General features: G+C 35.8%; 5 protein-coding genes and 1 long non-coding RNA gene across 9 annotated transcripts in view; 4 read left to right on the top strand and 2 right to left on the bottom strand.

Annotated features, from left to right (window-relative positions):
- Positions 1-490: 490 nt before the first annotated feature.
- Positions 491-55,769, top strand: LOC121423462 (single-stranded DNA-binding protein 3-like). Of its 4 annotated transcripts, XM_041618807.1 has the most exons (16): positions 491-622; positions 886-958; positions 6,706-6,767; positions 7,264-7,348; positions 20,927-21,013; positions 27,132-27,173; positions 30,826-30,888; positions 32,347-32,410; positions 34,077-34,126; positions 36,034-36,098; positions 37,891-37,927; positions 38,732-38,792; positions 39,689-39,759; positions 41,348-41,551; positions 45,561-45,601; positions 47,373-55,769. In XM_041618807.1, exons 1-15 carry the CDS (start codon positions 567-569, stop codon positions 45,573-45,575), a joined length of 1,035 nt encoding a protein of 344 aa, XP_041474741.1. In that variant the 5' UTR covers positions 491-566; the 3' UTR covers positions 45,576-45,601; positions 47,373-55,769. The 4 variants fall into 4 exon arrangements, with proteins under 4 accessions (XP_041474741.1, XP_041474738.1, XP_041474740.1 ...); XM_041618804.1 differs by lacking the exon at positions 45,561-45,601 and having other exon boundaries at positions 41,351-41,551; XM_041618803.1 differs by lacking the exon at positions 45,561-45,601 and having other exon boundaries at positions 492-622.
- Positions 55,770-62,982: 7,213 nt separating this feature from the next.
- On the top strand, positions 62,983-78,494 carry LOC121423840 (ribosome production factor 1-like). Its single transcript, XM_041619348.1, has 9 exons — positions 62,983-63,169; positions 67,649-67,705; positions 68,951-69,031; positions 70,642-70,737; positions 71,662-71,815; positions 72,445-72,527; positions 73,009-73,187; positions 73,830-73,956; positions 77,187-78,494. The coding sequence occupies exons 1-9, from the start codon at positions 63,053-63,055 to the stop codon at positions 77,226-77,228; spliced, it is 936 nt and encodes a 311-aa protein (XP_041475282.1). The 5' UTR covers positions 62,983-63,052; the 3' UTR covers positions 77,229-78,494.
- On the top strand, positions 63,238-64,673 carry LOC121423841. The gene is made up of 2 exons (XR_005971316.1): positions 63,238-63,421; positions 63,863-64,673. It is a non-coding gene; the product is annotated as an uncharacterized LOC121423841 (long non-coding RNA).
- Positions 78,495-81,324: 2,830 nt separating the features above from the next.
- On the bottom strand, positions 81,325-127,905 carry LOC121424326 (arrestin domain-containing protein 4-like). The gene is made up of 9 exons (XM_041619965.1): positions 127,544-127,905; positions 112,172-112,801; positions 111,564-111,898; positions 100,413-100,550; positions 95,798-96,033; positions 88,131-88,313; positions 85,772-85,960; positions 84,379-84,487; positions 81,325-83,455 (listed from the first exon to the last, which is right to left on the bottom strand). Exons 3-9 carry the CDS (start codon positions 111,688-111,690, stop codon positions 82,833-82,835), a joined length of 1,605 nt encoding a protein of 534 aa, XP_041475899.1. The 5' UTR covers positions 111,691-111,898; positions 112,172-112,801; positions 127,544-127,905; the 3' UTR covers positions 81,325-82,832.
- Positions 127,906-131,391: 3,486 nt separating this feature from the next.
- Positions 131,392-135,951, top strand: LOC121424172. The gene is made up of 3 exons (XM_041619779.1): positions 131,392-131,795; positions 132,693-132,865; positions 134,457-135,951. The coding sequence occupies exons 1-3, from the start codon at positions 131,688-131,690 to the stop codon at positions 134,545-134,547; spliced, it is 372 nt and encodes a 123-aa protein (XP_041475713.1). The 5' UTR covers positions 131,392-131,687; the 3' UTR covers positions 134,548-135,951.
- A 2,371-nt stretch (positions 135,952-138,322) lies between these two features.
- The window catches only part of LOC121423751 (coiled-coil domain-containing protein 78-like), a 25,945-nt gene continuing 20,088 nt past the window's right edge, over positions 138,323-144,179 (bottom strand). The window contains 4 exon segments of the mRNA XM_041619235.1: positions 138,323-141,105; positions 141,628-141,728; positions 143,157-143,208; positions 143,871-144,047. Of these exon segments, the coding sequence (XP_041475169.1) occupies positions 140,943-141,105; positions 141,628-141,728; positions 143,157-143,208; positions 143,871-144,047 (493 nt within the window). The 3' untranslated portion in view covers positions 138,323-140,942.

The following is a 144,179-nucleotide window of genomic DNA, read 5'->3' as shown; positions in this document are numbered from 1 at the left end:
CCTCATTAGCATTTGTAAACTACAGCTACACTCACACAATAAAATACTCAAAATTACCATTTGTAATTTTTATGGATTGAGGAATTATTCTAGGTCAAGAAATACATTCAACAATGAATTATGCTTTCTAGAAAGACAAAATAGATGGTGAAATTGTTTGATATAAAATTTTGTTAGTGAATATGTACTTGCATTTGGTCCATGTTATTCTGTTTAAAGCAAGTGCCAAGAAGTGCCTTACAAATTTCATTTTATCTACATTGCTCCTGCATTGAGCAAATTTTCTATGAAGAGGGTGAATTTGGCTCCCTCATTCATTTGCACGAACTAAATTCCAATTTGAAAATCAGGAAATTTATATTTTGTGAAGTAAAATTGCTATTTCATGTAAATTCCATACATATATGACCTAACGCACTCTGGAGGGTTTCTGGAATCCCTGAATTAATCAGTGCTTCGACCAATCAGCATCGCGTACTAAGCAGTTCACGTTGCAGTCGTCATAACTACGGGGTCAGTCTCTGCCTTGATTGCTTGACAGGTGCGTGTCAGTATAGCTACCCAGCATGTTCCCTAAAGGGAAAGGTTCAACTGTACCTTCGGACAGTCAAGCGAGGGAAAAGTGAGTATTACTTTCATAATTTGAATTATACACCTGAAAAATGAATTCTACGACTTCGAAACTATGTGTTTTGATACAAAATTCGACGGCTTTCTTCGCCGCAGTCGACGAAACACATAATCTAGACTGCAGACTATACACTGTCGCAACCATATATCGCACCGCGTACACTATGTCGCACCCGCAGAGGAAAGCGTCGTTCGAAACGAGAATGTAACACGTATTTTATTTTCTTTTATTTTCATATTGCATTATATTTACAGGTTAGCACTCTATGTATACGAATATTTACTCCATGTCGGGGCACAGAAGACAGCACAGACATTTTTGTCCGAGGTAAGACCTTCATAAAAATCTATTTAATTTGTGTAGTATATGCATAGGCTGTTTCGGTTATTATGGTCTTGCCCATTGGCTCCTGTGCATTAGTCTACCACGGACCACTGCACAGTGAACATGCATACAACTTTGTAGTACTAGCCGATGAGCGGACTTGTCTTGCGCGCTGTCGCTCATTCCCCGTATACTCCCCGTGTGTATTCACTCAATACTCTGCTACCATTCAATGGCTGTACTACAGAATCCCTTTTTAATCAACTAAAAATGGCTTTTCCTGAAGTAGAAAACATGTAAAGGGAATTCAATATTTGGGTACTATTGAAAATCCCAACAACAACAACTGAAAATAAGGCAATGATTATTTCTTTTTCTTCGATTTAGCTAATTCAAAATTATTGCGCAAAGCAATATTTTTTGTTATTTCTCACTGTCGGTTATGGGGGGGGGGGATTTTTTTCAAGCACAGCTAAGAAGTTGAGGTGGGCATTATGCAGTTGCCTCATCACTTTAGCCTAATGCAAGATCTGGAACTGCATGATCCTATGTATTGTAATTACATGGATCAATGCAAGATACATGTAAAATGTAATGAAGAAAATATTCCATTAGAGTTAATACCCTACGCTACAGTAAGCAGAATTACATATGAATCTTTCTAGGTAAACAATCTTCATTCTGAAAATTACAGTTATTGGTATATTAAAGATATTTCATTGATGTTGATATAATTGCAAATTTGTATGTACTGAAAATGTGTAAATTATTTATGTATTGAGGTCTAATACTTATTCCCTAGTACTTGTGTAATACTGCAGATTATTAATTGCATTGTAGACAACTCTATTTATGAATGCATCTAGGCTTACATAGGATATTGTAGATATAACTACAAATACAATATCCTATGTAGGCCTAGATGTATTGTATGATGTTAATTACATGCATATTGTACAGTATTTTTCTTTAACCTTTTATGCATTGAGCATGTTGCATACAGCTCTTCACTGACATGTACTATAAACCTTTCACTATACATTCAGGCACTCATTCAATGAACAAGGTTATAATATAACCTTGTTCTCAGTTATATCTCCATGTGTGGCAAACTAAGGGTGGCAATGTTTGGCTTATTTTCTCTTTTTCTTTGGGGCAAATGCTTACTTTGTTTTACACTGACAGTTTTCATTACACCTATTATTCATACAACTTGGCTCTTATTTAAATTTTATTCTTGAAATCATTTTTTTTCTTGCCATATTACTTTCCACCAATAGAGGACGTACACAAAATATGCCCCAAATTCAAGTTTTTGAGCACTCTGGTGAATACAAAAAATATTCCCAAGTTACTTATGAAAAATAAATTGCAACTGTATGGAAATTAGTAATTTTGGTCACAAAAGTGATATTTTAATGATTTTTTTAAAGTGTGTCCTCTGTACAACATTGGCATACCATAGTCCTACCTGTAGATTCCCCACAGGCAGGGTGGTAGCAGTGAACAAGTGGGTGGTAGCAATGAACAAGTGCATTCAGGGGTGATGGAAGTTGGAACCATGAGGGATGGGGGGTTCTGCTCTTTTTTATCTGTAGTACCCAATACCCATGTACAAAAATGTGAAAATGACTATCAAATTGTGATGTTATGCATATGTAACCTCTGTAATTTCAATTTATTTTTTAATGTTGAGACGCTAGTCACTGATAGTTTGTATCCCACTGCTGCCACCATTCCATGACCTTTGTGAGTAAGGAGTATTTAAGGCTTTGGATGCAAACGCCCTTTTGATTGGCCTCAAAGGAGCTTTCTCCCCTTTTTAATGTTTTACAGTAATATGCATAATACGATGATTTTGTAATATGATCTACGATTCTATGTACAATACACAAAAGTGGCATTTCCTTTAGAGTAAAGAAGTTTAATGCTTGTTAGAATGATTCTGTGTAAAGTTTATTATGTTTCTACTAGTTTGAGACACCAGCTAGTTTGATTGTTTTAGTTTGAATCCCACTGCTGCCATCATGCCATGGAAGAAGGTTTATTCTTCATCTAGTTTGATACACCAATTTTGATGGTTTAGTTTGTATTCATTTGGTCTGTAGTCTGTACGTGTACATCAGAAATATTAATTGAGTGTTTTCAATTGTTTAATAACATTGGTTTCTCTGTTGTAATTGGTCTAATTTATACCTATTTAAATTGTTGTTTAGCTTAATGATGGTGCCAATGGACCATATAGTCTTATTTCCACTTTGCCTTATTATTTTTAGCAAATGGTCTTAGATTAAATTGCCCAGTCTAACAGGAAATTGGACAAAATGGTAGATTGACCAAATGGCAGTTAGAAGTTATAGCTAGAAGACAAAATGGTCGTTGAAGAATTATTACTATATACCATGTAAGAGGGGACCAAATGAAAAGTACACAAAGCGGCAGTAAACCAAGTGGAAATTTACTGATGGGTTTTTATTGTATTCCACTTCTTACAACATGCCATGGCGAATTGGCAATCATGAGTAAGGTTTAGTCAGTGTGTTTCTAGTTTGAAACACCAGTCACTTTTATTGTTTTGGTAGCATCCCACCGCTGCCACCATGCCATAGCGATACAGTTTTCTAGTTTGGGTCTTAGGGACACCAGTGACTTTGGTGGTTATATCCCACTGCTACCACCATGAAATGGTGATGTTCATCTGGTTTGAGTTTTCGGGACACCAGTGACTTTGATGGTTATATCCCACTGCTGCTACCATGTCATGGTGAAACAGTTTTACTGGTTTGCATCTTAGGAACACCGGGAACTTTGGTGGTTATGATTAGTATCCCACCACTGCCACCATGCCATGGTGATACAGTGTTTCTGGTTTGCGTCTTAGGGACAACAGGAACTTTGGTGGTTATGATTAGTATCCCACCACTGCCACCATGCCATGGTGATACAGTGTTTCTGGTTTGCATCTTAGGGACACCGGGAACTTTGGTGGTTATGATTAGTATCCCACCACTGCCACCATGCCATGGTGATACAGTGTTTCTGGTTTGGGTCTTAGGGACACCAGGAACTTTGGTGGTTGTGATTAGTATCCCACCGCTGCCACCATGCCATGGTGATACAGTGTTTCTGGTTTGGGTCTTAGGGACACCAGTGACTTTGGTGGTTATATCCCACTGCTGCCACTGTGAAATGGTGATACAGTGTTTCTGGTTTGGGTCTTAGGGACACCAGTAACTTTGGTGGTTATGATTTGTAACCCATCACCCACTGCTGCCACCATGCCATGGTGATACAGTTTTTTGGTTTTGGTCTTAGGGACACCAGTGAATTTGATGGTTATATTAATCCCACTGCTACCACCATGCCATAGTGATACAGTGTTTCTGGTTTTAGGGACATCAGTGACATTGATGGTTATGATTGGTATCCCACCACTGCCACCATGCCATGGTGATACAGTTTTTCTGGGTTTGGTCTTAGGGGCATCAGTGACATTGGTGGTTATGATTGGTATCCCACCACTGCCACCATGCCATGGTGATACAGTTTTTCTTGTTTTGGTCCTAAGGACACCAGTGAGTTTCGTGGTTATGATTTGTAATCCACCGCTGCCACCATGCCATGGTGATCATACAGTTTTTAGGACACCAGAGATTTTGGTGGTTAAGATTAGTATCCCACCACTGCAACCATGCTATCGTGATTGTCAATAGGGTTTTTCTGGTTTGGGTCATAGAAACACCAGTTACTTTGGTGGTTATGATTTGTATCCCACTGCTGCCACCATGCCATGGTGATATGGTTTTTCTGGTTTGGGTCTCTGGGACACCAGTGAGTTTGGTGGTTTTGGTTGTTATCCCATCAGTGCCACCATGCTATGGTGATTATGAATAGGGTTTTTCTGGTTTGGGTCTTAGGGACACCAGTTAATTTGGTGGTGATGGTTTGTTTTACTGCTGCCTCCATGCCGTGGTGATTGTGAATACCTGTAGGGTTTTTCTGGTTTGGATCTTAACTCTTAGGGACACCATTGACTTTGGAATCTCACTGCTGCCACCGTGATATGCTAATTGGTAATAGGGTTTTTCTGGTTTATGTCTTTGGGACACCAGTGACTTTGGTGGATATGGTTTGTATCTTTCTACTGCCCCCATTCATGATTCATTATAGAAGAAGTGTTTATTGTACTTTATATTGCTTCTACCAACATGCAAGTTATAAACTATCCTTAGTAATGACTATTGCGTTTCTGGCTAGACAGAAAATCATCTTATCTCTTGGCACTTGGTTAGGGATTGGGAGTCAGAAGGCCCTCTGTTAGGTTTGGGAAAGAAATTTTTAGTTTCAGTCTGGATTATTAGACACCCTGCACCATACACCTTTATTGCTTTGAGTTTTAGATGGTGGAAGTTGGTATCTAGCTGCTGTCGCCATTCCAGTTCTGATGATTCTGAGTAGGGCTTACCATTAGTGTTTATAATTTTATACACCAGTCATTTTTATGCATCAGTCCATATTCCAGAATCCATTATCAGTAGGAATTGCTGTGCTTTGTGTCTTGAGCTATTTTATCGGTCATTTTGATGGTGGTGGTTTGTTTGTACCCAACTACTGCCACTGTGCCAGTTATGATGTTGAGTAGAGTTTATTGTGTTTTTGGTTTGAGTCTGAGATGAGGTCCATTATCCTCCACTCACTAACTCGCCACCATTTATTTATGCCAGTCATTACGATTCTGAATAAGGTTTACTGTGTTCAGTATGAGACAACATTGGCAATTGTTGATATTCCATTGCCATGTATGGTCCACCTTGCCAGTTAGAATGATCCTTACTGCATTTCTTGTTTGAAACGCCAGTCATTTGATGGAATTCATCAGTATTCTCCCACCTGCCACCACAACAGATAGTAGTGATTCTGAGTAGGGTTTACTGTATGCATTTCTAGTTTGATATGCTGGTTATTTATACGACTTATGATCTTACCACTGACATCACCCTAATGATTGTGAGTTAATTTCTGATATAAGACAAATGGCATTCAATTGTCTCCTACTGCAGCCACTTTGCAAGTTCTAATGATCCTGAATAGGGTTTACTCATGGTATTTCTTGTTTGAGATTTTTAAATGGAACTGCTTTGTATCCCAGTGCTGTAGCCTGTCACAATGCCATTAAGAATCTGATGTCTTATACCTATATGAGACACCAAATGGTTCATAAACCATGACTCAAAAGTAATAATTGACTCCGAACTCATGCAGAACATCAATGGATTGTCCGTGTATTTCACTGTATCCACCATGGGAGTTACATAATTGAGAGGGGTTTGTGTTTATGGTTTGAGTCTTAAGTCAACTCCAAAGTCTAAATGAATATGCGAAGGTTATGTCTCAAGTTATATGTTAAAGTCATTTCTGTAGCATTGTGTCCCACGCCAGCCACATGTCCATAGTATAATTGCATTCGTTCACTGCTTGTGACTATAAGTACTCGGAAGAGTGTTATGCAAGGTAATCACTCATTGATTGCGCACATTGATTCGCAAAGTTGTGGGGAAAAAAAGGTCTGGTAACTTAGACCCCATTTCCTAGTATTTCTTTGAGGGGTATTTTCTCTATCGGGAATATCACTTTTGAGGCCCTTAGTTGACGTGGAAATTATGGGTATACATGAAACTTCATTCTTTTTAGTATAAATGTGGACTTAATAAAATTAATTGTTTATTCCTTTTTTTACTTTGCTGTAACAGATAAGGTGGGAGAAAAACATCACATTAGGAGAGCCCCCGGGGTTTCTGCACTCATGGTGGTGGTAAGTATTATCTGTTGAATATTAAGTGTCTTTATTTTCTCTTGGGGTAGATTATGAAGTAAAGTGTTTAAATCTACAAATAGGCTATTAATCAAGATAGCAAGTGTCAGATAACCATAATTGAGTCACTTTACCTCATAGATTCATTTGAACATGTGAGGTACATGTATTGCCAAAGCAATATGTTAGAAAACAAGCATGTTCAGGAATTCTAGCATTGTGACATTTTGGTAGGAGGCGCGATGGCTGAGTCAGTAGAGCAGGGGTTTCGGATTCTGGTGAACTGTGTTTGATTCCTACTTGGTGTGCTAGTGCCCTTTGGTAAGGCATTAGTTCTAAATACCTGGTCCCTTGGAGAGGACCTTAAGCCATCAGTTCTCTGGTTGCTTGCTTCTGAGAAATCAGGTAAAAAGAAATCACCAAATTACCAGTGATATCTGTGTGTGCTGAGCATATTTTTGTTGTTACAACTGTTTCTTTTGATGTTCTATTTCAGTGTGTTTTGGGATTTATATTGTGCTGCGCCAGAGAGGAGAGAAACATGTGAACATTCAAGTGAAGCGAAGGCCTTCCATGATTATGTAAGTCTATTTTTTCAGTCTTAGTTTGATGTTCTCTGATTTGTGATAAAGGTTACCATGCCCTACAGACAGATTTGATCTAGCGGAGGCATTTGACAAACTATATGCCACAGTCACATCTGCAACACTGCCTCCAGACTGACAGAAAATTATATCATTTTCAATGACATGTCATCGGTCAGTTTGGTGTCGGTAACGTGGTGTGACTGTACATGTAGGTTTATTTCTGTATCCCCAGATAATGTTTCGGACTATATTTACTTATATGCTTGTGTTGATGTGGGTTGCAATTGTGGCACCCACAAAATTAAATATTCAACAAACATTTGAAAAAATGATGCTCCTACCCGTCTCTAAAATTTTCAACATAAATTGATCTTAAGAATGAAGATGTGATGATCAGCTGTTAAAGAAAATCAGGTCATGTGGCCATCTACATGTATGGATTCAACATTGACGAGTGGATACCCTAAACAAGTATTTTCCATATTTCTAAACATACTCCCCTTGACACGCATTGGCATGTGAAACCCTCTTTTTTTTAAAACAAGTATTGGAAACAAAACGGAACCCTTGACAAGTAAACCCTGAATTGACCCCCTGAAGCAAGTCCGGCAATATTTTAAAGGACAGGTCCACCCCAACAAAAATTTGATTTGAATAAAAGAGAAAAATCCATCAAGCGCAACATTAAAAATTTCATAAAAATCGGATGTAAAATAAGAAAGTTATGACATTTTAAAATTTGCTTATTTTTCACAAAATAGTTATAGGCCTATGCACAATTTATTCACATGCTAACAAGAAAATAGATGACAATAAGGACCAACTTGACTGAACCATAAAATGTTAAGCAATGCTCATTCCATATGTTCAGGGAGAAAACTTTATTCCAGACAATGAGCAGAAAATTTGAATATTTCATATTTCATGAAATAAATACAAAAGAAATAGTGAGTGATGTCATTAGTTCCCTCATATGCATACCGACCTGGATGTGCATATAACTATTCTGCCAAATTAAACAAAATTTTAATATGTCATAACTTTCTTATTTTACATCTGATTTTGATGAAATTTTTGACTTTTCTCTTTTATTTTATTCAAATCAAATTTTTGTTTGGGTGGTCTTGTCCCTTAATTGATATGTCACAGAGTACCGCCCCACCTCCCACACCTTGCTCAAGTCGGACTCAAAAGTCTAAACACATAGTTTTGGGACAAAAAGTACACTTTATAAAGCATTAATAGTCTTTTTTTTTATACCCTCACAAATTTAACATGTAGCTTTCCTAGTGAAATATATACCCTTTTTTAGTGTTTTTGACACCCTTATTTTGTTATTTACGTAACATGCCCAATGTTTAAAAAGAGATCCTTTTTTACGCGTTTCTTTGGTCGTGCATGGTATCCAATCATCAATGGAAGTGGCCCCCCTTTGTGGTCTCCATTTACCATGATATGGTGGCTCCTGCTATCCTCAGCTGAAAATTTTACATGAAAAAGCAATGGTTCTGCATTCATTTCCAATGGGTTGCAGCCAGTCTGCACTGGAGCTGAAGTAATGATTACTTATTTTGATATTTTACATCTCCCAAGAGTGTTCTGTAATCTGATTGGTCCAAATTGCATCACATGATGCAGCTGATTGCGCTATTGCATCCAAAATGCACTATCCTGCACTCTGACATCATACCAAAAGTACTATCCTTCACTCTTACGTCAGACTGCAGGATAGTGCGAGGTCTGGAATTATTTATAATTATCAAGAATTTAGATCAAATCTAGCATTGGGGCAACTCAGTAACATGGGGAGGGGTTGTATAAAACTAAAACGTATTCTTTTGCATAGAGGACCTAAATAATGAACTCTGTGCTCGACTCGCAAAATGGATACCGCACTCGGTCCTGCAGACCTCGGTAAGGTATATCCATTGGCTCTTCTTGCACAATGTTCATTATTTGGCCTTGCATCATGCGCTTACATGCATTATTTGTATACTATACAGTGCGTATAAAAAAAAATGGGACAGATTTGAAAAGTCTATATAATTTTTGTTTCAAATTATGATCTCTATATTTTGGTGTCAATAGGTGCTCATGGGTCTTATCCTTCAAATGTTATTAAAAAAAATTAGTTTCGTTCATGCTTGAGCGAACACAGAATTTTTTTTGTTGGGGGTTAAAAAGGAGGCTTGCGCCAAAATGGCATTAAATGATGAATATGATGATCGGACTTCTTGCTAATCAGCCGACTTCCTCTTAACCTTTTCATTATCTTTGCCATAATTTTTTAATTATGCGGTCAAAATTCATTTCCAAATCTAATAATTTGCATGAATATTTATGTTGTTCCTTTTTAATATGTTCTTTTTTAGCTTTGAATGTTCCTTCTTAAGGCAAGAACAATTTTTTTAAACCGAAGTATGGGAGAGCGTGTTTTTTTTCCAAATCCTTTCATTGTGTGCTACAAAGGTTATGGTGCCTTTGAACAGGGGCGTACTGAGGAGTGGGGGCTCGGGGTGCTCCCTCCTCCCCCAGAAAATGTAAAAAAAAAATAAACCAAAAAAGGTGGAAAAAAAATAACAGAAAACATAGAAACTGAAATATATAATTTCCTGAATATTATGTCAAATTCACAAAATTTGATATTTCAATGAAAAAGTGAAAATATTTGCTTGCTCGCTTCACAACTTTTTAATACATTTTACCCGATCTGCCATATCTTGCTCCTTCAATATTGACTCAATACACCATTGCCATTGAAAGACATGAATCCTTTCCTGTTTGTCCTGTCAAGCACATAATTAAACTTGGTGAAGGACTCAATAACCCCTTGAAAAAAGGATTCATGTCTTTTAGGTACCATAACATAATTTGTTTCAAATAATAAAAGGATTTGAACAATTACAAATTTTCCCAATTAATAATGCAAATCTTCCTACTTGGGTTGACACAAAGTCTTAGTTTCTTACTTATGAAGGAGAATACAAAGGTAAAAGAAGTTTAAATGAAAAACAAACTTAATTCGGGTAAATAAATAAATTTGTAAATGAAATTTGACAGCATAATTCGAAAATTATGGCAAAGATAATGAAAAGATTAAGAGAAGTTTGCTGATTAGCCAAAAGTCTAAACATCAAATTTCTCATTTCTGCCATTTTGGCTCAAGCCTGTTTTTGAACCCCCGACAAATACGTCCCGTGTTCGCTCAAGTATGAACAAATTTGTTTTTTTTAATGCCATTTCAAAGATAAGATCTCAGAGCATCTATTAACATCAAAATATAGATATAGTATTTTGAAACAAATTTTTTATAGACTTTTCAAAACTGTCCCGTTTTTTTTATACGCACTGTATAGCAAGAGATAGATCTCTCGATTTGCATCTGTGCAACAGCGCACAGATGCAAGTCGTCCCAAACTTTAGAATAATTGTTGAATTGCTCAGTGTTGTTCATTGTATCATCTCTTATGCTGAAAGAGATCTGGCAACCGCTGAGCAGTGGTGAAGATAAATATGTTAAATTGTGATTCAAGTTATGTTTACACTCGTGTTTTTGGTTTGTTTATTTCCATTATTGAGATGGGAGGATTGGGATTCCAACACCGCTGGAATGACAGTGACCATTATCATTTATGATGAATGTTGCCTTTTCAGGGTTTGAAACTAATAAAAATTGTTGCATGTTTCCATATCTATAAAATTTATAATGTAAATCTATAACTTAAAAGATATCTTTTGTGATGATTATAATTGATTAACATGTGAATGAACATCTTTGTGGGATCAAAGTTTGTTAATGTAATTGACAATCGTTGAATACATGTATGCTCTCACAGTGGGTCAGATGCATAAAAAGTAGCAATTGCTTTTGCTAATCTTTTGCTTGGTTCTGTAATCAGTGTGCATAAACATGAGTGAGCAAATGCTTTTGCAAGTAAGCTCAAGTGATTGCTAACTGCCGGGTAGCATTTGCTTGACAATTAAGCTATCGATTGCTAAAAGGTGTATGCATAAAGGTGAACATTTTGCTTGTGTGATTAAGCATTTGCTTTGGGTTTTTCAAGCTCCGTCAGAACAGTTTGAGCGTTTGCTTGATCAGGGTGTTCGCTTTAAGTAAGGGATATAATAATGTTTATGCACCTGAGAGAGAACCCTCAAGGTGTAAAGTAGCCTACATGAACACATTTTCTTCCTAGTAAGTACAAACCGACTCAAACTATATAGATTTAGTAATTAGAATCAAGTTAAAAGAACTAGTTTGACACCACATCTCAGGAAAAGATGTTACACGAGAGGAGCGGTATTTTGCCCTACCACACATCTGCATTTGAGTCCAGACTTTGTTCTATGAGCCATGTTTTCACTGGTCAGTGTGACATCCATATTGTTCAAACCGCTAGCAATTCCATTATGAAGGCAAGTAAAGGGTTATGCTTTCGAAATGAAGCAATTGCTACATGTATGGCATGATCTTTTGCTTGGCGAACAACTACTTGTGCTTGAAGCAATTACTTTCCCAGTAATTGCTACATTTTATGCATCTGACCCAATAGTAGTGGTAGCCTGAGCAAAGGTTTGCTTCTACACGTAAGTTCTAGTTGCTCCAAGTAGGGCCTCCGTGTGATATGCATTTTGTCAAACTTGTAAAATATGTGGTAACCTATACTGTTGGAGCTGGAACATTTTTGTGTGTTTCATATCTTGATGGGAAATGGTTTCTGAAATTTGGACATTGGAGCACATTTTTGTTTCATTCACTTTTTTCTGGCAGAACCTTCATAATATTGTCACACTTTTAGTGACTGTCCTCATAAAAATTGGTGATTTATTTGAACTACATATAGCCAGTCTTTAATCACAAAATTTAAGACTCTCATACCACTCAATTAATTCCATAGATGTAATTATGTCAAGGTATAAAAAGTTTTGCATAAAATCATAGTCACACTTTACAACAAGTGTATCTCAAAATCTGTCTCCCCTCTGCTCAAACCCCTGAAGGATAGTTAGTGAAATGGGTGACAATATGAACACCAACCAATTATAATATTTCTGGTAAAACACCTTTTTGGCATAGGATGTACTTATTGTTATTACCAAGAGTTGAGCAGATTGGCCCTTTTTTTGCTCAGAGTGTAGACCTCGGGGAAGATTTCCATCCAGGTAAATTGAAATCCCTAAGTTATACCAGTGGCGTACGCAGGGAGGTAGGTGGTCACAGGGGTTTGACCCCCTTATATATTTGGTACAAAACAACTTTTTTTTTGCTTGTCAAATTTTTTTTGGGGTATGAAACAACTTAAACATTTTTGGTAAAGACCTTCTTTTTTGCTTGTCAGCTTTTCAGTCAGCTTGGAACCCCCCCCCTTCAAAAATGCATACGCTATTGAGTGAAAGGTTAGGATGTATTTATGCTAAATATGTTTGTTAAAAGATGTTATGTAATTGTTTACATTCAATGAATACGGATTTTAAAGCATTCTTTGTACAGTGGCAGATAGAAGTTTTGACCAATGCGAGTGCTAGTATTGTGGCATTGCTAATCAATGTATAAAAAATGCGTATTGATTGGGTTCTTTTGTTGATAGTTATCGATATTGGCAAGATAACTTTTGGCGTTATATCAACCGAGAATTTTCTTATCAATAATAACAGCACTATGGTCATCTATGAATAGGTAACACATGACTTGTTAGCATACTGCAGTTCAGCATTCCCCTACAGAAATTTCCAAGCTTGCGGGAAGCGTGCGACTAGCTTGCGCAAGCTTGCGGCATGCTAGTAACTAGCATGCGGCTAGCTTAATAAGCGTGTGATATGCGTGCAGAGTAATAGTTAAGCGATCTTTTAGCGAGCAGGGACTGTTCGCTAGCATGCACTCGCTTATTAAGCGAGCGCCCTGCTAGTCGCATGCTGGTTACTAGCAAGCGGCACGCTTAAATTTCGGTAGGGGTTGGTCCATTTTCTCATATGTAGTGATGGCCTTGTGCTTCGTCCAATCATTTTTTTTCTTCAAAACAATGTTCCTCTTCCACTGTTGACATAAATTTGAATTATAAATTGTGAACTATCAGCATGATTCTGTTAACAAACTATTTTGTCCAGAAATACCCAGGGACCAAGTCAAAAGTGAAACCTTGAAAAGTGTTCTTGATTGTAATTAATTGTGTAAGCATCCCAGGGGTTTTGGCATGTAAATGTTTAAAGTTTGTCAAGAATTCATTACAAGCACAAGTTTTTCTAATGATATATTTCATTATACTATCACTGCAGGATGGTTATTTTTCTTGTACGATTTTCTTCCCACTATCAGAATAGGGTTTATTCTTCCAAGACTACACCTCATGAATATTCATGTCATGAATCGTACAGCTGATTAGTAATGTGCTACATTTCGAGCAACTTGTCAGTTTGGTATGAAGGTTACAGGTCCAAATCTCAGTATGGGCAGGAATGTTATTCAAAATTTTCTGTTTCATTTGAAATTGAGGCATGATGTTTGAGAGAATATACATGTAAGTCAAAGAGATGTAGACTTATTATTCAAAGTCTTCGAAACTGGTTGTGTTAAGATTATACTTATAGTTACTTTGAGCAAGGGCTTTGTCATGTTAATCCACTTTGGTGATCCCACAGGGCTATGTAGTCTCTTGCACAAGTAGTCCCTCATTTGTGTCACACATGAATTGTTAATGCACTTTTGTGACCCCATACACATAGGGCTAGCAATGGCTCTTTCATTTGTTTCAAATCCAAATTTACTTTAGTTATCATAAGGGGCTAAATCTTTTAGCAAGGTAACTCATTTGTTTCACATCTTAATCCTTTTTTGTGATCCCACAAGGCTACATTTAGTCTCTTTTAGATTAGTCTCAATGATCAAGGGCTATTTCATTTCTTTCAGACGTACATGTATGTAAATTCACTTTTGTGATCACAAGGGGCTATCTCTTTGAGCAAGGGATCTTTCATTTGTTTCATGTGTTAATCCACTTTTGTTATCCCACAGGGCTACATAATCTCCTTTAGATTAGTCTCAATGATCAAGAGCTATTTCATTTGTTTCACATGTGAATTCACTTTTGGGCAATTTTATGAAATATGTACGTCCGACCCCCTCTATGTGGGATCTTCATGAATTTTTTTGTCTCTGATTTCTTGTTCTTTTGACAGTCTTTTAAGTTCTCAAGGGAACATAACTTGGTCAGTTTATGAAGGGACGTAATACTTGAGGAAAATGGGGGTCAGACATACAAAAAGGTTGATTATTTTATGGAATTGCCCTTTTGTAATTCACACATGGGGGCTGTTGTCTCTGAAAAATGGATCTTTCATTTCTTTTACATTTAAATACACTTTTGTGATCCCACAGGGCTGCTTATAGTCTCTTTGATGATCAAGGGCGATTTCATTTGTTTTACATGTAAATTCACTTGTGGGATCACACATGAGGGCTAGTCAGTAGTGTCTCTGAAAATTCTTTCAAATTTAAATACACTTTTGTGATCCCACAGGGCTGCTTATAGTCTCTTTGATCAAGGGTGATTTCATTTTTTTTACATATAAATTCACTTTTGTGATCACACATGAGGGATATTGTCTCTGAAAAATGGTTCATTTATTTCTTTCACATTTAAATGTATGGGTCAATCCATGTCAAATCAACCAATGCTTGTCACCTGACCTTCGATTTTCTTTAAACTCGCACCAAATGTTGCCCCAAGTGTCTGACGGAAAAGTCTGAAATATTTTGCCCCAAGGTCAAATGGTTGCTAAGATACGGCCTCCCATACCAACCAATGCGCACTCAAAGAAATTATTTCAAATGAAATTGCCTATTTTTGATTGACTACTGCAGCAAAGTTAGATTGGTTACCAGTGTAGGGAATAACTTATATTTAGGGGGCTACTTTTTGACTTTGGGGCAACGTAGATTTTGTGGGCTTAATTTCTTTCATGAGTTATTTTCTTATTTTACTACAACGGTGTAGCATTTATTTGGTAAATGGAGATATCATGTGTGTTGTGGCTTAGTGGAGAAGTCTCTGGACTTTGAACCACAATGTTCGGGGTTCAAATCCCATGAAAGCGCTCATGTCCCTTGGCAAGGCATTTATACATTTCCCACTCTCCACCCAGGTGTAGTAAATGGTTACCCGGTAGGAAGGAATTCCTTAAATGCTTGAGCATCTGATCAGGGTTGCTGTGCTAAAACTGGGGTAATATTTTGTAGTGCTTAGAAACATTCATATTAAGCGCTATATAAATGTTGCATATTATTATTTTATTCTGCCAGATGTGGAATATTGATGTTCAAAATTCTCCTAAATATAATTTTCAGACTGCAGTTTTTTTTATCCTTGACTACCTCTGGAATATCCTTAAACCTATAATAAGTATCCTTTTTTTTGTTCCAGACTGTCCCTCACTCTCTGAAACCCACACTATTTGTTTAGCCAAAGTTAAGAATTTTGATGCAATCTATAGAACTGAATATTGAAAAATTATCAGCATTAGCTGGTATGGTTTATACCCCTTTCATAAACATATCATCCAGTTAGCAGCCAAAGAGTAATGCGGATAATTCAATAAAAATAGTGTTCATAAACTCTGAAAATAATCCGCACTATTTTTATGAGCGCCCGTCCTGAAAAAGGAGGATAATCGTCATGGCAACCGCACACACCTCCGACGATGTGGTTGCGTTGGAAAAGGGTGACCTTGTGACCGCTCCATGGCAATTATCCGCATTACTTTCGAAATGCGTTCATAAAGTCAAAATCTGGTCCCGATGCTGCTATTATGCGGATAATTGCAGCTCATCATAATAATGTGGATAACTCTGGTCCTCCTATTTTAGGACCAAATTATGCTGCCATTAGCCGTATAATTGGGTTTATGAAAGGGGTATAAGAGATCATTGTATTTATCTTGTAAAATCTGACAGTTTCATCTATTATTTTTTTTTTTAAATCATACACTCTCTGATGGGTATCAATAATGCCTTATGGGTAATTTCATGTACATTTAGGTCTATTATAATTAGGGCTGAGTCATTACAATTTTTGTTTTTTTCTTGTGACCCTGATATTTTTTTGGCAAAGTCTGGTGGACTGCTAAAATAAAGAACCTAGGTAAGTAATTCATTGTCAGTAATGACAAAAAATCAAAAGGCCTAAATGTTTTTATCTGATACCATCTTCACACTGGCCTCACAATCCGCTACAGTTCTAGGAAATTCCCAATACTGAAGTGGTGTTGTCTTCAGAAGTTCAGTGTGAATTTTCTGACTCGCCGTAAACTACCCTAGGATAACGTCACCTCGCTATAACTCTGCAACAAACATTTACTCTTAAACCATACTAATAGTAGCTGGACATCGCCCTGCGACTGTCGTGGTATTGTAAAGGAACGTCGGTACAACATTGGGATAAACCACTTGTGATCTTTTTACTTACCAATATATTCTACATCATGTCTGCAGAGATAACTTTTTCGTCTCTGCCACTTTCTGTTCATTTTCTTACAGAACGAGTCCTGCTCTTTGACATAAAGTAGTAAATTACGATTTGTTCTCTGCAACTGAAAGATAATGAAAATAATAGCAAAGTGTAAAAGAATAGATAGCTCCATAATTGCCAAAGTAACTGAATTTGGTCATGCAAATAGTGTAGAGTGGGCAGAGGATTTCAAGCAACCCCACCCTCAAGTTTGCCGATATATTCGAGTCTGGTATCTCATGGGGTAACAAGCCTACATGTTTTGTTACAGAGGTCATAAATATCACCTGTTGCAGTGGGAATGGGTACATGAAATTTATTCCGGGACTGTGACAGGGTAACTTTTCTACTGTGAATGCATTTATAGAGGGTTTGTAACAGGTTTATAGCGGTTTCGCCTTCCCGCGACAGCACCGGGGTTAAATTTGAAAACCAGCGAGAAGTAGTTACAGATCTAGATATCAAAACTTTCACATGATAATATATTTCCAAACCTTTAATCCACCAGGTAGAATTATGAAAATAATGGTCAAGAAGAAATTCCACTGGTGACCGGTGTCATCGGTCAGTTATCCGCTTGGACTCAGCCCTAATTATAATTGGTCTGTGTGACTTTAGACAAAATGAACAAAAAATGTGTTATTGACGCAAATTCTCACAATCTATTTCAATCACAAAGTGTACAAATGGACATACTGTGTGCATCATGCCTCATCAACAGAAGTAATGTATTTGTAAGGTGTATTGACCATATACTTTTGTTATCTTTTATTCATGTACCATCATGTGAGATGGTGTATAGCAAGTAATTTTAGGGTACCATAATTCAATTCAGTTGATGAATCACAAAGCCAGACCCATCTTATGCACAGGAGACAAGCAGGCCTATGCATATCTCCTGGGTGTATAGTAAACAATTAGCTACACAGGGAAGATTCCATAGGGAGGGAGGTCACATGGGAGAAGAGCGACTCTGTTTCACCCTTCATTGTGTAGTCTCATTATGTATGCACACTTTCATTCATTCACATAGGCTTCGGTGTACAGAGTCTCCACACATGTGAGCGAACACACAAATTCTTTCCTCACAATAAGTGAATAGAAGTGAATACAAAGAGACACATACATACATGTACACAAACACAACGAACATACATGGACATATACTCAGTGTGCGTGCCCATTGATTTTTGGCAATAGATGTAAACATATATATGTTTATGTATATGTGCATCATATTCCTACATATTATTATCAATAGGCAGACTTAGACCTGTGCTTAGAATTTATCTGCTGATTTTGTGTCAACAAGACTTTGTAACTGAAATGTGCATAAATGAAGTTTTACACTCAGTGCAGACAGTGGGCTTCTATATGTGTAGAGTAGACCTCGGTCCATATATTTTTGAGGACTTGTAAGAAAATCCAATTGCATTTAATGTTCTCCTACAGATAAATGTTCATATATCGATTTGACCCTTTAAGATATTTTTCAATAGGCCAAACATTTTAACAAATTCTACATGAAAATTTTTGTTTCAATTTTTAAGGAAATTGTTCTATAAAATTTGGTTCACAAAGAATAAAAACAGACTTTGATAGGGCCTGCTGTTTTTTTTGCAAAGTGAATATGACAGCCTACAAAACACAAGCTTTCATGTTAGGAGGATACCCATGGTCCCACAAATTGAATTTGCTTTTAGAAAAGCTCTATACTCAAGGGTTGGTGTAGCATAGATCTACAAAACCATACAATTCAAGTGCAGAAAAATTGCATGATCTATTTTGTGCAATCGAGTGTCCAGGTTGAAAATTGCCTGTGCAGCTCAGGATTTTTCTTTAGTATTCATTTACCGTGTGCCAATGTTTTTATGACAGTTATGATATTGATAATAAATCATGATCATACTAATACATGTAGCAATAACTATAATAATAATAATGATGATGGTAATTATGATGATAATATTAATAACAACAACCATAATGATAATGATAATAATAATTTTAATTATAATCATAATGATGATGATATTGATGATAATAAATAATGGTAATGTCATGGTAAAAATCATTATTATGAATGGTGGTAGTGATACTAATACTAATAATTTTGATTATAATAATTATGATAAGAATTATGAAAGTCCTTGCTTGAAGTGCCTAATTTAGACCAACAACTGTGACCTCTATATATAGCAGCCAACTGTGGATACTGGTCACATTTGTGTACCCCGTGAGTTATCCCAGACAGGTTTTTATGTTACCGGTACTCCATATTTTTTTCAGAAGTCTTGAAGTGACTTGCAAAAGAATAAGCAAGATTGTAATTTGATGTTGATCTTTATTCATGTACTTGTAGATTACCTCTTTAACTTCTCGTAAAGTTATTTGGATCCAGTGATTCCAGTTCATATTGCGTTTTTTCCCATTTCCCTGAAATAATTGCAACTCTCTACAAGTAATGAAATAGGAAGCAATGGAAACCACCTTCGCCAATTGCCACATACTACATTTCCTGTGTTTCTGCTCTTCAACAAAGCTCCGGAACCATTTGAAAGTTCATAATTTTGACATAAAACAAGAATAGGATATGTTTGCATTTGCGATAAGCATGGCGGTAGCCATTTTCGTAACTTTGAAGTAACATCCATTGAGCCAACAATGAGGTTTATCATAATAGTTGACAAAGAATTTATTGCTATAATTTGATTTGATAATTCATTCAGGATGCTTTCTTTTAATGCAGTGATTGCTTTAATGTACATGTAGTACCAAGGGTTAGATCCCTGAATCTTGACAATAGATGGTTTCAGACCGCCTCGAAGATCGTCAGTTCCAGGTTTTTTCTGATCGGGAAATTTACCCGATCAGAAAATACCAGGTAATATTGGCAATGTGAAAACAAATTACTCGTAATATCCCCGAAAGAGAATAGCCACTAAATAGTAGGTACTTGGCAAAATTACGGGAACTTTTGTGGGGAATTTTCCATGGTCGCAGGTATTTTGGCAATGTGAAAGCAATTTACGGGAACTTTTAGCCAAGCGTGTACATGTAGTTGAGCGCGGGCGCCATGGGTGGCTGCTAAGCTAGTGGTTTTGAATCTCGCGCCTTGCCAGCTTATCAGATCATACATGCTCCTAACTTCAGGAATTTATCCTGAAGGGTATGTTTTGGGGCGTTGTGAATGCAGGAATAATTAATGGGTATTTTTAGCCTAAAAAATTTCTCGAAATTTAACAGGGCTTATGATCGAGGCGGTTTGAAAATACCTAAAGATTGATATTCCAATATACATTTCATGAAAGCCACCAATCCTTTCATTTGTTTGGGTTCCATGACTTCCATCCCACCGCTGCCACCACGTAAAAGCAGATGAAATTCGTGAAGACAAGAAATCACACCTAAATCTAAAAGGGGAAGTTTATCCTAATGAAAACTTTACTGTAAAAATAGTGGAAAAATTAAAAATTATATTGGTAAAGACTTGAATAAAATCCATCAAAGATTGGTTAGAATTTTATTTATCTTTTTTGTGACATATGTGAGCAGCTTCCCCATATATTGTGTAGTAAAAATTCAATGAAATGTAATTTTCTCAAAAAATTGTAAATGTTTTTTATTGTACCATAGTCTCTTGGCATTGACCATTAAAGGCATTAGCTGACATTGATTTTACTTTTAAAAAATCTGAGCTGCAAAGTCCCACTTGTCACCTGTGTCTGTGATATGTTAAAAAAATGAAGCCCAGAAAAAAATGTCCGAAAATCGTCATTTAGTGTTTCAAAAAGTAAAAAAAAATGAAGTGACTGGAAACACCATCTTAATTTTATCACATACACTTATGTATTCTATTATTATCAGTACGATAGAACCTGTACAAAATCTTTGGTTATAACCTATCAAAAGCATTTAAAAAAATATTTTTTTTTGTTTCAGTGTTTCTAGGTTGACAGAAAGGCATCCATGTGCATATTTTATCCCTCCTTTGTTTTATTTTAATTACATGTCTATAACGTTAACTTATGCTTTTTAACTGTGATTGAGATTTTATTTTCTTTCTGAACAGAGTGCGGCGGGCCCGAACTCAGTCATGGGACAGATCCCCCAAGGAGCAGATGGCATGCCTGGTGGGCCCATGCCAGGTTTCTTTCAGGTAAGAGCTTACCTCTGAGATAAAATAGTACCCAGGGGCTGACACACCTTCACATTCTAGCCATCATATTGCAAGTTACTTTACGTTTAATAGCCCCCATCATGTTTTCTTCTTTAATCCCATTTATTGATATTCCATCCTTCATATCAAGAATTTGATTTTATTAACAACACAAATATTGAATTCCAATTCTTCATAAAATGGGCTATATGGTTTGTTTACTGTCTTAGATGAAGAATACCATATACATATGTTTGAGAATTGTGAAAGTTCATTTGGTATTTTACTCCTGATTTCCACCGTATAACAGTCATTGTTGACCTGCATGTACACTATACTTTTCAGACCATCAACCCACCACTTACCGCTCGAGCGGTCAACATGCTCTGTTGTAAAAATACAAACACACTGTCACTGACTCATTGGTTTAACACTAGTGGATGAGCAGGCTTTGTGACTTTGCAACTGACAATTGTCCTTTGAGCCAGAGGACAAATATTCTTTGTTTGTCATATGCTTAATATTCACGTTGATGGGATAAAAATTTACAGTGCTCAATATTATCATGATTTGCTGCTGACTGTAAATTTTTAATCATATAAGGCCGTGTTTATGCTTCCACTTTTCAGGCCAGAATCAGCGTTTCCAAACGTTAGTCGAAAACACGGTTGCGTCCATGCTTACTTTCATTTAAACGCTGTTTCAAAACGCCGATCGTAAACTCACAAAAAGGTGCGTTTGTAAACGTCGTTTGACCAGAATCAGGCTTTCTGGGGAAGCATAAACAGAACCACGATCGTAAACGTGTTTAAATGACGTCATTTGGTACATGCTTCTGGTGAGATGAAAATCCGCGGGCAAATACAGTCGTATTGCTCCATGTTATCTCTACGTAAAAACAACAATCGGAAAAAAACTTTTGAAAAAAGGCGCGCCCAATTTGACCTCGCTTTACGATGCGAAGCCAGCTGGAGATCATGATTTGCTCTGAAAAGTGAAGCATAAACAGCACTCCCAGAACTACGTTTACGATTGGCGTTTTGAATCAACGTTTGAAATCGCTGATTCTGTCCTCGCAATGGAAGCATAAACACACCCTAATTCTAATTAATTATTTTGTAGGTCCTACTGAAAATATAAATGCATTTGAACAAATGTTTGAATTGAAGATTATTAAAGACCAACTGGAAAAAAAAAACATGAGGTTGGCCAAATTACCCCATCATTGATCAGGAGGGTTCATATTGGAGAAATTCTTTTCTTTGGAATTCACTTAGAACACTTTGATTTTCTTTGTATACACTTTTTTTTAACTGTGTGTGTTATCTTGGCACTTATTTACAAGTTATGTTTCCTCAGTTTTTTTTCCTTCTTTTTAACAAATAATTCTCATAATGTCACCATGCACACATGAAATTCTTTCAAATTACCATTAATTCTACAAATATTGATACATGTCTTGGTCACACTAACATTTTGCTAAGGATGATAGATGGTTAAATCTATAATTTTATATATCATACAAATAGTGAATAGGCATGAGTGCAATGGTGCGAGATTTCGCATGAAGTGAAAGAAAGATGTTCGGAATAGAGCATCTCTTTCTTTCACTGAATGCGTAATCTCGCACCATTGCACGAATAGGAATATTCGCTATTTGTGTTGTACAACGCCTCGGAATCTAGCGAAAATATGAAGATAAAAAACAAGTTTTTCCCTGTAGTAATCTATGAAAAGGGAGCAAAAATATTGAAAGCGAAAAGCAAAATCCCACAAGCGCACAAGATCTTGGGCAGCATTGCGCATTTAGCCAGCAGGCTATACACATATTGCACCTTCATTTTTAGTGAGCGCAATGAAATTGTATTGTGATGTCACCTCCTAAAGCCGTGCAATGGTACATTTTGGATGGTACGCCGTGTTTTCAAAGGTACGCATGTTTGACATTAAGCCTCCAATTTGCTTGCGTACAACAAGCTAAGTAGGCGTTGTACAATATGCTCTGGAAGTTCACCAAAGTTCAGTGTTTTACATACTGTTAACATACCGAAATGTTCTTTTAAAGCATATATCATTTTTGTCATGCCTGCATAGCAGAGTGAGAATATAGGTGCGCTGCTTTTCTGATGTGGTGGCGGCGGCGGCGTTGTCAACATTGAAATCTTAACCAAGGTTAGGTTTTTTAAATGTAATCAGAAAGTATATATGAACCTGCATGTAGTTCATGAAACATGGACAATAGGGTAATTGAGTATCACTGAAGATCCTTTCTGAGTTTCAGGTCACATGACCAAGGTCAAAGGTCACTTAGGGTCAGTGAACTCTGGCCATGTTGGGGTATTTGTGGAATTGTCATAACTTTGAAATTGTATGGATCTAGTTCATGAAACTGTAAGAGTAACCATTTATTCCTGAATATCCTGTGCGTTCTTCAGGTCACATGACCAAGATCAAAGGTCATTTAAGGTCAATGAACTACACAGGTACATGTAGTACATAAAACAGACATAAGGGTAATCAAGTATGAATGATTGCTTTGCAAATGTCTTAGGTCACATGATCATGGCCAAAAGTCATTTTGGGTCAATGGACATAGTATTTCATTATCATATGAGTGTTTCTTTTGTGAATAATTATTCAATAGCTATTTTCAAAGTCAGCACTGCTGCTATATCAAATCACGAAATGCAGGAGAGACTGCCCGAGGCATTCCACTTGTTATGAGCATATAATTATGTACATGTAAGCTGTCGACGTAGGATTGTATCTGTGTTTTATGGTTACATTTTTTAACAACTTTGCCCATTACAACACCACAATAAATCAGTTGGCCAAACACATAGGCTTGGATTATGTTTTAGCTACAGTGTTAGCTCTTAATGAATAAATAATAAAACAAAATTAGTGGAAAACAAACATATCAAGCAAAGTGACTTCACCATCATAAACGCAGATTTTACTTTTAGTTCCGGAGCCACATTGTATCTCAGTGAATAGAATTTCACTGGCTGGTGATGTAGATGCCTTACCTGGGAAATATATATATCTGTGGAAAGGTCAGGGGGATAGAAGAATAGATTTGCTTGATATTTGTATTTTGGCTACCCGTTCATAGCGATCACTTCCAAGCACTTGCATGTGGGAGACCTACATGTAGATCTCAGTCACACTTTACAAGATAGGTTCAAGAGCAATAAGTAAACCGTCAAGTGGCCTCGTTAATTGGTGAATGTGAATGGGATCTAACAATTCGAGGGAAATTTTTTGTTCAGAATCATGCAACAGTGTATTTTGTTACTGTAGAAAAATTGTTCAAAGAAAGTCTTTTAAATATAAACCCAAGAATGTAAAGGAATCATATTTAAAAGGAATATTCATTTGAGTAATTTTCCATTTTTTTAGGGGGGGGGGGTGGGTGATGGTTAAAATGTAAATGTTCTCGAAAGCAGTATTTATTTTGTTTTGTAGTATACCACTGTAATGTGGAAGAGAGTGTCAGTATTTACTCCAAAGAAGTTACCTTGGCATCGTTTTATTGTGAATTTGTATTGGTTAAATGTAGGTTTACTTGATTATCATTTTTTGGCCAAGTTTTTGCCAAGGACAGGGTTAGGAATCTATGCCACATGCATTAAGCAAGGCCTATGATTTTGAGTATGAGCTATTGTTGCACCGGTTTTCATGTACTGTACATCCCTACACTGATTGAAGATTTACTTTGTTTGTAAACATGAGCTTGACCAGAGGAAATGAGTATTTTTATTTATTTTTTTTTGCAAAATGGACAGTTTGATGAGAATTCTTGCTTTTGAAGAAGTCTAGTGAACAGCACTTGCAGCCTTTATGGTCAGTTCCTTTTTATAACGATCTGGCTTGTGCCATACTATCTTATCTTGATCCTGCTTCTACTTGCTTGTTGAACTAAAGCGGACCCCGCTTCAATAAGTTTTTGATGTGATTATGGGTGTGTGATTAGGTTACTAGAAGGTGTCCGATTATGACCCAATATGAGAGGGTGATAACTTTGCCTGGCATTTTCATATCCAGACCATGAGTCAAGAAATGTCAAAGGCCAGTTCTCTTACCTGTTATCCTATGTCCATTGATAGTACCCAGCGCCAAGGCATATAGCACATTGTGAACGTGTGGAAGGCGTTGTGTTTAGAATCAACATGGATGTCATCATACTGCTCATGGCCACGGTCAAGGCTACTACATATATGTATCTCCCTTTTGGAAATTCAGCCATGAACGGAGCTATTCCTTTTGAAAAAGGAGGATGTCGTTTGTCATTGTTGGCTGGTTCCTGGTCATTTATTGTCTAGTCAAATAGCAGGTTATGTTCTTGGGTTCGTCATATTGTTTCTATCAGGGGTTAATTTCATGAAACAAATGGTCAGTGATTGTCATTGACTAAAGTTACAAGCGTTTGAAATACTTGGATATGATTGGTTCAGAATAGGTGAAAACTGGAAATCATTGACAATACTTTTCCATGTATTTGTTATCAAAGCTTAATGTAGATGATAGCAAGGCCACCAAATTGTATTTAAATTTTGTGCATTGTTGATAGAGGCTGTGAATTCAGCCATGATTGATGGATGCATGAACTTGTGTAATAGCATTTCTGCTATTTCTTTGGCCAAAGTCAGAATTTCTAAAGATAAATTGGTGTTACTGAAAACAAAACATTTCAGTCGAAGAAAGGATTTGACAGCTATGCATCTCCAGTTCTCTACAGTTTGTACATTGAGCATTAGTGATGTTTGGTTTATAACTCTTGAATAGATTTGAAGAATTGGTCATTATTTGCTGGAAAGCAAACAATTTTTCTTTCAAGGAGGACAGTTCTACTCAGATTGTGAAAAAGTTTTGTATTACATTCAGCTTTTGCAGTGAAGTATAATTTTAATTTGCTTCAAACATTGTAATTATCATTACAATGATTACATTTTTATGGGGTTTGAACATTCACCTCTCATGTTTCTGGTCAGATGACTTAGACATATCATATATGCACATCCACATTTTCTTTTAAAAAATTGCTAAATGCTCTTAAAATTTACTTTGTATGTTGCAATGCAAATAATACATCACCCGACTTCAATTTTTACCCAGCCTCCTTCACCAAAGCGACTTTGATTCTCTCCATTATTTAACAACCACATTACTAATTATTAATGCTGATTCTTCTTATATTCAAATTTTATTCTTATAAATATTCAAGCCTTAATTTGCTCTGCTTTTTTTGCTTTTTAGATTATTTCAACCAAATAGAAAGACACGATCCTGTCTCATTGCCCATTATGTACCCTTTAATAAAGTTCATATTGATATAATATAACAGTGACTGTGTTTTCGTAGTATACATGTTATTATAGTTCATTCGACTTAAAAATAATTCAATTAACCACGTAATCTCTGAAAGTTGTTTATAATAATCCTGATATCCTGAAATTCCTGATGTTTTATTTTCATAGCATTTGTGTGATTGTAATTTGTAAACAAGAATCTAATGTGAATCTCTGGTAGGTAGATAAATCACTGAAAAAGCATAATTCAGTTTGAAATATCAGGGACATCCCTTGAGAAGAAGAATGTAATTTTATTAAATCTTGACTTTTTAAACATAACGTATGTAGCGTAGATGGAGGAATTCTTTTTTTTTTTGAAAATCTTAAACCTTTTTGTTCTTATGAGATGTGTGATATTTCAGAAAGTCTACACTCTTAGAATTTCAGGTCAGTATTTTTTGGGCTGGCATGCCACTAGTACACATCTTTCATGCTTAAATACACAAACATGTAGATGATTAGCAAGATAGTAAAACTGAATTACTGCTATTGTCCGTTAGATTTTTTATTTTGCATAAATTGTCACCTCTAATTGGGTCTGTGATGTTGATTGTTTAAAGTGTAATTATTTGCCGATTGAAATGTTCGGTTACCGAGAGCTGTTTTAACATTTACCCTGCTTAATGTCCTAAGTTCCTAACCTGAATTACTTGAAAATAAAGTTTATTTTGATAACTTCTCCATGCAGTTCGCTAATTCCATGCTTTTTGCTTTTCTCTCCTTTTTTTGCTTCCTGCCACTCAAATGTTGCTATTTTGTAACAGTCGTCTCCTCATCATAATCCTAACATGATGGATGGAAACCAGGTGAGTGGTGTACAAAGTTTGTACCATCTTCTAGTTTTGTCTCGTCCTGTGGTGAAACAATATTACTCTGTGACATTGTTATCAAGGATTTGTCAATTAGAATGTAGTTTGTTATCTCTTCCTTTCCTGAAATGCCAGATTTATTATTTCACGTTTAACGAGAAACTACTTGAAATGAGTGCCAGGGTTTGAATTAAATACATGGCTGACCCGATGACTCTTGATGCCCCCTCTCATTGTTTGCCTTGGAGAGTTGTCTATCATTTGTGCTATGATGAATGAAAAAGTGACCTTACCCTAAAAATATTGAAATTTAAGGCCTGATTAATGTTTTTCAATTAGTTCATTATCTCATCTTTTGCTCTGCAGCAGGAGATTTATTTTTTATGAGAAGCACAAGGAATTGAATCGGAATCGCATCTTGTCGTACATGTATGATGCAGTACAAAGCATTATGACAAAGTACCAAAAGTGTTAAAGATCCAGCAGCTTCACATGGCTGAATATACCAAGGTTTTGGTCCACCACCAATGATGTGTCATAGGTTATACCTTATCACATGTACAGTATTTGAGACAGCTTGTAATATTGGTGTTCTCTTTTAATGATAAAGACTGTACACCAGGTTATGATGGCAGCGGTGGGATACAATTATGAAAAAATCAGGGAAGAATTTCATGAAACAAATACCGGTAGTCAGTGATTTTCACTTTAAGCTACTGTAATCATTACATCTGATTGGCCAAGAACAAATCATTTAGTGAATATCACAGGACTATTTGCTTCATGAGATACTCTTCAGGTGCAAGCCACGAAAGTAATGAAGATCCACTTTGCACTATCTTTGAGGCATTGTATCATCAGTTTATTGTGAGAATTTAAAGTTTGGGAATCCGGTACATCCTTTGGGTTCAAGAATGTTTACTTTCCTTTCAATATTTTAGTGAGTGTTATGTAATTATTTAGTAAATCAGTAAATAAATACTCTGATGAGTCTTAAAAGATCTCGTATTAATAAAGGGATTGGTAATAGAAATTGAGCTTTACGACATGCGAAAGTGATAGAAGGAGGCTTGGAAAAAAAACTCCTGCAAAGCAATCTTGCATGTCCTCTAGTCTTGACTGCCAAGCTCTAGTTTTAAAATATTTTTTTGGTATTCCCTGTACAACACCGGTGGATGTGCATGTGTGTGATAGAGAGAGAGAGGGATAGGGGGATTGATTTTAAACAATTGGTTTAGTTGAATTCATGTTATTACTGTGGGATTGGAACCTCCAAGTTGTTTGTCTGTGAAAGGTTTTTTTTTGTACTTACTTGGTTTTTGCTTGTCCTTGACATTAGATTATGAATACCTTTGTTTTCATGTTCACATCCTTAAGGCATTGAAATACAGTCAATTTGCTTTGTTTTTACTTATTTGCAATTCATTGTATGAGTTACTCCAGCATTTCAGAAATCAACTGTGACGTGGCTGGTATGTACATTGTACGGATTCCTATGACCCGGCTTACAAAATGTTAGTTTCCTCGACTCGATGACAAAACATAAAACAAGCCTTTACTCTTTTTTTTGTCCTTTGTGAGATAAAAGTGCACAATGGGTGTGTAACCAGAAGTGACTTAATTTCATTCATAGTATTTTGCCAACCGACCCGTGACCGCAATTAAAAAAGTGCAGGGATGAGCAGAGCACTTGGCGGAATGGCCTTGGATTCCTATGTAAGAGGTGACCTTTTGACCCCTGTGGTTATGTCAATAACATGCCGAGAATGGAGTGGGAGGCTGCTATATTCCCGATTGATTAAGGAATAAAAGATCATTTTGAATGCAGATTCGTGACAAAAGAAGTTTGCGGCTATTGACCTGGAACTTCCCTGTAACCTCGTAATAGTTCTGAAATCATGTCCTGGGAGAGAACAGAGTTACATGTATTGTGATGTTCCCTTTGTAGGAACCTGTAGACAGGGCTTGTCCAATTTTTTTTAGTGTTCCAACTTCCAACTCAGTATTTCCATGCAGGAGAATATAGACCATTACACTTTATTTTATTGTCCATCAAAATATATAAGATTATTCTAAATGGTAAAAAGAGAAAGGGTATCTTATTCTCAATCAATTACATACATGTGACATCAGCATTTCGTAGATCTAAAAGATTGTCAACTATGTATACATGTAATTCTCCATCTACATTTATATATTATCTAATGTGGAAAGTCATTTTTCTTTTCATTCATCGGGATCAGGGTACTGGATAAAAAAAAAATTACCCTTCGAAATGGATTCGGGGCCCCATGAATGCGCCTAAAAGATTTATACGAAAGGGAGCATAACAATCAAGCCATGATATTCCCTATCTTTAAGAATGAAATATAACAATTAAGAAAACTATGTTATTTAAAAACAATTTGTTTTAACCTTCCACAGAGTTCCTTTATTGACAATACAAAAACACTTCTTCACTAAACATTATGATTCCTGTACAGAAATATTTCACAACAGATCAGTTCATACAATACATCCATTAATCGTACATATAGAAAAGAAGACTTAAAAACATTTGTGGAACTGAAACCACTTTTTAAAAAATCCTTTTCTTTAAGATTTGTTTTTGGCTATGTACTTCTCCATATCAATGATAATTTTTTATCACTATCAAGATCTTTTCAAAGGATGGTATATGATTCTTACATTTAGCTAAGTAAGTTTAATTTGGTACAATGATCAAAAGACAATTTAAGGTATTATTATTGCCTCCAAGTAAACCAAACAATTCATTTTGATTTGAGAGTTTTATTTTCATTTTAGTCTTGATAAAAAAAAATTGTTCAAGTTTAAACCAAATTTGTTTGGAAAAAGGACAAAACAAAATATATGTACAACGTAACATGTACAAGTGTCTCAATGCTGTTTTTACAAAAAGTACAATATCTATCAGCAACTAAATTGAACTTTAAAAAAAATCTTTCACATAAAGGATCTTGAAACCATCTCATGCTAACATCAACAGTTGACTGAATAGGAATTATACAATATAAAAAAGAGTTTTGTCCTCTAATTCTAGATGTATTTTCCAATTGGAAAGACTCTTAGATTCAATTTATTTTATGTTTTAAAAGGGACTGATAAATATGGGAACACCCTTTCCTCATTTTCAATATAACATGTAATGCTTCTGGTACAGTACATGGTGGGTTCTGTCAACTTTTTTATCACATTCTTTTCAAAACCTCCCCGGATGGCATCGCATATTCCCTAAAAATGAATGAAATTAATTTGTATATCAAATTTATTCTGAAGTTATAAATGCGAAAGAAACGTACCATCATTATTGGAATTATCATTGACGTAACATATACGTTTCTTACACCAACCTTTTAGAAATATTGTAGAATTGTTTTTTTTAATCCTATGGTTACTCCAAAGAGGTTGAGAAGCAATATTAGTCATAGCAATTTTTAAATGTTGTTTTGAATCATGATTCATGTTCCTGTTTAAATTTCAAAAATCAACATTGAACTCGGTCTATAGTGTAAGTCACTTCATAATTGCATTGTACAATGTGTTGAACAGGGGCCATTTATCATACCTTTTACATTCTTTGTTTATAATTTATTGTTAAATATCTTTTTTTTTTATATATCCTCTACAGCCTTTCATGTCTCCAAGGTATCCTGGGGGACCAAGAGGGCCAGTCAGAATGCCAGGAAACCAGGTAAGATTGTCTTTTCCAGGGATGATAATTATATAATATTGGCTAGCCTGAGGGGATTGTCAGATATATTGCCCACAATAGAATCATATTGGCAAAAGTCGTTAGACAAGGGCAATATGGTTTTAAGGGCAATACATTTTATGTTCACCGAAAGAAAAGCCAGTCAAGAGTTTTATTATTATCCAAATCAGACATCTAGAGCAAAAATCGTAAAAATATAGATAATTTACAGTTTAAAAATGGGAATCTATTTTGTCATGTTGGCCTTTTGGCCTCTGAACTTTACCATTGTGACAATTGAAATGACGTGTACCTGGCTTGAGGACAATGGCTCGTATTCTGAAGTCGAGTTTAACTTAGACTCAGGTTTAAAGTTGTGGTTTAAGTATGGACAGCCAATTGTTACATAATCACTAACAATAGAGATATGATACTTCAGCTCATTCGGCTCTCAAATCATTCATAATTGTGTAGGAAGTATACATAGATGATTGTCTTCACCATCGAGAATCGGGAAAGAGCACAGTAAACATAAGAAACATACAACTTAATAAAAATTTTGCTACTTTTGACTTCCCATACTTAAACCACAACTTTAAACCTGAGTTTAAGTTAAACTCGACTTCAGAATATGGGCCACAGTATCCAGTGTTGTCTCAACTTGATTAACATTATGACGTATAGCGCTGTGCGGTTCAATAAGACGCGCATAAGGATGCTTAGAATACCCGGATGTTAGCTCTGCCCTATTGCCCGGTACATTTCCACACATTTTCTCTTTGACTTTCCTGAGCGGGCAATAAATTGTGTCCGTGGATAAAAAAATCGGAAACCTATTGCCTGACCATTTGATTACAGTCGTACGTATAAATTTACCCTGCTAAGATGTCTGATGTGGTTAATAATCATATGATATATTTTTCATTGACCAATATTAGTCTCTTGAAGTGGTTACTCAGGCCTGGGTTACTTAACCCAGGTCTGCTTCTCGACTGTGTTCTCTATACCTTTTACATGTAGAACTCACCCCAAAAGGGTTCGGTTTTGATGAGCTTATTTGCTAATATCTCAGCAATTACACAATATCTTCCAGAATCCTTTGGCACATAAATACAAACAGACACTTTGGTGGTCATATCATTTGATTCTGTATGAACTCATTTTGAAAATCGTTACCACAAGTGGAATTTATCTTTAAAACAGTTTAAATTGTTTTCAAGGATTGTCAGGAAGTCAAGCTAAGCTTACAGTGGCAACCTGTGAAACCTTCTTTAATCAAATGTAGAAAATTCAACTTTCTTCATTGTTTTGCTTGAAAATTATTCTGTTATCTACTATTTTATTGTGTTTTATTTTTGTTTATGATGTAGTTGCCAAAATCAATCAATAAAATGAAAGTATACATGTACACATGCTAGATAATTTCAAATTTATCTCTTATTTTTTCTTTTGATACAGCCTGCAGTGGGAGTACCCAACTCACAAGCAATGATGCAATCAATAGACCCCTCAAGGCAACCTGGTAAGATGACCTTTTTGTTACAAGCTACTGAAAAATCATTGCATTTGATTGGCTCTAATGACATATTCAGTGAAAATATTCAGAGCGAAGTTGGCTAGTCGGTAAAGTGTCTGCCCATCGAACCAAAGATCTTGGGTTCGATTCCACCCTGGGCCTATGACTGAAGCCAGTGCGTTGTGTGTAAACGTCTCCCCCTGTTTCATAGATGCAGGCTATGTCACAGTGAAAAACACCCCGTCCCTGGGATAGGATGTTAAACGGAGGCCTTGCGTAGAGGAGAGTCACCACCTTTGCACGTTAAGAACCCACTGTACTATTCAAATAAGAGAGGGGGAAACCCCGGTGAAGTGGTTCACCTGCATTCTCCCAACCAGTTATATCGAGAGGATTGAGAGACCTGCAGGTCACAGTTCTGTGTGCCTGCCCTTCTAGGTGACCCAGATTGGCTGGCTCCTTAAAAAATGTGCCTTTGAATGTCTTTGACAGATATATGGCGTTATACAAATGCTGTGCATCATCATCATCAAAAATCATTGACTAATTGCTTCTTGAAACACTCCCCTCCATTCAATTTTAATTTAAACTTTGGTCCAATGATGTGGTTAATTCAGGAAAGCTAAATGTTACAAAAATCTCTATCAAAAGAGGTTCATGTCATCAGCACCTTTCTACACAAATTTTTCAAAATTGTCTGGAAAATAGTTTTCTTCATCATTAAAATACACAGAAAAAAATTGACGTAAGAAACATGCAATGTAAACAAGGTTCTGTTGTTTTTAGGACTTCTTAGGGGTTATAAATGAGTCTGATGATAATGTACCTCCACAACAATAGAATTACTCTAAATTTTCTTAGAAAATGTGATTTTGGGGGAATTCATATCACACAATATATTGAGGAGCTGCTCCTCTTTGATGACACAAAATCAAAATTTGTAAAATTCACAACTCTGTTATTCTTTGACTGATTGTTGTCAAACCTTCACCAGTAATGTCCCTTTTATTAAAATCAACCAAATGTCCCCTTTAAATGAACTTAACTGTAAGATATTTCCTGCTTTTTCATTTAATTCACATCCTTGGTGTGATCTGATACATGCACTTAAGTTTGTGGTAAATTCTTTAAGAGTGTACAGGAGTCTTACAGGAAACAGAAATGCAAAACACTCCAGTTTCAAGATTAGGAATATTAATGAGAGATGTGGATTTTTTAAATACATTATTTTACATATGAATTTGTTGTAGTCAACATTAACTGCTCCCCTTATTTATCAAAATTAGGACAAATTATAGCTTTTTGCGATACCACTCAGCGATATGGCCCTTATTCTCTTTCTTTAAGATTTTATTTTTTGTTGTCTTGCCCTTCCTCCTCTTCCGCCTTTTCCTCTTCCACTTCCTCCTCTTCCTCTCCACATCCTCCTTCTTCTTCTCCTTGATTTCACAGGTTTTGTGCAATCATCCTTATCTACTTTGATTTATCTCTTTTTTCCTTGATGAAGCATCTCTCCATTTGATTTAGAATCTCCTTTGTGTACATATTTGCAAATTGCAATTAACATTAAAATAGAACATTTACCATCTTCATACAGCTGTTTGATAATAATTTGTGTGAATTAACCAGGGTTTCATTGTTATTCTGTTTACCTTTTTTATCATCTTTTCAGGTCATATAATGGGTCCGAGGATGAATCACCCGAGAATGCCCATGAATCCTGTGAGTTTATTATGTCTGGTTTTTCTTATCCAATCTTCTCACCTGATGCATTTCAAATATAGAAATGATCATTTATTTAATAATTAATAGATATTCTTAATAATTTAATAATTAATAGAATCCTGTAGTGGATTACCAGGGGATGTCCTGGGCTCCGTAACACAAAGATTAGCGATCAATCACTAAATGAACGGACCAATCAATATCAGTGTTACACGCGCATTGGGTTAACTGACCAGGGACCAATCAGTGCTGTTCTTTCATATTTGCAATTCATCGTAAACTTTTGTGTTATGGAGCCCAGGTGATTTCTTAAAAGATGGAACTCTGATCCCTTGTATTGAAATTAAGGTGCTGCATAAGCTGCAACAATTTTCTTTATTTTCTTATTTGTATTTCAAAATTTGATTTGATTTTGTACATTTCTGTAATTACTGTGCATTTCAATGTTTATGTTTACACGTTGGACGGCATGAAACCAAGAGACATGTAGGACATGAAAGAGGACATGATGTCTTTGATAAAAAGTTATGTTATGGAGAGAGATGGCTATAAGTCCTCTTTCAGTTTTGCTGCATTATGATTTCCTGTTGGTAACTGACCAAATAGTATGTCATCGGTGGGCTGTTAAAACCTCGTAACTCGACATTTATAAATTTTGATGACTGCTCAGAGAAAGCTGTATTTTGGAAATATGGCAATGGTGGCCACCTCATATTGTCTGAAACAATCTTCTAATTCCAGTAGAGAATTCCTTCTAAGGATGGGAAAGTTGCTTCTTCTGTCATAACTCTAAAATCAAGCTTTGTATGAACCATTGTCTAAATTGTCAACTTTTGTACGAGGTTTAACAGCCCAGCAATTCTATGTAAACAAGGTACCCTGGATCAATGGGTTTTGATAGGGTAGTTTATGTAGTCAAATGTTAAGTGAAACCAAAACCAACTACCCTGGGTCAAACCCAAACCTGATTTTCACTTTCAATCCACTTTTAAATTATATCTCAAGACAAATAGAAACATTTAAGATTTTAAACACATACTTAAAACTGATTTTGACTTCTTTGTGTACATACAGGAGCCAATGATTTATGTGTGAGCATTTGCTCCATCCATGTAAGACTCATGGTATAATGTGTTAAGGACATTGTCTCACTTCATTTGTATCCTAAGTTCTAAACCTGTCTTATATGGCTTCTTGTATGTCCGAAAAGAAGATTTATTTGGACCATACCATTCTAACAGGTGTGGTGTTACTTTGGCAACTTTCAGCAAAATGTCCCTCTTTCTCGAATTGAAACTAATGAATATGATTATGAAGTCCATTTATGTAACCAACACTTATTCATGAAAATGTTTTAAAAGCTCAAGGAATTTGAATTTTGAATTCAAAATGTTTATTTTGCCTGTGATTTTGATCTTTTCTTTGATTTGCATATGAATACTATATCCTGTTATCCATACTCCATATACATACATGTATTTCTCAGAACATCGATTTTATCCCTTTAATGAAAAACCCTAAAGATATCCATGCTGCCTTGTCAATTGATACTTACATTTCTGTAAGCTATTAAAAAAATATACGTCAGTCACATTTCTCAAAGATTGTGAAAAAAATAGTTTCATTTCAACCTGATAAGTGTTGCACACCTGGAGAAATAAACTCAATGGTATGTACAAGAATGAATAAGCTTGATACAAATTAGATGAAAACATTTTTCCCAGTTAGGCATTAGTTAACTTGCAGTATAAATCACCAAGATTTGGAGGAAAGAAAAATATATTTTTCTTAACCAACTCCAGAAAGTTGACTGTCGTTTTCTTTTCTAAACTGCTTTATCACCGAGGCTTTTGTAATTTTAGTTAAAGGAAGTAAATATTTTCATACTTTTTCCTTTCCTTTAGAATTATGGTGGTCCCGGAATGAGGGGGCCTTTGAATTCAATGCCAGGAGGAATGCCAATGTCAATGTAAGTACTTTTATTTATGGTGACACGATATATGCTTCTACATTTGCTCTTATCTTAATAGCTCGGAGGGCATACGGTTAGAGTTTGGATTTTAATAGTTATTGGTTAAGATAAGGATTAGGGTTTATTTCTGGAGGTTAGGCTTTATGTTTGGCTTAACATGCACATTTTCCATCAGAACAATTGTCGCCGGAGCAAATGTCATGGAACCATGAATATAATGATGTCTTATTTACGTAGGGTGACCACTTCATTTGAACTGTTCTCCCAGCGGGCCACCCACCGTATATAATATGTTATTGAGAAAACATTTTTTTATTTTCATGATTATAAAAATATTAGCCCTTCTGGTATACCCTCACTTATGAGGCTGCAATTTTCATCAGACCTTTGTTGTAGACGGCGTACATTGCTGATGCTGCGCAATGAGCCTAGATCCAAGATGCCAGATTCTTCAGTTGTCTTCTTGATCAAATCAATATTCCATGGTGAAAACACAAAAGATGACATTGTCATAATTTTGAATAATATACATGTACCTACAAAAGGAGTATGGTCAATGTAGTAATCATCATCACCAATTTAAGTGCACTTATAGGGTATGGTGGGATGTGGTAGAATTCTTCTGTCGTATCCATTCCAGTGGTCTAAAGTGAAAATCCCAGAGGAACCAAAAGTAACACAAAACGAGTATAAAGCAATGTAATTGAACTTTTAGGCCATATTCTTAACTATGGTTTGATTCTAACTCTGGACTCAAGTTGTGGTTAAACTATGGATAGCCCATTGTGACTCGAATCTCCAACAGTGCATGCTCAAAGTACCAGCTGATTTCTCCAAGTAATGATTCTGAATAGTCTTAGAACAATAACTGAAATAGTTTTATTCACCATTAAGACTGCTTAGTGTTAGACCAAGTGGATATGATATGAAATGGGTATAGCATAACTGGAAGATGGAATGGCAATCAGACTGAATTGTAAGTGAATGAACTGTTTTGTAGATGAATTAGGATTAGACCTTACGATTTTTCCGAACTCAGATTTTTGTAAGTGGTAAAAAAAAATCGGATCAGAAAAACCAAAACATGTGGCGACATGTTTACCGTCAAAATGCGCTAATGATTATGTTGGAGATCAAAACAAATCATCATCTTCTTCCTCTGCTTACGTCGGAGATGAAAACAAATCATCACCTCCTCCTCCCTTTCCGCTAATATCGGAGATCAAAACAAATCATAATTTTTTTTTCCTTTATCTTCTTTTTCTTCCACCGCTTTTGTCTGAGATCAAAACAAACCATCAGTGCATTTTGACGGCAAACATGTCGCCACATGTTTTTGTCTTGTTATGTTTTGGTTTTTCTGATCCGATTTTTTTCCCATTTACAAAAGTCTGAGTTCGGAAAAATGTAGAAAAAGGAGAAAATCGGATCGGGAATTGGAATAAAAATCAGTTACTACATTAGATTAGATCTTACGGGATGAGAACAAAGAGTTAGTCAACTCAGTTGGTGGAATAGTTCCAACGATAAAGAAGAGGATTGAACCATAACAGGGGTTCAACTCCAACTTTTTTTTATCATAGCTCTACTTATTTTATCTTAGCACTATACAGTTGGCATAAGTAAGTACACATTACTCATGTGCATATTTAAAGCAAAATTGTTATTGAATTAGAGTAAGTGTATGAGCTTGCTTGAATGTTCCAGGACGGGTTTAAACCAACAGGGGGTTGAAACCGTCGTGAATTCAGACTAGAATTTATTTCAATCCATTTTATTTTATTTACAGGCCAGGCGGAAGGCCGTGGAATCCCAATGCAGCATCAGTAAGTTATATATAGTCCTTAGTCCAAGTAGTGTTTATTTTTTAGATTTGTAAAATGAAGTTATGTATGACTCTTCTAATTTTTGAAAATAATTAATTGACGCTGAATATGCGAACACCATGCTTCACTTTGATGTTATACATGCATGTACCACATGAAGTGATCTCTATACTAGTAGGGAAATTTACAAAACAGGTCTTGAGAAAGATACATAGTATAGATTGTTTAGATGAGATTACAGAATGAGTATTACAAATTCATGCATTTTGATGGACAATGGAACAGTTTATCTTGTCTTTGAAACCGTGTGTAATGCATATTAAACATATTTCATTTTCTTTTTTAATGCAATTTGATTGTTTTCATTGATAATTTTCAATTGCTCCCAATCTCAATGTTGTCCGACATATTTCTAAAACTTGAATTTTATCCCACTGTTTTATTCTCAATTTTTGCTCTCTTTCGTTTCATCACTTTCCCTGTTTCTCTGCACCATTTCTATCTTTCTATCTTTCTAACCCATTTCCCTCTCATTGCCTGGTTACTATCGTTCTTTTTTCCTTTTTCTTTCTCTTCATATTTGCCTCCTCTGTACCCACTTTCCTCTTTCTCTCTTCCTTGCTATATGTAACATCTTTTCCTATCTCTCTGTTTCTCTCTCCATCTCTCTCTTGCTGTATCTCTCTTTTTATACCTCTTTATTCTCTCTGCATCTTTTTCTGTCTCTTTATCTATCTCTGGCTCTTCCCGTCTCCCTCTCTACCTCTCCTTTCCTCTCTCTGCTCTGTTCATTCTGCGTCACAGGGTCCGCCTGGTGGTCCGGGTGGAGGGCCTCCTGGTACTCCGATAATGCCTAGTCCTCAAGGTATTTAATAACCTCTAAACTTACTGACATATTGTGAATAAATTACCATTCATGGTTCCTTCTGTTAACATGATATATTCTATATGCATGATGAATGTATCCATTTCATCTAATCTGGAATAAAAAATAGACGTATCAATAAACTGTCGAACCTGCTTTAGTGACCACCTGTATTAAAGTTCCACTTGTATGTGAAGACCACAATCTCAGTCTCCCTTGGATTAAATTCCCCATTAAAACATGCATAAACTGACCTTTCTATAAAGACGACCTGCTCATAAAGACCGTTTTTCTTGTTCTTTATATACATGTTTAACTGTATTATCCCGATGATCATTCATGCTTGTTTAACACCTCACAATATTTCCTACCTCAGTTACATGTATATTACATTTTGTATGATCCGTATCAAAAAAAGATATCAATATGAAACATAAGATTTTTGTTTCAAGCTTGGGATATTCTGTGATAAGGTTGGCTAGGAGCAACTTTGGCATGAATTGATAGTGTTATCATTGATAGCAAGTCTAATGAAATAAGGCGTTGAACTAGGAATGGATCTTCTGTGTTAATGCCTCCAGTATTGATCCCACCGCTGCCACCGTTATTAAACCCATTGTTTACTGTGTCCTGGAATTCTATAGGTTTTTGCAAATTTTTTCTATTTGCATTTGGTAATGGGTCAAGACATATGTACCACTCTGTAATATATGATATAAATTCATTTATTTCATTCAAAATATAAGTATTCATTTCTATATTTTTAGGTATTTATGTTCAAAATACCATGAAAAAATGGAAATTTCCATTTATTTTATTTGAGCAATAAATACAACTTTATGACCCTTATATAGATCACATCGCCAATGATTTTCTGGTTCTCTCCCTCTTCACAGATTCCTCTAATTCAGGTGACAGCATGTTTTCAATGATGAAGTCAGTACCTGGTGGAGCCATGGGACCAGGGGTAAGAATTATCTCAAAATATTTGAAAGAAAATATTACCAGTGTGTCTTGGTGTCTTAGCAATATGATACACAACTTATCAAGAACAGGGGTCTTATGAAAGTTCATTTTCAATGAGTCTAATGGCAATTGTCTAATTACCAACTCGTCTACTATCATTTGGTCTATTATCAATTTGTCCACTATCCACTAATTGCCACATCGTCCACTCACCTTTTCATCTAGTAACCAGTTGGTCCAATAGCCATTTAGTCCACAAACCATTTGGTCTGATTGGAAAAGTGTTGATTTGGCAAAATGAATGAAAAGAAAAATGGGTATTAGACCAACTAGTTATTAGAAGAAATGGTCATAGACGAACTGGTGATTAGGCGAAGTGACGATTGGACCAAATGGTTCTTAGACGAAATGTTGATGGACGGAATGGCAGACTAAATGAAGGTAGACCATATGGTGAATGGACGAATTGGCAATTTACCTTTATGAATACCTCTCACTTGGGCAATGTTTCAATTTATAAGAGGTTTACTTAATTCTATTCCAAGTTGACTACAGCTATAAGTAGTTGTCTACAGTAAGTGTTTACACATAGCAAGAATTATTTTTATTATGTTCCTAGTATTATTACGATGTGAATCATGTAATATGGTTAAAAGGGGCAAGAAATGTATTATATTCTTGATTGATTAACATGTTGATATGGGAAATTTGTTCAGACTATTAATATGTAAAAGGCAAGATTATAAGAAGCAAGAGATATTCTGAAATATTCTGTGAACCATTGGTCCCCTCTTGCCCACGGTGATTACCTGTACAAAGCCAAGTGTGGAATTCGTTTATTTTTTTGCTTTCAGCTTTCCTCTTTGAAGAAAATTTTGAGGTATCAAGAATGACTTCATTCAAAAGGAGGCAATATTTACTTCCTCTGGACATCATGGATGATCTTTGCATTTTATGTCCCTTATTTTCTTTGCAACTCACAGTACAAAATCCATTGTTGAGGAAGTGCTTGTCTGCTTAGACACTCCAATTTTAGATCTCATTTAGAGATACAGAAATTATCTTTTCATCTTATTTCTTTGAAGCAGAACTTTCTTGCCTGATGGACTTACGCTGATTAACAGTCTAGACATTCATCCTGTGAAACGTGACCCTTTTCTTTTTGTAGTAGAACTTTCCAATGACTTCTGGCCCTGATGAAGGAGTGGTCTTCTGATTGAGCTTTTGAAGATAACTGACATTCCTTTTGGGTCTTTTCTCTTTGTATCAGAATTTTGTAATGAATTCTACACCTGATGGACCTATGCCAATGGGCATAATCAAGATAATCCTGTAATTCTATGAATCTTTTCTATTTGGATCAGAATTTTCCAGTTATTTCTCGCCTTGGTGAAAAGTGGTCTCCCATTTGAGCAGTTCTTTCCATAACTATTTGGAGATACAAGTACTTAAGTTCTTTTTTTAGCCAAACTTACCAATGAATTTTGGCCCCAACGATAAAGCGGTGTTCCTTTTGAGACCGCATTTATCATTTGGACCACATTTTAAGTGATACTGAATTTGGTTTTCTTTGAATCTCGTCTCTGTAGCAGAACTTTCCAATGAATTCTGGCCCTGATGGACCTATGCCAATGGGCAGTCAAGACATTCCTCCTGTGATGAACGGTGAGATGGATGGCATGCCGAAGAGTTCACCAGCAAGCAATCCACCGGGTGGCCCAGGAGGGCCAGGGACGCCGAGAGAAGACAATGGTTCCATGACCCCACAGATGTTCCCACCATATGCCGAAAACGTAAGTGCCATTTACAAAGGACAGCTTTGCTGCCCTCTCTTGACTTAATAAGTGTATTGTCTTGTGATTATGTGGAGCCCAATATACACTACACAACCTAACTACCATGAGATATTCTAATAAGTTGATGGCAGTTCTCTTCAAAGTGAACAATTTTAATGTATTACTATATTTTTAGGTGAAAAATGAATAAAGAATTTTAAAATAGTTCTTTTTCCTGCAATATCCATTGGATCATAAATGCTTAATCAAATACAAATTAGAGTGTAGTGCAAGATGGATATGATTATGATGTCTCTTCAATTCATAGTAAATCTTTTGTTTGTATATGTTTAAAGTTGTAATCTACAAATTGGTTATATTGACATTATGACTCCTTTTGTTGATTCATATTACTATTTTGATTTTCCAAAATCAGATTGCAAAAGGGTTTTGTAGTGTGTCATTGGGTTAAGTATTTGGTCAATAATTCATAAAGAATATGACGAATATGACTAGGGTTAGAGTATGACTCAGCGGAACATCAAAGATCAGTCATCCTTCAGCTTAAATTCTCAGTTTCACTACAAAATTGGAACATAACAATTGATGGACATATATAACTGTGTTATTTTGTGTTTGTGTGTGCTTTGAGCAATATGAATGATAAATTTCTTTAACACAGAATATCTGTAAAAAAAAAATCAGGTCTGGAAGTGCCCTCTCTTATTATTGTAATATGATTACTTGAAATGGTAATGAAATAAGGATACCCGGAAATATATATATATATTCACAAATAACAGCTAGATTGACTGTTAACAAGACAAAGCTGGTTTAGTCCAGCCGTCTCACACTATATACATGTCATTTATGGTATATAAACCCTGTTACAGTTCACACTGTGCATTGAATTTACATGGCAGTGTATGATATGGCCTCCATAATCACCTGAATATTCTTGCTTACCTTGTAATCTTCACTTTATCATAATCATTCAAGTTTAGTCTGTTTTAGGTTGTATAAAACTTTTTATTAAGGGAATTTTTAAATCCAAGGGTAACTTCTATGCATGGATCTTTTATTGTGCCCCTGTAATCCACGCTCCATGGGAATGTTACAAAATGATGAAGAGGAGTTAGGGATTTGAGGCCTAAGTCATATCCTCTTAAACAATCATATCTGATTGAGGTATGTCTTATACAATTGAGCAGTGGTCGTTAAGTATTGTTATTAGTTACCATTGGATGACAAAGTTACCATCATGATAATATTTAAACCGTGGGCCCCCTAATATCATTACTTCTATATAAAATCCAATCTCCATAAATACTATTACATAGTACACATGAATACCAATTCACATGTTTTTCTCTTGTATAGTAGTGTGGCAGCGGTGGGATGTTTTTTATCAAATTTACCAGAGTATAGTAGTTTTTAATAATCTAAACTATTGCCTTTTTGTAAGAACAATTCTTAAATGCACATTAACCATCAAAATACTTTATTGCCTGGTGAAGCAGGAAAAAGGCTCCACATGTGTACAAGGTTTTTTGCACGATACATAATGGATATTTGAGTGTATTGTGCAGTTTGAAAATGATAGCATTATAACTGTATGAAGTATAAGTCAAGTTTTTTGCCAGTATAAGTGAAACGATTTCTCCATATCGGGTACTGTGTATTGTCATCTGTTCCTTGCATATAGGCCCTCTTTATATATGCTAATTTATAAATATAAAACTAATTGTGTATATATATATATATTGATCAAACACAAATTAACCGCTTCTAACATATTCTTTATAGGGAGACTATGATACCTCTGATAACACTTAGTAAAACCTATATTCAGAGTAACAGTTAATATTCTTAATTACGTATTTTGCATTATACAATGCTGTCTGTGAATTAGTCTCATATATAATAATAATGCAACTTATAAAGCGCCAAATCCACTCTGTAGAGTGCTCAAGGCAAATAAAGAGCTAAGAGTTCAATAAAAAAAGTTTTTGGAAGATTTTTTAAAGTCTAGACAGAGGTACATTTTTTATGTCTTCAGGAAGGCTATTCCACAAAGTGGGGCATGCAAAAGCAAATGATCTTTCCCCCCAAGTTTTTGAAACTTGAAATAACAAGGAAGCCAGAAGTGGATGAGCACAAAGACCTGCATGGTCTTTAGTAATTGATAAATGAAAGACTGTATTGTGGTGCTGATCCAAGAATACTATGAAAAGCAAGCAACAGAATTTTAAAGATAATCTGTTTTTTGGTTAATTTAATAATATGGTTAATTTTATCTTCTAAGACATGCGGTTATAATCTAGATTTTTGCAGATATGGCAAATATGTGACCAATAAACTTTCTTGTGAGGGAGAATATTTTACTCACTTTATGAGGATTTGTTTTCCTGGGTTTTCTATTGTTTGCATTATCAATACCAAAATTACATATACTGTGATTGCAAGCATCCTAGAATTCCCTTATTTTTCCATAGATGTTTGTATCTGCTTAGATTAAGACAAGTTTTACGCTGCCATGAAGATTGGCACTTGTTGGATGGAAGATACTGCTCTATTCTAAATGCAGCTCTTCAGTGTGGGTTTCCATTAGACAATCATGCGTTGCTGAACTTGACATGACAGTATAATATTCTAATGATATGTTGAAGATGATGAATGAATGAAGTTTGTATATCTTGGTACGTTCGATCCTCCTGCAAAGTCAGACGCCAGGCTTCTCTTGACAAACTTGTCTGCTTTAAAATGGATTGTTGTGCTTCAGTCACATCAAAGAAATTGACTCCAAACCAACTAATGGTATGTCATTGGTAAGAAAGTAGTAAATTTGGTCTGCCTATAGTTGGTGTCACCAGTGTTACTGTGGCATTAAGTAGCAGTGGAGTGTTTTCAGGTGAGATGTTCCTTCTTGGAAATTGTGAAAATGACGTCTCTGTGGAAGAGATGAAAATATGACTCCACTCTACACATAATGAATTGAAACTAGAAAGTGAGAAAAAAGGTCACTAGGTTGTCTTCCGAGTCTTCTTGCTTTATTGATATAAAAACATCATCATTTAAATGTTTTCAAGACTGCTCAGTGAAGCAAGTACGGTACCTTTCTCAATCTTTTGACAAACTGCTACTTCTTCATTGTAGAATTACCTCATTTTATTGACCTGGCACGTGATTTGGCCCGACGGTTGTTGATGGGTATATTTGCTGTCTTTCATGAACAGAATAATTGTTTGATTAGTTTTTGTACTCTTAATTACTGTGTTATTAGTAGGGTATTTGTATTGGAGGTGTTCATTTTCACCCTCTATTGTAGAAGTTTACTTTCAGTAACAATGTCAAACCCTTTTAATTAAAGTTACGACTGTTTGGATTCGAGCTAAGTTGGCTGAAATACCAATGATAGTGTTTTGAAATTATTTATATTTTCATTAGTGGTAAAAATTGTTAGTAATATAATTTAGCAAAAAAAAAATTAGGATGAAAGAGATAGGCAGTGTGTGAATATTTTTTGAGAGCAGCGAAGGTCTGCATACATACTGATGTGCTTATGTTCTACCTAAGCTGTTTAATCTAACACTATTGAAGATGTCGATTAATACTTCATTGTGTGTATTGAAGAGCAGAACATGCAACAAAAGATGATAGTCTATTTTGAGGAAAGTACTAGTTACTTATCAAAGCATTTCCATAATCCTACCATACTCTAATAGTATAACTTTCATTAGCATCTTGAATAAAACTATGTATTTAAATGAAATCATCCCAAATCATTAATAAAACTCTATTGAGGGCACTGTATTTACAAAAGGCACTACCAATGAATATTTAACCTCCAACCAAATCAAACTTTTATTTCCAATATGCTGTTGGTAACCACCTTCTCTTTTTTGTGATGCACTATAATCCACTTTCTGGTGATGGTTTCATTAACCTAAAAACTGAGTTTATACTACTAACAGCTGACACAGTCAGAAATGACAAATTTTCCCAATCAAAATAATTTTGTCCACAGTTGGCGGTCTTCTAAATTGAATATCAGCATTAAACGATTAGGTGAGTGCCTTTTTCTTACATGTCCTATCCCAAGTCCTCACTTCTCTTTTTTTTGTTCGATTTTGCTCTTCTTATTAAATGCTTAATATACACAAAATGCACTGCTTTTTGTCCTTGTTACCAAACAAAACCATAGAGCAGCAAATTCTTTTCGTTTTGTTTTCGTTGAAGCACAATTGTAGATTAGATTTTGTCAGATGGAGTTGGTGATTTGGAAATCTGAACACCTCTTCTGCTATGTCAAATTTTCTTCACACAGAAAATGGTTTAGTATAGCTGCTCAGTAATTAATTGTTGAAGTCAAGCGGGTTCTTTCTCTATTTGTCTTTTTTTCTTCCACCTTATCAACACCAAATCCAAGTCTCAAGTTTCAAAATTTAAATGAAGTCACAACATAAAGAGATTTACTTCAAGTTTCTTTTGGAAGTGCAATTAACCTTAACTCTGATTTGAGAATAGGAAGGTATTTCCATATTGCTGTTCAAACTCTTTTTTATATAATGGATGGGCATACAAAAATATGGAGGGTAGGTGTATGAATGTAAACATGGCATAGATCAGGTTCTCGTTATTGATTGATTTGCCAAATTCAACAAACTGTAGGGTCGTTTCTCAATAGAGTTATATTTATGAGATGGTGATGATTATGAAGTCCGTAAACTTGCTAGTTAAAAAGAAATGAGTGAAAATTGACATAAATAGCTTATCATTTGTGGCTTTTTAATCAAGCTGCTCTCGGATTTAAATTTTTTCACTGTAAGTTGAAAATTGGGAAGGTCGGGAAGAGATTAAACCTATGATTTACTGCCTTGTGTGGTATTGTGGAAATGCTGTGGATGATGACATGCTACATAGAATGTACAGTTCCACTAGTAACTAAAAGCTAATGCATCTACAAACACGACACTCCATTAATTTTCATACTGCACAAATGAGTTTTCTGACAGTATAACCAAGAGTATGTATCTTTTATATTTTAAACATAATGTCTTTTTGAGAACACTTAACGGCTGCTTGGTTTGGTTGAGTTCAGTATATACTAGCTGGTTTGAAAGAATATCAACCCTGTATGTGTAGCATGAGTTAAGCAGTTATCCACCTACACAATTGTCATGGCCAAGCTATCCAAAATACAAGCAAGTGGCACTCTATTTTCTTTTTGTATTAAATGCATGTTGGAAACCGTTGGTTGATATTATTGTTGCAAATAGATTTTCAGAGCTCATTTTTTACTATTTCAAAATAAAAAGTAAAGAAAGGTATTGGGTATAAAACGATGAATGAAGTGTTATACACTTAAGTATCAACAGCAACCCCAAATTAATCTGCACAATTGTTTCAGCTATGACTCAAACAAATGCATCTCTCACACATGTTTGTTCACTTCTTGATTATGGTTTAATGATACATTGATTGTGTAACTGATACTGATATTGATATAATACTAAGTTTTGATAATATACATGCTGTTGTGAATACAATTATTCAGATTGGTAACCATACTTACAAAGTTTTCTTTTCCTTTCAATAAAATGAGAATATTTGTCATGTCCTTATGCAAATTTCAGGCATTTTATTTTTTTTCTACCAATGTTAAAGATTATGCTTTTGTTGAAAGAGAATGAAATTACAACATTTCTATTTATGTTTTAATAGATTATTTTCAATTCCAATGAATTAATGCTCATAATGTTAGTAACATTATCCTATTGTCCTCTTCATATTGCATTAATGTTATGCCTTTATTTGATTTTGCTCTTTATTGATGCAGTGTCCACAAGACCAGAATGAATCAGCAGCTATACTCAAAATTAAGGAGACAATGCAAGAAGAGGCTAAAAGATTTGAGAAGGACACGCCCGGGCCCGATCATCCGGAATACTTCATGCAATAATACACCCCCTTTCCCTTCCTCACAATCCCGATTCTTCTTGTCAACTATTTCGCTTTGGAGACGGAGGGAGCAATCTGATCTTCCTTGAGATATGCCGCCGCACAAAATATGGCCTCAAACGTTGGATCACGCTCTTAGCACAACTCCAGGACATCACTAACCATACGTGGGACTATGTGTGCATGTTGCAGCATGCAGGCCTGATCCAACTGTGATACACCATATGGGAGAGCATTGCATCGCATCTCCTGACTTAACTGCAGCAACGGCCGAGATCACCTTTCAAAACCCTGAGGTAATGGTCCTTGCAGGATGTTGCTTGCAGCATAGAGCCTCTTTATTACAAAGCACCAGATGGAATCGATCACTTCACAGCCCAACAAGAAATGTACCATGTGGGACTGTGGTTCCAGTTTCACCAACAGGGGGACCATAGGCATATATTATCTGCATTAATCAATTCAAACGTGTTCATTCTCCAATTGGCAGGGAAATCTGGGCTTGGTTACATAAAAATTCCAATCGGAATAGCAATTGCCATGCAGTCAAGGTCATTGTTACATGTCCACTTTGGTCACAACATTGACCAGAAACCAATCAGAATTGTTCTTTTATACACACAATCCATCACAAACCTTTGTTAGGGAGTCCTCTTAAATATGGATATTTCTCAAAATAAGTATGTGCTACATATAGAAGGGTTAGGGTTAAAACATCTTAGTAAAAACTATAGACATCTTTGTTCCTAAAAAGTTAATGCATAATATCTACATACAAAAGAACATCACCACGAGTCACCTTTATTCATAGGATATTTTAGTGCATAAGACCTCCATCTCTTAGACTTCTTTATTCATATTATCTATATGCATAGGATTTTTCATCTATAAGATCTTCCTGCATATGATTTTGATCCACAAGATGTTCATGTAAAAGACCTCTTCATGAATAAGACATTTTCATGTGTAAGACACCTTCGTGCATAAGATCATCATGCATAAGAATTTCATAAGATCTTCATGAACAAAATCCTCATGCATATGATTTTTTTTCTTCTGTCTGAGGTTCATGATTTCCTTCAACCCATTGCCTAATTCTAATTCCAGCAGATTTTCAAAAGGGACCACAAGCTTACTGCCAACAAAGGTTCACATTTCCAATATGCATTAACAACAACATGAATATGTCTCCTTGGCAGAAGTAAATTTACAATACCAATCATAGTTTGACCAAAGTAATTGATAATTATCTTGAGCTGATGAGCATGCAGTGAATCTCATATTTTGTTCAAATACTACATTACAAAGTTGCCCTTCGACCATCTCTATCTGACTAAGTGACAATTGCAATATTCTAGTATATCAAGTATTCTGAAGATTGACTATGCTGTTTGAGTACGAGTGATTCTTATGAGAAGGCCTTTATGTGATTTCTTGTAACATAAATTCCTGAAATGATTGAGCTCTGATGAGTGATCATGATGCTGACCGTTGTACAAAGTAATCATTCACACTGTAATTATTAAGTCCTTGTGTAATTTATTCTCATTTTTTGACATGCTATGTTTTGAATATATTTCATTTAAGACATGCAACTGAGCTATTGGTACTTGTAGTTGTATTGCTTTATCCTGTTTCAAATGTAACAACCAGAAACATGTTCTTATGCATAATTCTTTTGAACCCGTTTAACAATTTCTTTTAGTGCTTAGTACAAGGCTTACATGAAACCAGAAACGCATTCTTATGAATAATTCTTTCAGCCTTCTTTAAAAAAAAGTTTTTAGGTCTTAGTACAAGGCTTACATGAAACCATAATAACTTATATCGGTCAACCATCAGGACTAAACAAAAGAAACCTTATACCACAAGAAACCTTCCTCATATGCTTTGCCTATTTGAAGTAAAATCCATCTTCGAGAGGAAAGCCAACAAAAGAAAGTGGAAAGAAAAATGGCTCGGACTGATGGAAGAAAGAATGAAGTGAGGCCAAGGAACAATGTGTTTTGTCAAATCACAAAGTTTTATCTTTATTGATGATATTGATAGTCCAACATTTAAAAAAAATCTTATTCCTCATTGCTTGTCGTAATACTGATATTTCATATACAACTTATTGGTAAAACATTTGTTTTTGGAACATAGAGGATTATACAAAGTACACAATACAAATTGCTAGAGTAAGCAGAGCCATATAAAACAAAAAAAAACTGCCCTGAGAAAAAGTGAATTCTGGTGCTGAATTTTGATGTAACTTGCAAATAGAGAGATGACCGTGACTATTTCATTGCTCACTGGCCACACCCAAGCCCAACTTACATAGTCTGATTTATTGAAACATACAAAAAATCCTTGTTGATGTTATTTGTCTCACTTTTCCCGAACTCAAAAGAGAAGAATCTTTGAATTGGCTGCCCACTTGTTTTCAGCTTTAACATATGTCTCTTTTGTGATGTGGAGTATTTGGTAGCATGTAAGCCTTTTTTCTATGTTACTGCTGCACCGTTACACAATGGCCAATATTCATGAAGTTGGTTTTGAATCTATATGATCGGAAACAATGGTGTATGGAGATTTCATTAATTACGCTTGGTTCATTGCATATATTGAAAAGAAATTAGATGTCAGATCGGGCTTGTTACTATGGTTTCCATATCAATAACCCCAATAATAATTTCATGATTTACACAAACAATTCAATAATGTTACCTTCTGACCAAGCATGTATTCTGTAAGCTGTGTCTCAAAATCTACCATCATTTTTGGAATATTTTTCAAAATATGCAGTGATTAAGGGAATCTTCATAAACCATGTTTTCGGATCATGGGTTCAAAACCTCCGTTGTTTATCTGGGCCATTATGTTCAGGTATTCGTAACACATAGATTGCAAATTGTTTAAGACTAGTCATCGACAATGTCTCTTAGGGTGTATATATTTTTGATGAAGATGATGAGTGTAGGTTTGAAATATTGTCTTTGACTATCATCGTCTGATTTATTTTTAGTTCACTTTAGATCATTTGCTTTCACTTTATGTCATCTAAGACATATGACTCTCCAGTAAATAGGGCAATGTTATAGTCACACCAACGAAACAGTCTCCAGGACCCCATTTCACAAAAACTTGATATGATAGCAACTCTTGCTAGAGTGTTAGTCTACCTTGACAATAGTGAATATTCTGCTTTCTGATTGGCTCTTCAACTAAAAGTCGATATTCCAACAAGAGTTGCTATCATATCTTTTTTTTTAATGAGGCCCTGATCAACCAATTACTGCCATTCAAAATAATGCAATGGCTTTGATCGGTGTCTGATGTTTCGTTGCTGTGTCTGTAGCTTAAGCAAGCCCTCATGTCCCATTTCCTGAGGAGTGTTTCATAAAGCTGTTGGTAAGTTAAGAGCGGCTTTAAGAATGACTGGTTAACCTGTTTGACGCGCTAAACCATCACCAGTGAACATTTTGGTGTATACACCATTTACCCCCAAAAAGGATCACCAGTCATTCTTAAAGTTACTCTTATGAACAGCTTTATGAGACACCTACCTGATATTACATTGGCTTCAATGCAGATGAATGAAATAATGTACCACACTAGTGAAGTAATGAATGGTATGCCACAATATGTCGCTATGTTGGGCAAAGTATTTAAATTAAAAGCATAATTGCTGAGAATGTGCAAGTTTGCTTGAAGCCTTTTTAAAATCCCACTCTAACTTATATCTAGGGACTGCTGTCTTTTACCACATATGCATAGGTAATGAATGCTGTTTCTTAACATGTGGGTAAGTTGTATGACTACAAGGAATTTAAATTTGTCAAATTTTGTAATTAAAGGAATCCAATTTTGGGATTCTTTTTACATGTATATCTGTACAGGGTCAGCATTGCATTTATTCTTTCACAGTAATTTTTTTCTCTCATAATCTATTTTATATTTCTCATTTGTTTGTTTGTCATTTTTGATAGAGGTGAACACAGATGGGGTTGTTTATACGTATAATCAGTTTACTATTTACAGATTTCATGTCCCTTTTTGGCTCGCACTCCATAGATGGATAAACAAATATTTATTATAATAAAATAGTATAATTCTGAATTCATACCAAGTCAGTGTTACTTAGAGCTATGGAAAAAAATAAGCAGTGAAAACAATCTCTAAAACTTAACGATTATTACAACAATTTTGTTTAAATTATTAATTTATTTACTTTCAAGATTGATAAGATAAACCCATTTTAAGAATGTATTTCTTCCCCCTGCCAAGGTAAGGAAAACCAACTGTTTATTATGCTCCAGTTAATCTTAATTCTTGATAGAAGACAAATATTGGGAATGGCCCAAATCTATCTATGCAATTACTACATACTGTCCAGTGGTCTACTCATGAAGTAATTTTTCATTGTATACTTCAACAAAAAATGTGAAAATACAGACTCAATTTAATTGTAAGTTTTATGAAAGTTTTCATAGCTTTTTAAACCCCTGCCTATGTCACCTGTATTGACCATGGCCCAGCTGCACTAAGGCTTGCAATCAATTGCAAAATGACAATGGCCTCTCCTGATCATTGTTACATGATTATTTAACATACCCTCTCCTCTCTCCACCAATCAGAATTGTTGTTTTAAAAGTGCAGTTCTTTGTGTCACAGACCCTAGAATGTGCACATTTGTATGCCCAAACCCTGCATAGTTAACCTACAAAACAGCCTTTAAATTCATGCAGTCAATCTCTGGCAAATGCTAACTTCTTCACCATATTACACTTATTAAAAACTGGACAATTTTCATTATGAAGAATTGTGGGGCTTTTAGTGAGGAAAGGGAATAAACAATTACTTGCCATTGTTAAAATTACTGAATAGCCAATAAGTCCATGATTATCGAATCCTCAGGAAGTTGTTATCAAAACCATTCACCGGGAAAAGTTTTGGCGGCTTTTTGAAATGATAGTAATTCAATGTTTTTTTTTATATCAAGCTTCCGAGACATCTTTTTGAATGAACTGTTTAAAGTCTTGGCTGTCCATATCCACAACTCGTTTGTCCACCCACCATTTTCCCGTTCATCTCACGTAACCTTGACAACAAGACCAAAATTTAAAACCCTTCTTGTTCTCATTCCTCCGTTCTTGTACATAATCTGGGCCTGCAACCTGCTGCCAAAGTCATAAGTAAGCACCCATTATTGTCATTGTTGAATGACAATGAGCCAGCCATGCCAGGTTTGTTTTAACACAGATATACAGGAACAGTTGATGATGATGAATCTTGTTCAGAATCATGAGGCAGTTTGCCTTCTAATTTATCAAACACTAAAAGTGGGATGACCATGTGTACCATGTATTTTGTATTATAATGTTGAACAAATATGAATTCACCTCCGTACAATGTCTACATTGTACCTGTACAATGTATATTGGTAGAAAATCGTGTATTTAGGAATTTATTGAATGTTGTACAACTTTGTTTAGAGAAATTCATAAAAAAAACTATTTATGGCATATTTTTGTGTATTGTGCAGTCTGGTAGTACATAAAGTATATAATTTTAACATGTCAATTCTCTTTCTCTTCATTTCTTCATTTTGTAGTGAAGAGACATATTTTCCTGAAATTGTTTTATCACCATTATTGATTGGTGCTTTAATATAATTGTATTTTGTTGGTAGCTATGTGTATTTTTGTCAGATGTGCCAGGTGTTCCCGTGCACATTTGGAGCCGAATACATCACCAGAAGGGATACAAGTTTGAACCATTAATTGGACAAAAAAAAACAATCTTCGCACGTTCTTGTAGGCTTTTTTTTATTTTCTGATACATAATTGATAAAACATGAAAACAATACCTCATGTATTCCACTTTTCTGTTCAGCTTTCGTGAAGGGATTTGTTCACCATTTGGTGTAAAAATGAGTCCCTGAAAAATGCACTTCAAAGCTCCCTAAGTATATTCTAACAGATTTTCTTTCCGTCCACTTTTGCCTAGAAGTCGGCACAGCTGTCTTTTTTTCTGGGGGTTGGGGTGGGTTGTCAGATGATTTTAACTATTAAAATTCAATTTGGCTTCACTACATTTACTTATTAAAAGGGTTGTTTTTATTAAGGGTAGAAAAGCAGTTAGCCATCTTTTCTATTTTACAAATTTTCTGGTTTTAACAAATTTCCCAACCATTTATTTTAAGTGTCAAAGTATTAAACTGATACTTTAGTTTGGAAACCCACTTTTAATTTGGACATTTCTTGTTGGTAAACGGGAGGGAAGGGAAGGGGTGTCATGGAAAGAGATACGCTTGATCTTTACCATTGATTGTAATTGTTTGTACATGGTTTGGCATAGACTATTGCGATTAATTGATGATCTTTTCATTTTACAACTGGGACTGATGAGATGTAGATATATATACTCTCAGGAATCAGAGAAGGTGATTCCAATATTGGAAATTGCTAAGATCTAAGTATGACAACAATGCACTTGAGCGTGACTTAAGTGTAAGTCATACTTAACTCGTTATGAAACAACCCCAAGATTAAGAATCATGTCTTTAAAATTGAGAGATATTTAATGAAAAAAATATTCTACCTGAACTGCACATCTATCTGTATGGAAGGTTTAAAGTAAATCGACTTGAGATGTTTCATCTTGCCCTGTCGACGTAGTAGTCTTATGACATGATGCGATACATAATCTCACCAAGTCAACCATTTAAATGTTACATGTTGATGAGATATTTTATGTTGACATATTACGAGTTGTGTTGCCATGGCGTTATCATTATCGTATCTCGCCTTGACAACATAATAAAGGCTATTAGGTCATCATTGGCAAGAAAATATATATCTCTCAATCTCATCTAGTAGATGGCACTTTAAAGCTTCCATATATCTGTAACTAAACCATGTAAATAATATGATAACCATGGCTTGGCATAGGAAAATGGTTCACATTTTAGTATTCTTATGCTAAGCACTATTGTTGAAGCAGTTGTATTCATCTCCATATCTTCTCTTAATTTGTTTTGATTCTCCAGCGTGACTTTGGAAAGAATATATTGTAGATATGAAGGAGAAAACATTTCAAAGTTATTTTGAGAATGCGTAATATGACTGTTCTTTCATGGACAGTTTTTTTTTCTTACAATCAGACAACCAAAATTTCAGATTCCATTGAGAGTCATATCTCTAGTCAATCAATGTTAAAGTATGTATTTGTTTAAAGTAAATAGACATGAAATGTTAACTGTCTTTTGAGTTGAAAAGATCATGTTACCAGTGTTCTAATTTCAGTGCTTAATATTAGTTAGTCAGAAACAAATTGAGTCATATTTGACTAACTAACTTCTCAAAATGATTGAACTCAAGCATGAGATGACCAGAATATTTGACTTAAGATTAAAAATCATGCATAGGGAGAATTATTCTACTCAAAATTGACAGAAATCAAGGAATACTTAAATTTGTTTTGAATTCTGGTCATTTACAATAACCATGTCAATTCTGACTTGGGTTTAATTTGACTGGTTTGATTAAAGATTTAGTCAGATAAGGGCCTGGCTATATAAAACTTGGCAATTTGTTATGTAGTTGATTTTAAGATGGTTGTACATAATTATTAGTGCAGCCAAACGTGAAAATTAGCCCCTTGATCGATTACTACACTGTGTTTTTTTGGCCTCTATTGGTTTCAGAGTGCTCTGGCCAGTGATGTCTTTCATCTAAGGAGTGTTTCATAAAACAAATAGTCTGTGAAAATCTCTGACAGTTATTTCATTAAAGGCATATATCCAAATTTCATGATATGACAGAATTACAGTTTCAGTTACATTATAAACAACTTGCTTTTATTTCTAGTGCCCCAATGAATTTCAAAGGCTTATTCTGAATTCCTTTAATTGCAAAAACTTCAGAGCAAATTTTAGTGTATTTAATGCTTTCAATTGCTGTAAGTGATAATGAACTGGACAAAATGATTATTATGACTTACAATGTAATGGACTTTATTTGTTGATTCTGAATCCATACTATGGCCTCTTAATATTTTGATATGATTTATAGGGTAATAGGCCTTCATTGCTAGATCGGCAGTGACTGCGTTTCTCTGTCTCTATTGTGGATTGTACCTATTCAAGAGAAAGATTTGATGTTCATTTTTATATATCTCAATATTTATTTAAACTTTTTTCCTCATTCTCTTTGTTAACTCTCTACAGATTTTTCTCTTGTGTGTGTCTGTACAAAATTATTAAAATGTGGCACATTTTTTGTCAAATCCATAACGATTGTAGTAGTGATTGATTTGATGGTGTGTTTATTTACTTTTTCTTATTCAATGTCACACTTATGTCTATTTCTTTATTTCTTTATTTATTATGTATTTCACATATTTAAAAAGGGTGGCCCAATCAGTACAAACACTGGTTTTCGTTGGGGCCCTTTAATTACAAAGTAGATACACAATACACATAATATATGCAGATATAGCAAAATTATAAACACAAACTTATGTATACAATAGACTAATTTAAAATGTCACACGTTTAAAGAATAAGGTACAAATTTAACAGTTAAAAGTTAGAAAGGTGATGGTAAACAAAGCGAATAGCAATGCAGCTACAGATTACAATACTTGATACATCTCATACATGATAGGCATAAGTACTGCAAAAAAGAGCGGTTATGAAACTACACCAGTCGTGTTGTGATAGGACAGCACCAAACATTTTACACCAGTGGTGTAAAACTTTGCTCATAGATAGTGTAGCACCTGAATATTCCAAATATGCAAAAATTAATATGGGTACATGTGCTTGATTTTTGGCTATAGAGCTTCAAAGTTCACCCAAATGGATGTTCTTAAGAATTGCACATTCAGAACAATTTGGCATTTTCAGACCTCACAAGATCACTACACTGACTTCACACCTCTATTACACTCAGTCAAAATCCATCAAAATTTCATCAAATTTCACAATATAATTAACAATTATATTTAAGATGGAAAATATATTTATATGGCTATTTCTTTGCTCTTTTAAGTCTAACAACACTGTCAGTTCTGAGAATGATGTAAAAGATAACAAAAACCTAATCTAAAAAATGTGGAATTTCAATAACAAACTTGAAAATTATAATAAATGCTGCACTTACTGTCATTTTTACCAAACTTTGCAAAATTGTAGAGGTTAGTATACCTAAGAGATGCAGACGTTAAAAATAAGGGTTTTTGTGCTTGTTTTCAAACTAACAGCACTTTTATTACAACAAATGTGCTTTTTAGAACACCAAAAATGCGCCAAATGCTTTTTATCTATGTGAGGAAAAATTCAAAACCAATCTACCATTTATTCGTACTCAAGGTCATATCCGTCATACTTTGCAGTAGTTCAAAGCAAAAGTTTACAACCCTTAAGCCCCTTTTACACCTTCACGGAAGCAACACGGATCATCCCGGATTGTCAATCCGGGGTCATCCGTGTACAGTCCGGCTACTCATCCGGCGCCATCCTTGATGTACCGGCATGTCCGGGAGAAAAATTGAACATGTTCAATTTTTCATCCCGGAGTACACGGACTGATAATCATCCGTGTTCATCCTTGTAGCCTCCTTGTACATCCGTGTAGCTACCGAATGCATCCGGGAGGCTCCTTGTAAGAACCGGGTGATCCTTGTTGATACCGGCTTTATCCGGGGTCAAATGTTTGTATTGTTTGCGTACATGAACAATAGTCCGTATTCATAACCAAACACGAGCATGCTCCAGATGCGGCAAAAAGGGACGAAACTTCATTCTAGCAAGATGCCGGCGACAAGAAGTGGTAAGGTCCGTGTAAAGACCCAGTAACATCCGTGATCATCCGGGTATTCCGTGTTGGGTCGGGAGCATATCAAAGAGGATCCCTATTGCTACCTTGCCTATCCTTGTAGACTCCGTACTTTTCCGTACATATCCGTATTAATAACCAGTTAACTCCGTACTCACTCCGGGAATGCTAGGAAAATACAAATTTGGCACCCCGGATCATCACGGACTGAGATCCGTGATGATCCGTGTTGCATCCGTGAAGGTGTAAAAGGGCTTTACTGGGGGTGTCAATATATATGTGTACACATAGTAGGTCCATGGATAAAGAGATGTTAAAGGGTGTGTGAATGAAATCATGGACCAACTAGCAAACAGAAAGAGTGAGGGAGAGAGAGAGAGAGGGGGGGGGTGAATTCAAGCATATTCGAACAAATTTTAAGTTTTGGGCATCAACTTTCAAAGACCCCAGACTTTTCGGAAAGCACTGAAAATAACTATAGTATTGTCAGAAAAGGAAAAGCGAGAAAATGAGATAATTTCAAGATAGTGGATTAAAAAAAAACGATCTGCATCTGGTAAATCTTGTGCCACTCCTGTTCCACTCTTGGTGATTGAAAGTCGAATGGTGTCAAATTCCTCTTGAAAACTGACGGCAATGTGCGTTTACAGGCCGAGTTCTTTTTGTTGTGAATCACTAAAACAGCAAACAAACACAAGGCTGAACGTTTAATTGAATGGATCTTGATGACATATACCCAGTTGAACTAAATATTTTTTGGGGCAAAACATAGCAATGTGGGAAAATTTGTAAAAAAAAAAAGTCGCCAGCGAGCAAAGCGATCTGGAAAAAAAATGCCTATAGAAATTAAATTCTAATTATGTGATATATTTTTCCATTGTATTCAGCAAATAACACATTTCATTGTTTCCATTCATCTCATTATACGTTGTCTCCTATAATTCATTTTATTTTATTTTGGGTGTGGAACCAAGACACCCCGGGCCTGTTCGCCAGTGATTGAACGTAAAGCTTAATGTAGGAAGGATCCCTAGTACAGGGGGCGTTATAGAGCCATTTGAAGGCTATAGATGAAGAGCTCCGACTGCGTGGGGTCTGTGGCAAAGCCCCGGTTATTTGCACAAAATTTAGCAAGCTTATAGCAAAATGTTGTATGCCGTCCATCTTTCTTCCCGCTCTTCATTTTCTATCCTCGGCAGCCCGGTCACGTTATTAAGGTTTTTTGTTGTTGTCCCTTTTCTGTTGTCCAATTTAGCTTTTGACTTATTCCATTTTACCTTCATTTCCCGCTATTGTTTGCCATTTTGTCATCTTTTTTATTTCCCATCATGCTATTGCATCAGGCGCGTACGCAAGGGGGGGGTTCGGGGATTCAACCCCCCCCTTTTCGTTTCGTTTCGTTTCGTTTCCTTTTTTTTTTTTTTTTTTTTTTTTTTGCTTGTCTCCCCAGAGGTCGGTCTGGTCAAGGAGTTATCGGGCAAGAGCCTGATAACTCCTTGGTCTGGTTACGGACAGTTCCCCTACCCAATAATGTATATGACAGCAATAATGAACAGAATCTCATGTTTTATTTATTTATTTATTTATTGATATATTCATATTCCACAATCATCAAAGTACATTTCGTAATAAATCATGTTTACAATGAAAAAAAAAAATAACACATGCAGGACTGAAACGTAGCAATGAAAAGAAAAAAAGTGGAGGGGCCTACTAAAAAGCAGTGCTTGTAAAATGTAGACCCCTATTAAAACTTTATACAAGGGTAATATGATACGAAAAACACAGAAAAAAATTTCCGCTCGCTTCGCTCGCTCCATTTTATTATATCTTTTATTTCCGCATGTTGCCGACATGATCACGGTATCGCCATTAACAAGGCCTTACATGATTATCATGATGTATACTTATGAATACAAGTGAACCAAGACAAAGACATAAGTTTTTTTCCAAAAAAAATTTGTTTTACCAATATGAAAACCAAAATGACGGAAAACGCTAAAATGTCGGTTAGCTCGCTCCGCTCGCTCGTAATAATTTATGAAATTCCATAAGTATCTAGTCTCCTGTTCAAGGCCGTATTATGAGTGTTACGAATAGAAGGACATGTAGCATCGACTAATACTTGATTTACTAACAAACTATTGACAAGAAATGTATGTTTTGACGGGAAAACGCGAAAATTTCGGCTCGCTCACTCCGCTCGCTCGTAATCATGAAATTTCTTAAGTTTCTAGTCTCTTGATCAAGGCCATATCATGAGACTTACGAGCAGAAGGACATGTATCATCAACTAATATGTAATCATTACCAACAAGCTATTGAGAAGAATTGTATGTTTTGACGGAAAAACGCAAACATTTCGGCTCGCTTGCTCCGCTCGCTCGTAATTATTCATGACATTTCTCAAGTTTCTAGTGTTCTGATCAAGGCCATATCCAGGCGCGTAGCCAGGGGGGGGGGGCGGTCGCCCCCCAAAAAAGAAAAAAAGAAGGGAAAAAAGGAGAGGAGAAAAGGAAAAGGGAAGGAAGGAAAGGGAAGAAAGGTAGCTTTGTGTTTTTTCTATTTATTCTTTATTTTTTTCTCAAAAGAGAAACTCCTTCACTCTTCTTGCTTTAAATTCATATATGAATTTTGCTTCCGCGCTGCGCGCGATTAAATGACAATATTGAAGTTCTCCATTGTTCCCCCACCTTTTCTCTAACCCTGTTTTTCCACCTCAGCTATGTGCTTCTTGCCAGTTAAAGTTAAAATTGTATACATTAGGGCATGAATTTGAGTAAGGTTAGGCCGAAGTAAATGTATGAAGTTATCTTTTTTTTCAATTGATCGCGCAACTTCTGGTCTGGTCGGCTCCGAGCGGGTAAAATCTTTATATCAGTTTCTGCCGTCACCTCCATAAAGTCAGCTTCTCCCGCTTTTCAGCTCATTACTATAAACAACCATAATTTGGGGGCAAACAGGTTCCTAATTTAAAAAGAGGAAGGTATGGAATTCGTGTCGTATTAAATAAAAAAGTACAATATTTTTTTTATCAAATTGTATTAAACTTCATGTCATTTCCCTGTATACATTCATCTCCTGTCCTGTTTTGCGCCCTCAGTTTGAAATTTTGAATGACACTTAAGTTTCTTTATATTCAAAATGAAGCGCTTCAGGATAAGTCAAAAAAATTAATCATCCTTTATTATATAGATAGATAATTTCAATAAATCACAGAAGTTTCAACTTTATGCGCACTATTTTCCTTGTAATGAAGTTCAATAATCTTAGAAAATCAATTGAATTAGAGACGATTGGGTATTAGAGATATCTACATTTGATCAAACGTCCGCCCTTTGAAATTTCAGAGTTTCATTGCTCATCGCGGGGAGGAATATCTTCCTCTACCAATCTTCTCCTCTGTTTTCAACGCAATAACGAGAACATTTCTGCTCGCTCGCGGGTCATGACCGCACTGTTACATACCCATCCCCACTTAAATGTTATTGTCTTATTTGCAGCGCTGAAAAAAAAATCATCACCTCCCCCCTGCTCATCACTTTTTAGAGACTGGGCGGGAGATTTAAAAAAAAATCAGCTCGAACCCCCCCCCTTTCAAAAATCCTGCGTACGCGACTGTATTGCATTCATAGGCCTATTTCGGAATGATTTGTTCTTTCTCAATTGTTCTTTCGTCCCTTTTCCCGATTTCCTTCCTTTTCCATTGAAAAATTCTGCGTTATCTTTTCTCCTTTCCCTTTCCTTTTCCTCCTTTCCTTTCCCCTTTTCTTTCTTTCTTTCTTTCTTTCTCTCTCCCTCCATTTTTTCACCTTTTTTTCCCGGTGGAAGCTGCCAGGGGGCAGCTTGCCCCCCGCCTGTTACGCCAATGGTCACAGCGCCCCCCCCCCAAAAAGGGGGAGGGGCGAACAAAAATTTCACCCATACTTTCCCCAATCGGCCACTCAAATTTTTCTCTTTGTGACAGTCACTTCTTTGCTTTATTCTTATAAAACCTATATAATCTCATAAGACCTATTCAAATAGTGCGGAATTTCATGTATCGATCTTGTCCTGACAAAATTCTGGGCAATGTTTGTGATCCATCCTGATCATTGAAGACTGTTTGTGGTAAGCCTTTAAGCGATACATATTCAATAATCAAATAAAGCAAGCGAAGCGCGAGCTGAATTTTTTGACATTCCAACCTAAAAAATAGAAATTCTAAGTATATTTTGTAACTTTTATGGGCAGAATAGGCATAATACTAAACAATGCGAGCGCGAAGCCTGAGCGGAAGGGGGATGAGAGTTAGGCTTAAAACGGGTCACTCTGTTCAATGTTAGCGTGAAGCGCGAACAGATTTTAGTCTGAAACTGGATAATTTAAGCATGTTTTAAATAAAGAACAAGGTGTGTATCTCAAACACGTATGCATGTGTTTCAGATTTATATTAAATATATATTTTTTATCATGAAAATCATCACGAAGTGCGAGCTGAAAATATTTCATATTCCAATCTAAAAAAAAGGTTCAATTTAAGCACTAATTCAAGCAATGTGTAGGAAAATTGTGAATGGATATTATGGATCGCTCTTAATAAATGATGTGAGCGCGAAGCGCAAGCTGAATTAAAAAAAAATTGACCTAGGATCTGGACATTCTAATGACATTTTGCCATCATATGAAAATAATTACTTTCTTCTATTCCTCTTCTTAAGCGCGAGATATTCCATTCTGAAAAAAGACAATTTAATTATTAGGCATTTATGACAATACTATTTTGGTATTTATTTATTTGATAAGCCTAATGACAGCCCGACATTTTTTATATTAATTCCTGAAAACTGGGTATTTTAAGCACGTTTGTAATAATGAAAAGGATGCTTAATTTGGGTTGATATATTTCAAATCACATGTTGTATATTTTTAAATTCCCAGGGCTTAATTTTTAAAAGTGAAAATTTTTTTTGATACGCACTATATATATATATATATAATTTATTATAGCTATATCTAAAATCACTTTTTGTCTGAGGATACAAAGTGCTATTATCAGGGGGGGGGGGGGGGGCTGACCAGGCAAAAAGTCACAATCACATGGTCATTTTTACGTTATTGGTACATGGTTTTGGAAGAAAGTGTTTGTGTGTATGGGGGGGGGGGGGGCTGAAGCCCCCTGAGCCCCCGCTTCTATGGCCCTTGATTATTACCCCTGCTTTAGCTCTAAATAGCTATACCATCACTGGTGCATGCAAGGAATTAATCCTGTCGGGTACCCATTCACCTCAGGGCTGGGTCGAGTGCAGCTGCACAGTGCGGATAAATTTCTCGCTTAAGGAAAACGCGCCATATATGGTTTGGTAATATATATATATATATATATATATATATATATATATATATATATATAAATATATATGTGTATATATATATATAGTATTTGTATATATACATGCATGTATCTATGTACAATGTAGCACTTTCATGTAATAAAATGAAACTTTCTTTTCTTGTAAAAAAATGAAGCTTGATTTGCTTACTACAAGTCTACATGTACTAGTAGTAGTAGGCCTACCACCAAAGATACTAGTAGTATCGCTGTTATCACGAAATATTCTACTCGTGGAATTCATTCGAACTACATTTACAGACACCATAAATATTCCTACTTACCGGTACATTCTTCTTGTGGCCGCGTGGAATTTCGTACGCTGGGATTTCGTTTTTCGTCTGCTGTGATCGAGTTGAAAATATGGAAGAACAAAATGCCGAACCGGAGCCTCAAATGCCTAAAAGGACGCTTGCCCATATAAAAAATAAGCAGCGTAGACAAGAATTATTCAGAAAGATGCAGATTGAGAAGCGAAAGGTAAACTTGCTTGCACTTGCTCAATTTTAGTCCCAGTCCCACATATTGTAGCTATATTACATGATTTTTTTTTATTTTTTAAATACAGACAAATTATACATCACTTGAAAGGTTTTTTCAAGACAAATTCAATGGTGAAGACCAAATTACAATTGGAGCACCATAACTGAAGATATGGCCTCTTAAAGGGACGCTATACGCAGAACTTTTCTGCCACCCAAGACAAGTACCCATTGGGTGGCAGATCTACAGGTACTTGTAGATCTAAGAAACTTCCATACTTTTTTTCATGTAGGTTACTAAGTTAATTTGACTAAAATGCAACACAAGAGGTGATCTTGTAGAGCATGGCTGTGTTACCTTCATATTTTTCTTATTCAAACAGCTTCTATTTGTGAAAATATAGTATACAAGAAGAAAGATAACAAATTAGAATAAGACAAGAGAAATGCATGGAACGCTTTGCGTTGTTAAAAAAAAATTAATCAACTCTTGGGGGTCTCATTCCTCAACAGACTTTAATCAGAAAATAAAAATGAATGTCCCAGACCCACTATACTTCCCGGTATCTGTAAGATTTATATCATTCAAAAGTAGAAAATTAAGTTTTGCAGTAAATTTTTCTTTCTTTCTGTTTGTCCATGTTCACTCTGTATTCTGTATAATTACCATGATGTCTCTTTTTGTTTGCAGATCTGAGAATGCGGGATCAGACAGCTGGAGCTGCAACAGTAGCTAGAAATGTACTCCACTGCTTAGAATTATAGAATATATTAACATTAAATATATTGGAATATATAAAGTTAAAAAGCAAGTCTCTGACATTATCTGAATTTCTACTACATTTAAAATCACATTTACAAAATAATCTCCCTCCTAGTAAACATAATAAAACAGGGACCCATTATTGTGTACATCATGTGAATTGATGAGATAGCTTATTGATATGATGACACAAAACAACAGAATATAGATATAGTCATGTATCTATTCATTTTAATACCAGTACCAGGCAGCAGTCAATGCATGGTCTGCGCCTGTACACCATGAAAAAATAATGAGACTGGAATTAAACGTGCTTTAATTCCCGCCTGTTTTTTTTCTTGAAATATTAAGTTGAAATTATCATTAATTTATCATCAATACACATAATTCATGCAGAAATCAAATGCACAACTTATCACCTACAACTAATTTCAATGGGTTTAACAATAACATACATGCATCAAGTACCACACCCACAACCACCACGCCCACTCACTCCTTTCGGTCAGCCATGGCACCAAAATCACACTCTAGGCGGCACAACATGGGCTTGCATTCGCCTCTTGCGCAGCTATGCGACACATTCTTATATATCAAAATTAGATTTTCTGATACAAATACACTTCAAAGAATTAATTTATATCTGATATTTGACTGTTCCCTGGGAAATTTTCTGTTTATACGGCTTTGAAGTAAGAAAATAGAAACACGATTTACCGAAAGTGTCCAAAAAACTCCTTTTTGTAACGAAAAACATTGCCGATATTGAACTGAAATCATCACTAACTTGTAGAAGAAAGTCTGCCGATTTTAATGATACATAACACATGGTTATTTGATGCCCCTAGAGGGTGTCAACAAGTAAAAGTAACTTGCAAGATTAACCCGGTTCTGGAGTCATATTTTCCAAAATGGCGACTTCCATTGTGTGTGACGACGGACAGGTGGTGCTCTCGAAAACGGCCTTAAAAACAATATTTTGGCGATGCAAATGTGAGTAAATTGACTAGAAATAAGAAGTTTAGATGTAATAGAAAAAGAACGTAACATTTTATGAAAAAAGGATTTGAAATGTTGATACACTGGCTCAATGAATTTTGCCCATTTTGTGTGTTGGCAGAATAGGAAATGTGTTAAACGCGAACCCGTTGCGATCGCTACATATTGAATGTCTTGTATCGTACCGTACTAACTTACTACTAGCGGCACCGTCACACTCACAGTTCATAATCATTCACTATAGACCTTAGACCAAAAGCTTCGGTCTCTGTTTTGTTGGTTGTTCAATTCAGCTGAACTCCGTTGGCTTCACTCACCAAATACAGAGACCGAAGTTGTAGCACGATCTGTACATCAGGGTGACCAGATTTCACAAAAATGAAATACGGGACAATTGACAAACGAAGATCAACAAAGAAGCCCACACAAAGTATTAGACTTGTGAAAAAAATATAAAGAATTGGAAGAGAAGGTGAATGAAAGAATAAAGGAGAGAAAGAAAGACATGATTGAGAATGAAAGAAAATAAAGGAAAACAGAAAAAATAACAGAAAGTTAGAATAAAAGAAGGATGAAAGAAATAATAAAAAGAGATATAAAAAAGGTTTCCGTCATTCTTTTGAAATGAATATAGAAAGAAAGAAAGAAAGAGAGAAAAAAGAAAGGAAGGGAAGATGAATAAATGTCTGAAAGTCACAATAAAGGAGAGAATGAAAGGGGGAAAAAGGTAAGAAAAAGGAGGAAAGAAATAATGAAAAAATAAACATGTTTCCTTCATTCTTTGAAAGAAAGAAAGAAATAAGAAAACTGGAAGGAAGGGAAAAAAGGAAAGAAACAAAATAAAGAAAGAAAGAATAAGGGAAAAGAATAGAAAGGGAAAAAATAAAGAAAGGAAGAAAGAGCGGTTCAAGGGAAGAATGAAGGGAGGAGAGAACGCAAAAAAGAAAATAATGGGAGGAAAGAACGAAAAGAAACAGGAGATGAAGAGAGAAAGAAACCAAGGTAATTATAAGGAAAAAGAATGAAGGAAATAAAAAGGATATTTGATAAAGAAGGAAAGTAAGAGAAAGAAGGAAAGAAAGAAAAATGATCAGAGAGAGAGAAAAGAAAATGTCTAGGAAAGAAAGAGAGGAAGTAAAGATAGATGGAACAAAAAAAGGGCAAGCAGAAAGGTTAGGGTATATATAAAAGAAAGAAAAAGAGAGAAGTTCAAACTTCAATTAAACAAATAATCCAATCGTCTAATAAAAATCATAATTTTATTTGGTGTTTTTTAAAATGTAATTTTAAAATTTAAAAAATAAAATGTTTTAGAAATGAATAAAAATTCAAAGTGAAACATATTGTCAAACTTTAAAATTAGGTGAAATATCGCGGCATCGTACACACCAAGACCCAAAACGAAAGCTGAAACAACTAGATCTATGAAAAGTCAATAACTTGTTCCTCTGATTACATCTCTAAATCATTAATCTGAAAATCCATAGTATAATTATAAGAATTTCCCGCCGATTTTGTAATTATTTTGGTGGAAAAACTGTTTATCATGTGAGATTGTTTGCACCATTGAGAATATACATGCCTAGCTAGTAGCCTGCCACACACAGGCATGAGGCCAGTTCGTTTGCAATGTATTGGGTTAGCAAGAAATCACCGCAGAACTTGCAAAAATTTACAGTTATCGATTTAATTGTTGTCCCTGCTTCGTCAGCTGTTGGTTATTTAATGAAAATTCGTCATTTTTAAATGTCTTAACTACATTTTGTTCAATATTCTGAAATACGGGACAAATAGGCGTCCCTGGAATGGTTTGTCGGGACGCCAGGACACAGGAGCAAAATACGGGACAATCCCGGGAAATACGGGACGTCTGGTCACCCTGGTACAGGGGACTCAATGGCCATATTTTTATGTACTTAAGATCGGATAAAACGGGGAAGTGAATTTGCGCGACAGCTGAGGTAAGTCACTGTTTTTGTTCCTTTTAAGTTCATTTTTCTCCGTTTTTGGGCAATTAATGCCAAGAGGGAATACAAAAATGCATTTTGGTCGCGTTAGTTTTCAAATTTTTTATTCATTAAAGACAAAAATTGAAGAGCCCCGACGGGGGATTTTGCATTGCAATTTGCAAGTCCCCTAATGGTGGCTGCACGATAGCGAGCCTTCAGTGTACGAGGAGAAATTAAAAAAAAAATGTTAAAAAACTCCTCGAAACAGACGGCTGCCAGCTGTCTATATAGACCTACGCCAATTCCCTGGGCTGGATTATTCAAGCCAGGGTTCATTACATGCTGCCCAGCGATGAGGCTCCTATAGAGTATTAAGCATTCACTAACGTGTGCTGCTTACCATCCACAGAGCCAGGGATTGTGTAATGTGTCCCATTAACATGATTAATGTGCGTGTACCGTGAAAAAACTAAAAAAAAATAACTTAATTTCTGATTTTCTCTAATCAGAAAAAACAACAGTGATTTGATGTCTAAATAAATTAGCCTTCATGACATAGCCAGTCAACATGAAGAAGGTACTATATAAGCAGGCATTTGCAAGATTGGAGCAACTTCCCTATAGTATTAGGCCAAGGGGCCTGAACCACATAGCCATAGGAAATCATTCAAAAAGTTTGTAAGAGATTTTCATTTGTGAATCTGAATGATAGGATTTGGCTTTTGACAATCTGATTTGAACTGTCCTTTATTGTTTCTGTTTAAAGGAAAAACTGAAGGAAAAGAAAAAGAAGAAGAGGGAAGATGAGAAAGCAGGTGACAAGGTATGTTCATTTAGGAATTTTGAAAATTCTAATTTTGTGTCAAATATATATACATAGCAGATGCTTCATTTACGCATTTACCCTCACATCATTAGGAACCTTTATATCTACCACCCATTTCCTCTTCACAATATTTTGGATGTCTCTTATTTCAAGTGTTTTTATTAATATTGCTTTGAAATGTGATAATTGTATAACTGAATAACGCTCAATCCTGATGAAGCAACCATGGGCCGATTGCACGAAAGGGTCTTTCCAAGGACCGTCTTTCGTGTCGCTCATCTTTTATGATACGCTATAAGCGGGGTGTTTCTGAAATTTATGATAAAGAATAAGATTCGTTAGCTTGTTTTTAAATCAAATTTTATACAATTTCATGATATATCACATCAGTTTATAACAAATATTTTGTTTATTTTAACAGACGAATGAAATATATTTGCAGATGATTTATTTAAAATGCGTTCCACATGGCGCATCATTAAAAGATGGGCGACACGAAAGACGGTTCTTGCAAAGACCCTTTCGTGCAATCGAATGAAATATATTTGCAGATGATTTATTTAAAATGCGTTCCACATGGCGCATCATTAAAAGATGGGCGACACGAAAGACGGTTCTTGCAAAGACCCTTTCGTGCAATCGGCCCCATCTGTATATAAGAAACACCAATCTGTTTAGACCACAATTATAGTTTTCCCAATGAGAACACGGTTAATAGAAAACCTGTCTATAAAGACCACATGCTCATATGTACACCTTGGTCCTGTCTTACAAAGAGTTGCGATTAATTTGATTAACGGCAATTATGCAAAGTCAGCATATAAAATGCATGTTTGTTAAAACAAATTCTAGATGTGAATGTATATCCATAAATTCATTGATATCTTGACAATTTGGTGTGTTCTCTGTTTACAAAGGACATTTTGCAAATTTCCTGTAGAACGAATTATGACACTGATGGATTTCCATAGAGTTACGATTGATTGGATCAGTCGTAACTCTTTGTAAGATGTGGCCCAGGACAGTTGTACATTACATTCCCAGGATGGCATTGAGGAGTACCCAATGTTTTCTTGTATCGTTACATTACATTTGCATTCTTTCATGCCAGATATCACACATATATGCAACAGAATATATGATCTATCCCGGTGAATAATTGACAACTTTTCTTGTATGTACAGGTTTAACTGGATTATATCTATGTTTCATGCATTAGTACTTTGATAACATTTTTTTCAGGCACCACCCAAGAAGGTTCCCAAGACGATTGAAAACATGAGAGTGTTTGATGAGACCATGGTCAACCCAGAAGATGCAGAGGTAAGCTGGTTTAGGAGGTCAGGGGGGGGGTCACCAACAGCTAAACTAGATTTCAGTTCAGCTAAAACCATTTAAAATCAGAATTTTTTTTTTCACGTAAGATTGATTGTATCTGTTTAGGAATCACCATCTTGTTTCCAAATTAATTTGCCTGATTTAACAATGGAGGTTTTAGTCAGTTTAGTTTAACTTCCAAAAGTGAACTTTTAAAACTTTAAAAAGAATGATTTAACACGATGAGATGAAACTATATGTATGTTATATAGTTTGGGTGTAGCCTTTGATCTTCCAGGTATGCGGATAAAAGATTGGAAGAAATTCCCATTTTTATTGAACATAATACACATCTGTACGAATATTATTTGAAAATTAAGCTCATGCACATCATGGTATGTTCTAATGCCAGTATTTTAATGGATGTTTTGGATTTTACAGATGTTGATTTTAAAGATTTTACAATCATCAATCAGTTAAGATTATTTTTGTCTATTCCCATAATCTAACTTTATTTTATGATGTAAAGTATTGAACTTGTTTAATCTAAATACTTACAACAATTTTCTTGTATCTCTGCTTTAAGAATAAAATCCCAATCTATCACCCTTATAATAAAAGCAAATTTAAAGGTCAAGTCCACCTCAGAAAAATGTTGATTTGAATCAATAGAGAAAAATCAGACAAGCACAATGCTGAAGATTTCATCAAAATCGGATGTAAAATAAGAAAGTTATGACATTTCAAAGTTTCGCTTATTTTTAACAAAATAGTTATATGAACGAGCCAGTTACATCCAAATGAGAGAGTCAATGATGTCACTCACTCACTATTTCTTTTGTTTTTTATTGTTTGAATTATACAATATTTCAATTTTTACGAATTTGATGATTAGGACCTCATTGCCTGAAGCACAAAATGTTAAAATAATGGAATCCCACGTGTTCAGGGAGGAATGAAACTTCATTTCACATGACAATGACAAGAAAATCAAAATATTTCATATTTCATAGCTGTCCCCATCCACAATTTTTATATGTTGTGTCTACTAGTGCAATGTATTTTACTTCGTGCATATTGTTTTATTATATTTTTATTTTTTTTATTGTACACTTGTATATTTTTATTGTGAATAAAAAAATTGAATTGAATGGAATCTTTGGCCCATAGAGGCACACAGCTTTCATCAGATGAGAATTAATTAATCCGGTTTGGTCCTCGATTCGATAAAAATCTGGAATTTTCTATTAATTTCCATATTTTGATAAAAAATTAAATATGGATATTACATCATTCATATGACTTGTTACAAAAATTATAAAGAAGAAAAGTTTGCAGTATGCATTTTTAAACAGTGATTTTGTTGTTTTGCTTGCATTACCAATTTAGAGTGTAATAATTAGATGACTTTAGTTAAGGAACAGCACTGCACTGGAAATAGTATCAAAATTTTATTAAGTAAAATGTTGTGTTTATAATCTGACAGATTGCTAGCATTCTTTGTAAAGGGAAACTGCAAGAGTGTCTTCTAATGAAACACTACCCCTTCGGATAAATGTCTCTACATTGTAGTTACCACCTTTTGAATGTGTTTTTCATTTTTCTGTAACATGCAGGTAACCTATGATGAAGCGACAGATGAAATGGCTCCATACTTCAACCGAGAAACAATGCCTAAGGTTCTCATCACCACTTCAGATAAAGCTGCATGGGTAAGTTGAAGAAGTTATAGATATTGCACTGTTCGTGCTGGGACGTTTCCTCAGGGTCAATCTCTTCTTGCTGTGAGTACATTGGCCTGAGTCTGTTATGGGTGATTATTTTCTCTGACAAGAATATGACTCTTGTCCCTTTGGATGGAGAGGTTTCCAGGAGCAAGAAGATCTCCAAAGGCTAATTATGAATGGTGTTGTTTGCTATAATTTTAACATCCTCTCTATGCTCATCTTATCTTGTCCCAAATTGTCTCCCTGATGTATTTGGAACTACTTTATTTTATTTTGATATTCATATATTCATTTATTTTAATCGTGGATTGTTGTGGCCCACTGGATTAGTCTCTGTACTTTGAAGGGTCGGGTGTTGGAATTCCAGCCTCAGCGTAATTTCCTTCAGCAAGATATTGAGCACATTGTGATGCACTAGACTCGGGTGAGGTAAATGCGTACCTGGTAAGAATTAATTCCAATGCTTGTGTGCTAGTACACAAGACTTGCAGGGCTATCGGCCGGGGTGAATATCCAGGCATTATTAATCTCGAGCCCTAGCAACTGACCGTCCGATGGAAACAATGCACTAGTGACCCGTACAGCAGTGCAGCTTTTTGGCATGCCTACAATGCATAATACACAAACATCGCATTTATACTGTGCTGAATAAGCGAGTTTACCCATTTCTTATCTGGAAGTTTATGAATCTTTCTTAAATTTTCAGTGCTGTTTGTAACATTATCTCATTGTGTTTCTTATACTTTGTTTTCATCGCACTATGGTCAGTGCTATCGTCGTTTAGCAGATGTGACGTCACCCCGCCCTGGCCTATAACCAGGGTAACATTCCATGGGGAAGCACTGAGATATTTGAAGAAGCACAAGAATTGAATATTGTGTTCCTGTTATTATTTTTCACTTGTGACAGACCACCAGGAGATTATGTAAGGAGCTGAGCAGCTGTATACCCAATTCAGAAGTGCACCATCGACGACATCTACCGCTGAAGAGAATCATCAAGAGAGCACAGGAGAAAGATTTCACGGATCTCATTGTCATCAACAATGACAGGGGCAAAGCGAGTAAGTGGACTGGTATACAGAGCTTGTGGTTTCAAAATGGAAGATAGAAGTTAAGTTAAGGGGTCTTAAAATTTAGCAGTTGGTACTCTCATAGTCAAATCAAAATTTAATTCCTGACTCAATCAGCAAAAAATGTAGTCCACACTTCAGTGAGTATTAGTATTCAAGGTAAATAGAATGGCCCCAAGACTTCTTTTCTTTTCATCACAAAGTTATGTATGGGACAATCTTATTACTGCAGAATCAAATAATGTTGTTCCTGGTGAATGTGTTGACAGATAACACTTCATAAAGGTGTGGTCTGATGATACCACCCTATGAAATTAAAAGTCTATGAAACAATGACTCGCTTGAATCAAATAGATTAAAAAGAGAAAGATATTGAAAAACAGGATCTGTAGTACAAAAGTAGTGGTACAAACAAATATGACTGATTGAATCCGACGACCGGAGTAATAATATATCTATAAAGCGCTTAGACACGTCGTTCCGATGTATTAAGCGCTATAGTAAAGCTAACAAATAGGAATGAGGTTTTCTTGTGGGACACGTCTTGTAAGGACAGCTTTGTATCTCTCATGAAGTCTAAATTAAGCAGTTAAGGAATGTCTTATCTCTTGTCTTTGTAGATGGTTTGGTGATGAGTCATTTTCCCGAAGGACCTACCTGTCATTTTAAGCTGTCCAACGTAAAACTCAGACAAGATATAAAGGTAACTATAAGTAGAGGTCGACAAAGGAAGACAAAGTGTGGGGATAAATGTAAACAAATGTAGATGCAGCAAACAGTGACTTCATTAGAGAGTCTTCAAAATCAAGGTTAACTGTTAGCATTGTCATTGCAGATATAGATCTGGTTCATTAACATGAATCTAACTTTGTGAAGCCATGAAATCAAAACTGAACAACGGTCACATAGATAGGTAACACAGATAAGCACAAGTGGAACAGTGTACGTTATTGCTTGGAAACAGACTTGATTCTTGGTTGGAATGCCATGTATATGTTTTTTTTTCTTTGCGGTTGCACATTTTGTACCATAATTATTTAGCTCATTTTTGGTCAAACATTCAAACACTTTTACATGTCGTTATTTTATTATCCAATCTCATTTTGAAATCGTCACCACACCTTGAATTAATGTTTAGTCCTAATTCTGGTTAAGATTCACGTCCTTGACATTCACTTTCGCAGCGTTGTGGAAAGCCGACAGATCATCAACCGGAACTGATCCTCAATAACTTCAACACGCGCCTTGGTCATACCGTTGGCCGACAGATCGCTGCCCTCTTTCCTCACGATCCAAACTTTGTTGGACGAAGGGTCGTTACTTTCCATAATCAGAGAGATTTTATATTCTTCAGACATCACAGGTATGCACATTATGTACACAAGAAAATGTTGTGTTCCAATTAAAAACAAAAAGTAGTGTAGAATATTCTGAATATATATGTTCCACGAGTTCACGCTAATATTGCAGAGCTGCCAATGAGTAGGATTTTATTCTATTTAGTAGGACTATTAAGGGGAAAGAGACACTCAATTGGATTTTCTTCTAAAAGTAGAGTTTTAAATTTGTAAGAATGATGATAATTGGCATGGTTTTTGAAAATATTAAAGAAAATAGGATTTTTGGCTTGAAAATAATATAGAAAGGAATAAAGAATAGGATTTTTTTCACAATTAGTGTTGGAAGCTCTGATATTTCTTGACCTACAGATAAGTGCAATAATGAACCTTGCAAGTTAAATAATTCTGTTTTGCATGGAGAATAACTATCCATTATCGTTATTATCTTTACCCATTTTTCAGTTTACCAAACCATACAATACAGCATAATACTGCACACTAAGTGAACTAATCAATGTCATTACTTATTTTACAATATATTTTGTTATCTGTTTAACTATTTACAATGTATTCATATCAAATTATTGTAAGGATGGACTTGAACTTAATGATCATTTGTAAAGGAGCAATTTATTCCATATTTTTTCATATATTTTAAATTGCAGATATGTCTTCAAAGACAACAAGAAAGTAGGCTTACAAGAGCTAGGTCCTCGGTTCACTCTCAAGCTTAGATCGGTACAGAAGGGAACATTCGACTCCAAGTTTGGTGAATATGAATGGGTTCATAAGGTAAGTTATGAGGGTGAAGACAACTCCATGGGCCTGCTTCATACAGACTTTATAATAATAACAAATTCACAATTTCCATAACGAGTTACAGCCAATGAATGATTGCAGTAGCTTTGAAGTGTCATTGCAATGTGTTATCATAGCAATTTTTAGGAACATTGGATATGACATCAACACCTAGAACAAGCCATGATAGAAGAACCCCTGTAAGGAGCCAAAATAGATGTTTGGGCCTTTGATTTTTCTTTCTTTAAATTCAACAAGTAGCTAATCTAAAAAGAGTAAAGTAACTGTTCCATCTTTTGACAAAATACAGTGCATCCCAGAAAAAACGATGATTTATCGTAACTTAAACACAAATACAATAGATAAATGACCTACCAATGTAAAGCTTAGAATCTCCTCTTTCATCTGATATTACTTAGGTTATTCTTCATTCACGCATGAGTGAGCAAAAACAATTTGAAGAAAGGATACCAAAAACTCATTTGGCGGGGGTATCTGAATTTCAAAAAGAAAATCACATGCCTAAAAAACTCAATATCTCTTTTATTTGATACCTTAATCACAAAAAATGGTCAAAAAGTAAAAAAGTTATGTTCCCTCGAAACAATGCTTGTATTTCCAGAATTTCATTAAATAAACGTGTTTTCACCAGTTTCCCACATAAGCTATTGCATGGTTAACAAAAGACTTAATGCATGGCTGATCGTCAACAAAACGGATTGTCGAGTTTAAACGCTAGCCTGTAAAACCTCTTCCTTTTATGAAATTATTGAAATTCAAGCCTTATTTCAAATAACCAGAACTTTGTTATTTCTTGACCATTTTGTGTAATTGAGGTATAAAATTAAAGAGCAGATCTTGAACATTTTTAAAACTGGTTTTTTTTGTGAAACCCAGATACAGCCCGCCAAATGACATTTTGGTATCCCCTCTTCAAATTGTTTTTGCTCACTCATGCGTGAATGAGGAATAATCTCGGTTTTGTTTTTTGTGGGACCCACTGTATATGAGACCATTGTTTTCACACTGCTGGGAGTTCCCTTAGGTCTCCCACATTCAGTTGCGGATTCCCTGTGAAATATTTTTTGTAGAAGATAGTGGGAAAGGGCAGATTTTTCGGTTACACTTCTTGATTCCGAAGGTTCTTTATTCCGAAGGTTCGTAATTTCGAAACACATAAATTGCCTATACCTCGATGTTCGTTAATCTGAAAACGTAAAAGGGTTCGTTAATCCGAACATTTGTGGCGTTATTCCGAAGGTTTGTTATTCCGAAGGTTCGATAATCTGAAAAGGAAATAAGGTTTGATGTTCCAAAGGTTCGTTAGTCTGAAAACGAAATAAGGTTCGTTGTTTCGAAGGTTTGTTAATCCGAAAACAAAAAAAGGTTTGTTGTTCCGAAGGTTCGTTAGTCCAAAAACGAAATAACGTTCGTTAATCATTACGTTTTCAAACTAACGAACCTTCGGAATTACGAACCTCATTTTGTTTTCGGATTAACGAATCTTCGGAATTACGAACCTCACTTTGTTTTTGGACTAACGAACCTTCGGAATTATGAATCTCATTTCGTTTTCGGACTCACGAACCTTGGGAATTACGAACCTTCGGAAATACGAACCTTCGGAATATCCGAACCTTCGGAATAACGAAGCTTCGGAATTACGAATGCATGCGGATTTTTCTTGCCCCTCTCCTCTTGGCATCAAGGGGGGGGATGGGTGTTGGGGTGATGACTCCAATATGTTTACATATCAGAAAATTTTTAGATAAAAAGTTTTGGGGGGCCCTCTATCTTAAAAAATCTTGAAATGAGTAAATGTAGCATGCTTCATGTTTAAAGGAATATGAAACTCTGAACCCATTTTCTAATAAGTTTATGTATATCTCCTGAAATTCTTTCCCATTGAAGTTGTATGGAGTTAAAACACAAGTATTTAAAAAAGTTATACATGATTTCAAAACTTCGGCTATGCAGATTATAGCATTTGACTGTAAAGTGAAAACTATCCACATATGCCTCATGGGCATCGTGATCTAGTGGTTAAGACTCTCGTCTTTCAACCTGAGGGACGTTTGATTCCCAGCCATGACATGTTTTCCTTCAGCAAGAAATTTATCCTCATTGTGTTGCACTCAACCCAGGTGAGGTAAATGGATATGGGCAGGAATCGGTTGACTAGCTTAGCCGGGGTAATATAGGAGCACGTTGAGCACCTAACAAGGTGGATATGTGTGCTATATAAATCTTATGTTATTTATCATTCTAAATACAATATTAAAGCACTATCGCAGTATTTTGAGGGTTATATATTATTTTGGGTTTGGAAAATGCTAACTAATGGGCATTGGTAATATTAAAGCAATATTGACTGGCCTCGGGGCAATACGACATATATGTCCCAAACTAGTGAGGGCGATATATGTCCTTTTGCCCCCAGGCCAGTTAATATTGCTATTATCAACCAAATCAGACATCTAGAGCAAAAATCGTTAAAATTTAGATATTTCAGAGTCTAAGAATGGCAATTTATTTTGTCATGTTGAGCAGACTTGGCCTCTGAACTTTTCCATCGTGATGTGATTGAAATGACGCATCCCTCATCATCAGGAACCATACAAAATTTGAAATTCATGCATTTTATATTACATAACACATGGGGCAGCTGCTCGTTTATGACGTCACAAATCCAAAACTTTGAAGTCTAATAACTTTTTTACTCTTCCTCAATCCTTCACCAATATTTTTTCTGCTATTTTTACAACAAAATTTTCTTCAGGGTGAACTTCCCCTTTAAAGCTAAATGAAAGTAGTTGCAGTAAAACACTGATTTCGTGAGAAAATCTGTAAAACCAAGGTTAAGTATTACTATATCATGTTGGATCTAGATCTGGTACAGTTACGTAAACTGAACTTTGTGAAATCATAAAATCTAAGCTGAAAAACGATCACACTGAAGATCGCCGACACATATATGCACACGTGGGACAGTGTATTATTATTGCTGGAATAAAGACCCGACGGAAGTGCCCGAATCCATGCTTATTTTGTTTATTTCTCAGCAATTACACGATTTCTTCTCAAATCCTTTGGCACATAACTTTTATTCATACAGACACTTGGGTGGTCATTTTATTAGATTCTGTAGAAAGTCATTTTGAGATCGTTACCACAACTGGCATTTATCTTTAACAAGAGTTTTATGTCATTTGCTTTTCCTGCAGAGACACGAAATGGACACAAGCAGGAGGAAATTCCATCTTTGATGAGTATCTTATCTCTATCTCACGTTTTACATGAATGTATTAAGTTGAACCGGGCATGGTGGCTCAGTGGTAGAGCGTCCGCCTCGTGAACGGGAGGTCGTGGGTTCGATCCTCGGTCGAGTCATACCAAAGACTTATAAAAACGGGACCTTCTGCCTTCCTGCTTGGCGCTCAGCATTTAGATGGAGAAGGGTAATAATAACATTATTTTATGCAGGGCCCACTGGTAGAGCAGTTTCCTAACTGAAGTGGCTACCCTGGGTAAATAAAATGTTATTATATTATTATTACTCTTGATATTATGAAGTTATTTCCCCTCTTCTGAAATCCAGATAAACTTAGGCCATGGTCTCAAGCCCAGCACACATACAATTCGTTTGCGATCAAATTCTGTGAAACTTTGTAATATCATTTGATATAAACATTCCAGCCTGTAAGATCTTAACAATCAGTTCGGAATAGTAGTATGAATGTTAAAAACAGAATTCCAGTCTGTCGATAGCCATACTGAATGAGTAATATCAAATGAAATTCTAGATCATAGTGATATCGCAATCAAGCCACCAACTACCCCTTTTTTTAGGTGATGTGGACCACTTTAAATGCAAGGCTTGCATTTGAATTTTGATTTTACTATTATCATTGTTCAAAACTTCATATTAGGTGAATTTACCTGTTCAACTTACATTCTTATATATTCAAAGTGGGATTTGCTAGACGAATCAGGTCACAGTTAGATTGTATAGTGTGGGGCAGGCTGGACAAGGAAAGGAATATGAGAATGACCGAACTCCACGATTCATTTCAAGAAAAGCTAGAATATTTTTGTTTTGTCCAATTTTTATTTTGGTCAGTTTTTAATTGATTTTAGGAATTTGTGCTTGGAATTCAAGGATTACTCACAAGATGGGCTTCCGTATAAGCGATAATTTCTGATGTTTAAATAATTTTGACCAGAAGCATTTGAGCCATTATTATATACTCGAATATGTGATTGAAGTGTTCACAACACAGCCATAACAGAAGACAACAGAGACTCTGATATTAGATTACTCACTCCCAAGTGGAGTTAAATATGACTACATTTTATTTATATGAATGTTATCAATATGTGCATATACATGTGCATGGTATAGGTGTTGAATATTATGTTAAAATAGACAATATACGAAAACATCCTAATAATGATTCAAAAACATTAAAAGTTACATGATTTAATGGTAATCTTACTGTTATGTATAAGGCCCAAATACAGTATGATAAAAACAATTTTAAATAATGTGCCTTGACAAAGTTATATTTGTGATAAAAAGAAAGGATGTTTTGTCATTTTACAAGCAAGCAAAACATTGTGAAATAATGAAAAGGATTGAAAACAGATTTTGCTGAAAATCGCCAACAAAGATAGGCATACATGGACTTGATTATGATTTTGGATAAATCTTCTATATCTTCTGATCATATTGGGTAATCAATTCTTTTGACAACACTGGAATATTTACCTCAAAATTGTCATGATCATCTCATCATGCTCATTTTATTTTTTTCTGAATTATTACTCATTTTCAACCGGAGTCACTGAGCAAAATATTCAATTATACATACAAACATTTGGTAGACATTGGGGCAATTCCATGATACTTCTGTCCCCCCGTACGTGGAACCTTCATAAAATTTTCCGTCTTTGATTTATTGATCTTTTGACAGTCTGCAATGCTTTCAAATGACCTTGACTTGGTCAGTTTATGAAGTGAAGTAAAACTTGAGAAAAACGGGAATCAGAAGGTTGATTATTTCATGGAATTGCCCATTTTGTTAAAATTCTATGAGACATCAATTTTGTGGTCGATACTACCACTGTATCTTCTAGAGTATTTGGCGGGATATATGAAGCATTATTCTGTTCCAAGTTGATATGGTCGATATTAAAGTTGTAGTCACCCCCATAAACATATATTTTTTTAGATTGTGGTCTATGATTTGTATTATTGAGAGAAGTGAATCTACTTTCTAAGAATGAATAAATTATTTGAATCACTGGTGCATTGATTGACAGCAGTCTTGGAGTCGGGTTCACAAACGATTAAGTACGATTTAAGTGCCAATGCGGACATTGGTCCGTATTCTGATAGCAGGTTTAACTTAAAACTCAGGTTTAAAGTTTTGGTTTAAGTATGGGAAGCCAAAAGTATCAAAATTTGCATTAAGTTGTATGTTTATTATGTTTACTTTGCTCTTTCCTGATCCATTGATGGTGAAGACATATTTATGCTTCCTAGACAATTATGAATGATTTGAGTGCCAAATGAGCTGAAGTATGATATCTCTACTGTTAGTGATTTATGTAACAATTGGCTATCCATACTTAAACCACAACTTTAAACCTGGGTTTAAGTTAAACCTGCTATCAGAATATGGGCCATTGTGTTTAAGGCGTAATCTCATTGACAAGTTATACACAGTAGTTTGCATCATCTGAGTAGTCTGCATGCACACACGTTTGGTTTTCTCAAATCGCTTGGTGCATAATGCAGAGTCTGAAGCAGAGTCTGAAGCAGTGAGACTAGATTCACTCATGTATTGTGGCTGCCTCTACCAAAGGCTAGTCTTCACGCTAGCGCTGTTTTAACTTGGCTATTTCAGACCAGGGGCCGTAACACAAAGCTTGGCAATGATCGTAGAACATTTTTCTACGATTGATTCCATAGACTACAATGTACAATCAATTAATTAATTGCTAACCTTTGTTACGCGACCCCGGTTATGATGAGGGGAGAGGGGGAGGGGAGGGGGGTCTCTGAATAAAATAGAATACGGTATTATACCAAATAAGGAATATTCATTATTCAAAGTATTTCATAAGTTTGGTGATAACACAACACTAAGGGTACAGATATTCTTTTCCATGAGAATATCGAGCACAACAAATAAGTACTAAGGTATTTCACAATGCCATTGATGATGTCATTAAAGCGTTCCAGTTCACTTTACACAATTGGGACTAAATGAAATAAAACAGCTAGAATAATTTTACGTACCTGACTGCAGACCTGGTGCTGGTTTCATAAAGCTGTTGATAAGTTAAGAGCGACTTTAAAAACGACTGGTAATCCTTTCTTATGCGCTAAAGCATCGTCAATGAACATTTTGGTGTATACCATTCACCACAAGAAATGATCACCAGTCGTCCTTCAAGTCGGTCTTAACTTACAAACAGCTTTATGAAACACCCACCTGGGGAGCGTTTCATGAAGACTTCAGTCAGTTAATTTCACTGTCTAATTTGCTCTCGGCCAATCAGATAAAAGGATTTTTAGTACAGTGAGAACCACTGACTATTTGTTTCATGAAATGCTCCACAGGGAACATCAAACACCAAAATTGAGCTTGTATGCAGCGGATAACACAAAACATCAGGGATACATTATTCTAGATTTAACAGAGCTACCAAGTCTCGTGCATTATGCGTGAGACTCAAGCATTTTGGACTCTTCTTCATCCCCTCAAATCTCTGTCTCACGCAACTATCACAGCCTATCCCCATATACATTGTACACAATGTCTGTGATCTCAGATTCAGATGCTAGATAATGAAAACCAGGAGGCTGGTATGGAGTATCATTGCTGTATGTGCAGAAGGAGTAATTTATTAGGCAGATAATTTGCATGTGATCTCTGACCAGCAGCCAGGGATGTTCTCTCCTCGGGATGTTCCACAAAGAGTTTAGTCCAACTTGCATAGTGCTTAAGTGCCAATGAGCACATTACATCCAACAGAGTGATACTAGTAATTGATGAGGTTTTGGTAGATCATGTCCCATGGGTAATATTAGACCAATGCATTGATGCATTATTAGATATATATCACCTGCAAGAGGAAACTTTATAATGCAATCTATGATCAGAGCCAGACCTGCATTTTTGTGAAACACCCCTGGGGCCCTTTGCATTAAACTTTTTACCTGAGAAAACTCAGGTTGTTTTTTACCAGAGTTTTTGCCCTGTGTTAAAGTCAATGGCAGAAATCAGACTAACCTTAGTTTTCAGTTTTTACTAGAGTTTTCTCAGGTAAAAAGTTTTGTGCAACAGGCCCCTGATTTATTCAATTCCCTTCTGTTTGCTTGCACATCTGATAAATCTGAAATGGCAGTAAATTGGAATAATCATTGTAATAGTACTGCCAACCAGAAACTTCCATCACAGCCTACATTTGATACAAACATAAATACTATTTGGCCATTCTCTCTATTAATCAAACAGTAATCACAGGATGACAATAAAGCTGGACAGGCATGTGATGCACAAGTGATACATTGATATTGTTATTGCAAATATCATAAAATAAATATGTATATCGTTGATTTGTCCGAAGAGGATCTTTTCATCATGATAAATATGTAACATTGTAAGAAGATGGAATTAATATAGTAGAGACTTAATTACAAAGGGCAGTGAATGTAAGCTGGAATTTATGAAAATAAATTTTTACTGTTCATTCTGAAGTTCACATGACAAACACCATGACATATCTATATAGGAAATTCTTGTTTAGATATTGCACTGGATTATACAAGCTTCTCAAAGGCACTAGTATGTGTATAAATCCTACTTCTGAGCTTTTGTCTGTCAAGGCACGAATCCATCCCTTCTCTGCTTTCAAGGCAATCATGTAGACATTCTATTCAACACTCTTAGAGAAAGTTCCTGCCATTTGGCGATCGCCTCTGGTGATAAGAATAGAAGAACTTCTCTATCAGTTGCATTTCCCTATCTTCAAGGCGTTTCTGTAGTCTATCTTATGATAAAAAAAAAAATCCTGCAGTTTGGCCATCGCTACAGGAGATAAGATTGGAAATACTCCTTCTGTTTTGCAGTGCTCTATCTTCAAGGCATTTCTGTAGTCTTTCCAACCGTTTAGTTCCCACAGTTTGGCAAGCTCTGCAGGTGACAAGCATAGAAGAAATCCTCCAACAGTTGGGATTCACTATAATTTCTGCAGTTCGGTGATCGCTACGAAGTGTTCAGAATAGAAGAGATGACCCGTCGGTTCAGATTCTGTGTCATCAAGGAATCTTTGAAGTCTTCCATACCCTAATAAATAAAATTCCTGCAGTTTGGCGGTCACTGCAGAAGCATCTGCATGCTCGGTGACTTCATTAGTGATCTCATATATTCAGGATACAGACAATGATATTAACAGTCACTCAATACTTACTTGATCACTCCGTTTGACAAGAGAAACAGCTGACACATTAACTGTATCACCCATTCTCCACGATGAAGAATTGCTATGATGATCATGCCAAATTACACTCTGCATTTGTTCTTGGATCAATAAACAAATCATCCACTTGACCAGTAGGCTAACAACAAACATGTAGTTGATTGGCTTGAAGAGTGAGAAAACAGAGCCATTGGCAGATTTAAGATTATGCTCGATGAGTACAATGTCATAACTTTCATATAATATAATATCATATAGTATAAACTACAACCAACATTTTTATGTTAATTTATGACAATGATAATCCATGATTACATGAAATGGCATTTGTGTACATGATATAAAAATAAAGTATAATATATAAAACAGTCCCTCATTTGTCAGACGTAATGACATTCATAAACTTGTCCGTCATCCCCGATCTCAAATTGAAAATGTCCATTTGCAATATCGACCTGCGCTGTGTCCATTTGACCCATGGAGTGAATTTGCACAGCATGCCCAGAGATGGCGAACATGTTTTCATTCTGGTTCATATGGGGCATTCCAAATTGTCCGGGATCGTCGTATCCCTCCTCCTTTGACGGCTTTCTGCTCAGAACTCCTGGACCTCTCGTTGTGCGCATACTATACTTGGTGACACTTCCGCTGGACTTACTTGCAAGAACGGACGCATCAAAATCGTCATTACTTTCAGTTCTGTCAAATGAATATCCGTTGTTTGATAAGTCAGTACTGGACATTTGCGCCACCAGAGGATGTTCTTTTCGCGTTGAGCCATTGGAGAGAGTGCCGTTGCCATTGCTCGATACGGCACCGTTCCGTGGAGTGCCGTTGTGCGAATGCAGGATGGGGCGGGCGTCGAGCAAGGAAGCTGTAGAGTCGCGAACCGCCGAGACAGTGAGGTAGAGAGGTGTGAAGTGCTTGAGCTGTACGACCCTTTCCTTGTCACGGTAGTGGACCACTCCAGAATTGGCGCCGCAGGATTGACTGCATCCGTGCCCTTTATGATAAAAAATGGAAACAATGACAATCGAAAAACCAGAAAAAGGGTTAACTACACTTGTGTGTATAGTTATGAAAAGAAAAGTAAGATATTTTAACCATGCTAAAGGCATCAAATCCTTGTAATTTATATATTGGGGGAAGCAGAAGTACAACTCATTCTACCAGTCCCAGCCTCTGCACGGAGCATCACTATACCCATATACCAGAGAAAGTTTGATAGACAGTTAACCATAGACCAATCAGAGCAAGATAAGATCACTCCCACTTTTAATTGTTACACCCCCAAAACTAATGATATAAATAAGACTTCTTGATTATTAGATACAGACTATATACTAGACCCACACCCATCCAGACAGACTGGATGACATTAAGACGAATACCTCAGTCACATTTGCTCTACGGCGGCCGTACAGTGAGTTGAAAACAGCCGTTTCATTCATTCTTATACAAACCACATATATGTAGCTCGTACATAAAATGTTAAAATCCGTACGGCCGACGTAGAGCAAATGTGACCAAGGTATTAGTTTAAACATCAACTATTATACTCAACTATACTCAAACTTTGAATAAATGCTTATAATCAACTTGTAATGAACGTTCACAAATACACGACAATTCTTTGAGATAGAATTTCAAACTTGTCTTTACATCAAGAAGGTTACTCAGCATATCGTCAGTATGTTATTTTATCTGTTTTTTCCAGCAAAACTTGGTTTTGTGTTTTTATAATGTAGAGAAAATAATACTTTACAAGCAAGAACTATGGGTGACCCTCATGGTTCAGGATGACATTTACAAAAGATATGTTCTATTTAAACATCCGATTGGAGGTGGAGGAGGGGGGTTAAAGTGAATATTCCAAAGTTTTGTTCCAAGGATTTCTTTTATTCTGAAGAATATTGGTGAACCTACCATAGCTGAGATCACGGGATTTCCCCCTTGAATCTTTGAAAGGTACGTTGCCGATGGTTACTGGAAAGGAGATGTTAAGTTCAGGCTTCTCATCCACTATAAGAGCGATCTGAAATGGGTTGGAAGAGAGATGAGAGCCTTTCAAAGCGTCCAGGATGTGTTGTGTTTGTAACTAAGATAATAGTAGTAATTATTTCTTGAGTGTCTTTTCCACAAGAAACAGCACTGCAGTGATTGCCGTCCCTGGTCAGCAAAGAATTACCAGGCAGTGGCAGTACTGGCTTTATCCAGTGCACACAGCCATGATCAGGTTAGGTCTTCAAATTTCATTGCATGTTATTTTATTTTCTTGTTAATATTATATTATTAAGGGAAAAAAAATGAGGAAGGTACGGTATATAAGAAATGGACAAGAAGCAGGAATTAAGTAAATTTGGTCTGCTATCAGCAATACAGAAGGATAGGCTATCCCTTTCCCTTACCAGAAACGAAAAAATAATGCACATATTCAAAAGAGTACAAAGTATTCCAGGATTCAGAGTCAGATGGGGTGCGAATTTGTCCAAGAAATGTCATCAGTCCAAAGTGAAGGACAATTTGTCTCCCGAAAAGGACTTGACAACCAAAAAAGGTCATCGCTTATTTTATGGTTGCGCAATTAAGACATTCTCTGGGGTGCGACAGTATATTTTCATATTTTACAGGGTGTGCTCGTACCGTCCGCCACCCCCTGAATTCTGATGAGGGTTTTTTTAATGAAAATCTCTTGTTGGTTAGGCTTCCCCCTTCTAAGGTGGTTATCCATACACTTGTTCCACATTCTTAAAGATGCTCCCTTTTATGGACATGGGTTGGGTTTTTGGTCTCCCTATCATTAGCTTTGGAATGGAAGCTATAAATATAACCCATTTATCGGGGCTTTTGGAGGGTTGCTGGCAAAACCAAACCCCATCAGGTTTTTTATGAATATAGAAAAAATTCTACATTTTATTATTTTTCAGAGAAGATTTGAAAACTAAATTGAAACATTTGGGAGATAAAATGATAAAAGACTTCTTTTTTTCAGTGATTTTCAAGCTCGCCACAAACTGAGGCTCTAATAAATTCCCCATTTCACTTAAGTGTGAGATATTTTGGTGGCATTTGTAGGTGGCAAATTTGCATTTTAACAGGGTCCAGCTGGCCCAAATGCCCAGATGCGCACCTCCTGATTTGTTAAAAAATTTGTTGAAATAGGAATAACATGAAATTTTGAATTATAATAGGGGTTATAGCCGGCAAGCAAAAGTCAAAATTGTATTCCTTAATAGTAAAGTATCAAAGAGTTTGAAAATGGAAATCACATGAAACACAACATTTAGGAGTGATTGGGGACTCTCAATTCGAGACTTACCTCTATACTGTATTGTACAATGATATGTCTGGATTCAATGGATGACGGTACTATCGGGATCTGTAACATCCTTGCAGTGCGGAGACAGTATTCCTGGTCAGGCTGCACGCAAGGGCTGCTGTAGCTCAGTATCTCGTACGACCCAGCCTTGTTCATACGCTTTGGAATTTCTGCTAAGAAAGTGACGTTCTGCAATGAGGAAGATAATAGTATTGTTGCGTCATCATGGCCTAGAAATCAGAATGGTGTACAAGATACCCCGGGGGTCCACTTCCATTGATGAGTGGATACCATGCGCGACCATGGGGTCCCGAAAAGCACCCTAAACAAGTATTTTCCATATTCTGAAAATGCACCCCTTAACAATTATTGGCGTGTGAAACCCTACCCTTTACAAGTATTGGAAACCAAACGATACCCTTGGCAAGTATTACCTGAATTGAACCCCTAAAAAGGTACAGCAATATTTTAATTGTTATATCATATGTCACTGACCCGTTGGTTTTTATCTTTACCTACATCATTTGGTTTAGTACGGCCCCCACCTCCAAAATCTTGCGCAAATCGGACTCTACATTAAACACGTAGTGATAACTGTTGTGGCAAAAAAGTACACCCTTTATAAAAAATTTTAGTCTTAAATTTTATACCCTCGCAAATATGACCCTAAACACGTAGCTTTCTTCGTGAAATAGATACCCTTTTTTCATTATTTTAGTGTTTTTGATACCCTTATTACGTTACGTATGTAACGTGCCCTATCTTGAAAAAGACATCCTTTTTACATGTTTTTTTTGGTCGTGCACGGTATCCACTCGTCAATGTAAGTGGCCCCCCGGGCAAGATATCCAATACAATGCTCATTCACACCAATGAAAAAGATTCCATACAACTGATGATATACCATTTGAAATAACGTAATGTCTTTGATCAATCTGGAGTCGGTTTAATTACTGTGACTGTAGCATAAAGAAGGTATGATTACTGATTTGAAAAAAAAATGGTTATTATATGCAGCATTATCATTTCAGATAAATTGTAAAATCTGTGATTGTTCCTTGATATTATAGCCAAATGTCCGCTTTCTTAAAGCGCTTTACCCAGCTGTAAAGAACAGTGTCACGCAGTGTGTTCACAATGAGTTGACACTGAATTCACAGTGTGTTCACTGTGCATTCATAGTGTGTTCACAGTGTGTTAACAATGAATCCATGCTGTATTGCGTTCATATTATGTTCAGAGTGCATTCAAAGTGTGTTCACAATGAGTTCACAGTGCATTCATAGTGTGTTCACAGTATGTTCAAAATGAGTTTACACTGAATTCATACTGTGTTCACTGTGCACTCATAGTGTGATCGCAGTGCATTCATAGTGTGTTCACAGTGCATTCATAGTGTGTTCACAGTGCATTCATAGTGTTCACAATGAGTTCACACTGCATTCATAATGTGTTCCAGTGTGTTCACAGTGCATTCATGGTGTATTGCATTCATATTATGTTCAGAGTGCATTCAAAGTGTGTTCACAATGAGTTCACACTGAATTCATAGTGTGTTCACAGTGAGTTCACACTGCATTCAACGTGTGTTCATAGTATGTTCATAGTGTGTTCACAGTGCATTCATAGTGTTCACAGTGCAATAAAAGTGTGTTCAATGTGTTTACAATGAGGAGTATGTTCGTAGTGTGTTCTCAGTGCATTCACAGTTCATTCAGTGTGTTCACAGTATGTTCAAAGTGAGTGTTGTGTGTTCACAGTGAGTTTACAGTGTGTCTACAGTATATTCACAGTGTGTACGTATTGTGGACTTTGTGATGTGATCCACACAATGTTGAAATGCTCATAACAGTGTGGAGATGAATTCACACTGTTGACAAATCTACAATGTGAGTGTTCACACTGTATTCACCTAATGGAATATAAAGATATGATCATGGCATATGAGTTCCAGTTGCATTGTGACAGTGTTAACATACACAATAGTGTGAAGGAAATTCAAATTGTGTTTCACACTGTGAACTAAGTGGGGACACTGTGATCGTTCCAATATTGTCTATATATCTATATTCTTATTGTCAAAGCTGTAAACAATGAAATATGGTATAATTCAAACAATAAAAAACAAAAATACTGAGAGACATCATTGACTGTCTCATTTGCATGTCTTGTGCATCAATGTTATGTCAAAAATAAGCGAAACTTTGAAATGTCATAACTTTCTTATTTTACATCCGATTTTGATGAATTTGTCAGCGTCATGCTAGTTTTATTTTTCTCTATTCATTCAATTCAACACTTTTCAGAGGTGGACTTGACCTTTAAACAAAATTTCTGAGAGTGTAAAGAAATTGTATACCTGTAAGAATTTGACTCCAAGTCGCATGACCTTGTCCGAATTGTTCTCCAGCCTCGTCTTGATATTTACATATTCCCCGGCACAGTAGGCATTCCTTTGCATCTCCGCCTTCAGTGCTATTGGTCCGCTAGACCGACAGCAGCAATGAAGCAACGTTTTCCGATCCGACGCGTGCACGGTTTTCTGTCGAAGAGAATAAAGGTGATGGATACAGTCGAGTTGGTGAATGAATGAATGAACGAAGGATGCTTTTGACACTCTCATCCTGAATCATGAATTAATCAGTAGAGATATGGAAGTCAATACCTACCATCCTACACTTTTGCTCTAGGTGCATGTGCAACCATTTTAGCGTTGTATCTCGAAAACAAGCAATCTTGGCTTTATCCTTCCCTGTACTTCCCCTATCTCTCTTCCCCACCGCTTTTTCTATTTCGTATAGAATCGTACGCTTTTCGATGTTCGCCATCACTCTTATTGTCCATATTCGTACATCCTTTTTAATTTATATTCTTACAATACCGTGTCTCTTTTCGTTGAGGAATTTTTTAAGAGCAGTGACTCGGCTCGTAGCAATCCCAATTAACTGTGTCTCCCCCATCTCTCTTTTCCCGCTGTTTTGTTTGTATCGTCTGTTCTTTGCATCCTAAGTCCTCTCTATTTCTGATTGTCTAATCTATACTTCCTGTCCTTTCTTTCTCACACTTTATAATATACTACCATCTCTCTCCTTCGATGGTAATTATTCAACAGAGACATGGAAGTGAACACCTAACCTCTCGCTTTGGATCAGCTCATTCGTGGTGACTCGAAAGGAAGCAATACCCGCGTTATACCTTCCCGTTTTTTTCCATTCTCTCCTTTCCCGCGTTTTTTCTCGTTTTTTTGTATCGTCTGTTCTATGTATACCGAGATTCACTCTTCATATATTTGCTTTCTTTCCTCGACCTACTCACCCTTTCTCTGAATTCATATTATCTTATCATCTCTCTCTCCTGCCACATTGATTATTCAACAGAGATACGATAGTCATTACCTCCCCTCTCTCTCACAACCATTCAAGCATCGTGACCGGGAAATAGGCAACTCCTGTTCATATGCGTTTCTCTGTTATCTCCTGTTGAATATTTCCATGTACTCCGATGTTCATTACATATATTTTCCTTTTGTTCCTCATTTGTGTCTCTCAGAATTGCATTCTTACCGTCTTTCTCTACTTCCATGCGTCCTTGTGAGACACACTGAGGATACAAAGAAAGGAGTTTGGAGCGAGAGATAATGTGCGCGCGCACAATGTGATCTCCCGTTTTTTTTTTATTTCCTGCATCTTTTTCTGGATAATTTGACCTATTCGTAACTGAAGATTCGTCTTTTACCTTCCCGCTTTCCATTCTATTATATCCCTATCCTACTCTTTATGTCTCTCTCTCTCTTTCCTCAGGGGCGGATCCAGCTTTCGCCGAAAGGGGGGGGGGCGAAAAAAAATTACCCATTATTATCCCCGATCATCGGCTGCTCAAAGTTGATTTCTATTTGTTTCTTTGAAGGGATAGTTCTTACAGTCACTTCTTAGCTTTATTCTCACAAAACAAAAATAATGATCTCACGTAAGCGCTAATTGAATAGTACGAGCGCGAAGCGCGAGCTAATTTTTTAAGGAAATTTCCATGCATTTTGTCCTGGAAATTGAACATTCTCAGCAATGATTTTGATCGTGAACAAGATGTGTATGTAATAGCGAGCAGAATACGTTCTGGCCTGATGGAAAACAGACCTTAAGGACTGTTTGCAGTTACCCATGAAAACGATACACAATTTCAACAATTAAAGAATGCGAGCTGATTTTTTTTGAAATTTTTACCTTAAAATTTGACATTTCTAAGCCCTTTTGATAATCATAAACAGGATAGGTATATAACTTAACATTTCATGCGAGCGCGAAGCGCGAGCGAAGAAATTAGGTTTAGACCTAAAAACGGGACACACTATTCATGTTTCGTAAATCCGCACGAAAAGAATGGCCAATTTGGTATCTTCCTACATTGATTATGCGAGCGCGAAGCTCGAGAAGAATATTTTTGATATTCTTATAAGAAAATGGGTAATTAAAGCACGTTTTGAATAAAGAACAAACTTCATATCAATTGTGTGCGCGTGTTTTTTAGATTAAAACCTAGAATATGACCATTCTAAATACATTTCTATTATTACGAAAATCAATAATGCGCGAGTGCGAGTCGAAAAAAAATTGGTGGCAATCTGAAAAGGGTAAAATCAAGTACTATTTAAGTATAACCTTCTTCTGCTTCCATTTCGTACCATCTTTCTCAATCTCTTTACTCATTCTGTTGGCTCTCTCCCCGCTCTTTTTCGTCGACTTTCCTTGCTTTTTCTTTCGTCTCTCTCCTCGAGAGGTATAGTGTGTATTGTGTAAGCCTACAGAATTGTGTATATTATTATTTTTATATTATATTGTGTATGACTATTTTCATATCTACTTTTGACGACAAACGTATTAATGTATGCGTATATGAGGGTGGGTGTGTATTGTGTGTATGTGTAAGGGGTGTGGGTGCGCGCAATTGTGTATTTATTAATACTGTCAATCGAACTTTACCGAATAAATATTGAATATAGAATATATTTTTTGCTCTTTCTGTTCCCGTCTTGCACTCTGTCTCGCTCCACCCTCTCTTCATTTGTTTTGTTTTATCTCATCTTTGTCTCGCTTTCTCGCCATTGCTTTTCTCTTTCCTTCTCTCCTTGAAATTTCTGATTGGAATCATGACGAATATTATCGTAGGCGAATCTAAATTAAAAAGGAACGTTAATGGATTTCTCATTTTAACCATGAAGAGTTGCACCGTTTATTATCTTTTGTTATGATACAGTTTCCATTAGTAAAATTAAGTATCAAATAAAAACAAATCAGATGATTTATTTATCAGATGATCATTTATCCATATTTCGATCATGGAATACTGATTTAAAAAGACACGCACACACGCCATCTTTAAAGATATACTGATATCCAACATCGGAGACAGATATTTTTATGATTGTTTCTCATGAGCAAATTACGCGCATGTAAGTAATGCGGAGGCGTAGGGATTAAAAGGTGGGGATTATCCCTAATCTATAGAATGGTGAATGTTGGTTTCGTGAAGGTGTGAACGTGTTGGTGTGCGAGTGTGTGTTTATGTATGGGATCGCTTTGCTTTAAAGAATTAATTAAACCTTATCTTGGTCAATGCATTAGTCATTGAGGAAAATAAAATAAACATGTATACCAAAATATTTACGTTAACCGATCTTTATTCTTATCATTTGTAAACAAATTTTACAATCCTCATTAGCTGGATTTCCCCTAAAAATATCTGAATACGTTACATTTGGCCCCATTCTTTACGTTAGTACAGTTTTTTTGTGTGTATCTTTTAGAATGAGTATTTTCATATCTACTCTAGATGTTAATAAAACATATGTAACGAAATGGCTATAAATATCGATAATTATTTGGTTAAGTATTTCATGACTGATAAAATGCTATCGTTTGAAAGGTTACTATTCTGTATGGGTGAATTTAATACGTGTGTGAAAATATATGAATGTAAAAAAAAGCAAAAGAAAAGGAGGGAAGGAATGGAAGGACGAAAAAGGGAGGTTTACATCGAGCAAATCTATCATTACCCATGCAATTCCATTGACAAATTTGTGAGGTCGTATTGCTTTTCTATCAAAATACACTGGCGCCGGCTCTGTCTTTTTTTGTGTGTGTGTATGTGCGAGTGTTTGGAGGCGTGGGATTGTACGGACCTACAAGTGGGGGCAATTTTGCTCTACCAACTAATCGGAGACACAATACGTGGGGAGGTCGCCTTTTCAGAAAGCTATGCCAATCAGTGAATTGCTCATCACATTTTGAACAGATTCATAATGTGGCATAGACAAGACATTGTAATGAGATCTTGTAAAGCCAATTAACCTACAGTTGTGACTGCGGGGTGGGAATCATTCCAATTTAATCGATTACGCTTACGTTTTGTATTTATTGCGTCAGAAAATGAGCCCAGTTAGTGGAATTAATTCAAAATTGTGAGTGGAACATGACACAAACACATCCCCACACAGCAAAAACTGTGGTGTTAACCGGTGTACATAGAGGACCACACCAGTTATTTTACACCGGTGTTAAATTGGTGGTGTTAGTTTTACACCTATAGGTGTTATTACAACACCTATGGTTGTTACATTTACAATCTGGTGTTATGTTCAATCTTTAGGGTGTTATTTTAACACCTCAGGGTGTGGTCCTCTATCAACACCAATTGGTGTCAGTTTTAACACCACAGTTTTTACAGTGCACGTTTTCAACCATTGAAATTTTACTCATTGACACATTTTGTAATTTGGTGTGTGTGTTTTGTTGGCATATATCATTCTTATTATATGGCATTTATTATATTGAAAGAAAAATATATCAGAACCTAAAACTTTCTCCTTTAATATCTTGTCTTATATAACATTTGAAAAAAAGTCCAATATGTTTCTCATATTGGCAAGATTTTGTTTCGTCAGAAAAGTGTTTTCTGGTATAATGCTATTTCTACATCTATATTGGATAACAATGAGAACATCCAGAATCATGATCGTGATTAATTGCCAATGTTTTGTGGTGTCAGTAAAATGACGAGAATGAGATCCCCTTTCCAGTAGATGTAGAAAATTAAGTAGCGTTCTAAAAGATGTAAGAATGTACATTGTATTCGTCAAGTATGTTAGCCTTCAGCGTAACCATAAATACTTTATTTTGGGTGATATAATGAACCAAAATTATGATAGAAATTTAGTTTTATTTGAGCAATTGTGCAAAAACAACCCAACTCTTCAACTTCTCAAATATTTCTATTACAGGATTGAAAAATAAAACGAAACAAAAAACCTTCACATGCGTTAGTTTAATCCCTGGGGAACGTTTCATGAAAGGACTTGTCGGACGTTTTATCCGACAAGTCTCATTTTATCCGACAGTTACTATTGTAATGGTGCTTCTCAGCCAATAAGATTCAAGGAAAGATTTTTATTTATTTATTGATATATTCATATTCCACGATCATCAAAGTACATTTCGTAATAAATCATGTTTACAATGAAAAAAATGCATAACACATGCAGGACTGAAACGTAGCAATGAAAAGAAAAAAAGTGGAGGGGCCTACTATAAAGCCGTGCTTGTAAAATGTAGACCCCCTATTAATACTTTATACAAGGGTAATATGATACAAATAGAGTAAAATAATCAGCAAAATTCTATACAATTATATAGATATAAACACTGTAACACAAATGTATATACACTATATACAAAATTAAATATTGACTTTAAAATAATCAATACTACCGTGGATAAGTATGAAGTTCACAAATATTTGATTGCATCAATAAGAATTCAGAAGAAATTTTTTGATGAGTAATTTAAATCGGTTAAGATTAGCTGCCTCTTTCATTTCTCTCTCCAGAGAATTCCAGAGTTTTGGTCCTGTGAAAAATACAGTTTTGCTAGAAAATACTGTTCTACTTTAAGGTAGGTGATAGTCATTTGATTGTCTCGTATTATATGAATGTAAAGTATTGTTTCTCATAAATTTCTTTTGTAAGACATTAGGTACACTATTTCTATCTAGCTGATACATGAATTGGAATAGTTGCAAGCGGTACAGGTCATTGACTTTAAAGCCTGTGTATAGTTTTGGTAAATCCACCAAAATGCACCTATCACTAGTCCAATTCATTGCTAGCTAATATGAATGGATATGCCCTATAACAGTTATGATGTGGAGGATATGAAATGAAAATGTGTTTTACAGGATAAATTTTGCGATTTTACATGGAAATTTAACTTGATCGGGTCACCCGATCAAATTGAAATATCTGTGTGTTTTTGTCTTTCAATTAAATCATATTCCAAATCATGGAATGTGCTGAAACTTTCAAGATATGTTCTTTGTCTGTAACTTTTGGATATCTAATCACTGAATTTATAAGATAAGTGCTTGAATGCCCATTTTTTTTATTAATTTAAAACAAGCATCGCCGAGAGAGGGCGCTATATATCCAAGATTTGAATATTTGAAATTTTCTCAGAGAAGTGCAGTTGGAAAAATATCTAACGGTCTCTACGTCGGTCTCTATGTCGTATTAGATGATATTCGATTATCAATCACATTATTGACCCTTTACCAAAGCTATACACAGGCTTTAAGGATACGTTTCTGATGAAACAATTCATCCGTATGAGCTCTAAATTATTATTATTCTCAGATCTGACAACTTGTCGGACAAAAATGTTGATGAAACACTCCCCAGAACACCGTATTATTAATGAGTAGTCTTCTTTTAATTTAGTCATTGATACAGAGCGTTTTAATTTACCTTTAAGAACTGGACCCCGTAACTTAAAGCCTAGCGATTGATCGCGGAACTGACTTTTATGTTTAATCACATGCAATAACCAAAGCAATCAATCATAGCAATCGGCCCTACGATCAATCGATACGCTTCATGCTACAGGGCTCTCCCCAAACACCATGAAATTGGATGAGTATTAATCATCATAAAACCAACAGTCATTGCCGGCGTCCTTTAGAACGAGCGTAGTGTGAAAGGAGTCAGGAAAAAAAAAATCCTAGTCTGAATGTGGTGTTTTTAGTCCTCGATAATACAATTATCATTAGCCCTACCTGTCCCTCGGTAGAGCCATTTGCTGAATGTATGAAATCCCGCAGCATATTCTTGGCAACAGATTCCATGAATAATATTCACCTTGGTCAGTTCTACTGAGTTTGTCAGTTTTATTGAATTCATAAATTATTGCACGTTTGATTACGCCGTCAAGTTATTTTTTTCATATTTCCTCTTTTCCATCGTCATCGATGAAGCATATTTTGTCGTGTTTTATTGCAGCACGTGTCACTTCTCAATCCAATATAAAATGGTGCGAACTGACTGACTTTATATGGAAGCACGAAAAATGACTGGCATCAAAATGCACGTTCGCAAATTACTGTTATATTACTCTATACATTACGGTATTCTATACAACTTTAATCATGTTAAAGGGTAATATGATTGTAATATATCATTTTAACATGAAATTCAGACTTTATTAGTTTTGTTTATTAACAAAACTAATAATAATAATGATCATTATTGCTTTAACAAAATAATTATGATTTTGGAGGGAAATAATGGAGTGCAGTGTGATATAAAACATTATTTTCAATCTATACCGTATAATATATTATGCTTTACGTGTTCACGTACCGATGTATCGGTATAGTAGGATTAAAGAAAAAAATATACTTGCACAATCTAAAGATTGTGAATTATTTTTATCAATAGTTGGCTGCCTTATTATCAATCCTAAAGATAAGGAATCTAATTTGTAAAGTAATTTCCATGAAGCTACCCTAAACAACCTTGTTCCTCGAAGCTTAGCCCATCTTAATGAAATCCCTCAAGGTTCCTTTCACGGACCCGTCTTATTTGTTCGTGAGCAACTAATTGGCACGTGTCTTTATTCTAACACGCATTTCTACGGGATGCCCTAGAGCTCCGATTCAGGACGGTTTCATGAAACAGACCCCTGGCTTCCTTTTCACTCTTACCTGGTATTTGGGCAAGTTGCAATCGATCTCTGAGCCAATGAAGGAGAAGTATCGCTCCGCCACCGGATCAACTGCCCAGGATATATCCATGTTGGCGTGGACCAGATACCTGGAGTAGGCGAGGTTCCCGCCTTCAAAAGAGCACGGTAGACCTGGTTTGGTCGGTAGTTTGAATTGGAAGGGAAAGGAATAACTCCCCGCCGTAAGGAGCGGGATCTCTGATTTGTCCTCTGGTTCTGAAATGGAGCAAAAGAAAGCAAAACAATATCCATCACTACAGTGCGTATCAAAAAAAAGTTTACACTTTGAAAAAGTCCTGGGAATTAAAAAATACACAACACATGGGTAATTTTTTCACATATAATCTTCAGTTGGGTCTCATCTATCCAATGAAAGTAAAAGTTTTGTCAGAATGTTACACTTGAGTGAGCACTGTCCATTTCTGTAAAGCTCGCAGAAATCTGTTTGCGCAGAAATGCTCGTTTTCATGCTGTGTCAAGTCGAAAGGACGAAATCAAACTGACACTACGAAAGATTTATCATACATTTTCCTTGCACTTTTAGGCAATTGGAATAAAACGGATACATTCAAGCATTTTGTGACAATTTTGCCACCCAAATTGAAATTTCAACACTCAATAAGCACAACCTTTACCCTATTTGTGCCAGCTGGATCTGAGGACATAACTGAATCCGAACAAAAGTTTACATCAAACATCTCCAGCATTTTTTCACTAAGTTTTTGTCGTTGAAAGTTGGTTTACATTTCATTTTTCATTTAATACTTGTTTATCCACACTTTTCCCAAGCTAAGCAATGATTAACAAAATGAAAATCAAGCTTAAGCCATTCCATGTAAATCACAGCTCAGTGTAAAGCAAATATCGTCACGATGGCCTCGGTGTGTTGGGGAGTGGGGTGGGGCAAAATGCACTCTTCGAAGTGTTTTGGGCAAGGAAACAAGTCAAACAATGAAGAAGATATCTTAAAATCAATTTTACTAGCTAAATTCCATGTGTTCTTCATGATTAAGGGCTACTTTTATTCGCATAACTATTTCAAATTTCTGCGCAAATCATTTTTCACTAACTTTTCAAAAGTGAGTGGTGCTCACTCAAGCGGAAATATTTTTCGACAGTTATATCGTCATTTGCTTTAATGGACCTGTACCAATGTTAAAATGTGGAACAATCTTCAGGATATTACAAATGTATAATTTTACAGGATTTTTTCAAAGTGTAAACTTTTTTTTGATACGCACTGTATAGGCCTACAGTCCAAATCAAATAGAAGTTATGCTGATAACATGCCCCTTTCTCTTAATGCAGGGTGGGGGGTTTTGTAACATTTTGATGTCGTCTGACAAGCTGTAGGATCCGACAACTTTCCATGGCTTTGATCGTCTAAAAAGTATAGGAGTCTGACTTTTAATATGGTAACTGTAGGACATGCTGACATTTTTTCGTGATTATGTTCCCCAGCACTAGCGTACCTATGGGGGGGGGGCACTCCTTCATGTCCTTTTCATGCGGTTGAAGACCCTTTTTTTTGCTTGTCATTTTTTTCCTGGTGCGAAATGTCCTTTACAAAACCTTTTTTCTTTGCTTGTCACATTTTTTGGGCGGACGAGTTTGCCCCCCCCTCCTCTGGAAAATCCTAGGTCCGCTACTAGTCCCCAAGCCTTACAACATCAAAGCCGTGTCCGGATAGACTTGAAAGAAATTTACGACTTTATCGTCCCATTCTCGTGATAATAGGGACCTTCCGAACAGAAGACACGAATGCAAAACTATATATTAAACAATCTGCACATTCTTACATCTTTATCTTTCTTCCTCTTTTCGTGAGCTCCTTCAAAAATTGCATTAGAATAATTAATTCAGAGAAAAAGAGAAAAAAAAATGACAGGATTTTACTTTGAAAATATGGAAATCTTCTATGGATCACGCAGATTACTTCTCTCTCTTCAATTTCCGCACGCAATTCAAAATAAATCCAACCACTTATCGCCATTACTTACAACAGTAACAAGTTGTTCGTTGTGCAGCTTTTGCCAATGTTTTTCTTCAAAATGGCATTTCCAGTATACATTGTCGATTACAGATGATATTGAAGGCTAGTCTTTCATTGAACCTAATTAAAGATTGATCAAATTGACGCGATAGCTAACGGCCTCCTATTTGACTTTCAAAACCAAACTGTATAGCATAGAACTGTTAGCATCGTGGCTGAGACAGTTATTATGGTGAAAGCACCTTCGAAGATGAAATTTGCGTAGATCCACCAGCTGCCAATGGCGACAAGCATGTCCTTTCTTTTAACATCCCTTGATGGCAATTTTATTACACATTTTTTTCTCCCCACAGATTCAAGAGGTAATTGGTGTCAAGTGCTGATCTCAGCCAAAGTTTGTCATAAATTCTTTTTTATTGGCCAGCAATAAAACTACTTTTTTCAATCCGTTACTGATATTGCTAATAAAGCGATAATAGTATATCATTAAGGGAGGGAGGTTGGTGGTATTTGGGAAAAGGAGGGGAGGAAATGGCGTTTCCTGGCCCGGGAAAGGAAAGGGAAATGAGGGGAGGGGGGCAACTTTTACATATCTTTTTAGTTTTAATGAAATCGATTTTATTTTGGTTTACTTCTGTGTAACTTTTATTTGTATTTTGTTTTATGTAGGCCTTTATATTCAAATACACTGCATTGTATTTATTTGGGATATCTTGTTTTCTGTAATGAAACAGACACTGAGGAGAAAATAAACCACCGTTATCATTGCACTTGCGAATACAATTAAGGGACTACTGAATCATCTGATGGAGGTCCGTCATAAATTGTGACCCAGCATTGACTTTTAACTTAATCGAAAGAAATATGACACCATACCAGATACATCGGTTCGGATATAGCATTCGTGTAAGCCGATTATCTAGTTGAAAATTCTATAACCAGGCTTTAGCTCCGGATGCTAAGGGGCGTTTGGAGAATCAAAGAAAACAATCCTGCCGGATACCCTTTCACCTCACCTGGGTTGAGTGCAGCACAATATGGATCAATTTCTCGCTGAAGGTAATGAAGCCATGGCTGGGATTTGAACCTACGACCCTCTGTTTCACAGGCGAAGGTAATAATGACCAGACCACATCGCCCAATGACATTAAAAAAATTCTATTAAAAAAAGAAACCTAGCCCTTATTCCCCAATCTGCCTTTTCCGCTCGCTCATTGTAAAATAAGCATGGACTCTTATCCATTAATCTCTTTCCCAAGTATCCCTTACTGTCTGTTCTTATGCTTATGCAACCATTGCCAATAATTGTAATGATACTACAAATTAAGGATTGTAACCATGACAACGAAGCCATACACGCTGCAATTATCACTGAAGCAGCAGTAATAACATGAACAAGAGGGCTCCTCTCGGAACGTGGTGTGGGTATACTACATTTTTAGTTGTGCATTAGCAGAAATTGCGGCAATTATGGACTATTTAACCAAGTACTTCTGAACTCATGGTATTTAATCACACACATAAACGTGGCGGAAAGATACAAAAGAAACCATAAAAACCGCCGCTATTTCATTTACCAAATTTAATAAAAACCAGCTAGTAACAGCTTGATTGTTTGATATGTAGTTAGGAATTTCCAGGCACCTTTTATAATACAATGAAATCTTGAGTTTATTAAATTGGCTAAAACCACGCAATAAATTGATAGGTGTAGCAGAATAGATGAGAAAAAAATGACGTATCGATCAGTGCTTGCTCAGAATACCACAGAAGATACTGTTTTTCCAGCCCTTAAAGAATAATTAAAAGACAAATCGAGATGAATATCTGAAAAATAACATGAGACATTGTAACATTAAATGTCTATGATGAATACATAGGACCTACTATATTGGTTATACATATATAATTTTACGATCATCCGATCGTATATTTTTCTAATGCAAGAAATGAGAAATAATCTGAAATAGTCAGAGCTGATGATGATGATGTGTTTATGCCGATTAGTACGAATAATCTAGTAGTCGTAATCAGGGGCGGATCCAGGACTTTCCAAAGGGGGGGGGGGGCACATTTTTCCGAGGAAAAAATTGACAAGCGAGCCAAAAAAAAAAGGTCTTCACTTTCAAAAGAAAAGTGGACACACTTCTGTTTTAACGGCATTTTTACATTACAAATTTTTATTTTGCGTTTTAACGGGGGGGGGGGGGGGGGGGCACGGGCCGGCTGTGTCCCCTGGATCCGCCAGTGGTCTTAAGGTTTTTACCTTTCCTTCTCTTCACATTAAGGCCCTCTCTCTCTTTGCGAGGATGAATGGAGCCAAAGTATTGAAATGAATTCTGAAACCCTGGATGATTCGTCCATGCGCGGCAACTTCGTGAAATATTTTAGAACAGGTAAGGGGTAGAGACGGGAAGAGGGGAGATACGACCCCCATAGGTACGGGTGTGATACGTCTTCCCGTCCCCGGGATATCCCTGCCGGAAATAAAGTGTCACACACTGTCTTCATGGTGTGTCTAACCAATTTGAAGTATTCTTTCATATTCGCCATTCATCGCTAAGCTTTGTTTTACGGAGCCCTGGTCAGTCGTTATTCTTACCGTTTCCCCAGACAGTCTTCCGCTCCAGGAATAGTTGTTCCCCTCCCCGGTAAGTTGAGCTCCGCTTCCCGCTGGCAGCGGAGGCGTGCCTCTCCCTCCACTGGGTGCGAATCTCGCCCTTCACCGCAACCCGGATACCTATACAAGATAGTCAAAAGAAAGGACATGTTACACTTTATTTCAAGCCATGTTTAATACCTTGGTCACATTTGCTCTACGGCGAGTCAAAAACAGCCGTTTTAACATTTTTTTTTATCCAACTACATATAGGTGGTTTGATTTAAGATTAATAAACCGCTGTTTTCGACTCGCCGTGCGGCCCCCGTAGAGCAAGTGTGATCAAGTTATTACTTCAACAAATTACGTATCTTTTTTTCATTCAAGGGATTCTGCGCATCAAATATCTTTTTAAGTGCTTAGTTCCTACTATGAATTCTTTTCTGCAAATGTAGCATTATTTTGCCAATGTTGATATCATTTTACATGGTGAAATATAATAAAACACAGTCGGTAAATGATGATGGGAGGAGGAGGGCGAGATGAGGAAGGAGGATGGAGGGCGATAGAGGAGAAGTTGGAGGGGAAGAGAAAAAGAAGGAGGAGGAGAATCGTGATGTCAAAAATTATATAATGGTGATATCTTGATATCTTTCATTTATCATTTTAATGAATTGTTTTAAATCTATCAATTATAATACAGTATTCGTGAAATTCATTATCACTTTCCACTTTGTGATAAAATAGGTGTAATGCGAAGGAAGTCACCTTTTCATAACTTACAAATGCATTTTCCCTGTACATATGCCATAATCTTTAACATTTCCCCTTGTCCCCACCTTCTTGCATTCATTCGTCTGTTATAAATTTGTATTAAAAGATCAAAAGTGAAAAGCGAATGAGGATGTCTGAACGATAATCCAGGGTGATCAAGCTGAAAACATGAGTACTTCCGATTTGTTATATGTGATCACTTTAACTTAATCAAGCTTCGCTGACATCAACTGAAAAAGACATGAATTTCCAAGTGATGAATTTGACCAGAGCAAACATCGAATCCTCTTATCCATTCTTTATTTTCGATCAGACTTGCTCCAAATGTTTGATGAGTTCACACTTACTTTACAAAAAATGAGCTTAAAAAAATCACAACGTGGAAAAACAAAACGAAAACAATGAGAAAACCCCCCAATATATTCGACATCAGATTTTTCTAGGTTAATTTTCGTGAAAGTGTTTTAAAACCGATCTAGTAAGGCTACGTAAAAAGCCCTCAAAATAATGAATGTATAGGCCTGGCCTCTGCTAAAAGACACTGAGTGATAAATAAAAGCATTTTACCCAACAAACTCGCACCTGTCGTTTTTCCCAACATTGAGAAATAGTAACTTCAAACCTTTCTTTTTCCAAGAGCATAAGTTGAATATGAGATTGCTACTAATCTGTAATGCGTATAGGCCTGTAAACATAGCGTTCCCTCATATGATCTTAATAAGCTTAGATAAAAATGTATTCCCACCTTTATAAATAGAATTCAAGAACATTATATCATACAAGATATGCCTTTGGGGTAATTATGAGGCCCAATATGCTGTAGAAACATTGACCTACATAAAGCTGCAGACATGATTGCATATGGATTTCAGGGATACACGTCGGCCTCGTGGGAATAAAGAAGAGTATAATTAAGTCGACATGATTGCTTATTGAATTATATGGATTCGAGATTGTGGTTATTGAATAATTCCATAAATTGAATCAAATCCGCAGCTCAAAGCATGGCGGTGCATAGCAATATTGTGTTAATACTATTCAACACCGCATCGCCAAGCATGCTTACTGCGGAGATCAGATGATGATGGAGCAACTAATGCGAAGTGGGCGTATAATGAGGTGGATTCATCATTTGAACTATATGGAATGAAAAAGAAGGAGGAAGTTTATGGATATGAAAGGAATAGTAAATGACTGGCGAGAAAAAAAAAGAAAGTATAATGTTGTTGGTACAACGTAGTAGTAGCAGCAGTAGTAGTAGTAGTAGTAGTAGTAGTAGTAGTAGAATTAGCGGTAATAGTAGGAGAGGTATAGTAGTAGTATAAGAAGGAGAAGAAATAATAGTAGTAGTACAAGAAGTCGAAGAAAGAGTAGTGGCATTAGTAGTAGTTGTTGTAGCAGTTGTAGTAGTAGAAGTAGTAGTAGAAGACAGTAGTAGTAGCAGTAGTAGTAGTAGTAGTAGTAGTAGAATCAATAGTAGTAGTTGTGGTAATAGTAAAACTAGTCATAGTAGCCGAATATGTGTGGGCGGGGTGAGGGAGCGGGTGGCGGGGGGGGGGGGGGGGTGCGTATGGGGTATTGCGAACTTTGTTAGTCTCTCTATGTTGTGCTTGAAAAAGAAGCTCCCTGCTCGAAATGGTCAGACAGGACTCCTGCGTCCCAGCCTTGCGGACGATGGAAAGGAATAAAACAGGTAAAACTTGAAAGGAAAACAAAAAGAAACAAGTGAAGAGTAATAAAAGAGAACAGGGAATTGAGAAGATACCATGGCAATGGCACGTATAATGGGGGTAAAATATTAAATGAATAATGCATATGAAATGTAATTGCAGGTATTTTCACTAAGAATATTGCATTCACGCGTTATGAGTGCTTGTGTGTAAGGAGGTGTGTGTTCATTTCAGAACGGTGTGTAGAGATAGGTGAGAAAGAAGTCAATATGCACAGGTTGGCTCTTTGAAGAGTGAAATAAAGCTTATACAGTTACAACCAGCAACGAAAACTTAACTCGATTAAAAATGAAAGTAGCAAAACGTAGTCACCTCCATAAAACAACGACATGAAGTTTTTCTATCAAACATTATAAACAAATGCATGCATTTGCAACAACATACAGAAGGCACAAGGCCACCGATTAACATCTTAATTTTTATTCAAAATGAGAAGAAACTCTGTAAATAATGGATATTCGGCTGTGGAATCATTGCTGATGCTTTGGAACTTCTTGTGTATGTTTCTCTCTACTGCAACCCCCCCCCCCCCAATTTTTATATCATGCACACTCACACACTAAATTGTGCGGGCACACCCCTCCCACGATCAAACCATGCGCTCCATCCATCCACAATTTTCTAACACGCACACTCACACATTTGCGCGCGCATAACTTCCCCATACCATGCCCCACACACGCTCGATCGATCAGGCACTTCACCCACCGTCCTCAAATGTTCTATCACACCCACCCACACCATGCCCTACCCACACCCAAATCAGGTACTTCACCCACCCTCAAATTTTCTATCACGCACAATCTCACACTTCATACATTTCCGCATATACACACGCTCAAACCAGGCCACTACCTCCACCCCATTTTTTTTTACTACGCACACACTTGCTCGCGCACAATCCCGCCCACACACCCTCACAACAAACACACCCAGGTATTCTTTAATCCCTTTCTTCATTATTCTTAACCGTCTCCTCGCTTTTATCCTTCCACCTCCTCTAGGCTCGATATTATCCATCTAAGCAGCCAAATGGGTCTCTGGGTCACCATATCGTTTATTATAACCATGGCAACCCGTCGTATATCATTAGGTTTTTTATGACTGGATAGCACCAAGCCACATCGTGTCTATGAAGTATCTTTCTACACCCCAAAGGGGATAGCGTTTAGCACAGAGCAATGAAATATTGATTATGGTAAATGAACTATCGCCTGTACGCCCGGGCATATATAAGTCATATATTGCGTGGAAGTTGTGAGATAGTAAATGCTGAAGCATGACTCATCATCCATTATCTCATGTTATTTTCCGTAGTGCAGTAGAGCTGTATAATGCATGATAGTTACAACTACAATAACAACAATACCGATGATAATAATACTGGTAATAATGTGCTAATTTAAAGAAATTAGTAGCAACAGCGTCGTGTCATAACTAATGCCTTTCAAGCAGAGGGTTGTCAGTTCAAACCCAACAATGTCTTTTTATTCTACAAGAAACTTTCCAAGTAGTGCTGGACTTATCCATGGGTAGGGGAAGGCGGGGTAAGTTGTGACAGTTTTTGCTTTTTGCATTTTAGAATTGATATGATTAATAATCTTGTCGAAATAAGTACCTTGCCTTGAAATTTCATTCTTCTGAAATATTTTCCACCTATATATAACTTTCTACCCCAACACTGAAAGTCATCGTGACCTTTGAAAAAAACGATGTCAAATGGCTCAACTTGCCCCATATATGGGGTAAGTTTGAGCCACCTTCTGGGGTAAGTTGAGCCACAAAAACTATGTACAAAATGTATGGGGGGAGAACCAGCATGTCAATTTTTTGTTTAAAGTCTTTTCACTTGCTAATTCTCTATAAATACTAACATCCTGTAAAAGGAAAAGAGCAGTCATGTAAATTTGCTCCTTTCAGCCTGCATTTCAATCTATTTTTATGGTTTGTTTGTTTTTTAAGATACATTACCATAGGAATTACCATGGCTCAACTTGCCCCATGCTGTTTGGCTCAACTTACCCCAGTCCGAACTTAGTGCGATAATTTTGTATCCACACATTTATTATGCATCCATCATATAAAAGACTATGACAAGAATGAAGATCCATACCTGGACTAATAATATTGTTATCATGTCTTTATTATATTTAAAGACGTGTGTGTTTATAAAGCACTTATCTATTTCACACTCTTTTTTACTTTTTTGGCTGAAATTCATATTTTTCCCTCTAAAAAAATACTTTTTGTTTCAAAGTTGGAAACAATGTGGTGGGGTTAGGGGTTATGCTATGGGTCATCAATACATGACACCACCACACTGTCTGACTCATTCATTATTGGCCTGGGGCTGGTGGCTCAACTTGCCCCTATGCTCAACTTACCCCGCCTTCCCCTACTGTTGCATAAGATATCATGCCGCGCACTCGGTAAATGTATTAATTTGCATGTAATTTGTATAGGCCTAATTTCTATTTATTCCGAGCTATGATGAAATTAAAGAAATGATAATGCAGAAAATGCGATCCTTATTAATTCGAGGATTAAGTCATCAACATCTCTTTCATCGGTTATAATGTTGCTATCGTCTACCACTCTATTCTGAAACACGCAAAATAAAACTCAATATTGACGTTGTTTCGAGAGAAGAGCTTCGTAAAAAATGTTTTACATCTCTATTGTTGAAAATGCACGACTGCCTCAGGCACTATGAATAGCTAAGCTTCGTAGTTTGAAAAGTATATCCTAATCATTACAAAATTGAATAGCAAAGCTATGTTTAGGCTCCAGAGCTTTAAACTTGACGCAAAACGGAATAAAATTACAGTATAGTAACATCCTATCTTCCCGCCACATCTCATGGGAGAGTTAAGGGCCTCTGGTGCGACTGAGATAGGGAATATAAAGTTTGAAATATCATACATCCATGTATCCCAATTTAAAGATACAATAATATCAACAAAGAGCTTCAGCTACGTAAGCCCATAACATCACCTACGCATGTACTTAAGCTCAGGGACCGGGCTCAGAGAGAGAGAGAGTGAAAATAATGGCAAACAACATTTTTTTTTCAACTCGCGCCATTTTACAAGAGCCGAGAAAATTGTTAACATGATATCTTAAAAATCTTCAGGCAAAATACGATGACGAAATTCGTTTATTTATGTCGTTGACGAAACCAACTGTAATTCAACGAGGAAAGATGAGAAAGCGGCATATTTGTTATTCCTAATTTATTTTTGTTTGTTCAAAAATAGTCGGTATCGGTAATAAGATGTTTATCGGATATGGTCTGATTCCCTGTCTGGAATATATTTACCACTTTATCCTGCGATTACATCTGGTTAACCCTTGTTTAGAATAATATCGAGTCTTTGCCATGTGTGGTGACTGACAAGGGCATGGATGGAATACATTATCATGCAGATTTCATGATTCATTATTTCGTGACCAATGACCATTTCCAATTCCATGTTATATAATATGCTTGATATTAAAAGAACACATTGTATTGCCACTGGCGACATAATGTGAAGACGTTAGCATCATAGTTCAAAAGAAAGCTAAACACAATTAATTTGCGATGAATGCAATTATGTACAGCGAATATCCAGGAAATGAAAAATATGAGAAAATAAAGTCGGGGGAAACTGAGGAGGACGAGCGGGGAAAAAGAACAGAAGAACAACCATGACAACAATGGAGAGAAGAAGAAGACGAAGAAGAAGAACAAGAAGAAGAAGAACAACAATAAAAACAAAAAAAGACGACGCCTACAACAACAACTGGAACAGGGTCTGAGGTTTATGAAGAAGAGGGAGTATTGAAACATAATATAATTGGTGGTAGTATCAGTAATAATAGTAGTAGTAGTAGCAGAAGCCGCAGCAGTAGAAGCAGCAGTAGCAGTAGCAGCAGCAGCAGCAGCAGCAGCAGTAGTAGTAGTAGTAGTAGAAATAGTAGTATCAGCAGCAGCAGCAGCAGCAGCAGTAGTAGTAGTACAGTAGTAGTAATAGAAGTATTCGCACTAGAAGTATAGTAATAGTGGTAGTTGTAGTACTGATAATCGTAGCAGCAGTGGTAGTAGTAGTATCAGTAACAGTATAAGTATCAGTAACAGTCTCACCAAAGAAACTGACTCAACGGACCCATGGTATGTAATTGGTAATAACGTGATATCTTTGGTCATTCTTGTGTCGGTTTCACCGGGGCAACTGTAGCATTGCACCTGCAATATACAGAGAAACCATTGTTAGGAATGTCCTTGTGCTTCTTTGGCGGAGTGCATTGTGGGTACATCGTTAATAGACGGATACCGAGTTTAGAAAATGTCATGGTTGCGAGTCACTTAAGGAATATGGTGATCTTTATCATAGTAATTCTGTTTAACATGAAGATCTGTAACATGAGTTGATTCGTTTCAACCTCTTCAAATGTAGGTGATGAAAAAAAAATCAGCCTTATTTGCTTCTTCCGCACGCAACCGCTATTCAAGCTCAGTAAAACTTGAAAACTAATATGTTTCTATGATTGTTGCGTCGGCTCTAGCGTGTGGAGCATTTATAGGAGAACATATCATTTCCATGGTTTTGGGTAAAGAGTGAGGAAGTTCAAACATGGGACTGGCTATTAACAAAACCATCAGCAATTTCCTGCACATATCTCATGTCTATTCATTTCGAAATGAGAGATGAGACTCATTTTGTAAGTGGACGAATTTAAGTTTATACAATCCACTCTTCCAAAGCAACAAAGTAATTACACGTATTCTTTCAGTATTGCTCAATTATTTTATGTTAAATATGTTCGTTATGTTGAAATGTATATATATATAACGTAAGTCTACTTCTAATCTCCTCCCATTCTTCTTTCTCATATTTCTACTTCTTTCACATACAATTCTCTCTGAACCCTCCTTCCCTGCATATACATTGACATATAATTTTGTTTACTCTCTGTTTGTATATGCACATTGATTCATGTAATTCAGCCGTTGGCTGCGAATTGAATTTTGTTTATAAATGCATTTATCTATCTATCCATCCATCCATCCATCCATCCATTTATCTATCTATCTATCTTCTTAAAATTATTTAATCGAATATTGTTCTGAACCAATTCGACGGTTATTTGTACTGAATTTAAACAGATGTTCCGTTTCTTATACCAGTAAAATACAGAAATATTAAAAGGGTTTTTGTTTATTTTGTGTAAGCCTATATTATAATAATCGCCATATGTTTTATACTGTACTGGGAAGTTACCAGCGCCATACTCACTGGTTATAAACATGCTTTAAGTGGTATCATTGTAATTAGAATTTTAGGGCAATATCAAAAAATAAAACTTGGGTTAACAAATCTTTTGAATATCTTTGCATATAATTATGTTAAGTATCGTCATGATCATTTTCGACAACTTGAATTGGTGTGTATGAAACTCTTGCAGTAAGCTAATGACTTTTGGGACCGGGGCCAATGAAACATCAACTTCTTTTACCAAAATTTCATCTATTAAAGATAAAAACAACATCGAGGAAGAAAAAATCTCTTTAAAAAGTTTCTATAATATTTCAGGATAATAATCAATTTTCATAACCCTGTCGGTCGACCACGTGTAGTCCAACGTGTAACATTTGGGCGTAGTCTATGAAACGATATGTTATATCCGCTGAAGTGGGAGTTTTTTTTTGCAAGAAACAGAGTATCCATATTGCTGTAGTATTAATATTCTATGACATAAAACACATCAAAATATATTTTTAGACACGTTAATGTTCATGAACTAAGTATGGAGTATTGCGAATTACGGATTTTTCTCCTTTTCTGACTTTCAATTTTCTGGACTACATACTAGATATTTGTGATGAATGTGGTGGTAACGATGCTGGCGCTGGAAGCGCGAATGATAATCATTACTACCGCAACATTAATATAAGTAGTAATGGTAGATTATTAGCAGTAGTAGTAGTAGTAGTAGTTGTTGTTGTTGTAGTAGTTGTAGTAACAGTGGCAGTAGTAGTAGTTGCAGTAGTAATAGTGGTAGTAGCAGTAGTAGAAGAAGAAGTAGTAGTAGTAGTAGAAGTACTAGTGGTAGTAGTGGTGGTGGTGGTAGTAGTAGTTATATTAGTAGTCATGGTAGTAGAAGTAGTAGTAGTGGTAGTAGTAGCAGTAGTATTAGTAGTAGTAGTTGTAGTAGTAATAGTAGTAGTAGTATTAGTAGTAGTAGTAATTGTTGTAGTCGTAGTAGCAGTGTCAGTAGTGTTAGCAGGAGTAGTTCAATCAGCAAAATGTTGTTTAATTACGATAAATCATAATGTAACATTAATACATAACTAAAGTAGTGAGTACACTTGATAAAAAGTGACATTAAAGTTATAGATTCAACTTTATTAACTCAAAACATCGATTTGTATTTTTATACTGCATTGTTATTGATATGATAATTTATCGTAATTGAACTTCTTATAAAGTTTAGTCAGTAATAAGAAGTTAGATTGCGATTCATTATAATTTAAACAATACTACTATACTACTACTAGGCCTACTACTACTACTACTACTACTACTACTACTACTACTACTACTACTACTACTACTACTACTACTACTACTACTACTACTACTTCTACTACTACTAACTTTTAAAATCTACTGCTAAGTCCTACTAAAGGTCTATTTGCAGAAATTGTTTTCATTTCTAGTTTGTCTATGATTATACAAAGGAATTGTTGCTGGGATAGTGCTATGAGCGGTTCAGACGTAGTGTCAGCTCTATAAAACAACACCATCGATACCATTATTATGGATAAATTAAAGAATAAATAAATTATTTTCATTGTTATCATTATTATTATTATCAATATAAGACTATAATGGTATTTTATCAGAACACCCGGTTTTACTACCTTCATGTACAATGGATATACTATCGACGGTTTTCCCCGAAACTAAAGGGGTTCTTAGTAAAGAAGATATCGCGCATTTTGCTGATTAAACTATTCCCCATGGGTAATCCACATCAGCCAGCCATGATAAATGAATCAATTAACGGTATATACAGACTTATGAGGATCCCGACGGCTCGCTCTCCTGACTGTCATGTTACATTCACACAAACGACGAAACCAAATCCCGGCCGATCAAACTAATACGTTATTCCCATTGGTCGGTTTGGAGTCCGTTTCATTGGCGGGACTGTAGCTTAATGGCATCGTGGGTTGAGCCTCTATAAAATGCATTAATGGAGGACTTAAGTGAAAAGTGTGTAGTGTGCCCCGTCTTACAAAGACTTACGATTGATCCGATCAATCGTAACTATGGAAAGCCAGCAACGTCAACGTCTTGAATATATGGTTGTTCAAAATATTTTTTTTATAATTGATGAATATTCATACATTCGCTGTTTTCTTGAAAATTCAGTTTGCTTGTCTTTGTCTTTATATTGAGCAAATTTCCTAAAGAAAAAAATATGACATTGATGGACTTCCATATACTTGAGATTGATTGCATCAATCGTAACTCTTTGTAAGACGGGGCCCAGGTGTGCCAATAAAACCCGCATTTAGATGAGTCGAACGAAAAGCTTCGTGGAAAACAACAAACATAACTTTTGAGGTATAAATGTATAACAGTAGAAAAGGGGTTCGTACATTCAGATGCTTTGCCATTGTGCACTGACATTACTCGATATTACAGTACATGACTGTTTTCAAAATCGCAGTGTTCATCAATAATCAATATCAAATTATGAAGCAGTCCCTTAAATATTCAGACGGTTTGTGTGTAGCGACAGGATAGTGTACTTATATTTAACACAATGAAACTTTCTCTTCAGCCTTTCAAACATGTAATTCTTTGAAATGGAGAGACTTGATGTACGTATTCAGCTTCGTGTATATATATATATATATATAGCAATAGTTAGATTTTTAATGGTCTGTACAGCAATAAATAATCCTGTCTGTCGCCTACGCTGCTCATTATTGTGTAATATTTGGTCTTGTTCAAAACACATTTAATCAGTCCGGTCTCACATGCTCCAATATTAACATTTAACTTAACATTCAAATAGGTAGGGTAAAAAGTAAAACGTGTGACGTCAGTGGAGACTATGGTATCTGTAAATGTTGTTCAGGGTAATAATCGGCTTTTAAGTGATCATTGCAGATAAAAGAAAATACCCAACACATTTGGATTTAAATATTAGGATATGAAACAGGATGTATTGTTTCTGATGTTTGTAACATACTCAATCGAAGCAAGCAATAACTATTTCAAATGGCAAACACGCGGTCGTTAGCATTATCTTTATAATTACAGAAGTGCTCATAGAAGAACATTAAGAATGAGAGTCTGTAAGAATAGCATTTGCACGAGTAGCAGTAATAGCATTGTTAATAGTATTATTATTATGACAATTATTATTATTATTAGTAGTAGTAGTAGTAGAAGTAGTAGTAGTAGTAGTAGTAGTAGTAGTAGTAGTAGTAGTATTGTAGTAGTATAGTAGTAGTAGTAGTAGTAGTAGTAGCAGTAATAGTAGAAAACATCAAAAACAAAATTTAACAAAATATTAAGTGTACTACAAGCTGATTATTTAGGATGAAAATTCAAAGGACTGTAACATTAAAGATATAAGATCATTTTACCTTTCATGGCAAGGTCCTTGGTTAAAGTGAGCATCACGTGACCTCGAAGGGTTTCCCCAGAATGGTAGACTTCCAAGGGGTCGTCGAGGAAGACGTCGAACCCCTTCACAGCGCCCATGTTCAACATGGTGACGAGTTTTTATCGTTCCGTCGACATCCGAAGAAAATCACACACTGCGACGATGTCGTCTGTTCCTACATTTCTTCTTCGCGCGCTTTTTCTCCCGTCCACAATCAATGGCGCGTTCACCTATGTAATGATAACTTGATGCAGTACAGATCGTGATTGTGGTGCCCTGCTGTTTCCGTTTCGTTGGCGGAATTATGTGTCTTTGCTGTAAATGAGGTCAAAATGGGGATACGAAATGAATTGAAAGGACTTAATCAGCGAATTGCATGTATTCTTCACCATGAAACTTATGAATATATATTTACAATGCGACATTTATTATTATTATGACTATGTCGCATTGTAAAAATTTGGGAGTAAACATTTATTTTCAAACGGTGTAAATAGAATTGAAATATATTCTACCAAATCGTGGGGTATTAGTTAAATGTTATCTTCTAGACATTGCCTGAAAAGGAAGAAAATGCTTAATACTTACATCTCCATTACGATGGATGTACTATGTTGAATAGTATTATGTGATATATGTAAGACCTGTTTGTAAGCGTGTTGAGTAATGCACACTCACTTCAACTTTCCTTGATCCCCAAATGTGTGGCACTGGACGCTAGACGACTTTAATTGCAGCTCCTGTGTGGTAAATAGCGACGTCTAATTAACCTGAAATTAAGCTATACGATATAGCCAACGATATTACCACTCTGATATACTTTTTCATCAGTGAATGCCACTCGGACACATACTCATTAAATTGGAGTTGGATCCGACAGTTCGTTGGATTAAATTTGATGTTATTCAGAAGAATGGCGGGAAAGCCAATGGAGGTTGAATACGGAATATCCAAAGGCTAATTATTCGGGATCACCGCAGTCAATCCTATGAAGAGCGAATACAGTCCGAACGGAGATTCATTCGGAGTTTCATCATCCACAAAGCGCGAAGATGAGGTCATTGCTCATGGCGCCCACACGTGGATTTTGTAAGACTTCTCGTTTCCATGGTGACCATCGTCTTAGCTGGGGATGGATGCGACGCTTCAGGGATCACATGCAGCCAGAGATGAACGTCTTGGGCAAGGTGTTCGGGGCTTAAATGCCTTCTGTCACGTCTGTAAGTCGATGGATATAAAGAAAGACGTGAACATTTATGCCGCAATTACCGGGGCAAATTTTAAAATTCAGTATCAATCTCTTCAGCATTGATGCATTTCTCTGTATTTTCAAATGTAATATGAATATTTATGTATTGCTACAATAACTGATGTGGTGACAAAGTATATTATCATAATACAGCCCATGAGAATTGGAGGGGCTGACCGTAAAGATGTGTATAATTTTGACACATGGATGGTGCTACAGAGGTCGACTGCCCCTTATGATTTTTTGAGTAGTAAAAAAAATCAGAGAGAGAGAGAGAGAGAGAGAGAGATGAGATGAAGAGAAAGAAAACGAGGAAGAAAATAAGGAAAGAGGAAAGAAAAATATTTTTTATTTAAAGAACGACCTGAGTCGTCTAACTCTTTATAAACCCCTGTAATAATTTATTTATTTACTTTTATAAAAATGACGTTAGCTTTAAGTCATCTTGCTCGGCAATTAAAATACATTGGCGTCGTCCGTGCTAATTCTAGAAAGTTAATTAGGCACTTTATGAATTCATTCGGGCACAAATCCACCGAACAGTTTCTTTTTAGTTTCATATGTTCTGCTCTCTAAGCATTATCTCATAATGTAAGCAGTTTCATGCTCGAAACTTAAACATGAATTACACTCGTCTTCGAACATCAAAATTGTAATTAAATTTTTCAGCATCATCACAATCATAACTAACCTCATCATATCATCACCATTACCATCATCAACGTCATAATCATCACCATGAACATCATCACAATTATCATCATAATTGACGCGTCATTATGAGGATCATCGTTAGGTGTGCCTATATCATGGATACTTGATCAACAAGGTTCACAGCAAAAACTGTGGTGTTAACCGGTGTAAATAGAGGACCACACAAGTTATTTTCACCGGTGTTAAATTGGTGATGTCAGTTTTACACGGGGTTTTACACCTATAGATGTTATCACAACACCTATGGTTGTTACATTTACACTCTTTGGTGTTATGTTCAATCTCTAGGGTGCTATTTTAACACCTCAGGGTGTGGTCCTCTATTAACACCAATTGGTGTCAGTTTTAACACCACAGTTTTTACAGTGTTGATCGTTTCAGAATACAACACTACTATACAGCTATCATACCTGCTCGCTTATTAAAAAATTACCATGGTTAGCGATATGAAATGATAAACCCAAAATACAAACAACAGGCTGTTCATGTTCAAACAGATCAATCACCTGTTTACAATGTGGGCTGAACATCCCAGTCTACAGCTATGTAAACACTCTCCAACTTTGCTTAAATTTACATCACGTTGACAAGGTTTAAATCTTCTGTTTTAATCGAAGGCTACACATTAATATGAATGAAGTAGGAGCCGTCTGAAATATTACGTCTTCTAAAGACAAGAATATCGTTTCTGCAATGTTTATAATTAAGGTTTGAAATAATAAAAAGTATCAGAGGTGCACTGTAAAAACTGCGGTGTTAAAACTGACACCAATTGGTGTTAATAGAGGACCACACCCTGAGGTGTTAAAATTACACCCTAGAGATTAAACACAACACCAGTAACAACAAAAGGTGTTGTAATAATACCTATAGGTGTAAAACTAGCACCACCAATTTAACACCGGTGCCAAATAACTGGTGTGGTCCTCTATGTACACCGGTTAACACCACAGGTTTTTGCTGTGTGAAAAGGGGGACGAGCGCCCTGTAACCTTGCACGCATGTTTTCTGTATAGAAATCCTGCCATAACTTAATTTGTGTCCAGGGTTGTCTACTGATCAAATGCAGGCATCGGCTTAACACGCATTTTCACTGCGCAGAGACTACCATATCTTGCATTCTTTAACAATATAATAAATATTACAGTTCATTTCACAAAACAGTAAGTGCTTTTTCGAAAGGGCTACTCCCTGACTAATTTAAGAGTACACCGTACATCACGTCTCGCTTTTATGCGCATAGTGCATTACTGCGTATCGTCAAATAACATTGCCATATCTGCAATATGGAAAAATTTTCCTTGGTTTTTGGTGCGATTTTGAAAGGCAGAAAGTAATTGTGTTGCCATGACAACGCCGATATTCATCAGTATCACCCATGCTTCCAATCTGATTTCAGTGTCGTAGGTGCGTGTACAAAAACAAATGCATTATGATGAAAATAAATATAACTTGTACAAGAACCCTTCTCCTACTAAAAGCAAGTGGCTGGTTCTAAAAGGCGATAAATCCATTCATATTGCTTTCTAAAAAAAAAAACTCTTCACGAGATTCGCACACTCGTCCATGTGGAAAATGGGAACGCCTTTCAAATATCTACAAATTCGCTCTCAAAATTTACATATTCTGCTCAAGCATGTAAAGGGAAGGCCATTTCGCATCAAAGAACCAATAATAATACTTTAGTTTCCTTTGAAACCGGATTCTAGCGCCCTTATGAACCACAAAAAAAGAAACCTCTTAAAATATAAATGAAACCAGGTCATGCTTTATGCCTTTACAACGGTTGAGTGAAATGATCTCGCTCCTATCGTGTAAATAAAATAGTTGGGTGGGAATGACTTGTAGAATGCGCTTCGCAATTCAGTTTAAGTATTCTGTCGTTGCATCTCAAGGCTCAAGCTAATCTATTATTAAATGTATTGATTTCATCAGAAAACATTTTTATTCAAAAATCGAAATCTACTTACAAAACTTGTACAGATGAAAGTGTGTGTGGTTGGATGGTATACTCGAAATGACATGAATGTGACTGTTTTTTTTTCTTCTGCGGGATATACGTCCTCAGGGGAAAATAGTCACATTCGCATAACTATGAAATGTATTTATCAGACCATATTTTGAAAACGGTGGTGCTAACTTTACAACAGTGGGTGTTGTGGGAGGGTCACACCTTTAATTTTACACCAGTGTTTATTTCTTGGTGTTAGTTTCAACACCCCTTTTTTGGTGTTGATGTGACACTTACTGTTCTCTTTGTTATGTCGACCCCCTTCGGTGTTATATTCGAACTCCATATAGTGTTAACACCCGAAGGTGTAACCCTCTCACAACATAGATTGTGACCCTAGTTTCTTTAGAGCACATGCAATCTACTGTAATTTAAAAAAGACAGCTTTAGGGGCACCTGATAGATTTAACATTAAAAATAAAAAGTATCATATCAAAAAGTCAGGTTTCTTGTCCTTTAAACGAAAAGAACCCAATTAACTTGACAATACAACTTAGAAAAATCGTATATCCATGCATTTTACATAGAAACGGTTACACAATCTGACATCTTGTTCCTGGTAGGGATTTAAAACTCTATGTTGATGTGATTGATATTAATAATGGCGAATGCAAACGTTCTTCAGTGTATATCTGTAATGTAAAGTGAACGATTTGTTTTTCCAGTTATTTCGAGAGTGATGGTGACATTTGTGACTGAAGTGGCTTCCTCTCTGGATTATGGTGGTAGATCAAGTACTTACGAGTCTCAGTAGTGTTTCGATTAAACATGTCATGCATGATTTCTAGAATCACGTGACTGATGACAGTGCGTTCTGACATCATGCATTTTATTTTACGTTTGTACAAACTGATGCTACATGTGCAGTCACACCAACGAAAACCGACTTCAAACCGATTGATGGTCTGTTATTGGTAATAACGTAATATATTTGATCAGTTAGGAGTCAGATTTACCGATGTGACTGTCATAAAATAAATGACTGCGATTCGGAAACATTCAGTAATGAAATCGGAATCTCTGCTTTTAACTGGTTATCTACGTGAATATAGATATATATATATATATATATATATATATTATTCTTATCTAATCATAAATGCCTTCACATTTGTACAAATCATTTTCTCTCCATTCAATAGTGCATTATAAAATAGAATCTATAAGCATTAAAAAACACTTCATTCGCTCAATAACATTCAAATATTTCATTTCATTTCATTCAAGTAAAGTTTCACAAATTAATACAGTTCATTCTGATATAGTTTAATAATTACAATAGATATAATATTTTAAGCTTTGAATTCAAAATGGAAGAACAAATTGAAGAATAGCTATTTTGTGAATATGAACATAAGAAATCAAAAAGACATGATGCCCGTATCGGTACTTAACGTGATGATTATATTCTTCTATATGATTTCTTACAAATTATGATATTTTCAATGATTATTCTGTTTCATTTTACTCTTTTTTTTATTCGATCTCTTTTTTTTAAAGGACCCTGCAGGGCGTGGACTTGATCTTTACAATATACCATTCCCTCCTACACCCCTAAAGCTGTTCATCGCAATGCAGTACTCAACAATTCATGATCTTAGTTATATAACCCATCGCAGTACCCCCAGGCCAGCAGACCCAGACCATAATTATCATCGGCAAGACTGTTCATGATAAAATATACTGACCACCTCGTCAATGTAAAAGGTTATGGCTAGCTCAAACCGGTCTCCAAAGTGTTATAGTGTGGAAAAAAGAATCCCTTAACCCACTTTCCACCATAACGCATTTTGTGTCTTTATTACCCCACTCTCTTTCCCGCTATATTCTCCGTTTCCCATTCTCTCTCTCCCCCTCTGTCTATCTCTCTCTCTCTCTCTCTCTCTTTCTCCTCCTTCCCAATTCTCCAGCCTTCTCCCCCCCTGTCTCATGTCCATGCATATTTGATTTTATTTTCTCACATTATTATTAATTTTTTTTACATTTTCTCGTATTATCTGCCTTAATCAAATTTTAATATACACGATAACATTCTTTCTAGATAATTCTTATTTTCATGATTTTCTGGGCCGGCCTTTCACATTTTCAAGACTTCTTTTCTCCCGCGCATCCATATATAGTAGTTTTTATATATTGGCAGTTTTTAGTGGAGCTCCCTCATTTCCATTTATGCTCTATATTATACTGTTGTTGTTTTTACGAAGTAAGAATGCCCTTCTGTAAAATTGTATTTGATTTGTATTGTTTTTTATTACTTTGTATTATTTTTGATTTGATTTTATTGTTTACTTCTGCAATTACATCATTCGTATATAATACATTTTCCATAACATAACAAACATAGTATATTGAGAACTTCTTTTGGCATGAATCATAACTAAATGTACTAAAATTATCATTACAAACAAAACTGATCTCATACCAAATTTGTTAACATTTACAATTTGCAGGAGAAGGATTGTCATCATAAGCAGATTGCTTGAAAAAATGACAACCCCAGGTTAGAACTCATTGATTAATATAATACATTAATACAGCAGAATCGATAAACAGTTCATTTCATGAAAAACAGCAGTAATGTAATTTGAGCAATGAAGATGGAGATGATAAGGATGAAGATGATGGTGAAATGGTGAAGATGAAGGCGATGGAGAGGATGATGGTGATGATGCTTTAATGACACATCGACACAGAAATTTTATTTCAAATATTCTGATATCAACATAGATTTAACGTTTGCCTTAAATGAGTAAAGAGACGTGGATCTTTTTATAGATTCAGGTAGAGAGTTCCACAAATCAGGACCATGGTGTCTTATGGATCTCTGCGCAATAAGCAATTTGGGGTTGATTAAATGGAAATTAGAAGAGTTCCGCGTAGGGTATGAATGGATAGATGTGTTCATAGTATAAAAATTGTGAAATGAAGGTGGGAGCATGTTATTTACGTATTTGAACATAAGCAGTAAGCTTTGAAATGAGTTTATGTCAAAAATAGTTAGAGTCTTTAGTTTATGGAATAATGGATTTGTGTGTGATAAATATTGCGAATTAGTACAAATTCGAATTGCTTTTTTCTGTAATAAGTATATTATATTAATTTTAGTTTTTGCACACGTTGCCCAAACTATATTGCAGTACGATATATACGGCAATATTAATGAATTGTATAGTAGAACGAGTGTAGTATGAGGAATTATGTTTTTCATTTTGTAAAGTACACCTACGTTTCTGGAGATGTTAGTAGTTATACAACGTATATGTTCATTCCAATTTAAATGTTCATCTATTGTGACACCTAAAAACTTTGTTTCTTTTTTCCTTTTGAGTGGAATATTATCTATGCTTATGTCGTATGGAAACTCAGTAATATGTGAACTTGTATGCGTAAAATACATAAAGTTTGTTTTGTCTATATTAAGTGAGAGCCTATTACATTTAAACCATAAAGATAGTTTAGGTAATTCACGATTAAATGTATCTACTAAAGTTTCTAAACTAGTGTTTGAACAAAAAATGTTTGTGTCATCGGCAAATAATACAAATGATAATAAAGGCGTTACAGTAGTCAAATCATTAATATATATAAGGAAAAGTAAGGGGCCAAGGATCGATCCTTGTGGAACTCCGCATTTTATTGACTGAAAGTTAGAAGAAATATTGTTGTGAGTGACATATTGTTTCCTATCAGACAAATAACTCTCAAACCATGATAGTGCGATTCCCCGAATTCCATAATTTTCAAGTTTTTTAAGTAAAATCTGGTGGTCAAGAGTGTCGAATGCTTTGCTTAGGTCCATGAATACTCCTATTATGTGTTCTTTATTTGTCATTGCATTTGTAATTTTATCGTATATTTGTATTAAAGCCTGATCAGTTGAATGCCCTTTCCTGAATCCATATTGGTTTGAATTTAGAAACTGAAAAGTATCTAGGAACTTATAAAGTCTTTTGTAAATAATCTTCTCTAATATTTTGGATATGCTGGGGAGAATAGAAATAGGCCTATAATTTGTTATTTCGTGTGGATTGTCTTTTTTTAAAACAGGATTTACCTTTGCAATTTTTAGGGAATCTGGACATTTACCGGTGCTGATCGACAGATTAAAAATATGACACAATGGAGAGACAATATAATGTATGATCTGCTTAAGAAGGAAAGTACTAATTCTATCATATCCCTGTGATTTGCTGGATTTGAGATTTTTAGTTATTTCAATTATTTCCTGAACATTTGTGGGGTTAAAGAATAGGGAAGAATTGATGGGTGTGGGAAGAAATTTTGCAAAACTTTGGTTTGGTCTGGCAAGGTTGTTAGCCAAAGAGGGTCCTATGTTAACGAAAAAGGAATTAAAGGTATCAGCTACATCATCTAAATTTATTTCAGCAGCATGAACTGTGAAATTGTCTTTAGGTAATACTTTGGGTTTCTTGCCAATCAAATCATTGATTATCTCCCATGTGGCTTTCATGTTTGATTTAACTTTGTTAAGTTTCTGGGAATAAAACAATTTGCGAGAAGCCCGAATTATATTGGTTAGTCTATTTCTATAAGTTTTATATTTATTTTTGTTTTGAATAGAAGGGTTCTTTAAAAATGTCTTGTATAGTTTATTTCGGGTGTGTATGGATCGTAGAATAGCTTTAGTGATCCATGGCATTTTTGCTTTTCTTTTTTTGATAGGTGATAGAGGAAAATTTTTATCGTAATATTTCTGCAATTTTTTGTTAAAATTTGTGTAAGCAATATCTGAATTTGACTCATTAAATACATCTAACCATTCCTCAATTGCAAGATCACTTTTAAACGATTCAATATTGATTGGTGTTTCTTTACTATACATTGTAGATTTAGGTGAATTTTCTTTTGAAATATCATTATCACATAATAAAAAAACCGGTAAATGATCAGCTATATCAGATATTATTAATCCGCTGGAAGTATCTCTGTTTAGTATGTTTGAAAATATGTTGTCGATAAGTGTTGATGAATGGCTATCAATTCTGGTCGGTTGATCTATGTGGGGATAATAACCAAATGAATGCATAGTGTGTAGGAATAAATCGTTTTCATTATTTTGGGATAACAGGTCAATGTTAAAATCACCCATTAAATATATTTGTTTATCTTCTTTTGTTATGGTATGAAGGCATGTTTCAAGCTCTTCGCAAAATAAATTTGCATTGCCATGAGGGGGTCTGTAAACTAACCCAATAATTATATTTTTGCCTTTCGGCTTCATGATTTCTAAGAATAAAGTTTCACTTTGTTTTAATGATATTTCTTTTCTTATTTTAAACTGCAAATGTTCATTGATGTAAAATGCTACACCACCTCCTCTTTGATCTTCACGATCTCGCCTAATAAGATTATAGTTTTGCAAGTTGAATATGTTAGGTGAATTATTATGAAGCCATGTTTCCGTGACACCAATAATGGAGAATTTGAAATTATTTAGAGTAAAGAGTAATGATTCCAATGATTCAAAGTTTTTGTTCAAACTTCGGGCATTAACGTGAAGCAAACTGAATTTGTGTTCTGTGTCTCTAAATTTAGAAGTAAAATCTTCAGTTGAGTAATATTTATTACATGATGCATTGTTTGTATTGAAAATAGAAAAAATGTCTATGTCATTACTCGTGAAGAAAAAATGATATTACCAAGATTTTAAGATCGAAGATATGATAACTGGTTTGTATGTAAATTTTCTGTGCCGTAACAGTATGATGACGGTGATAATGGTGATGATGATGGTGGTGGTGATGATGATGATGATGATGATGGTGGTGGTGATGATGATGATGATGATGATGGTGGTGGTGATGATGATGACAATGATAGCAAATCATACGGGAGGTCAATGAAGTCATAACCTGCGAGCATCTGGCCACCTTTACGTTAACAGAAAGTAGAACCAGAATTGTTGTAATCACAAAAGTGAATAAAGAAATGAAACCTGTCTAAATAATTCTATAAAAATTTCTCGACAAACCTTGGTCAAAGAACCAAACATAAATTAAAAAGAATAGTAAAAATCGGAATACATGCAGTGTAAAATTGCGGGTAACAGATCGATTAAATTCAATACAGGTATTAAAGAGCATTTCTTGTTGGATTACAATTAACGAAATTAAGCAAACATGTGGTGAGAATCAAGGCTAGTACAATGCCTTTGAGAAAAATGGATACAGAGACAGTTATATACTAAAATGATTTAAAATAAATACCACTGAGCATGTACTTGCAAGATATTGACAGCAAAAAGTATTTAAAGGCTCCTTCGTATATTGAAAATAAATTAGACAAACTGTTTTTTCCTACATTACAATACCTGTAAACGGTTCGATTGACTTTACCTGTGTTGTAATGTTAAATTTTGTTATGTATTAATTTAATAGATTGCAATATCACCAAAGGTAAAAATAAAGCAGGCATCAAGCCGTCCAGAATGCAAAGAGTGTTAGTAATGGTGAACTTGGCAGCAATCGATTGCTGGTAATCAAATAGTAAGCCATTAATCTTGAAAGTTATTTTCTCAAGTGTGAATTCCAGCAATCGATTGTAAGTATTTCTTTAGCCATTACATATTTTGAATCATTATGTACTTTAATGAATGAAAAAATGTTGTCCATTCAATACAAAATGGTTGAGAAATTCACCATGAGTCGAAACCCATACATGGCAACATTACAAACATGTAATTGTAATTATGTTCTGAATGGAAATGAAATAAAAGAATTGAATTGAATATAGTTTGCTCTTCACCTCTTCCCCGTCCGTCCCCTCTCTTTCCACTACTCTCTCTTATCCCACTCTCTTTTCCTTTCATTCTCTCCCTCATCCCTCTCATTTGTTCAAGGACATGAATGCTCGATGTTCTGCAAGGTCTACAGAAGCGTTCAAAATACAATTACCGCTATGACTGTCTTCTGCCCAGTATCTGAATTAATTAAAACCACCAAGAGAAAAATATGTAAATGTAGAATCCTTTCCTTTAAAATATGATAAACGTTATGAATCACATTTCGTTATACTAGTGCACTTAGATGGATTTGATTTCGATTTTATTCCAATCGTTCGCTCAATGTCGCCAGTTATTCGTCAAAACCGATAACGATCAATTATCCTACCTAGATGCTCCAACCGACGCAAATAATATATGCTTCCCCATCAGATATAATGTAATAACCTTTCCCCTACATAGCATGAGAACATGCGAGTCGATACTGTATCGATATCATGATTAAATACAAATCGATATTGTTTGTATTCATTTTGTCCACAAGAAGTTGATCTACTTCTTTGCTACTCGAATACCACGTAGCCCACATGGGGAAAACCCATTCGGGATACTATCAGTTGATTTCATTGCCGCTCTGTTTCTGTTTCTGTTTTTTGTAACTCCCGTATGAACTCGGCAGGACAGCATTTTGCTGGTAAACGCCAAGCTGGTATAGTACCAATTACCTATGAAACCTTTTACATCCAGGTTAATCAGTCACAGTGGCTGACGTTATAGACGACATACATCACTCTCGGGCCTTTTTATCAAAGTGGAGACAATGGCAGAGTTGGGATTCGAACTCACAACCTTGCGATTATGAGTCCAATGCTCTAACCACTGGACCACACGACCCAGACCTTGTCTACACTGCACGTAGTCCGACGGCCCACTTAGGCTCATCCTCACTTATTGATTGTGTACATGTGCTTTATCAATAAAAACAGTTTTGAAACAAAAACAACGCCAATTTGGTCTAACTTCCACTTCGTCTAGTAATCAGTTTACTTTCATTATCAAATGACAATAATGTTTAAAAAAAACAGTTCGTCTAGCCATATACATGATTTACAACAAGTGGTATCAGATTAAGTGGATAGTTGATGGAATTGGTATAACCTTCCTGGAAATTAGCAAAATGACAAATGGACTGAATAGACCAAAATTTTAATGTTTAGTGGACGAACTGGTTGTAAATGAATGAGCATTAGATCATGTGAGTTGAGACCAAATAGAGTAGACGAACTGGTAATTTACCCACTTACGTACATCAATACAGTCGGTAAGTGCTCTTAAAAACAGCTCTCCTAGGATGTAACAATGATCCCCTAATGGTATATAGTTTCAAGTTTGTTGTTCGGGTAAGAAAAAAACCCAGGGGTGGTATTCTGAAAACGTTCTTATCTTTGTTCTTATCTTTTATCTTATCTCACTGAGATAAGAAGACGCTAAAATCATTGCAAATCGGTATTCTGAAAATCTTCTTAACGCGTTCTTATCTTTGTAAGGACTGCCTTCTTCTTATCTTCAACACGCCCATTTATAGGATATTACCAATCAAAATGCGCGTTTATATTGGCAGTTTAACCAATAGAAGCGTACCTTATGTGAAGAGAATATCATGGGCGCTGCGCGTACACTGTTTCTGGCGCATTGCGCGAAATAGGCATTTTATACGCAATGACTGATTTTATTATTTCGAGACGTCCACGTGCACAAAATAAAGAAAAACGTAAATAAAGCAGGTACGAATAAAGAATTAAAAAATGAAGAAAGAAAGTAAGTAAATATTAAAGTAAGAAGACAGAAAAGGGTCAGAATGAAGCAGAAAAAAGATGAAAGGAACAAAGCAGAAAATAATGAAAAATAAAGAGTAAACGAAAGAAAGCAAGCAAAAAGGACTTAAAAATAAAAAAGAACGAAAAATAGAATAAATAAAAGAAGGAACAGGATGAAAGAAATAAAACAATCATCAATGATAAAGTGAAGGAACAAAAAGAAAAAGAAAAGAAAGAAACTAAAAGGAACACACACACACAAAAGAAAAAGGTCAAACTAAAAAGATTAAAAAAAGTAACATGGAACCGAAAAAGAAAATAGTCTAAAAACGAATAAAAGAAAGTTAGAAAGAAAAAAAGAAGGAGAAAAAGGGAATAAAATGTAAAAAGTGAAGGAAGAGAAAAAAGGGAAATGAAACAAAGAAATAAAATTGAGAGAGAAAAAATGAAAGGAAAATTAACGCAAACATGAAGACTACAAAAAGATAAAGGAAAGAAAGGTAAATTCAAAGAAAGAAAGAAAGAAAGAAAGAAAGAAAGAAAAAAAGAGAAAAAAAACGAAAAGGAAAAATAAAGAGTTAAGAGAAGAAAGACAGAGAGAAGAAACAAAGTAAAGAAAAAGGGTAAATAAAGAATGAACGAAAAAAGAATGAGCGACGAAATAAAGAAAAAAAAAGAAAGTAAAAAAGACACAAAAATTTCAGAAAGCAGAAATAAAATAAATTTAGAAAGAAAAATTAAGAATTATTAAAGGGAAGGAAGCAAAAGGGGGAAAATAAAATGAATGATTAAAAAAAGGAAAAGCATATATAAAAACGAAAGAATTGAAGAAAAAATAAGGAAGAAAAATAAAAAGATTACAAAAAAGTGAAGGAAGAAAGAAACAAAAAGGAAAAGCATATATAAAAACGAAAGAATGGACGAAAAAATAAGGAAGAAAAATAGAAAGATGACAAAAAAAGTGAAGGAAGAAAGAAAATGAAGAGAAAAGGGGGAAAATAAGAAATAAATACTCAGTAGCTAAAAGAAATAAGAAAGGGATAAAACGAAAAGGGAAAATAAAAATGGAAGAAAGATGAAGTATAAATGAAACAAAGCAAAAGAAAAAAATTAAAAGATTTAAACAGAACAAAAGAAAAGATATAAATGAAGAATGAAATAAAAGAAGAAAGACATGTAGATAGAAAGGAAGAAAGACAGACAAATAGAAAGGAAGAAAAAAGAAAAAGGGATAGAAAAAATAGACGGGCAAAATAAAGGGTGAATGAAAGAAATGGTGGGAGTAATACTTGTGGGTACTTATTACTACTAGTGGCCATCGATTTTGAGCAAGAAAAAAACGCAGACATCGTGAGATGTGATAACCCTCTAGCTATCTTAAATATTATCTTAAATACTGTGAAAGATAAGAAAGAAAAAAGATAAGAACGTTTTCAGAATACCACTTATCTTGATTTTGTTCTTATCTTTTTAGCGCACTTTTAATATATGCGCGAGTGGTAAATTTACGCGCTCAGCATTGGGGGTGGAGAGCAAGATAAGAACAAAGATAAGAACAAAAGATAAGAAAAAGATAAGAACGTTTTCAGAATACCAATTTAAGAAAGTGACGTAGATAAGAACAAAATTAAGATAAGAACGTTTTCAGAAAACCGCCCCAGACATTCAGCGCGATTAGGCATGTTGGTTGTCTACAACATAAACATGGCGCCTGGATCGTTCTTCATCACCCTCCGGATAATCTACATTATCCTTATCCTAAAGGGAAAAGTTATTTTTGCAAGAACCTAAGAACTTAATTGATGGCAGAATAATAACAATGTCTACGCAAGGAGTGACGTCGTTGCAAGTGGTCGGCCATGTGCCGAATCTTCTTTAAACAAGTATTATAAAGCAAATGTGCAGGGACGTCAGTTTCTCGTAACCTGGATTGGGAATTTGTGACGTCATCCCTGATACTTTTTCTTTAAAATAGGGGGTGGGGGTACAATAGTAGCGTGTTGACCTCGCGACGAATTTCTATTTAAAAAAATTAAGGAAAGAAAAATGTGCATTTTTTAAATATGAAAATATACAATTTGCAAATATGACGACGACTTTTTATTTGCAGTGAGAGGTTGAAATATCATTGTCCAAGGGTATTTTTTCAATTCCATGTTTTAATACGAGCGTAGCGTCCGAGCAAGAAACTTTGCTCTTGTGCGGCAGTTGAAAATATACGGAGGTAAAATAAAATTAAGCATTTTGGGGGGTGTGTGTGTGTGGGGGGGGGGGTCGAAATCCAAGAGGAAAAGGGGTGTGTCTTCCTGGCCTGCACAGTGGTCGCCGCCCTTGGACATTAGTTTCGAGTTATGAACTTCCAATTCTATGCGGCTATCACATCGTGATCGAGTATAGCGCAAATATAACTAAAGTGAATTAAAAAAAAACGAGATTTTTTTATATTACACGACTGATGATGATGAGGATGATGATGATGATAGCCTAATGATACTAAACATTATTTTACATGTTTATATTAATTCGAACACCAATAACATATAACGATACCGATTACAGCAGCAACAACGGTTACAACACAGCAAAAACTGTGGTGTTAACCGGTGTACATAGGTGTCAGTTTTAACACCGCAGTTTTTACAGGGATTTGATAAAAATAATAATACTTCTAATAATAAATATGCTTATCATTGAATATGATTGTAGGTGGGCGGATGCCTCCCAAATAAAGTTAATATGACGCGTTATAACAATATTTGGGTGACGCTCGCCTCTTTCCTCGTTTGATAAAATACTCATGCTTCATGAATCATCCAAAGCATGCTTTAATTGAAAGAATAGAATGTAAACTGGAGACACCCTAATCATGAAAAGGGCGGGTTTTTTTGGAAGTGATGAATAAGTGAGTACATGAAGGGATTATGCGCATTATCAATGGAATGCTGGTTCGACCAACTTTTGGGCTCATTTTTGCCTAATCCTTGCTCTATATTTAGCCCTCATACAGATTACTAGCACCACGTTAATCAGATTCAAATAATGTTTTCCACCCCAAGGGAACATTCCCCACGAAGTGTTACAAAATGTGAGTACAAGTGTTTGAGAGATTTGAAGTGTAAACATACAATGTAAAATGGTTTTTAGAGCAAGACCAGTGAGTGCTCTGTATCACACCCTAAGATGTTAAAATACACAAATGAGTTTTAACATAAAATCAAATAGTGTTAAAATGATAAACATAACGAGTTACAATAACACCAAGAGGAGTTGCACTATCGCCATGTAGGTATACACTGGTGTAAAATGATTGGTGTTGTCATTTACAAACACCGGAGGGCTAATAGTGTAGTTCAAAAGTAACACCTCTATTTTTGAAGTGTATTGACGTCGTCAACACGTTCATATCTACCGGAGATAATATACTCACCGGCTTGCTTTAACAATCAACAACTTAATATCCGTTGACCGCAAAGGCTTGATGTGATCAATCGAGTTTCGCTGCAATCAACACGCCGTATTTTCCCCGTACCTTGCACTCACTGATGCAATCACCTCTTTTTAAACGATCGAGAAGCGATGTCAGGGTATGATTCTCCGCAATATACAGGGGTATAATTGTTAATAAATACCTCGACCTGAGCATAAAAGAATGGAAAATCACCAAATATAACTAACGGCCGAAAGAAAGGCGGGATACGGCTCCTTGATACCACTTAAGCCGGATGTGGAGATGATTTATAGCCCACCTCACTACTGATTCGTATATTTTGCAAGAATGAGAGTTTCGTTCTCGCTGCCGACTATTTGAGCAGAAAAAGAGAGGAGCAGTTTGCCGCGCTGGACATGGTTTCTCGCTGCTTTAAAGCTTCTGTGAGGCAGATCACTTAAACCGGCGGAATTACAAATTGGTTTCTCACTCCCTTCCTGCAGAAAAGTTTGGCATCGCTTTTTTCATTTATGCATTCGTTATGTTCGCTTTATTTTTAAAAACAAAACTTTATGGAATAACTAATGAAATAAGTTAACATGAATGAGCTATGTCTGTTTCTAAAAGAAAGAGACACACGCACACACACACGATGTATCTTTTATCTTCTCGAGGAAGACTAGTTTCCTTCTTTTCATGGTACACACAGCGAAGGCGTGGATGCAAGGGGGAGGGGCAAGCGAGCAGGCATTTAAAAAAAGAAAATATTTTTGCTTGTCAATTTATTTAGTAACGGGCAAATGCTATTCGTGAGTGATGATAATTTCTTTTTTTTCTCTCTCTCTCTTTCGGGGGGGAGGTGGGGGTCCATCCGTTATTCACCCCTGCACGGTACATATCAAGACACATAGGCTATTTGATAACCTACCTATCTATCAGGTTATTGTTCCCCTATCTGTTTTGAAATTAGTATTCTTTGCAGAACAGTGTGGTTTTAGCTTCTGGATCAGGTAACTAGAGATGAATACTAGAAATGTCACCGAGCTCTCTGTCCGTGAAGGAGAGAGAGAAAGAGAGTGGGAAAGGAGGAGGAAAAATAGAGAAAGTGAGAAGGGGGAGAGAGAAAAAATTATGGGACAAACATTATTAAGATTTTTGAGGGGTTCGAAATTTGAAACAAGTAGACCATCATTCTTTCTGAATTAAACATTTCAAAGTGAACGATGTTGTGACAAATCCCCTTTTGGGTATCCAGGCGCGGATCCAGGAGGGGGCCGAGCCGGCCCCGGCCCCCCCCCTATTTTTTGACAACCTGCAGAAAAAGTGTACTCTTTATCTTGATAGAAACTACGAAAAGCCGGAAGAAAAGTAAGAAAGAGCTATTATACCCATCATGTGTAATTTACAGCCTCGTAACGGCCAGCCCGACCCCGAAAGGAAACAAGAAAAAGATGAGGGGAAGAATTTGAAAATAGACTTTATATAAAAAATTTCGCTCGGGTATCGCGCTCGCATTGCCTGTGTAATGAATCCCATTCAAGAGGATTAAATGGCACTTCATATGTCCAGTTCTGAAATCAATTTGCACACAATATTTTAGCTCACACATCAAGCTTTCATTATTTTGTTTGATTTACACAAATTGTTATATCAAAATTTTCAGCTCGCGCTGCGCGTTCGCATTGTTTTATTTGTGAGATACCTATCCTCTTTGGAAATTCTTTCCAAAATTTGTCAAAATGCTCCTGTATCATGTGAGTATATCAAAAAATTAAGCTCGTGCTTCGCGCTTGCATTTGATTGTTTGAGACACACAAGCTTGCTCTTTAATTTTAAACAAAAACGCGCTTAGACCGTCCAGTTTTCAGGTCGGAATATCACTCACATTATTTAATTCGAGATACTTGTATCCTCTTCATTAATCACTAAAACAGTCCTAATTGAGTCCCTTAATTATCACGTTACTGTAATAAAATTTCGGCTCGCGCTTCGCGCTCGCATTGTTTAGTTGGATGCTTATCTTTGTTCATGATTATAAAAACTGCTCAGAATCTTCAGTTCTAAGGACATAAAATATCAAAGAATTTTGTGCTCGCGCTTCGCGCTCGCATTATACATTAAGACCACATGAGATACCTTATCTTGTTTATAACATAAACACTAACATATACTTAAACCTTCAGTCATTAGTTAGGACTACCCCCTGAAAAACCAACAAAAAATAGAATTATGGCGGCCAATCGAGAAAAATGTTGCTGAAAATATTTTTCGGCCCCTCCCCCTATTGGCGAAAGCTGGATCCGCCCCTGGTATCGTTGCAATCACTGTATACGGTATATTCTTGTAATATTTTAATTAATGAAGTTCTTTTAAGATACATATAGTGTCAAGTCAACTATAGATTTTCGCGAATGCAGTTTGTAATATGCACAGTTCAAGGACGCCCGTGGCTCTAGCCAAATAAAGATAGATATTACAAAGAAAAGATGTATTCTATTTATTCATTCATCTAATAATTTAATAGAATATTCAATATATATATATATATATATATATTTGTTACAAAAACCCGTCCGCACTTCGGCCTTAATCCACTCGCGGATCCAGCGGAAGGGGGGGGGGGGTGGGAAGGGCAAAGCCGGCCCGTGCCCCTTCCTTTTGAGATGCCAAAATGACGTTAAAATAGAAGTGTGCCCCTCCCCTTTGAAAGTGAAGACCTTTCACAAATTATAAATCACAAATTTTGAAGATTAGCAATATTTTGTGAAAACAGTCATCATGAATATTCATTAGGTAGGCTGATGATGTCACATTTCCACTTGTTCTTTTGTATTTTATTATATGAAATTAGGTTTATTCAATTTTTTTCCTCAAAGAACTAGAAAAATTGAATTGACAACTGATTTAGTGCATTAGATATTTATTGCTGCAACTTATTTCATTATAAGGGAGACATATTATTCACACAAGTATGAAATAATGAGAAAAATGTGATTTTAGGTAATATCATTAGATAACGGAAAGTGGAGATGTGACATCATCAGTCCACCTAATGAATATTCATGACGACTGTTTGCACAAAATATTGCTAAACTTTAAACTTCAATAACTTTATTATTTGTTATCCGATTTTGATGAAATTTTCGACATTTAGCTCAGTGAATTCAACTCTATGTATTAAGATATAAATATTTTCAGTCCGGACAATCCCTTTAAGGGTTATGTAATAGGTCATCAATACGTGACACTACTACAATGTCTGACACATTCATTATTAGCCTGGGGTGGTGGCTCAACTTGCCCCTATGCTCAACTTAACCCGCCTTCTACAATTCAAAAGTACACAGGTACGTATTTAACTCTATGTGCGTTTCCCTGTACAACTAGCCTACGTACAATGCGCATATAGTAACATACTTTATGCTAGTAGTACAGGGAAACACATAACTTTTGTTATTCACTTTAGAATGATGATAGGCCTCGTCGAAAATTTGTGAACATCAGTCATTTGAATCATATACGAAGTTTAAATAATTCGAGTAAAATCATAACACAATTAGGACCTACTCACTTTGCTAAGTCCCCCCCCCCCTTGACGGGCATCAAACCACATAGGAAGTAGTAAAATTTTACGGGATACTTACATTAGGCCGATCCTGGTCACAAAATTATACTTGCATGTACCTTTGCATTATGAGAAATAATAATACATGTTTATGCCGGTACTATCGGAGCACAGACTGCCTTATCATGAGCCCGGTTGCCGATTAATTTAGAATTTGTGCAGGTATAGGAGCATACTATACGAGACAAATGAATGTATATCCCGACCCACAACCAATAAAAATAATTGATCACTCGAATGAGACAAGCTTGCTGAAATACTGTGTCCTTAACATGCTCCTACTACGATAAAGTGGTAAACCTTCAAATTTTACCGGTATATTTCCTTTCGGATTTCCGTTACTCCTCACAGTCCTGCTTTTAAACAAGACGAGTCAACACCCTGCTTAAGTTTCGCTCTTTTGAGGCATTTCCCCATTACTTTCGGCGTACATCGTTTTAGCCGTTGTAGGCAAGGGGAGAAAAGGAAGAAAAAAAAGGGAAGATTGTATCAATAATTTCAGAATTATAATAAAGAAAAATGCCTATTCTTGAGTTCGTCACAAACATTTCTTCCACATCATTGGCGGATGGATTTATGGACAGGACAGCAAAGTTTACAGCAGAGAGGCTCGGGACACCGTCAAAGGCAAGTTTAATAACAATCCAGTTCCTAAGACCTATCAAAAACTAATCAAGAGGGTTAAAGTATCCGGTTTAAGCTACTTATATCTTCGTATTTGATTGGATGATAGCAAATTGATAGTATAGATCGTGCTATTTTTCATAATTAGTTTTATGAAAATTATGATTTTTCCCCCTCGAGATGTCTCAATCATTCCAACGCCCAACGATGATGGATATAATATTGTTTATATCGGTTACAATATCAAGTGTGTGTTTTCTTTAATAGCTCCCTCAAATTGTCTTGATTTAATGGTATTGTAAGGGGGAAAATCATGTATAACTTGAAATTTATCTATAGATTATAAGTATGATTGTGTTTGATGATTATTCATCGAGATTAGTAGGATATGTAGATTTTAATTTGTACTACTATTCCCTTGTAATTATTAAGTGTTAAAATGATTTTTTACTTTTGGAATAATCAATTTAAAATGTTTATGTATTAATTCTGATTCAGTTATGTTAATGATTTCATAATATTCATTCATTATTTTCACATGTCATATATCGTGAGGAAGAAATAAAATATGATTTAAAAAAAAGATTGGTTAAATATGTCCCATTGATAAAAAGACCGAAATCAACTTAATTTTTTTAGAATCTTCCGAAACCCTTATTGATTTTGACCAATTTGTTGGTCAATATTACCAAATTATTTCTTTAAAAATGCGATCAGTTTGGTATTGACATATTCACCAACATTCTCTTTCAGAATGAATAGTATACCCGCGGCCGCAGAGTGGTTTTGAAAGTGTGTGTGTGGGGGGGGGGGGGGGGTAGGGGGTACTGTAAATGCTCTTGTCGCCTTCATTCTGTTGAAAGAGTATTGAAATGACAGTCTACTTTTATTATCACCCAGGCTGTTGTCGTGATGATCAACCAAGCGGACATGTTCAGATTCAACAGCGACGAGCCGTGTATGCTGATCAAACTGGCATGCGTCGACGCTTTCAACGACCAGGAGAATAATAGAGAGTTCAGCAAGGACTTCATCGACTACGCTGCAGCAGAATTCAACATACCTGCAGAAAGGTTTGTAGGAGATGATTCTTGTCTGTTTGCTTAATCTGTCTTCTCTGAAGAAAATAGGTGTTGGTCATGTGTCCCAAGGTCTCTTGTGAAAAAACGTAATTTTGCCATTAAAAAACATATATGTCAAATAAAAAACAATTTCTTCACTTTTATCATATCAAATGATTTTTGGCTTAAGTGTAAAATAACTAACCTTTATCATAAAATGCGAGGGTTATGGGGTAAATCATAGAGATGTATATATACATCTCTATGGGGTAAATACAAAGTAGGGGACTTATTTTCCCGCGTATGCTCTAGCCTATTTAACGCACTTTTTTTTAAGGAAAAAAGAAGGGTACTTTAATTAGCTTTAACAAAGATTCGGTAAATTTAAACTGAGAACAATACGTTGGTATCTGTTTTTATTTTCAAATAAGAAGACGATGAGATGGCAAAGAGTAAAGATTTAATGCTCAAAACCAGGCCCGGAAATAAGAGAACTTATTTACTATGTCAGTTATATCGTTGCGTTTGGTTCTCGAAATCATAAGTGAAACAGATTGCTTGCGTAGTTCACTTGACGTCCTTTTGCAAAATGATATAGAATCGCTTCATTTTCCCTGCATTTAATCCTAAATAGTTGAACTTCTGACTGCAAAAGTTACTTATCAACCGATTCGTACTGTGACATATCAGACATGACATGGTTCCCTAACAGTGTAATCATTATTATGTCTAACAGAACAACTGTAATTACACGTACCTGGATCTTACTCTATTTCAAAGAAATGAATATAATAAAAGAATGACAATAATAAAAAAATGCAGACAGACAAAAGTGCACACGTAGTTAGGATATCGAGGTGAAGTCCCTATTTTATTTTTTTACAAGCTTTTGAAATCATCCATGAGGCAACTTTTGAAAATTAGGCTCTATTGTGTTGATGTTCGTGAAGTACTTAGGACAGCTATTTCTTGATCAAAATTCATTATTCCCCGAATGAACGAGCTTGACCCACCTATATTTTATGTGAAAATGTAATATTGAATCAGAGAAAAGATGATGATGTTGATGGTGAGGTGGTGGTGGCATTGGCGGCGGAAGCAAAAAATTTAGGGTGGCCCACCTGAAATTTTTGGATGGACACAGGGAAAAAATTTGACAAGCGCCCCCCCCAAAAAAAAGGTTATCAACCTAAATTTTAGAAGGGGATCACGAAAATTTTTGAAAGCAAAAAAAAAAAAGGTCATCAACCTAAATTTTAGGATTTTAGGGGGGGGGGGCACGTGAACATTGGGGGATGCAGGAAACACAAATTGACAAGCAAGCAAAAAAAATTTAGGGGGGAGCATGTCCCCCACTTCAGCCGCCTATGGGTGGTGGTAATAATGATGTAGTGATGGTGGTAATGATGATAATGCTGTTGGCAATGATGGTAAGCATCATTATCGTCACCACCACCACCATCATCAAAATCATCATCATCATCATCATTATCATCATTATCATGATTACCATCACCACAATCATCATCATCATCATCAAATGGATTCATATTTTATTTTACTCATATGTTCTTTCATTTTTGTATTTCTTTTACATGTGCAGAATAAACCTCTTAATGGAAAACCAGTCAGTATGGCGAATCGGTTTACCAGACGGCCGTCTCCTTGGCGACAGGATGAAAGGCGGGAAATAACAATGGAAAATCCGACCATCAATAACAAGAGACAGAGCGTCTTGTATGAGAACAGAACTCTGGCCATGATGGCAGATTCGAACCAAAAAATTTTCTCGAAGAAAACTTTTTTTTAGAGAGAAATTGAGACCTCTCATTCCATGAAATATATGATTAATAATCATTGTTAATTGCTGTATTTCATAGATTTATTTATTCTGAAAATTGAATTACTTATTCATCTATTCGATATAATTAACTAGTGATTTTTGTGGATTCATTTGTTTCATTTTCTTCATATATCCAAACTTATTCGCTTTATTTTTATTCTTCTTCTAACTAATTGATCTATATGCACCCACATGTATCTTATTTATTCATTTGCTCATAGTTCATTTGGCTCAGTGTTTCTGTATCTATTTGCTATTTATTCCTGTATGTCCCGACTTCATAACTGGTCCAATGATGCAAAAATATTTGCCCATGCTGAAAAGCAATGATCATCAAATTACCCTACAATGTGTATAAGTGTGAAGCATTCATTATTCTTTATCTATTCATTTATCTATTCAGTCCTTTTTATTATGTACATACTACCTTCATGTAGACGCTTCGCGTTTATGCATGCTTATTATCTTTAGCACTTAAAAGCTCCTCCAATATTCATAATTGTTTTAATATGTCACCTTGAAATACATTTCGTTCATTACCCGAACACTTCAGGACATTGATGGGTATAATATTGGCAATATAGGCTTGGAATACCTGGCTATTATGCCCAAGGATGTTTTCATCAGTATATATTCTATAAATTGCCAGGTATAAAACTAATTGCTAGATAATATAATTGAAATGGGATTATCGTTATCATTTGGTTGACTGGAGCTATAGATTACATTTTCGTCGAATTATGTGATGAGTGATATTCAGTGGATATATGTCCACGGACTATAGATCACATTTATGATTCCCGCCGAGGGGGGTAGCGGGTGGGTGAGGAGAGGGGAGGTGTGATCAGCTTCTGCATCACCACCCCTGGGGCCCGTCTTACAAAGAGTTACGATTGATCCAATCGGTCGTAACTCTATGGAAGTCCATAAGTGTCATTTTTTTCTACAGGATATTTGTGCAATGTCCTTTGTAAACAAAAAGAAGCACATGGAATCTTCAAGAAAACAATGAATGCATGAATATAAACCATTATAGCTAAAAAATATTTTGAACAAACATGCATAATAGATGTTGACGTTGCTGGCCGTCCATTGTTGCGATTGATCAGATCAATCACAACTCTTTGTAAGACGTGGCCCTGATCTTTCATTGATAAGATTGAAGATGATGAAGATGTGTACGATATGTGTTTCATTAATTGAATTACATTTTAATGTATTCAGTGATCTACAAATAAACATGTAAAACATTGGATTTACACTGACCGAACATGAGGGATTCATTCTTGGAAGTACAGTATAAAAAGCCATTTCAACATTAATTATTATTTCATTCCCATTTTCTGGCACCATGACTTACAATTTGTGACATGAAATATGATTTAAACGTTTAACATAAGAGTTGTTTTTTTTTCAGAGCAAACAGAAAATTGATTGTATGAGAAGGAACAATTTCCTTCTAATCCCAAAGCCTGTTCTGGTAATTTGGGGTTATACTCTTTTGGCATGCATAGATATGTGCTTAAGAAAAGTAAGATTCAAAGAGCAGCTGCATTTGTAGGGAATGTACCTTAAACCTGATAACTACACTTGTGATCTAGTATGTAATTCATTTTTTTTACTATTTGTACACGATTATAGGTCTATCATTTATATGGCAGAATACGCAAATGTGACACTATTATGAGGCTAAGAGAGAGAGAGAGAGAGAGAGAGAGAGAGAAAGAAATAGGGAACCGTACAAGAATGATGAGACAACACAAATAAATATAGGATGGATGGAAAGAGAGATAAGAAAGAAAGATAGAAAAAGTGAGAGAAGAGAGAGAGGTGGTGGTGTGTGCACACATGTAATGATATTTCACCTGGGGACGCAAGTGTGACACTCCACTATCATACTGGGGACGTGTTTTTTATTCTCCATTTCTATCCTCTCAAAAGACTGTAAACTGAAGATAGATGGCACTTAAACACTTAGATAATGGCCCAAAATTTCTATCTTCTCAAAGAACTGTAAACTGAAGTTAGATGGCACTTAAATACATTAGATAGTGGCCCAAAATTTGCATGCATTTATATGTTAATATATGGGAGTGTGAGTTCCCACTTGCATGTGGTTAAAATATTATGTATATATGTTGCGTTTTTTTTTTAAACCATCCTTTATGGCAGCATTTAAAAGCATTTAAGTGTGTGTGTGGCCAGGGGGGGGGGGGGGGGTGGGGGTAGTGAAAACAAAAATTGAAATTGACATGTTGGATTGATATTACAATAATATACATTTTATTGACCTAGTCAACATCCCATTCCAAGGAGTTAAGAAAGCTCATGAACCCCCCCCAAAAAAAGAGAAAAAATATCTAAGAGAGAAGTATCAAAGGTTCATTAAGATGTATAAATTTTATTTCCAAAATATTCTCAAGGTGCTTACACATAAAAATGTTCATATCTGATAATATCATAAACATTATGTACAAATAATACATGTCATACAATATATGTCATCTGAGATGATAGACTGATAAAAACAAAAATTCTGTCCCCCCCCACATCAAGTGCTATTTAAATATCTTGTTATTCCTCCTTCCCCAGCTTGCCTTTACGAAATTACAATAGAGCCGGGTGGGAAAAACAAAAACAAATCCGTTTTTCTGAGAGTATACTGATTATCTTTTTACCCTAAATCAATGAATGACATGCAGTGTATACAATATTTCATCTTAGTATATAATACAAACAAGTGGAATGCCTCTGGCCGTCTCACCTGCATCACGCGGTTCAATATAGCAGCAGTGCTGACTTTGAATACTACTCTAACTCGCACAAGATGTTCAGTGATACATGGTTACTCTTATGTCCACTTTTTATGAACTAGACCAATAAACTTACAGAGATATGATGGTTATTCAACAAAAAACCCCAACATGGCCAAAGTTCATTGACCTTACATGACCTTTGACCTTGATCATGTGACCTGAAATTCGAACAGGATGTTCAGTGATACTTGATTACTCTTATGTACAAGTTTCATGAATCAGATCCATAAACTTTCAAAGTTAGGATGGTAATTCAACAGATACACCCAATTCGGCCAAAGTTCATTGACCTTTGACCTTGGTATGTGACCTGAAACGCGCACAGGATGTTCAGTGATACTTGATTACTCTAATGTCCAAGTTTAATGAACTAGACCAATAAACTTTCAAAGTTATGATGGTAATTCAACAGATACCCCCGATTCGGCCAAAGTTCATTGACCCTAAATGACCTTTGACCTTAGTCATGTGACGTGAAACTCATGCAGGATGTTTAGTGATACTTGATTAACCTTATGGCCAAGTTTTATTAACTAGATCCATATACTTTCTAAGTTATGACGTCATTTCAAAAACTTAACCTCAGATTAAGATTTCGATGTTGATTCCTCCAACATGGTCTAAGTTCATTGACCCTAAATGACCTTTGACCTTGGTCATGTGACATGAAACTCTAATAGGATGTTCAGTAATACTTGATTAACCTTATGGGCAAGTTTTATTAACTAGGTCCATATACTTTCTAAGTTATGACGTCATTTCAAAAACTTAACCTCAGGTTAAGATTTGATGTTGACGCCGCCGCCGCCGCCGTCGGAAAAGCGGCGCCTATAGTCTCACTGTGCTTCGCAGGTGAGACAAAAATGTATATGTTATTAAAAAAAGACTTTCAGCTTGAAAGTGTGTTATGTGATGACATAAATTCCTGCTTTAAGAAGGGAAAGTACAGTCTCTAAACATATCTATTTTTAAATCACATACCTGTCGTTTTTATAAAGCAAAAAAAATAAAAATAAAAACAAGAAAATTACTACAAAATTTAAGAGAATTTGAACATTCTTCAATTTCCTAATCAATACTAAAGTCTTGTTCACAGAAATAGGAATGCACAGGTTGAAGTGGATATTTACCCCAAATAGGAAGGTTCCTATAGACCATATGATGTCATAATAAGAGTATATAGGAATACATATCAATGGAGTTGTCACAGGACTGGTTAAGGGCAAACATCTCTCCCATATTCAAAAAGGGGGATCGCTTGGAAGCAAGCAACGTCGACGTCTATTCCATGTAAACTGTTAGAACATGTCATCCACAAGAACATTATGAATCATCTTGAGAAACATGGGATACTAAATAAAGAACAACATGACTCCTGGAAAGGACACTCCTGTGAAACCCAACTTGCTGAAACTGTCAACAACCTGGCCAAGACTTTGAATCACCAGGGCCAAGTAGATGTTATCATAACTGACATCAGCAAGGCCTTTGACACCGTCCATCACCAGAGACTTCTATTCAAGCTGAACCAATCAGGCATCACAGGACCCCTCCAAATATGAATTAGAAACTTCCTTACTAAGCGGTCTCAGAGGGTAGTACTAGAAGGCGAAGCATCCGCCTCTGTTCCAGTAAGATCGGGCGTCCCCCAAGGTACAGTTTTAGGGCCTTTGCTATTCTTACTGTACGTCAACGATCTTCCCAAAGATATACAGTCACAAGTTTTACTCTTTGCAGATGACTGTATACTTTACCGTGAGATAAAATCACAGGATGATGGGAAAATTCTACAACAAGACATAAATACTCTGTGTAATTGGGAAGCTACATGGCAAATGAGATTTAACACCGATAAGTGTCATGTCATGCACATCACTCATAAAAGGAAACCCTTTCTAACCACCTATAATATCAATGGGAAACGTCTAAACGTTGTCACAAGTCACAATTACTTGGGTGTTGAGATAAATAGCAATTTAACCTGGTCGGACCATGTTAATACTTCCATATTCAAAGCGATTAGTGTTTTAGGCCTCCTTTGAAGAATCTTGTATAGCTGCCCCCGAAATGTAAAAGAAACAGCCTATGAAGTGTTAGTACGTCCAAAGTTGGAGTACTGTGCTTCTGTGTGGGACCCATACCACATCAGTAGACTAGAAGCAGTTCAACAAAGAGCCGCTAGTACTGCTTCCCAGATGCTGAAGTCACTTGAATGGAAATCTTTTGAAGATATAAGAGCTATCTCAAGACTTACACTCTTATATAAATCTGTAAATCACAGTGCTTCAATCAACATAGGTCCATACCTCACAACTCCCTCTCAAAATTCTGTCGGGACACGGAAATCATAGTCAATCTCTTTCTCCCGACCAACAACAAAAAAGACTGCTTCAAGTACTCATTCCTTCCAAGGTATATGGCAGAATGGAATCTGCTTCTAGTAGACATACATGAAGCTAAATCGGTTGATGGTTCTAAGACAAGGCTAAACAAAATTCAAATGTCTACTTTCATCGGGGGGGGGGGGCACATCATTAATTCAAATTTATCACTAGCCACACACACCTGCAGCAATTATATCCCGATTGAGGAGTTTGCCTGCAGTAACAGGAAGAAGAAGATGCGCCAGCAGCAGATCACCAACGTATTCAAGGAAATGACTTCAGCCTCGGCTAAGATGACAGCATGATTAAGTCAACACATAAGGTCTATTTAATAGGAACCCTTGGTAGGTATGCGATCACCATTTTTACCAATCTCTGAGACTTGGACAGACTTTTAAGTAAAGTCAAATAGTAACACTGCAATGTCAATATAAGTATAAATTTGACTCTTCTTGTATCAAATAAAATATATATATATAAATATATAAAATATATGGACGGATAATGCATTTTTCATAATAAAAAGCAAATCCAAACACATTTTGCAATGGTTAATTTTTTTTTTATACATGAAAACAGCACATACATGTATCATACGAGATACATCTGTCAAGAACAGAAAATAGGGTTTGGAGATGAAACCCCTAAAAGTTGAACTTGCTTGGTTTATCTACATCTTGTGAATAAAACTAGACAAAACCAACCACACTTTTTATTTTTTTAATATTTTGTTCGACTATCGATATTGATCTTAAATTCTGAGTTTCATTTTCAAAGCTACGTATGAAAGACTGGTGACCCTCTCTTGTGCTAAATAATTTATCCCTACGTAGCTGACTCAACACCTAAGAACATGTTCCTAATGATTGAAAAGTCATGGGTAACTTTAAGAGTCGCTTGATGAAGCACCCACTTGAACAAAGGTCTGAGCATAGTATTTTAGTGGTTGCTATAAGCCATTAGAAATCCTTGCCTCTGATTGGCTGAGAGTAAATAAGTAAGTGAAAACCACCAACCAAACTCTTCATGAAATGCATTTAAGAAAATCATATTTCGGGGAGGGTGCGGTACTTGCGGAGGGATTGGGGTACGTGGGCGAGCCGGGGGTCCCTCCATCTTGAATGTCCGTAATCGTCGGTCAATCCAAGCAAGTCCACCTGGTCATCCATTCCGAGCTGTCTCCTGAGTCTTCTGATCTCATCTTTGTATCTAATCAAAATAAATTGAATTCAGAGAAAATACTGAATAACCGAACACATTCCAATAGAGTTTATTTATTCCACAAGAGAGGGCTTATGAAAGAGTAAGTGGGTCAAACAAATTTCCATTAGTTCATTAAAACTAATTTTCATATGTTTTATAGAAGCGATTTTCTCTAAGAACATTTCCAATATGCATATCATTTCATTAGTGTTTAAATCTATTGACCTTATTTCTGGTCATAATCATTATTATCATTGTAATTCTTCTTTTTTTTTGGGGGGGGGGGGGTAATTCTTTAATCCTATTTTAATATATATTTAGATGTATGGTAATAATATTGTGGATGAACTAATATTCAAAATGGATCTCATGTATGTATACTTCAACAAAAGAAAGTGGTAAAAGAATACTTGTAATAAAGAAGGAAAAAAAAGTTTATTCAAAACATCAATTTACATGAATTTGAATCATACAAATTCTGTTACATGCATATACAACACATTATCTATATCTTGACATAAACCTTACCTTGCCATATGAGTTTGTATGTAATCTTGACATTCGTTGAGTTGTTCTTCTAAGACAGAGTTGTTGGCAAGGAGATTGGCCCTCTCTGCTTCAAGTTCATTCTGCAAAATGAGAAGAGAAATATAAATAATGATATTTCTCTTTTATATAGCAATCAGATACATCAGAATGATGTATCAAAGTGCTTTGCAGATGAATGGTCATTGGATCCTGGGTTGCCTGCACTTTCTCCACTCCCTTAGGAGAAATATCTCAAGTAACCCAGTAACAAGTCTCATAGGCTTATAAGTCTGGAATAACTAAGGCCACGGTCTTTCTCTGTATTAAAATGTAGGACGCCAAAAAATTCAAAATTGTATTTACATTATATGTTTCCTATCTGACTTGGCTCTGTCCCTAGGTTTTAACAATGAATAGATCTATTTCAGTAATTATTCCCAGTCATTTATGAATGATTTGAGGGTCAAATAAGCTGATAATTTGAACTTCTGATTTTAGAGATAACTGTAACAATAGGCTTTCCATAGTAAAACCATAACTTTATACCATAATTTATATTAAAGCTGAGTTAAGAATGTGGGCCGTAGTGTAGACCTGCCAACCTCTGGGAATGAAAAACTGTATTTTGTGATAAAACAAAAAACTGTATTTTTCCCCCAAAAGTGTATTTCACAATAAAATGCTTGGCGCACTCACTCATCGCAGCGCTCAAGCTGCATGCAAGCTAAAATGCGCACTGCTCTTACTGATGAAAAAAAAAAATTGAAACATGTGTACACCTCACCCTGGTTTTAACAAAATGATTAAAAAAAAAAAACAAGTTACCTGAAATTACATTGATCTAATAACCATATTTGTGTACGTTTTAATGAAATAGAGACATATGGAGATGATTTTTCTCAAATTACGTTTTCGTAAAAAAAATTATACAAAAAACATATTTTTTAAAGAAAAAACTGTTGCCGTATTTTTATTGCAAAAAAGTACTGGTTGGCAGGTCTGCATATTGTTCAATATGCAGTCAAATTTGCCTATTTAGGTTACTATACAACAACAAACAGAAAAGTGACTACACTGACCAGGGTGTAAAATATATTTCTTTTTCAACTTTCAAATAATATGTGACATCAACATAAATATTGATTCGAAAAAAAAAATCTCCAGTAACACAAAACAATTATTCTAATAACTTCTACAACAAACATAATTTTTGCATGGTTGACAAAATACAAGGAAACTCCAACGACAACAAAAAACATCCTTTTACACTATTGAAGAGTGACTGTTTTCTGAACTTCCATATACAAGTGGAAGGATTAAACATACAATATAATAATTACATAGAACTTCAGTTGTTTCTTGACCAAGTGACAGTCAAATTCTTGGATTCCTGTAGTTTCAGGCCATCTTTTTTTGTTCTGCACGTTATGAGTTTGGATAAATCCTAAATATGATGTTAAACAGTCAAGCTCTAGTTCTTTGCCAACTACAAGTTGAATAGTCAGTTTATGAAAGAAATAGGAACCTACCTGCGTCTTGAGAAATTCATCCTTCAGAGATTTCCAATGTTCATCGGAAGATCTATACATAAAAAAAGAATAAAAATCTTAAATTCCAGTATTAAAACAAGTCAACTGTCATAGAATTTGATACAAAAGCAGAATGGAAAATCTGTCTTGGATTAATGATTTAAAAAAAAAAAATAATGGTAAAGAAAATCATTTTGTGCGACATAATAAACCATCTTATAAAAGACTTTAGATCCAGATTTTCAATTTATAACTTAAGGGGTGGGTAAGGGGCGAGGCGTATGCCCCCTCCAAAGTTAGGACAATCACATGGATTTCTTATGCCACCAATTTGATATCTCCTATAAGATACAAGCACAGAAACAGCACCTAAAACAAATGTGTATTTCTTCATGAAAACAAAAGGATGTGATTGCAGACACCTATGCTGCCTGTACAGACAGTCATTCCAAGTCATAACGTATGGACAAGCAAGGACAAAAACGCCAGCATCAAAGAGGCAGAGCAAGCGCCATCACTGTGCCTACCCCACTGCCAGATTTCGCTTGTGCACACCGCACCAGTCTTTTTCAGGTGAAGACTGTTCTATTCAACCATCTTCAAACCCACAGGAGTTTGTTAAGCTGTGGTCGTCTTCGCAAGCAAGGACGAACATCATCATCACTACCAGTACAAATCGTCATTCCAAGTCAACGACTCACACAGGTGACCTACCCTTCTCTTTTTATTTTGTTGAGTTCGGTTTCCGTTTCTCTGAGCTGTTTCATGACTTTGGTGAGTTCTCTCCTGTTGATGGACTCAACTTCTTCTGTATCCAATGTCAGTTGATCTTCATCAGGTCCTGTGTCAACTCCAGGAAGGTTCTTTTCCTTCAACTGTTGTCTAAGGAGTCTGCAGGTAGGAAGAGAGATTTAAACAAATATTCAAGAAGCATTCAAACACTCTTCACTGGCTTCCATAATTTCAATAGACTTCAATTGCTATAAATACAGGGTGGTATTTCACAAAGATTGAAGTATGGCT

Source organism: Lytechinus variegatus, chromosome 11 (assembly GCF_018143015.1).
Source record: "Lytechinus variegatus isolate NC3 chromosome 11, Lvar_3.0, whole genome shotgun sequence".
In the NCBI taxonomy this organism is placed as follows: domain Eukaryota; kingdom Metazoa; phylum Echinodermata; class Echinoidea; order Temnopleuroida; family Toxopneustidae; genus Lytechinus; species Lytechinus variegatus.
Note: the sequence above shows the minus strand (reverse complement) of the source record. Positions and strands in the feature narration are given on the sequence as shown.

Coding starts and splice junctions, on each gene's coding strand:
- LOC121423462 (XM_041618803.1), top strand. CDS start 567: ATGTTCCCTAAAGGGAAAGGTTCAACTGTACCTTCGGACAGTCAAGCG. Junction 37,928..38,731: donor GGAATCCCAATGCAGCATCA/GTAAGTTATATA, acceptor TCTGCGTCACAG/GGTCCGCCTGGTGGTCCGGG. Junction 41,552..47,372: donor TCCCACCATATGCCGAAAAC/GTAAGTGCCATT, acceptor TTATTGATGCAG/TGTCCACAAGACCAGAATGA.
- LOC121423840 (XM_041619348.1), top strand. CDS start 63,053: ATGGAAGAACAAAATGCCGAACCGGAGCCTCAAATGCCTAAAAGGACG. Junction 72,528..73,008: donor AACTCAGACAAGATATAAAG/GTAACTATAAGT, acceptor TCACTTTCGCAG/CGTTGTGGAAAGCCGACAGA. Junction 73,957..77,186: donor AATATGAATGGGTTCATAAG/GTAAGTTATGAG, acceptor CTTTTCCTGCAG/AGACACGAAATGGACACAAG.
- LOC121424326 (XM_041619965.1), bottom strand. CDS start 111,690: ATGTTGAACATGGGCGCTGTGAAGGGGTTCGACGTCTTCCTCGACGAC. Junction 85,961..88,130: donor TTGGAGTCAAATTCTTACAG/GTATACAATTTC, acceptor TCCTCATTGCAG/AACGTCACTTTCTTAGCAGA. Junction 83,456..84,378: donor ATCCCGTGATCTCAGCTATG/GTAGGTTCACCA, acceptor TTTATCATAAAG/GGCACGGATGCAGTCAATCC.
- LOC121424172 (XM_041619779.1), top strand. CDS start 131,688: ATGCCTATTCTTGAGTTCGTCACAAACATTTCTTCCACATCATTGGCG. Junction 131,796..132,692: donor GGCTCGGGACACCGTCAAAG/GCAAGTTTAATA, acceptor ATTATCACCCAG/GCTGTTGTCGTGATGATCAA. Junction 132,866..134,456: donor TTCAACATACCTGCAGAAAG/GTTTGTAGGAGA, acceptor TTACATGTGCAG/AATAAACCTCTTAATGGAAA.